The 106465-nt window shown below is 39.5% G+C and overlaps 2 protein-coding genes across 7 annotated transcripts; one reads left to right on the plus strand and one right to left on the minus strand.

Annotated features, from left to right (window-relative positions):
* The first annotated feature begins 12185 nt into the window (after positions 1-12185).
* On the plus strand, positions 12186-61563 carry SAMD13 (sterile alpha motif domain containing 13). 6 transcript variants are annotated; one of them, XM_025401547.1, is made up of 4 exons: positions 12186-12381; positions 17000-17084; positions 36246-36357; positions 60400-61563. In XM_025401547.1, the coding sequence occupies exons 1-4, from the start codon at positions 12372-12374 to the stop codon at positions 60541-60543; spliced, it is 351 nt and encodes a 116-aa protein (XP_025257332.1). In that variant the 5' UTR covers positions 12186-12371; the 3' UTR covers positions 60544-61563. The 6 variants fall into 6 exon arrangements, with proteins under 6 accessions (XP_025257332.1, XP_025257350.1, XP_025257358.1 ...); XM_025401565.1 differs by lacking the exon at positions 12186-12381 and adding an exon at positions 15391-15586; XM_025401573.1 differs by lacking the exon at positions 12186-12381 and adding an exon at positions 15505-15800.
* A 14593-nt stretch (positions 61564-76156) lies between these two features.
* Positions 76157-95377, minus strand: LOC112628445 (uricase). Its single transcript, XM_025391218.1, has 7 exons — positions 95138-95377; positions 92527-92643; positions 92349-92427; positions 82616-82802; positions 80497-80620; positions 78365-78448; positions 76157-76231 (listed from the first exon to the last, which is right to left on the minus strand). Exons 1-7 carry the CDS (start codon positions 95375-95377, stop codon positions 76157-76159), a joined length of 906 nt encoding a protein of 301 aa, XP_025247003.1.
* Positions 95378-106465: the final 11088 nt, after the last annotated feature.

Here is a 106465-nt window from a genome sequence, read left to right on the forward strand (position 1 = left end):
AGAGGGCGGCACTCTCTCAGCCTGTCCCTACTAATGGTGTAAGCAGAGCTCCACACAACCCATACTGGATGTGTAACGTGAGAGGTTTCAGAGTTAATTTTTGACTAACATGAGAGGCCACAGAGGTTTCAGAGTTAATTTTTTACCAAAGCATAATGTAACATATTCTGACCAATAATTTTAATGGGTAAATAATTCTATTTGAGAGTTACCCTCTCAGTACGTTAAAAATGTTTTCCCACAATCTTCTGTTTTATGGTTTTTGTTGCTGAGAAGTCAGCTATCTAATTGCCATTCCTTTATTGGTAATTTTATTCTCTCTTCAGCTAATTTTAATGTCATCTCTTTGTCTTTGGCATTCTGAAGTTTTCTAACAATGTGTTTAGGGGTGTGTGAGTGTATGGGGGTGTGTGTGTGTCTCAATTTATCTGTCTTACTAGGGATCTTTCGGGGTTTTGGAATCTGAGGTTATCTTTCATCAGTTCTAAAAATGTCTCATTCATTGTCTCTTCAGTTATTGCCTCATCCTCTCCTCTGTTATCGCCTCTTAAAAACTCTGGATACAGACGTTGAAGCGTGTCACTCTGTCCTCCAAGTCCCTCAGCCTCTCAGTCATATTTGCCAGCCCATCTCCTTGTGCTGCATTCTGTGTAAGGTCTTCTGGTCTATAATTCCCACTCGCTAATTCTCTCTTTGGCTGTGGTCTTGTCTACTGTTAATTCTTCCACTGACTTTTTAATTCCAATCTGTTTACGTTTTTATTTATATAAGTTCTATTTTGTTATTTTTCAGATGTGATAGACATTTTTATGGCCTTTCTCTTCTTCCTTGCATTTATATTTCCATTATATATTTTAGTTTTAAATTTATCCTTGCATTTAAAAGATTTATATATTTTATTACTCAAGTTAAATTCTTTAGAGTAGAAGTCTGCTCTCTATATTTTTACTTGCATTTTTATTATTTCAGATTGTTTATACTTGGGATATAAGGAAAATATCCCTGGGTCCTTCCCTGTCCCTAGATGTCTGATACTGCTTCCCTTTAGAATATTCACTATTGTAAGTAAACCAACATCACCTTATATTTGCTGTTTAATCTATATTTCTCTTGTCAGTGAGCTTGTCTTCAATTGGTCATCCTTCTACAATGTTTATGATTCTTTCTAATGCTTAGAGACCTATCCCTCTTTCCATATTTCTAGACTGCTACTGTGTTTTGGAGAATGTCCAAAAGTTTGACCTTTGGATAAAGGGATGAGGCTGTGCAAACTTTTGCTTCTTAATGCCATCTGCCTGGGAATAAAAATCTCTAGACAGGAAAAATAAAGGAAGGAAGAAATGAGGACAATTTTTGGAAAAATCTAAATGCATCCTTCCCACTAAGAGGACATGAGGGCAGATATCCTGTATTCCAGTAATGACTTTTCAATGACTAGGGGTGGTTTCCACGAAAATTTGGTTTCCTTATCCATACGCTGCTATAAATCTTGGCATATCAACTACCTAAAATTATCATGCATTTCTAACTGATTTATAGCTAATAATATATGTCACTCCAACCCTTATAGTAAGTATAGGTATCACCCGTTTTGTAAACTTTCTAGATTAAATCATCTCAGTAATGTTCATTTACTACATATGATAAAACAGATCCCACACTGTGGAAGAAGAAAAGGAAGAATAAGAAGAAGAGGAAGAAGGAGAAGAAGGAGGGGGAGGAGGGGGAGGAAAAGAAAGAGGGGAAGGAGGGGAAGGAGAAGAAGGAGAAGAAGAGAAGAAGCAGCAGAAGCAGCAGCAGAAGAAGAACCAATAACCCTGGACTTGTTTTAAAATATGCACTTCGCCCTTCTCCACATCTAGTGTGATGACTAACAGCTCAAGTGTGAACCTCAGGTGTCCCAATGTTCTCAAGGATGTCAACCTCACCAATATTTGCAGGTTTAAAATTTAAAGCATATGGATCTATCCTCAATATCAGCACATAAAACCTACTTCAGTCACTTATCAAACTTTCTGCTGTCCAACACATACCAAATCTTGATTGAGAGAGGTAACATTTATAAAACATTGTTGACTGAAATGCAGTTTATCTGTATTAGTTTCGAAAGGCTGCTGTAATAAAGTACCACAAACTGGGTGGCTTAAAACAACAGAAATTTATTCTCTTCCTTAAAAGTAAAATTACATAACATAAATCATAATATTTTGATGACAATAAACTGGAACAAGAATCATATTTGCTCTCCAAACTAAGAGATGGCAAGAGAAAAGAGAGAATTTAAGTAGACTGATTTCATCATTTCATCCTCATTGCATTTCTAAAGTTAATTGAAAAATAAAAATGTAAGCATATTATTTAAAACAGACTTTACAACTCCCCAATTGCCAGAGTGTGGTAGGTAGCCTTCTTAAATAGCTCCCAATTGGCCCCACTTCCTGGCATTCATGCCCTTGTGTTAGTCTAGACCTAATGACTTGCCCTTACCAAAAAGAATGTGGCAAAAGTGATAGGATTTCCCTTCTGAAGTTGGGCTATAGAAGGCCAGGACTTCTGTCTTGCTTACACTCTTACTGTGACTCTTCCCGCATACCACTTGCTTTGATAAAGTCAGCTGCCATGTTGTGAGCTACCCTGTGGAGAAGCCCATGTGGCAAAAACTGAGACCTTCAGTTGAACGGCCCAAAAGGAACCAAATCCTGCCTCCAACCATATAGGTGAGCCTGAAAGTAGATCCTCCCCAAATCTAGCCTTCAGGAGAGAAGAGCCCTGTCCATTACCTTGACTGCAACCGTGTGAGAGACCCTAAAGCAGAGGATTCAACTAAGCCACACCAGGACTCCTGACCCACAGAAAGTCTGAGATAATAACTGTGTGTTGTTATAAGCTGCTAAGTTTTGGGGTGGTTTGTTACACAGCAATAAATAACTAATGACAAATATTTTCCTTGACCAGACTCTAGCCCTTCTCCTCTAAGCCCTCTTCTTGGTAAGGTATCAATCTTGGCCTATAAAGACTTGTACAAAAACTAATGTACTTTCTAACAATTCAAGGCCACATCCCTAGGTTGACATTAGCTCCTCTTAAAGTGCCTCACTGAGAAAGCTCAAGAATCCCAAAAAATGTGCTATCTGTTTGAGCCGACACCTAGCAGTATGCACCTGATCACCCTTTCTTAGACCATTTACTAAAAAGGACTTGCAATTGTGACTCCTTCCTCTGTCTCTTTGAGATGTACATGTATCTCCTACAACTCAGGAGTGTCTTTCTCATGGACCCAAAAGCCATTTATTAGAAATATAATCATCAAGAAGAATAGGGGCTCTGTCTCCCAGTCTGTAGAAAGATAGAATCCTAATGTTTGTAACTATCACCTACCAGAAACAGCTGGCCCTACCATTTTGTGATGTGCAACCCTTTGTAAAGTTTCACTTCTCTGACTCTCCTGAGCCCTCACTCACTCCCTGTCCTACTCCTATTTTAGTTGGTCATCTCTATATAAATCAGAGTTCAGTTCATGCTGGATGCTTATCTCTATTCTCCAATTACTCTATTGTAGATTGTCTCTATTACTTACTGATTAAAGTCTGTCCTTGCCACTTTAGAGTCCAGCTTTGTTAATCTTTGACACTAAAATATAGAGGAAGATAAAAATAAAATCAAGACAAAACAAAAGCAAAGAAAGCACAGATCATAAAGCAAAAGAGAAAAAAAGAACAATGTGAATTCAAAAAATAAACACATGATCGAGATAAGGTTAAACATATCTAATTCAAATAATTTCAAGTGGGATAGAAGAAGCTATTAAAAAGCATTACATGGAACAAAGAAAGTCACCTTATAATGGCAAATGACACAGCTCACAATGAAGAAAATACTAGTATAAATGCCTATGTATCAAACAACACAGCATTAAAATACATAAATCAAAACTTCAAGAAATAAGAGAAAACAACAAGATAAATGTTAGGAGACTTTAACAAATCTCTTTTTATTCTTGAACAATCAAGAAAAATACATATTATATGGAAGATGTGAATAACAATTATCAAAAAGATTGATGCGATAATATCTATTATATAATAGATGCTCAACAAATTTTTATTTACTATTTAACCTGAGAACCTGCAAAGAAAAAATACTAATATTTTAGGTACTCACGTGATATGGTTTGGATGTGTTTCCCTGCCGAAATCTCATGTTGAATTGTAATCCTCAATGTTGGAGGTGGGGCCTGGTGAGAGGTAACTGAATCACAGGAGTGGATTTCTCATGAATGGTTTCACATAATCCCACTGTCCTCACAATAGCGAATGAGTCCTGGTGAGATCTGGCTGTTTAAAAGTGTGGCACCCACTCTCTTCTGCTCTGGCCATGTGAGGTGCCTTCTGCCCCTTCGTCTTCCACTATGATTTTACTTACAGAGGAATCCCCAGAAGCCAAGCAGATGCCAGCATCATGCTTTGCTTCCTACAAAGCCTGCAGAACCATGGGCCAATTCAACCTCTTTCCTTCATAAATTTCTTTACAGCAATGAAAGAATGGATTAATACCTCATGTAACATTTACAAAAAGAAGTCATAAGCACAGGATAAAAATTTAGACCATATATACCATTTAACAGGGATTATTTTAGGAATGGGTTTATTGGGAATTTTCACTTTCTACTTTAAGTTTCTGATTGTTTCAATTTTTTTTATCGTACAGTGTATTTTCACAATAAATAAAAAAATCTTTAAACAACGTTATACCCCCTTTTCTCCTTAGAATTTCCCTCAATATTACTAAATCATTCCATTTGCTTGCTTTCTTTTCTTTTTTTATTTTTTTGAGATGGAGTCTCACTCTCTCACCCAGGCTGGAGTGTAATGGCGCAATCTCGGCTCACTGCAACCTCCACCTCCCTGGTTCAAGTGATTCTCCTGCCTCAGCCTCCTAAGTAGCTAGGATTACAGGTGTCCACCACCACGACCAGCTAATTTTTATATTTTAGTAGAGACAGGGTTTCAGTATGTTGGCCAGGCTGTTCTCGAACTCCTGGCCTCAAGTGATCTGCCCGCCTCAGTCTCCCAAAGTGCTGAGATTACAGGCATGAGCCACCGTGCCTGGCCTCTTTCTTTTCTTATAGGAAGAAACTGTACCACTTTTCTTCCAAAGATCAAGAATCAATAGTTCCTTCTTCTCTAGGAAAATATTACATCAGTTACACCCTCTGTTCTGAACTTTCACATTTCTGCATCTAGTGGCTTCTTCACTTCAGTGTACAAATATAGTTGTTTCCTATCCCCAATCCTAGAGCATCCTTTCACATTAAGGACCAAACTTTCTCCTGCCCTTCTTTGCCAGAATTCCCCATTTGCCAAATTTCTCAAAATTTCTCCATTTCCAGAATTTTAAATCTACCTCAGTCTATGTTCTAGAATACACTTCATTGAATCATCATTGTTTCTGGGCCTTTGTCCTTAGAGTAATTACCAGCTCGCCCCAATCCTCAACTGCATCAAAAGGGCTAAGTCCATCAAAAAGGTCAAGAGCAGAGGTAGAGAGGACTGCGCACTCTGAACAAGTCAGCCTACTCCTGGCAGGAGTAATGAATAAGCATTGGCCTGGGACTGAGTCCTCCTCTCCCCAGGCCTTCAACATTCCATCAACATGAATCAAGAGTCCAGCTGATTCTCAGACCTCTTCACTTCCATCCACAGAGTCAGGGAACTCAAACATTCATCAATACCCCCTACCCCCAACACTCACAACCTCTTCACCATTTTATTTCTTGCCTCCTCTTGGACTGATTTCATTATACCCTTTATCTCTGTTTATGTGAGTCACCACAAGAATTCCCAGGCTACTAACTAGGTCATCCCCCAAGTCACATTCCTATAAGGCCCTGAACATACTTTAATGTAACTCCATCTCCCATCCCTCCCCAACCGCTGAAACTCTTCCAACATGCACTATAGAATTCTTGATTTCTTTTCCACATCCACACCATCACTTTTCACTGCTACTGCTCTAGCTCAAGCCACTAGTATTTCTTGCCTCGATTACTACAATAGCATCTTGCCTAGTCTGCTTCCACCATTGCCTCTTAAGATTTATCCTTGATAGAGCAGCCAGAATAATCCTTTAAATCGATGCCTGACCATGTCACTTTTCCACTCCAAACTCTCCAACAGCTGCCCATTTCATTCAGAGTGAAAGCTGAAATTTCTTGCAATGCCCACAAGCCCTACATCATCTGTTGTCAGCCCAGGGGTTTTCCTGTCTTCCTACTACTCAGCCCCTGCCCATATCCAACCACACTGGCATCCTTGCTGTTTCTTTTCTCAGAAATCCACAAGGCCATTCTCTTACCAACTCCAGATCTTTCCTTGATTATCACCTTCTCAATGAAGTTTACCCTGATCACTATATTTAACATTTCAACCCACACCCTCTCCTACATTCCCAACTGCCTTTATCCTCCTTTTATTTTTCACAGCATTTGTCACTTTCTAATATAGTAGAGAATTTACTTATTTTGTTTATGTTTATTATTTATCATCTGCCTCTCCCACATTGCAATATTAACTCCATAAAGGCAATAAACTTTTTCTGTTTCATATATTGATGTATCTCAAGTACCCAGAATGAGTAGGGACTCCAGAGATATTTATTTACTGAAGGAATAAATAGTTCTCCATCTTGTCAATCTTAATGATCCCTTTTCATAACAAATATGAAACAATATGCTTTTTACTATTATGAAGCAGAAGACATAAGCTACCTGCATATGTAATTTTCTAAAATTAAAGCAATACCTTAACTATAATATAAAGTACAAAATAAAGTAATTTACCATAAAATGCTGCATGATCCACCTGGTGCAATGGCTCATGCCTGTAATCCCAGCACTTTGGGAGGCTGAGGCAGGCGGTTTGCCTGAGGTCAGGAGTTCAAGACCAGCCTGGCCAACATGGTAAAACCCCTCTCTACTCAAAATACAAAAATTAGGAGGGCGTGGTGGCAGACACCTGTAATCCCAGCTACTCGGGAGGCTGGGGCAGACCTGCTTGTACCTGGGAGGCAGAGGTTGCAGTGAGCTGAGATAGCGCTATTGCACTCCAGCCTGGATGACAAGAGCGAGACTTCGTCTCAAAAAAAACCAAAGCAAACCATAACAAAACAAAAAAAACCCTGCATGATCCAACATGCAACTGCTCAAGCATCCCTAAGCTAAAAGACACAATAAAGTAGTCAGATACTTGTTCCACATGCAGAATCACCATGAAAGAGACAGTCACAGAATGAACTGTATTGGTGATACAAATTCCATAAATGATATTGCCATTCAATTTACTTCATTCCAGGAAAATTTGATATAACTTAAAACTGTGTGGAAAACAGTTTATGTTTATGTATAACATAGATTCTAGGCTCAGATAATTATAAACAGATTTTTCATCTACATAAATGAGCTGAGCAGTGAGACAACTAAGTCACACAGAATGCAGGACAATTCTTTGCTCTGCGTGACTGTCCTGGTCAACGGAGGATGTCTAGAATGTTTGACCCCACCAACTATATTCCAGTAGTGCCCACTCCCTCATATGGTTTGGCTCTGTGTCTCCACCCAAATCTCATCTCAAATTTTAATCTCCATGTGTCAAGGGAGGCCGGTGATTGAATCATGCAGGCAGTTTCCCCCACGCTGTTCTCATGACAGTGAGTGAGTTCTCACGAGATCTGACGGTTTTATAACTGGAAGTTCCTCCTTCACAGCACTTCTCTCTTTCCTGCAACCTTGTGAAGAAGGTGTCTGCTTCCCCTGCCTCCATGATTGTAAGTTTCCTGAGGCCTCCCCAGCCATGTGGAACTGTGAGTCAATTAAATCTTTTTATAAATTACTCAGCCTTGGGTATTTCTTTACAGCAGTGTGAAAATGCACTAATACACTCCCCAATCACTGGGACAAGTAAAATCACTCTGGTAAATTTCCAAAAGAACCCCTGGAAGCAGTTCAATCCCAATAGTTTCTTGATCTATAAATCCAGAGGCCTCTTTTCTGTTGTCATTGGCTACCTCTCTGGAGCATTTAACCTGTTGAGAAGCTGCTCCTCATCTCTCCATCCTCCCTCGCATCCCATGTCACTACATCCCTGAAGCCTTCCTTTCCTCCTTAACCAATTCCTGCCTGCCATTATTATCTGACTTCTCATCTCCCCATGCTCACACCTGCTGTCCTTTCTTTTTCCTCTCCACATGCTCTTCAACTTTCTCTCCTAAGTAATCAACTCTCAAAGTCCCATTTCTACATGAAAAATCCAAATCCACATTTCCAACTTCCACTTGGTCATTCACTCAGATAAACCCTTAAGTTATGCATGTCCAAAATCAAACTGCAGGCCCCTCGGGAACATTGTGGGCTCAGTTCCAGACCACCACAATAAAACAAATATCACAATAAAGTAAGTCATACACATTTTTTTGTTTCCCAGTGCATATAAATGTTATGTTTACACTACATTGTAGTATATTCAGTATGCATTAGCATTAGATCTTCTAAAAAGTGCATATCTTAATTTAAAAATACTTTATTGCTTAAAAATGCTAACGATCTTAAAGTCTTTAGCAAGCTGTAATCTGTTTGCTGGTGGAGGGTCTTGCTTCATCGTTGATGGCTGGTGACTGATCAGGGTAGTCAGTTGCTGATGGTTGGCATGGCTGTGGCAATTTCTGAAGACAACAATAAAGTTTGCCACATCAATTGACTCTTCCCTTAATGAAAGACTTCCTTGCAGCATGTGATGCTATTGAACAGCATTTTAACCACAGTAAAACTTATTTCAGAATTGGAGTAAATCCTCTACAACTCTGATGCTGCTTTATCTGCTATGTTTATGAAATATTCTAAATTCTTTGTTGTCGTTTGAACAATGTTCATAGCATGTTCACCAGGAATAGTTTCCATCTCAAGAAACCACTTTATTTGCTCAATCATAAGAAGCACCTCCTCATCCATTCAAGTTTGATCACGAGATTGCAGCAATTCAGTCATATCTTCATGCACCACTTCCAGTTCTATTTCTCTTGTTATTTCTATCACATCTGCAGTGACTTCATCCATTGAAGTCTTGAACCCCTCAAAGTTACCCATGAGGCTTGGAATCAGCTTCTTCCAAACTCATGTTAATGTTATATTTTGACCTCCTCTCATGAATCATGAATGTTATTAATGGCATATAAAATGATGAATCCTTTCCAGAAGGCTTTCAATTATGATGCCCAGCTCCATCAGAGGAATCACTATCTGTGGCAGCCATAGCCTTATAAAAAAGATTTCTTAAATAATAAGAATTGAGAGTCAGATTTGCTGCTTGATCCATAGGATGCAGAAAGGATGTTTTACTAGCTGGCATGAAAACAACATTCATCTTCTTGTACATCTCGATCAAGTTCTTGGCTGAACAGGTGCATTGTCAATGAGCATTAATATTTTGAAAGGAATCTTTTTTTCTGAGTAGTAGTTCTCAACAGTAGGCTTAAAATATTCAGAAGACCATGTTGTAAACAGATATGCTGTCACCCAGGCCTTTTTCTCTCATCTATAAGGCACAAGTAAAGTCAATTTAGCATAATTCTTGAGGGCCCGAGAATTTTCATAATGGTAAATGAAAATTGGCTTCAACTTAAGGTCGCTGGGTGCATTCGCCCCTAATAAGCCTGTCCTTTGAAGCTCTGAAGTCAGGCTTTGATTTTTCTCTGGCTAGAAAAGTCTTAGATGGCATCTTCCAATAGAAGGCTATTAAGTCTACATTGATAAACTGCTGATTATTGTAGCCACCTCCATCTACCTTAGCTATATCTTCTGGATAACGTGTTACAGCTTCTCCATCAGCACTCGCTTCTTCATCTTGTACTTCTATGTTATGCTTCTTTTCTTAAACCTTGTTTAAGAAACCAAACTCTGCTAGCTTCAAACTTTTCTACAGTTTCCTTACCTCTCTCAACCTTGAGTTAGGGCCTTGCTCCGGATTAGGCTTTGGCTTAAAGGAATGTTGGGGCTGGTTTGATCCTCTATGCAGACCACTAAAACTTTCTCCATATCAGGAATAAGACTGTTTCACTTTCTTATCATTCAGGTATGCACTAGAATAGCACTTTTAATTTCCTTCAAATTTTTGTTTGCATTCACAATTTGGCTAACTGTTTGGCACAAGATGCCTAACTTTGGCTTATCTGGATTTCTGACATGCCTTCCTCACTAAGTTTATCATTTCTAGCTTTTGATTTGAAGTGAGAGACGTATGACTCTTCCTTTCACTTGAACACATAGAGGCCATTATAAGGATATTAATTGGCCGAATTTCAATATTGTTGTGTCTCAGGGAATAGGGAGGACCAGCAGAGGGAGGGAGGTGGGGAACACCTGGTAGGTGGAGCACTCAGAATACACACAACATTTATAGATTAATGGGCATGGTCTGTGGCACCCTAAAACAATTACAATTGTAACATCAAAGATCAATGATCACAGATCACCATACCAGGTACAATAAAAATGAAAAAGCTTAAAATATTATGAGAATGCCCAAAACGTGACACAGAGACATGAAGTGAGCACATACTGCTGGAAAAATTGCACTAATAGACTTGTTCAACACAGGGTTGCCAAAAACCTTCAATTTGTAAAATAAACAAACAAACAAAAAACACATTTTCTGTGAACTGCAATAAAACAAAGCACAATAAAATGAGGAAAGCCAGTGGTCATCTTCCTCCAAAACCCATTTTTCCATCAGTTGTATCTATTTATGAGAATGACAACATCATCTACTTAATCTAGAAATAACAACCAATTTGATTCTTGTTCTTCCTTCCCCACATCCAATTGATTGTACTCGCTGTTTTTCCCATCTCATGGCAACATGGTTGCCTTTCTGTCAATGTAGTTCAAGCTATCATTGCCAGTAGCTTAGAGTATTGTCACAGCCACTCCAATTTATTTTTGGTACTTCCACTGGTACTTTCACTCCAATTTATTTTTTGATACTTACACAAAGGGAATTTCTGCAGATAATAATAGTAGACAACATTAATTGCCTATCATATGCCCAGCACTATACTATGTGCTTCCTGTCTCTTTTTAATAGGCACAGCCACATGATAAAGTCAGAACTTTTTTTTTTTTTTTTTTAATTTTACAGATGAGGCAAAATAGGTTTGGGGAGGTTAAAGAACTTACCTAAGGTCACAGAGATAGCTCAGAAGTGACAACACCAGGAATCCAAGGTTTATCTGGTTTCTAAAAACCCTGTTTGTTTTCTTGCTTTCTTTGCTACTAGCCTGTTTGCAATCTTTAATGCCTATTCCTATCCCATCTGCCTTTTCCTTCTCCTTCCCTTCTTCCAACCCATAAGTCCTTCTTTTGGTTTTACTTATTTCCTTAAAGATTTACTTGTTAGTCATTTCAAGGAAGTCTGTCACAGCAGGCTCCTCTTCTTCCACCGTGTCCACACCTGTCCTGAGCCCTCTTTCTCTCCACTCTCTCTTCCCAGCTGCTATGAGAGGCTGGAGAAAGAAATGAATAGACAGGATGACTCCAACCTCTGCAGATGCAGATACACAAAACTCCAAAACTCCCTGCATCAAGCCAAGATCGCGCTACTGCACTCCAGCCTGGGCGACAGAGCAAGACCCCGTCTCAAAAAACCAAAACAAAACAAAAAAACAAAAAAAAACCTCCCTGCATCTTTAGCTTTTCTCTGACTAACTCTCAGGGTTGCTTTATGATTCTTATATAATGAACCAATCAAGTACACAGTGCTTTGTAAAGAGAGCTATAAAGCACCCTGCACGTGTAAGGTGCAACTAACTACTCACCTTCCTTTTACATGCTCAGGGCTTCAACTGAGATATTCTGTGAGCGAGAATACTCTGTGTGCGTCCAAGCAGAGAATGGCACATCTGTGTTCAAGATAAAGGGAGAATAGAGCCCTAAATAATATGAAGTTGGCCGGGAAAATCTCTACTTAACATTACTGCCAGAGTCCAGCTTAAAACTTCATTGGGGTTGTGATAAGCGAGTAAGACAGGAAGAAAATGGTATTAACCTAAAAAATCCTCACTTTAAAAATCTCTCTAGTAGGGTTCCCCTCCCCCCAGGTCCCTGGAAGTTTTAAGTTTTTGCAAACATCCTCCCTTGTCCTGCCCAGGTCTTGTCCCTTCTAGTCCTGGCCTTCCCCATTCCTGGGGGTCCCCGCCCCTCCGACCCCAGCCGACCCGCGGTGGACTACAACTCCCGGCGTGCCGCGCGCGTCCGGCCGGCTGCACCGGGGCTTTGCGCGTGGCGGCCGCCGAGCTCCGCGCGGGGCAAACCTCCCAGCGCGGCCATGCGGGGAGGTAAGTAATCCGCCTGTGCGGCCAGGGCGTGGGAAGGCGCCCGCCCTCTCCTCTCTCCAGGATAGAAGGAAACGAAGAAATGCCGCAATGAAAACCGCTCTGCCCTCCCTCATCTTGGCAGTGTTCGGTGCTCCTGCAGCTCGTTGCACCCACGGACGTGGGCTCTCACCGTGGAGTGGAATGGGGGCAGAAGCGTGCCCTGCCCCACGGAGAGCCGGGGCTCGCCTGGGGCTGCTGGCAGTGCTCGGGGAGCGGGACGGGGTGGTGGCACGACTCGGCAGGGTGCCCCGCAAGCGCCACACCTACACCCTCCACTTTCCAAAGACCGGCTTCCCCGGGGAGCCCCCGCACTAAACGCCAGCGAACCGTCTCTCCGTGAAAGTCTTAGCCAGAAACTTTCCCCGCTCTGTCCCCAGTGCCACAGAGAGTCGTGTGGCTCAGGGCCGGCGCTGCTGGTCCAAGAGGCAATTGGCGTCTTCTGCCCCTACCGTCCCCTCTCCGGGCCAATTCTCACTTGCCCCTGAGACGCCATTCCCGGCGCGGTGAGGTCGGCCCTGCCCTCGGGCGACTTCAGGCTGGACGCACCTGGGGTCGGATCCCGGGAGGCAGGGCCGGCGGCTCCTTTGGGACCGCGCTGGCTCCCTAGGCGAGTCCTTTCTGCCTGGGGGATGAATGCTGATCTAGAAAAGAAGCCAATCAAAGTCAACAGCTTCCCGCCCTTCCGAACCGCCTCCCCTCTCCCTATCTGAGCCCGTTCCCAAGTGGGTCGAAACTTCTGTTCCAGAATACTGACACCAAAGTTAATTTCAGCATATAATTTGGAGATTTCAGGATCTCCAAAGTTATTTCAGCATATCCCATAATGTGCTGGATCAGAAGGTCTTGTTTGGTTGCCTCTCTCCCTCACCCCCACACACCACATACACACCCACATATGTACCACACCCACACACAAAGTGCACCACATAGTACACACATTACACATACATACTTTATGCTACACGCTACACACACAACTTTTTATCAGCAGAGGATTGATGTCAAACATTTTGTTGGAGGGAGTGTGTGAGTACTAGTGTGTGTATATATATATATATTTATATTCACAAGTGTCAGTTTACTACCAAAGTTAGAAACTAGCTGGTAAGTGAAACCTCCTGTTGTCATAATTTAGAGTGTCTTTGTGGCTCACTTTTTATACCACGGGATTAACTTCCTACAACACTTTCTGAAACTTTACTGTTGTGTAACAGGCAAACTTTTGATCACAGCAGGCCAGATGGGAGGGGATGTCCCTTTGTACATGTAGGAAGAGATGCTTGGAAAAACATCACAGAATCCTTTCTCCTGCGGCTGTGTCTAAGGAAGAGCTGGGTGTAACTACAGTCTCTGCCTTTTCCCCCTCAAGAGTGGAGAGCTGAACATGCTTTTGTTCTGAGCAGCACTGTCAGGACAACCCCAGCTTCCCAGGACACAGAACTCCCAGTCCAACTCGCTTCCAATTTGGATTTACTGGGAGAATAGTTCAGGAATTTCAGATCAAGTCCAAAAGCATTATGGAATCTGTTAGTGAAAGAGCTTTTTATCTCGGTAAGAGTCCATCATTTTGAGATCAGCACTGGTGAAAGATCCACATGCCTGACCCGTGCTCAAAAATAGTGCTCAAAAATATTTAATTGGTTCCTAGATTACTATTGTTTGCCTTTTCAAGGGAGCAATGGCAAATATTTGAAATCTTTCTCGGCAGTGATCTTTAAGGAAGTCGAAAATTTCTAATATAATTCCTGGAATAAGTAAAGGACCAATTTTTGACCTTGAAATTCGGGTTCCAAATTTAGATCAAAGTTGATCTTCTAATGTCCTAAAAGATTATTTTTAAAAAGGGAGGCAGGCAACTTTCTCCTCAGATTCTACCTGAATTCTACAGGATATTACAGCAACAGATAACTTTTCCAAGATCTTTCTGGGAAACCTGTGTTCTGTGTCCTGTTTTGAGTGGTTTTGTTGACCATCTTGACCTAAAAGCGTACAAATGTTGATTGATGTTTATTTCAATGAAGAGGCAACCATGTATGTTTTCTGTGTATGTGCAGAACATTTATGGGATGAGATGATTCCCCTGGAAAAGTGGTTGAAGCCAAGCACGGAAACTGTGAGAATGACCAGGGTAACGTAAACAAAAGATCTTGCCCAGCCTCTCTGCTCCACCTCCCAGTTTTCTGATTTGGTATTTAGGATGATGGCGGGGGAGACTATGAATTTTGGGGTGGGCATAATGTCTTTCTACTCATATGCAACTAATATAGTACCGGGTACTCATAGATGGTAAGTGTTGGTTGAATTTCTTGAATTATGCTTTTTGTGCAACTGGGATAAACAGTTAAAATTAAACCTCCCAGAACTAATTGTTTTCATTTTGTAGAATAAGGTTTTGTTTGTTTCAGTCTGAATTTTTGCTGGCTTCATTTGGCAGGATAAATGCCAAAATAAAAGAATGTGGGCGTTTTCAGGAGATCTGGTCATCTATTTTGCATCCTCTCTGAAATATGTTACTTCCTGCATAATGAAGTAAAAGGATTTGCTGCTGGGCAGTGCTTTCCTTATTCTCACAAAGAGATTACTTAAAAGCCAGCCCTGGGAACTTTGTCCACCAATCTCTATTAGGAAAAAAAGAGTAACATGGGACTGCAGCTTCCAAGTGTTCTCTGGTTATAGCCCATAAGCACTGGGTTCTCACTCTTATTTTTCCCTCTGGGGAGAAAACGAAATAGTTTGAAACATGACATTCACGCTCAGAACAACAGCTAAGACCTATCATGCAGCAACAGTGAAGGGGAGGGAGAAAATAAGAAGCTATTGAGAGAGCTTGTTTTTCTTTGTACAAGACAGGTGCAGGGAGAATTCTGCAGGTTTTGGACTCCTGACTCATTCTCTTGCACTAATTGTGCTGAAGGTAGTTAGCAAAAGTGAACAGGCACACTGTAGCTTTAAAAAGTCAGCCATGAACCAGAAGGCAGTTGGTGCAGCTTGTGTGTGATTCCTAACGTCATGTTGGCTGAGAGCCAGCCTGGTTTTATTTCACTGTGTCAAATTGTACCTCCTTATTGAATTCCTTTGCCAGCCTACTTTGTGAAAGAAAACATTGGGGTTTCTTTGGCTGTTCTTGATAAGCCTATAAAAAATGATATTTTTTAGTTGCTTATAGGTAGGTTTTCTTTTTACTTTTCCACAAAAAAAGAAAATAATAGTAATAATAATAAGACAATGTAGTGTGATGTTGCAGAGTATCATTGTGAGTGTTTTGTTTTGTTTTCTGAGATGCTTAGAAAATGGTGAATGTGTAACAGTTTCCAACTGAAGTGAAATCATATTCTGTTAGCATGGAGCAGCAGCACTATCTTCCTGTCTACTCTATAACGGTGTGTGAATGTATGCTAATATCTATCTATATATTAAATGTTGGATTTCTCTATCAGTGATCTAAGTGGTTTAGCAACTGGAAGTTTGTGTGTATGTGTGTGTTTCAGGAGTGAAAATTATCCCACACTTACAGTGTTATTTGTTAATCATCTACTTCTCTAACAGTGATAAAATCTTGCGAATATACTAAATGATGCACTTGCCATGTCAGAGTAATCCCTAGAGAAGGAGTGCCGAAGTATAAAGTGATTTGAGTGGAAATGTATTTAATTTATGGCTTCAACTGAATAAGAGCAAACACGTTTCGGGACTGTTGCTTCCGTTTTTTTTTTTTTTTTTTCTTAAAGCAGTTTTGTTCGTAGCTTTTTCATTTTGCTAATTGCATATTAATTGTGGAAGGCTTTTAATTTTTCACAGCCCTCATCCTACTAAACAAAAAGACAGAATGATGGATGCTACAATATCTCCTTAAATGTTCTGATGATTTTTCATAAATCTAATGAGCTACCTACTCTTTCTTACACACACACACACACACACACACACACACACACACACACACCCCAGCACCACCTTTCTGTGCTAAGGGCTATCTGGCATTTTTTGTGAGCTTCCTGCTTTACCACAGCATGGCCATCTCACAGACGGGTTTTTGAGGCTTTCGTTGAGAATGTGAGGTAGGGGAATACTTACTGACAAAAGCTTTAAGTGTCCTTCTGCATTGCAATGAAAAAATCTAGGAGCAAGGGGGAGTGGACCAAAAAAAAAAAAAAAAAAACAAATGCAATAAGAAAAAACAAATCACAGCCCATAATGGGAGGGGGGAAGGAAAAGGGGGATTGTTTTTCTCTACTTTGACTCATTTATGAGTTGCAGTGTCTTAAGTGAGAGCTAGGCACCCAGGAGAAGCTGTGCCAGTTCACACAGCACTTGTTTTCAACAGGGATTCAATTTCATTTGCAAATGCTTATTGTCAAGGCAGGGAGTGCCAGTACAGATGAAAGCACCCCAATCCGTCTCCTCCAGTTCTTTAGGTTTAATCACATCTCTCCAATCGCCGAGGGAACTGGAGATTTAAACAAACATACGTGAACTGGTGTGAAGCTGTAAAAGGGACCATTATGTTTCCGATTCAGAATATATATTCTTCTCTCACTTTCTAAGAATTAAACACAAGCTTTTCTCCCTTATTGATTAGTTGCTGAAGTAAAGGAACCCTGCAGCCTTCCCATGCTATCTGTTGACATGGAAAACAAGGAAAATGGCTCTGTCGGTGTAAAAAAGTAAGTGAAGCTGGCTTCTGAGTTCTGCTTCTGCAAACAACAGAGGGACTTGGTTTCTATTTTCGTACTTCTTGCTTATCTACTACAATACACAGTTCGGAGGTCGCCTTGGTTTGTCTACATTGGCCAGCAACCTCCCTTCTCCCCCCTACCCCAGTTACCTTTTTCCGTATTCCATTTCTAAGACAGAGATGACTCAGACATCAAAATATATATGAAAGGTTTGTGTATCAGGCTTTGGAACAAGGATGGTTGAGGATTTCAGCCCTGCATTCTGTATATTGAAACAAAAACTCCAAGCAGAGACTCTTCGTAGACAACACAGAATGAGGGCAGAAAATTGAGTTCGAATTTTTTTTTTTTTTTTTTTTTTTTGAGATGCAGTCACCTCTAACTCTGAAAACTAAGAGCTATAGTGCAGGAAGGGAAAAAGCTTCAGTAAGAATATAGAATATAGTTTAACAACTTCTCCGTCCTAATTTTATGAACTGTTTAATGAATGTGAAACATTTCAGTGCATACATGGTGTTTATGTTAATGTCTGTTCTCACATTTGAAACTTGTGTTTCTACGTGTTGTGTAAGAGTTATATACTTGATTCTTTTAAATGGGAACATTCAATTGCATATGTAACATAATATTTTGATATTTATGAGTATATGAAAAAATGTATATTCTCACTTAGGAGTTATAGCAAAGCAATAAGTACTTTGATTACAAGGAGAAAGTAAGTTCCAAGAGCGAGTTATCTGTTTCATTTCTTTCCATATCATTTAGTTTAAAATTGACATCAACTTGAGCTTTGGAGGAAACTAATTAAATATAATCCATAGAAGCTGTGATATCTAAATGAGGAAACTGTGTGCTATATGTTTATGAATAGAAGGTATATTTTGCTCCACAGCAAAGTTACATTAAAACTAACGTAATAAAATCTGTTTTTTAAAGTTCTCGGGTAATTTATATATCAGTGCCATACTGCCTTGCTTATTACCATCCCTAAAGTTTGGGGTAGGTAGGTGGAGGAGAAATGAAAGAAACAGATGCTGTTTTATGTATGAGTTAGATCAGTGTTATCCAACAGTACTTTCAACAATGATGGAAATGTTCTGTATTTGTGCTGAAATGGTAGCCACTAGCCACATGTGGCTACTAAGAACATGAAATGTGACTAGTATAAGAAACTGAACTTTTATTTTTTACTTAATTGTAATTAGTTTTAAAATTAACAGCTTTACTGAAGTATAATCCTTGCATAATAAATTGCATGTATATAAAGTAAGTTTTGATATTTTTATCCCCTCTTGAAACTACCGCCACAATTAAGATAATGAATATTTCCATCACTTCCAAAATTTCCTTATGACCTTTTGTAATCTCTCCCTCCTGTCCTTTTCTGCCCCTATATCCCCTGGCAACCACTGTTACGCTGTCATTATAAATTAGTTTGCTGCTTCTAGAATTTTATATAAATGAATGTGTATACACCCCCCCCCCCACACACACACACATATAGTTTCTGTCACTCAGCATAATTAATTTGGGATTTATCCATGTTATCATGTATATCAATACATCATTACTTTTTAATTACTCAGTAATATTTCATTGTTTGGATCTATAACAATTTGTTTACTACCATCCAAATGATGATAGACATTTGGTTTGTTTCTATTTCTTAGGTATTATAAATAAAGCTGCTTTGATCATTTGTGTACAGGTCTCTGTGTGGACATATGCTTTCGTTTCTCTTTCATAATTACTTAGGAATGGAACTGGCTGGGCTCTATGGTGGGTGTTTGTTTAACTTTTGAAGAAACTGCCAAACTGTTTTCTAAACTGGTTGTCCCATTTTCATTCTCACCAGCAGTGGGTGTTGTGTTCCAGTTGTTCCACATCCTCGTGAGCTTAGTGTGATCAATCACTTTCATATTAGACGTTATATCAGGTGTTTTATGTTTTAATTTTTATTTCCCTAATGACTAATGATGTTGGGCATCTTTTCCTGTGCTTATTTGCCATTCATATATCTTCCTAGATGAAGTATTGTTCAAATCTTTTGCCCATATTTGTATTGGGCTAGTTCTTTCATATTTATTGTATGGAGAGTTTTTATATATTATGAATGTGTCCTTTATCATATATACTATTTGAAAATATTTTCTTTAAGCATGTGACCTGTCATTTCATTCTCTCCATAGTATCTTTCAAAGTATCAAAGTTTTTAAATTTTAATGAAGTCTAGTTTATCGATTTTTTTCTTTTGTGGATAGTGCTTTTGGTGTCATATTTAAGAATTCTTGGCCTAATGCAAGGTTACAGTTATTTTCTCCTAGGTTTTCTTTTAGAAGTTTCACAATTTTAGGTTTCAGGGTTTAGGACTACGGTTTTTGAGTTAATTTTTGTTTGTGGTGTAAGATAAGGGTTTGAAGTGTTGAAGTACTTTGTGTGGTGGTGGTAGTGGTGCTGTGGATATCCAATCTTCCCACCTCTGTTCAAACACTTCTGCAACTTTGTTGAAAAATTATTGATCATATATGTGCAGGCTTATTTCTGGACTCTGTATTCTATTCCATTGATCTTTTTGTGTATATTTATGCCAATACAACACTGTTTTGATAAATGTAACTTGAAATCAGGTAGTGTTAGCCATCCAACTTTGTTCTTTTTCAAGGGTGTTTTGCCTCTGTACATTTCAATATGAATTTTAGAATTAGCTTGTCAGTTTCCACCAATTTTTTTTTAAATCTGTTGACATTTTGATTGGCATTGCGTTGAATTATATATCAATTAGGAGAGAGTTGGTATTTTAACAATATTGTGTCTTCCAAAAATGAACACAGGATTTTTCTCCATTGGCTTAGGTCTTCTTTAATTTCTCTCAGCAATATTGTGTAGATTTCACTGTGAAGATCTTGCACCTTTTTGCCAGATGCATCCCTAACATTTCATGTTTTTGATGCTATTTTAAGCGGTATTGCTTTTCTAATTTGAATTTTCAATTATCTTAACGTATAAAAATACAATTGATTTTTTATATTGATCTTATATGCCACAACCTTACTAAACTCACTTATTACTACTAGTAGCTTTTTAGTAGATTACACCACATTTTGTAACATAGACAATTATGTCTTGTGAATAAAGACAGTTTTACTTCCTCCTTCCCAATCTGAATGCCTTGTATTTCTTTCTCCTACTTTATTACACTGAGTAGAACCTGCAGTGAAAAGCTGAAAAAAGTGGTGAGCTGGGTATGGTGGCTCACACCTGTAATCCCAGTACTTTGGGAGGCCAAAGTGGGCAGATCACACATTCTGAGATGGAAGAGTAAGTGAATCTTATATTTAATTTTATATTCAGGGTCTTCAATAGTAATAACCAATAAATCAGTAAGAAAAGCACAAACAGAAAAATACCAAAGAAAAATGGCCAAAACATGAGCAAACATTTCGCAGAAGAGGAAATATATATGGCCAATTAACATATGAAGAGATGTTTAGTACCATTAGTGACCAAAAAATGCAAATTAAGATCATAATGACGTACCCATTCACTTGGCGAAAATTTTAAAACGAGGCAATTCTAAACATTAGTGAAGATATGGATAGGATACAATGCTAGTAGGAATATTAACTGATAGGGCAGCTTTGCAGAACAGTTTGCTACTTTTTCTAGTGTTAAACAGTGGAATATTTTATACATTAATAATTCAATTTCTGGATATATGTATCAGTCAGTGCTGTCCAACAGAAATAAAATCTGAGCCCCCATATGTAATTTTCAATTTTCTAGTGGCCATATTTAAATAGGTAAAATACATTTTAATAATATGTTTTATTTAACTCATTATATCACTTTAACATGTAATCAACATGACATTATCAATGAAGTATTTTACATTTTTGCACTAAATTTCCTAAATCTGTTGTGTACTTTACACTTAGAGCAGAGGGGTACAAACTTTTGGCTTCTCTGGGCCACATTGGAAGAAGAATTGTCTTTGGCCGCAGGTGAAATACACTACCACTAACAAGAACTGATGAGGACAAAAAAAAATCTCATAATGTTTTAAGAAAGTTTGCGAATTTGTGTTGGGCCACAGTCAAAGCCATCCTAGGCCACATGGAACCCATGGGCCACAGGTTGGACAAGCTTGACTTACAGTGTCTCTCATTTTGGACATAAACATTTCATTGGACATATTTAATCTGCATTTATATTTCCTAAAATTTACAGTTCAAAAGGTAGGATCACATACCTAAATAATTCCAAACATATTTAAAAGTTTTCCAAAAACTGAATTATGAATTATGTGAGAAATTATTTTCTTGCAATATTTACATCCACATTGACACAACTGATTTGTCTTGATTTGACTTTGAAGCAAAAGCATATTGATTTCAAAACTATGTCTGTTCAAGTTAAGTCAATTTATTAACACATGTCAATATTACCAACATCGAATTCAAAGAGGTTTTGCGTAAAATGATAAGCAACAATAATCTTATGAATTTCAATAAATCTGCAGATTTTCTTGAAGTTTATTCATGTTAGAAAATGTACGAAATTATTATTGTATATTGTATTGCACTCTGAAAAGTTGCAATTTTAGCCTAAAATTTTGTTCCTCTTTAGCTAGATCACAAATCAGCTTTTCATTTTCTTGGAACTTCAAATTTAGCTGTTTCATATGCAGTGTGATATCAAAGTTACTCAGTCGTTTTTGTCTTTAATTTTTGAATATTTGGCCAGGCGCGGTGGCCCATGCCTGTAATCCCAGCACTTTGGGAGGCCGAGGCAGGCAGATCACTTGAGGTCAGGAGTTCGAGACCAGCCTGGCCAACATGGTGAAGCGCCATCTCTACTAAAAATACAAAAATTAGCCAGGCATGATGGTGGGTACCTGCAATCCCAGCTACTTGGGAGGCTGAGGCAGAATTGCTTGAACCCAGGAGGTGGAGGTTACATTGAGCTGAGATCGTGCCACTGCACTCCAGCCTGGGCAACAGAGCAAGACTGCCTAAAATAAAAATAATAATAATAATTGACAAGTATTCCTTTTGTTTCAGTAAAATCTTGAACAGTAGAGCAAATCTTTGTGAATCTTTTCTATTAGTCAACAAGTGTTGGCAAAGAACACAGATTATTACATTCATTGTCTTCTATTTCTTTTAACAGTTCCATTAACTGGCATTGATCCACAGCATTTGCAAATATATGCTGAACAATTCAACAGTAGTATCTGTAACCCTTTTCAAGAGTCTGCTTCAGAAAATGAAACATAGATACCATACAGTGGAATGAAGCAGTAAGAAAACATTGGTCTTTTGTTTTAAAATTACAATAAATTCCAATTTTTAAAATTCAGATTTTTAAAAAAACTAGCATTGCTGAAGCACCATCCATCTGGATAGAATTTAATTTTTGTATATCTAGCTAAAATTCTTTGACAGAGATAAAAGATTCAAAAATATCTAAACCATGAATTTAGTTTTTCAAGTTCTAAATTGACATTTCTTTATAAATTAGGAAGTCTTCTGAGATGCAGCATACCTCAAGTATTAATTAGGCAGTGTCTTTATGTTGTACTTTCATCTAAAACTAAAGTTTTAATGGCTTTTTACGTTTTGAATCAGTTGGTCTTAGGTTTTGTTAGAAAGACCTTGTATTCGGAAAATCTTTTACATTTTGTGATATACCTGTTGAGTCTTTTCTGATAATATTCTGGCAAAATTTCTATAACTGAAATAACCATATGTCCATTGAAAAATTGGTTTTTTGTCTATGTAAAGATCCAAGCCATTTATAGCTAAACAAAGTTATAAGCTCAGATTCTGTTTTAAATCATATTATCTTTACCTTTTTTTACACAACAAACAGCATTTTCTTTCTCTTGCTATCTTCTAACAAATTGCAATTGCTCTTCATCATGAAATTTCCAACATACCTTCTTTCGGTCCCTTTTTTCTTTATTGTATGTTACTAGTTTCTGCATCTCCTCTCAATTCTGCTTTCTTTTTAGATTTTAAATTTTAACTGTGCTTATTTTTAACTAAAAATATTTAATTATATAATAATTAAAATAATAATAAAAATTTCAATTTAATTACCAATCGCAATATAGAAAGGGATCCTCATAACTCCTGCTGTCCATAAGCATTCAGCAAACACATTACAGTGTTACCTGGGTGAATAGGAAAAAATTAATTTGAACTGAATCAATCTCTGACACCAATCAAACGGGGGATGTACTACCAGAGAGGACACATGCACCTGCCATGAGAACTTCAACCATAGTACCCTATAGGATGGAACAGTTCAAATAAAATGTAGGCAAAATGATGGAATTGTGTTTAACATAAGCATGTTTTGTACCACTTCAAGTTTTTACATTTAAACTAAATTAAATTTAAAACTTAGTTCCTCAATCAAATTTTAAATGCTCAGTAGCCACATGGTACTAGCTGCTACCATATTGAAAAGCACAGGTGTGTACCCAAACTAAATTCTTGCATCAGGGGAAAGGTTATATGAACATGAGGTTGAGGGTGATGATTAACTCAGGTGGGGAGAGCATGAATGGGGAGCTCTGAATCATGTAGATAGATATGATTATTATTAAGATTCCAGATTTTATTTTGCCTAGTAGGTCTGTATTTATTTCATTTTTAAAAATAGCTACCTAAATAACTAAGATGGAGCCATCTGAATAGTTGAGATATCCTTTTTGGCAGTTTTTGTACACATACTGTATGTATGCACATGTATACATAATACAAGAATATATACATATATTCCCATGCACTACGAATGTACACCTATATGGCAGCATACACAAAAATGTATACATATATTCAAAACACACATACAAATAGGCTTTTATCGAACAAATGGGATCATCGTATTCTCTATTTGTGGATTTCAGATGCACAGATTTGGGATTAATTATAAACGTTGGTTCATGACACACTCTTATCATTGATCTATGTTTGGCCATGTTAGATTCATGTTAGAATTTTGACTAAAAATTTTTTAATCCATGTATTTAACATGTATGTGCATATCTGTTCAAATCATGAGAATTCAATTTTTTTTTCCCATTTGCTTAGTCTTTCTCCCTTTTTCAGATGAAAAATGTCTTTTTCTCCCTTTTTCATTTTATCCTAGGACGGGAGAAGGAATCAATGTTTCCACATGACACATGCATGTAGTAAGTTCCTTTTCAACAGGAAGCAGTTTATTTCCCTACCACCACCGTGCCCCCAAGCCCCTCAGTGGAGAAGACCTGCTGCAGTAGAAAGTTCCCAGTGATGAAGCTTAGCAAGGACTTTCAAAGCAAGCCATTTCTTATTAATGCCACTTCTTTTCTTGCACATGCGTCTTCACCATATTCCTCTGCCTTTGTGTTCAGTGTGTTGTTTCATTTTGAAGCAAAGGCATTTAAAAAAAATTTTGGAACTAACATTCCTGTCATAATTAGTAATATGATGCTTTTTTTTCTTGGTAATGAATGTTGTAAGGTTTTGAACTAACTGTGAAATAATTACTTTTGAAATAGCCCTCTCTGAAACCTAACTGTATACCTGTTAAGCCGTGTATTATGTTAAAGAAATTACCATTTTTGCTCATGTGAATTAGAGGATTAGAAAGTGAATGACAGAACTAAAATATTAAGGTAGACTTAGAAACTGCTATGGTATTGCTAGAGTTTCAAAACTCTGACTTCATTGTAGAGTTAAAAGAACTTGTATAAAACATTGTAGAAAAGAGAACTTTTCATATAACAATAATAAAACAACAGCTACTATTAGCTCATTAAAAAAAAGTCCAACCATGCATACATGTACAGCAATCTACAGGTCAGTCAGGTCTGCATCTCCATGGGAAGCAGTCACATCCAGAAATGAATTAAAAACCTCACAGGTCCTTGATTGTTTGCCCGGAAGCCTGGTCTGACTTCTCATGAAAAAAGGAATGGGAAACCGACTGAAGTAGCTATGTGCCTGATCACTGACTTCAGCATTTGTTTATTTACTCCTAAGCCTGTCCTCTTGTAGTATAGAGCATAAATAATTATCAAGCCTCAGATGTATCTTCTTCGAAAGCAGTGAGGGGTTTTATTCAGCTTGCTAGGTAGTTTCTGCGTGATCTCTCCATCAGGCACACTTTCGTCTGTTCTGTCCACTCTTCCCAGTCCCCACAACCTCACTGCCCTGACCCTACCTGAATGTGTGATGGTTCCTGGAATGCTCTTCTTCCCCAAAAAACAGCAATGTGGAAAGAGGTGGGGGAGGGGTGGGGGTGCGGCAGTGATCATCATGGTAAGATGTTGTATCCTAAAAGCCAGGGAAAGTATTAACTCCCAAGACATTGTAAGTGGCTTGTTATTAAATATCTCTTAACAGTCTGTCAGAAAATGAAAAGAAAGAAACAAACTGAGCCAATAATTCAAACCTGAAAAGTGACCTTTCTAGCCAGGATCTGATGTTGTAAACCCTTTTCCAGATGCGTATGATAAGATAAGTTAGAGTGTGCTATGGTTCTTCCATCCCTCCCTCCCTCCCTCCCTCCCTCCCTTCCTTTCTTCCTTCCTTCCTTCCATCCTTTCTCTCTCTCTCGCTTTCTTTTTCTTTCCTTCCTTCTTTCTTTTTTTTCACTTTCTTTTTTAATGTGGTGAGAACATTTACTATGGGGTTCTACACTCTTAACAGATTTTTAAGTGTACGATACAGTATTATTATCTGTAGGCACAATGTTGTACAACAGATCTCTAAAACGTATCCATCTTCCAGGCAGAAGTTTTATACCTGTTGATTATCAACGTCCCCTTTCCCCCTTCCCTGAGCCTCTGCCAATCACCATTCTATTCTTTGCTTCTATGAGTTTATTTTAGATACCTCATATAAGTGAAATCATGCAATATTCTGCCTTCTTTGACTTGGTTATTTCACTTAATGTTCTCAAGGTTCATTCATTTTGTTGAAAATGTAAGGATTTCCTTCTTTTTTAAGGTTAAATAATATGCCATTGTATGTATGTACAGCATTTCTTTTTTGAGGTGGGTCTCCCTATGTTGCTCAGGCTGGTCTCAAATTCCTGATTTAAGGGATCCTCCCATTTCAGCCTCCCAAGTAGTTGGAATTACTGGCATGAGCCACCAAGCCCAACTATTACACTGTGTTTTTAAAATTCATTTATCTGTCAATGGACATTTCAGTTGTTTCCATATCTTGGTGAATAGCGCTGCAGTGAATATGGGAGTGCTAATATCTCTTTGAGTTCCTGATTTCAATTCCTTTGGATAAATACTCTGAAGTGAGTTGCTAGATCACCTAGTAGTTCAATATTTAATTTCTTGAGGAATCTACAGTTCTGTAGCAGCTTCCCCATTCTGCATTTCTACCTTTTCTACCAACAGTATGCAAAGGTTATGATTTATTCACATCCTTGCCAACATTTGTCATTGTTGTTTTGATAATAGTATCCTAAGAGGTGTGAGATGATATCTCATTGTTGCATTGATTTGCATTTCCTTGATGATTGGTGATTTTGAACCTCTTTTCATATATGTACATATTGGCTGTTTGTGTTTCTTCTTTTGAGAGGTATCTATTATGACCTTTGACCATTTTTTTAAATTGGGTTATTAGTTTTTTTGCTATAAAATTGTAAGAATTCCTTACATATTTTAGAAAGTAACCTCTTATCAGATACATAGTTTGCAAGTATTTTCTCTCATTTCATAGGTTTCCTTTTTACTCTATTATTTCCCTGGCTGTATAGAAGCCTTTTAGTTTTATGTAGCGCTGCTTGTCTATTTTTGCTTTTGTTGCCTATGCTTTTGGTGTCATATCCATGAAACTATTGCCAAAACTAATGTCTTGAAGTTTTCCCCCTGTGTTTTCTTCTAGATATTTTACAGTTTCAAGTCTTACGTTTAAGTCTTTAATCCATCTTGAGTTGATATTTTGTGTATGGTAAAAGATAATCCAATTTTATTCTTTTGCATGTGGATATCCAGTTTCCCCAACATCATTAGTTGAAGAGACTCTTCCTTCCCCATTTTGTATTCTCGGCATTCCAGTCAAAGATCATTTGACCATATATCCATGGATGTATTTCTGGGCTCTCTGTTCTGTTCCATTGATCTATATGTCAGTCTTTATGCCGTTGTCATACTGTTTAAATCACTGTTGCTTTGTAATATATTTTGAAATCAGGAAGTGTGTTGCCTCCAACCTTGTTCTTTTTCAAGATTGTTTTGGCTATTCAAGATCTTTTCTGGTTCAATATAGATGTTAGAATTTTTTTCTATTTCTGTAAAAATATCATTAGGATTTTGATGAGGATTGCATTGAATCTGTGGATTGCTTTGGGTCATACGGAAATTATAATAGTATTAAATCTTCCATCCATGAACTTGAGATGTCTTTACATTTGTTTATGTCTCCTTTAATTACTTTCATCAATGTCTCATAGTTTTTAGTATGAATGTCTTTCACTTCCTTGGTTAAGAATATTCCTAAGTATGACGTTATTGTAAATGGGATTGTTTTCCTAATTTCCTTTGCAGATAGTTCATTATCATTGTATAGACATGAAACTGATTTTTGTGTGTTGATTTTTGTATCCTGCAACTTTGTTGAATTTGTTTATTCATTCTCACAGGTTTTTTTTGTGGAGTCTTTCGGGTTTTCTCTATTTAAGATCATATCATCTGTAAATGTAAGGACAGTTTTACTTCTTTCTTTTCAACTTGGTGGCTATTTATTTCTTTGTCTTGCCTAATTGCTCTGGCTAGGATTTCCAGTCCTATGTTGAATAAAAGTGGCAAGAATGGGCATCCTTGCCTAGTTCCTGATCTTAATGGAAAAGTTTTCAGTTTTTCACCTTTGAGTATGATGTTAACTATAGCCTTTTCATAGATAGCCTTTATTAGGTTAAGGTAATCTATCCCTTCTTTGTTGAGACTTTTTTTTTATTATGAAAGGATTTTGAATTTTATCAAACACTTTTTTATCTTAGACGATCGTGTGATTTTTATCCTTCATTCTGTAAATGTGATATGTCACATTAATTGATTTTCGTATGTTGTGCCATCCTAGGAATAAATCCCACTAGGTCATGGCAAATGATCTTTTTAACGTACTCTTGAATTCTGTTTGCTGGTATTTTGTTGAGGATTTTTACATCTATATTTAATCAGGGATATTGGCCTATGATTTTCTTTTTTTCTGTGTCTGTTTCTGGCTTGGTAGCAGGGTAATACTGGCCTCATAAAAAAAAGTTCAGAAATGTTCCCTCCTCTTCAGTTATTTGGAAAAGTTTGAGGATTGGCATTCATTCTTCCTTAAATATTTACTAAAATTCTCCAATGAAGCCATCTAATCCTGGGCTTTTCTTTTATGGAAGATTTTATACTACTGATTTAATCTCCTTACAGATAGGTCTGCTTGGATTTTCTATTTCTTCATGATTCAGTCTGGTGGGTTGTATGCTTCCAGGGACCTATTTCTTCTAGCTTATCCAGTTTGTAGACCTATAATTGTTTATAGTAGTCTGTATGACCTTTTTCATTTCTGTAGCATCAGTTGTAATGTCTTTTCATTTCTGGTTTTATTTATTTGAGTCTTCACTCTCTTTTCTCTTAGCCTAGCTAAAGGTTTGTCAGTTTTGTTTATCTTTTCAAAAGACCGAGTCTGAGTTGATTTTTTCTTACTGTTTTTCTATTCTCTATTTTACTTCTTTGTCTAATTTCTTTAGATAGAAAGTTAGGTTGTTTGATATCTTTCTTTTTTTAATGTAGGTATTTGTGACTAGAAACTTCCCTCTTAATACTGCTTCTGTTTCGTTTCATAAGCTTTGATATGTTGTGTTTTTGTTTTTATTTGTCTCAAGATATGTTCCAATTTCACTTTTCATTTATTTGACCTATTGGTTATTCAAAAGTGTGTTGTTTAATTTTCATGTATTTGTGAATTTTTAAGTTTTCCTTCTGCCATTGATTTATAGTTTCATTCCATTGCAGTCAAAAAAGATATTTTGTATGATTTCATTAATTATATATTTGTTAAAAATTGTTTTGTAACCTAATATGTAATCTATCCTGGAGAATATTCTGTGTATGCTTGAAAAGAAATGTATATTCTGCAGTTATTGGGTTGAATGTTCTGTATATGTCTGTTAGGGTCACTTGGTCTACAGTGTTGTTCAAATTCACTGTTTCTTTGTTGAATGTTTTCTTGAATATTGATAATATATGGGAATTAATAGTGATACTTGTAAATGGCACTATTTTATTTTTCTTACTGAAGGTAAAATTCATTCCTTGATATGTTATAGTTATCTGTTCATTCTGATATATGGTCTCATGATAAATAAGTCTTTGATTATTCCCTTCAATTAAATGATAATGGGTTAAGAATTGAGTCTGTTTATTATTTTGAGTTATACTATTTTTTCCATTGTAAATACCTGCCTTGAAGTGTACATTTCAAAAGAGTAAAATGCATAAAACTATAGAGTCAGTTAAGCATATTAAGACATCATATTTTAAATGTGAAAACAAAAGGAGTTTCAATCAATGCCAGCAGAATTCACAGACATTGACTATATGTCTTTTATACATTGTCAGCCCTCAAGGACTGCTGTTTTTTATATAGTTTCTGTCTTGCTGCTGAGATCCCTACAGAAGAAAAACCAAGTTTGTCTAAGCAATGAAGCCACACCCAAATCCTTTGGAACAAAGACCATTGTGCTGTGGCTCAGAGCAGGGAGGAAAAGTTCTTCAGGTAGTCTCTAGACTGTTGTGTTTAGTATTAATGATTAGGATATGAAATGTTTATGTTTGTGTTTGGCATGAATTGTATCTGATAGTGAATGAAAATTATTCATTGAGTCTTCTTGAAACGAGTGTTCTTGGCCAGGCGCAATGGCTCACACCTGTAATCCCAGCACTTTGGGAGGCCAAGGCAGGTGGATCTGAGATCAGGAGATCAAGACCACCCTGGCCAACATGGTGAAACCCTGTCTCTACTAAAAATACAAAAAATTAGCCAGGTGTGGTGGCATGCACCTGTAGTCCCAGCTACTTGGGAGGCTGAGACAGGAGAATCGCTTGAACCCAGGAGGCGGAGGTTGCAACGAGCTGAGATCCCGCCACTTCACTCCAGCCTGGGTGACAGGAAAAAAAAAAAAAAAAAAAGGAGTGTTCTTATTTACACTAGGGGATTTTAGTTGTACTAGAATGTACAAATAAAAAGAGGACAAGGAAAAGAGGCTGTTTATAAGATCCCTTGATTTCAGAAAGATGGGTTGGGAAGACATTCCAGGCAGAGGTATGCCAAGGACAGAATGCTGTATGATTTCAGAGGAAAGCCATTAGCCTGAGGGAAGATACCTATACAGAGGAAAGAAATTCTGCAGGAAGATGCTCCATCCATCTGGGGTGCCTGCTCCTAGTCTTACTGGTGACTCAGGGCTCCAAATCCTTTCATCCACACACCTAGCACAGGCTGACTCACATTGCCATGTTTACTATCCATCCTTCTTTCACCCATCTATTTCCCCTGTTCCTTAACCACTTTTTGGAATAGAGCAGGAAACAAACATCATGACCCTCTTCATCCCACAGCTGACCTGAGATTATCCTCTTCATTAGACTATGAGTTTTCAATGCTTATTAAGTGCCTGGCTCATAGTAGGCAGGTTAAAATTAATTAAGGGGAAATTAAACTGGTCTCTTTATAATGAGCAGGACTAATCCCTGGAATTTGAACAGAAAGGGTTTGACTGACATAAGCAAAGCCATGGGTATGGAAAAGTCTAGGATGTTGCCCAGTTAGGTTTGAATCAAGCATCTGAACTCTAAGCTAAATAATTTGGAATATACAGAAGGTTTGATGAGTTATTTGCCTTTTCAATGCTTTCATCATTTTGATGTGCTGCAGCACATCAGTCAATTCTTATTTGTCTGAATATTTAAAAATGAAAAATGTCGGGTCCATAAACTTTCAATCATCCTTTCTCTTTTTGGGCCTGCCGTTTAGCCAGATTCCTGCTTGTTAGCATGAAGGGAGAGGGAGAAAGGAATGGAACTAACACTAACGTTCATTTAGTTGCTTCATCCTTAGGTATGTCATAGGCAAAGAGATCAATATTAATTTATTAGAAGCAGAACTAAATTGCTTTTAGCCAGAGGCTGTTTTAAGACATGAGCAAAGAGTAGGTTAATTTCATTTTGAAAATAAGTTATAAATATCTAGGCAGCACAAAGTTAGAGTGCACTGCTGAGTGTAAAAATAAGTAACATTCAGAATCAGCTTTATAAAAAAAGTAATGTGACAAATATATCATCATAATATGTTAACCAGTGTCTAAAGTAACTTGCTCCGAACTTTGAAGTGGAAATACAATTGATGAATATAATGGAGTTGTGATATTACATGTGGATTGCATTTCCCCAGAGTATCCTTTTGGCCTGACCAACTCTCAGCATCCGTAATATCATAAATACCATAAAATGTACATATGCTAGAAAATAGTTTCAACTATTTTCTGCCTGCCTTCTTACAAAGGGAAATGGAGATTTTGCTGCCAGAACTTAAAATTATGATGTGCCAACATGAAAACCTCATCATAAAGGCTCAATTGATCTGCATATATCTGCCAAATTTGTTATTATTGCATTTCTGTCCCCGTGGTTGTGTCTCTCTCTCATTAAAAACGAGGTGATTGTTTAATTAGGGTATAATCATTTCCTTGTGTGAATTATTCATGCATGATATAATTTTTATCAATACTTGATGGACCTAACCATATGCACAAGGACTAAAAGGTGACTGAGCTAAATGGAAACATTGATAATTTGATTAAGTGCTGAGATTTCTTGCTAATTTTTAATAATAAAGCTGTATATAAAATATATATTTTAGAGATTATGTGCCTGGAAAATACTCATAAATTTATCATATTAACATGTATTATATTCTAAGAAACATTTTGCTATGACGATAGTGAATAATAAATATCAAACGAAAATGGCACTTTTGTATCTGCCATTTCATTTTATCAGCGCAAAATTAGCAGCCACAATGGAACCACCACCTGGCAGGTATTTTAAACAGTGTGACATTTAAATTCCCTCTGGAATTTGACATGCAAAGGTCATAAGAAAAGATGTGGTGAGAATGGACCATTTATAAGGAAACAACTAAAGCTAAGTGTCTCAATTTGGACAAAATATCAGTCCTTGGGGAGACATCTTGTATTCCTAGCAGAGAATGGTGCTGCTTAAATCTATCCTCCAATACCTTCCCACGTCAAATGTTATCTGGTTTTGGCACTCTGGCTCCTGCCCTGCACACCCTTCCACTTGGCCTACCCTTGTTATGTTATTTTTGGATCATCACCAGCTTTCTCCTTAAAACTGTTGCTGAAACCACTGGATGAGCTCAGTGAAATCACCCATCGTGCATTAACGCAAGCAACCTAGAAGTGATGGTATGTGCCTGCGGAGACATGCCTCTGCAAGCCATCCCTTCTCTGGGGCCCCGCTCAGAGCATGTTGAGGGCAATAAATGCCTTTTTAAACTGCCATTGAAAATCTTCAAGTGTTCTAGACAGGCTGAACTAACCAGCCCTCCCTTACATACGTCCTCAACCGCACTTCGTTCACCCCTCGATTCGAGTATTCCTCTGAGCTAGCTGTTTCCACATCTGCTTTCCCTCACCAGATTGCCAGCTCCTTGAGGGCAGGGACTATGCATTCCCTGTCCTTGTAACCCTGCATCTAGCACAATGCTGAGAAGACAGACTTTCAACAAATATCTGTTGTGTCAATGAATAAGTATAGTGGAAAAAAAGCATAGACTTGGAGTCAAGCACATCTGGAATCCAATCCTAGCTTTATCTACCATGCGATTTGGGGTGCGTTTCTTAACCTTTCTGAGCCTTCGTTTCCCAAAAGCAGGTTACAGTAGCCAGTTCACAAAGAGGTGGGAGGCTGATATTGAGTAATGTGTGAAAACCAGATTTTAAGTTGTAAGTGCTCTCTGGTTGTTAGTCCATTGTGATATTTTGCTGTGTATCAACTGTGCACCAGTCAGACTGTGCTAGGTGCTGGTGCTACAGAGATGAAGATAGATTTTTCTTCTCAGGATATCAATAGTCTAATGTGATTTTTTTCCAGGTTAATTTGGCTTTGGGGGGCTATCAGGCTTTTAAACTTAAGTAGATCAATCATTTGTATTGGTTGGTTTCTAACCCCCTGTTTCTTCTGGGTGAATTCCCTTACCCTCCGAATGAGAGAGTGCCCTGTTCCACATTGCTTCTATTCATGGTACACTGCCAGCAGTTTTACAACTCTTTCTTCTCTATGGCATTGTTATACTCAAGAATATTTCAAAATTATGGAAGTCATGATGTTATATCCCAACAGAATAAAAATCAGGAAAGCCTCCCATCTTAAGATTATGATGTAACGTATTTTGTTATTACAATTGAGTATTCTTTTTAAAATGTTTTATTTTAGGTTTGGGGCTACGTGTGATGGTCTGATAACTATTTTTGGTGAGGAAAGGCAACTAACTGAAGTCAACCACAGGGAGAGTGAATTCAGATGTTTTCTGGGGGCACTTAAAAGTGTGTTCGATGGGACTCTGTGTTCACTATCAGAAGTGAGCTAATTAGAAAACTGTAAAGATTTGTTGGAACAATGAACTCCTTTCCAAACATTCTTCAAGGACACCTTAAGAGAGAGGGAAGGAAAATGGTACCTTGAAGAGGGTCCTCAGTGCCAGTTGCTAATTGCTTATGTTGCTAGTGTATGGAAAATTCCAGCACATAGATAATTTTTTAAAAATTTACCATTGATTTAAAAACACATAGTTATAATATTTAGCAATGTTAGGATGAAAAATAGTTTTCTTCCTGATGTATATTGCCTGTTAAATGGTAGGAAGATTGTGTGTGTGCATGTGTGCACATGAGTACGTGTGTATACAGGCATTCAGTGGTTATAGATTCACCATCTTTAAGTCCAAAAGAGAAGACATTTAGAGTATTGGCTTTAAATGTTTTTAAATTAGGTGCTGTTGAGAAATGAACGATCACATGTGCCATTGATCAGTGACTCCCTTTAACTAGTACAGAAGTTGGTTTTGTTTTCTTAAATATTTTAGGTTCCTGCTATGGGGAAAACATTATGCTGGGGAATGAGGTGGCTGGATCCTTGACTCTTAGACCTTTAAAGATCTTCAGGAATCTCCCTAAATCTAGCCAATTTTGTTTCCATTAAAAGTAACCTGGATCTTTTCAACTTCTACTAAATATTGAACCTCTCAAGCTTAGTTCTAGGCCCAGCTCTCTTCTCCTCCTCTCTCAAGATATCCATTATTGTCTAAATGCCTCTGTCTCCCACAGGTGTATCTAGCCCACTCTTCTGCTTTGCACTCTATACTTATAGCCCACATTAAATCTCCACTTGGATATAGACAGTACCCCAAATTTAGCATGTTCAGCTGGATGGATGTTACCACCATCCATCCAATTCCATGACACTTCTACTCCCTCCATTCTCTATATCTGGTCTAGCACTAAGTTACACTGATTTTATTCATTAGCTATCTTTTAAATCCACACACTCCTTTCGTTTTTCATAACCATCACCCTAGTCTAAGCATGGTCTCTGGCTTGCATGACTGCAATAGACTTCTTGTTGACTGCCTCCTCTCCAGCGTTCTCTTTCAAAATGTGAATCTGATCAGGTCACCCCCTTTACACAGGACCATTCAATTATCCTCATTGCTCTTAACAAATATCCAGAATCCTCAGTGTGGCCTCCAAGACCTGCATGGCTCCCTTGGCTGTATGTGTTTCTGCCACAGGGCCTGGAACATTCTTCATGTGACTTCTTCATACGGTTAATTTCTGACTGCTTTTTAGAGCATACCTGAAAAGAAACTCCCACGGGAAAGCTTCCCCTATTGCTTAAACTATCGTAGTACGTGATGCTTGTCCTTCTTAACATTTAGCATAACTTGCAGCTGTATATTTACTTGTATGATTATTGATCAATGTTCACTCCCCACAGGACTGTAAGGCCCATAAGAATAAGGGTGGTGTCTGTTTTGCTCTCCAGTGTATTCCTAGTTGGAGAGGTGAGGAGGGGCTTTGTCCTGAAGGACCTCCAAAGCAAAGTTAGGCTATGTGATTGGATGTACACTCTGGGAAAATCATCTTGGATGAGGTATAGAGAAAGTGAGACAAATACTCCCAGTGCAGAAATAAGGCAGAGTTCCAGTAACTGCAGGTCATTACCATTCTTCATTCTACTTCTCCTTTCCCTCCTCTCTAATCCAATGAGGAGCCTTACTCACAGACCCTCTCAGACAAATGCTTGATTGTCATCTGTTTATTTATTTGAACAACATGGATTCAGTTCCTAAGTACACTCTTGATACTAGGAATAATAAAATGATAAATGGTCTAGGCTCAAATGCATATCTCCAACCTGCATCTCCGACTCTAATGGGAGAGACTGTTCAATAAACAGAGGGTATAATTCAATGTGGAAGGTGCTACAGTGGGAGTTTGAATGAAGTTCTAGAAGTCAAAGGAAGTTATGACTAAAACATGCCCTTGGAAGAGCCAGAAAAATGCCTCAAAGAGGAGTTAGTTGTGTACTGGTAGAAATGGTAGAGTTTTGTCCAATAGAGACAGGTGTGGGGGCATTGTAAGTGGCTGGGACAGAATGTGCAGAGGCTCAGACCTATAAAAGGACTTGGCCTATTGTGGAAGGGCTTTATCCCTAGATGTGTGGGGTTGGGGCTAGGGAAGGTGTTAGGAAGACAGGAAGAGAGAGAGGTATGTTGAGGTCATATTGTAAAAGACCAGGTGTTCTGAACTCAGAATTATGAATATCATACTCTGGGCTGCCAGTAGTCACTGGACCACTCTCAATGTCTCTGGATTAAAAACCAGAGGAAATAATTTACATTAAATGTCAAATGGTTTATTAGCAGTGACTAAGCCAGTGAGAGTAATCATCATCTGAACCCAAGAAACACAAGAGGCCTGCCCCAGAAGACCCGTCTGTGAGCCTGGTCACACCCTTGTGCAGACACTGCCATGACAACTGTCTGGATTTGTGTTTTGCAGTTCCATGGAAAATGGGAGACCACCTGATCCTGCCGACTGGGCCGTGATGGATGTCGTCAATTATTTCAGAACCGTGGGATTTGAGGAGCAAGCTAGTGCTTTTCAGGAACAGGTAACTTGGTCTAGAGAAACACGGGATGAACATGTGATGAACCCATGGTTACCTCCCTTCCTGACCATGGGCATAAGGGAGTGAGGAGGAAGAGGACCAAACAGCAGGGAGGAATCAGTGAGGCCCTGAGAAACTGAGGGGAAGGCAAATGGATGTTCCAGGTGAATTATCCCTTTGTGCAAGGGGAAAACTCAAAGCCGGAGACAGTGGCAGCTGTGGAGAAGAAGGCTAAAGCTCATTTACATCTGTGTCTTCTGAAAGACTGATCATACTCAGGGATGGAGTGAATCAGCCCTACCTTCAGTGAAAACACACTAGAAAGCAGGAAACAGAAAAGAAGGGAAAAGCAGGGACAAACCTGACCAAGAGACATGCACCACCTTCTACTACTGGCCTCAGCACCCAATGAACTATTAAGCCCTTTGCAATTTGCTTTCTGGGTGCTTAGCAAGGTAGACTGGAAAAAGCATAGGATTGATAGTCGAATCCTGGTTCTTCTATCTCTATGTGACCCTAGGCACATTACTATGTCTCTCTGAGTCTTGGTTTCACATTTATAACATCAGACTGTCAATAACTCTATAGGGATGTTGTTGTGAGGATTAGCAGCCAATATATGCACAGTGCCTAGGATGGGTTCTGGCATAGTGTTGATGCTCAAAAAATGGGATTTCCTTTCCCTCAGGTCCAGGGTTGCTATCAGAAAGAGGGAGGAAGGGGCAGGAGTCCGTCCCAATTGTCTAGGTGATTCTTAGCTCCATGTTGCAGGCTGCACCAGGTCTGCAGGGGTGGTCCTCAAGGGGCTTTGACCCGAGGAGGCAAGTGGAGGCAACACAGTGTGGTTCACACGAGGCCAGTTCTGTGGGTAAACACAGAATTCCTATTTCTCCATCAATGAAGGCTGCAGTTTTCTAAGCATTACATTTTCTTTTCTAATATAATATTGTAGGGAGAATTAAAAACTGAAAAATCCCTTCAGCCATTGTTTATTCTCTCAAACTGTTAACTGTATGGCCTGAGTTTGGATAAGGTAAACTTTTCTAATATTGCACACTCCAATTTCTAGATTTCCTTCAACCCATATTTACTTGAGACTTGATCTTTGTACATATGTATTTTTTTCCTAATTTGGAAAACTTGCTAAAATAGCAGCTTAAATTACTTCACACCCACCAGAAGAGCTAAAATGAGAAAGGTTGATAACATTAAATGTTCACAAGGATGTGGAGCAACTGGAACTCCTTCATTGTTGGTGACAATGTGAAATAAACATTCAGACATCTATCCCATGATGCAGCAGTTTCACTCCTGGGTATTTACCCAAGGGAAATGAAAACACATGTCTGTAAAAAGATTTGTACAAAATTGTTCTTACTAACTTTATCACAATGGTCAAAAATTTGAAGCCTAGGTGTACATCAATGGGGGAATGAATATACAAACAGTGGTATATTCATATAGTGGAATACTCCACAGTAATAAAAAGGAATGAACTACTGTTATGTACAACCATTTGCCTGAGTCTCAAAAACGTATTACCGATTGAGAGAAACCTTACATAACTGATTTCATACCGAATGGTTCCATTTAGATAAGGTTCCAGAACAGGAATATGAATCAGTAGTAAAAAACAATCAGAACAGTGGTTGCCTCTGACTGGGTGGGGATGGAGAATGACTGGGAAGGAGTATGAGGGAACTTTCTGGGTGATGGTAACATTCTGTATCTTGATACAGGCTTGGGTTCAGGTATGCATGGGTCACTGCTTGCTTATACACAGGCATATGCAAATGATTCAGGTTTGTGCATTATAGAACATATAAATTTTACTTCAAAAAGAAAAGAACTATGAAAAACACCTAAACAGTGGTATAAAAACAGAAGTATTTGGGGGAAAGTATACTGATATATACAACTCAATTTAAAATGCATTGAAAATATGCATTGGCCATTAAATAGAAGGGTGACCATGTGGACATATTTGTGGTAAAGCAAGTACAGAAAATGTTAATTGTAACATCTAGGTGTTCAGAATATGGGTATTTACTATAAAACTCTGATGAGTTTTCTTTATGTTTGAAAAATTTTTATGGATTGTGATGGAAAAATACCGCTCAGGTTGGAAAGTGGAAGGCCGCTGATCAGTTGGAACATATTTTATTTTGTTTTTCACTGGTACAATGTCCATTTGTGTCACTGCAATTGAATGGCACTCTTCTAAAATTAAATTTAAGTAGTATTGTAAATGGTTAACAAAAAAAAAATACTTAGCTAAAAGGTCTCTTGGCCAGATTCCCAGCTGACCAAAAGCCCTTTGCAGGTTGAGCTTTTGCTCAGACTCCTTGGAGGCAGACATCCCAGACTGGGGGCACACGATGCTCTCTGGACCTTCTAGGTTCTGTGAGGTATCTCAGAAATGGAACTGCCAACTCTGAGCCTGGCCCACGAGCAGGCCCCTTCTCCTATGGATGATCTCATTCTGTTCCCATGGACACTGGGAACCATAACGGGAATAAACTCTTCTAAAGCATTTCATTCAGAAATCCTTCAAGGGAGAAGTGAGCATCGTCTTGCTGCTATGTTCAACCTGCCAACTCGGAAGCCCGAGAAATGAATTCTCAAAGGATCAGAGTTTTGCAAGCATAGTCCAGAAGCTTGAGTTCTCTTCATTCTCATGGAAGGGTGATTGGGTCGGGGAAAAGTCTGCCTTGAATTAGTCTCTGGCAGTGATTCAAATCTCTCATTTCTCCTTTTCCATTAAAGGAGGTGGAGGGCAGGGAGGGAATCACTGGCCAGGCTTAGGCTGGTAAGATAAGTCACTGCTATGATATTCATGAGGACTGAGAATTGGATCCTCTACTATGTTAACCTGCCTCTTTCATCATCACACTACAGAGGCCATCAGCATGGCCTCTGGGGTCTTCCCGGCAATGAACCTAGTCGGTTAGCACCCACTCATCATCCTGATGAGAAGATACAGGCCATCTCCAGCCCAAGCACATGGCCCTTTCAAGACACATGCAGGTACATGCAAGGTCACAGCAGCTGAGAAACAGTTAGAACAGCTGCCTCCTTAAACTCTCCTCAGGAAAGCTTTGCCCTTCCACTTGACAGAAGCAGGGCAGGGATGGAGAGCATCCCCTAAACCACTTTTGAAAAGGGCAAGTCCGGAAAGGGCAGCATGGTTGCCAGTGATGTGGGGAACTTATTGTTTCATGGCTGACTGCTATGGGCTGAAAGTTTATGTCCCCCCAAAACTCTTATGTTGAAAACCTAATCCACAGTGAGGATATTCGGAGGTGGGATCTTTGGGAAGTAATTAGGTTTAGATGAGGTCATGAGGATGGAGCCCCCATGATGAGATCAATGCTCTTATAAGAAGAGGACAAGACACCAGAGAGCTTACTCTTGGGTGTAAGAATACAGCAAGAAGACAGCCTTCTACAAGCCAGGAAGAGAGCCCTTACCAAGAACCCAACCATGTTGGCACCCTGGTCTTGGACCTCCAGCTTCTAGAACTGTGAGAAATATCTGTTGTTTATGCTGCCCAATCTACAGTATTTTGTCCTAGCAGCCTGAACTGACTAAAATACTGATATTGATGGCAAACAAGTCCGCCATCAGATGGCCTGACTTCCAGGAGAGTATCTATCTTTGTGGTATGGTCTCATAGCACAGTATTGGAAACTGTATGGCTGTGGCAACTAGACTCGGATGTGGCTTTCTAGCAGCATGACCTCTTGGAAGATGTCAGACCATTGAGCAAGATTTCTCGGAGGGCAAGATTTGTCCTGTGTTCCTGTGGTATGGAGAAGCAGCTGGATTAAGGTGGTGGTCTTTGCCTAACCTCCTTTTCCCTGTGCAGGCACCCCACTGTCACAGAACAATGATCTCCGTTAAGTTTTCCTCTGCTGCAATTATCTTCATTAAATTTTCTTCTGGCGATCCTCTTTTGAATTTTCTGTGTTAGTCACAATTACAAGTCAAAAGAATCATCAAGAGTTAAGGCCTAAGTCCCTGCCTAGCCCATCACGAATAACCCAGTGTCAACAGCATGTATGTTTTGGACAGCGATGTCGATGTCACTACTCCTTGGGTTGGCATGTGGTCTGTGTCATCAGGGTTGCAGTTGCTCACCATGTAGGGAGTCTGGCCCACTGGACTTATTCAGCTAGCACTCCAAAGGGTTCACTGACCTATGAAAGCAGGAGGCAGTGGGAGCCCTGGAGAAGGCAGTGATTACAGCCTTGTTAGTACCATCTCTCTTTCCCACAGACACTGTGGTATGGTGGCTATTTTCCCAAGTGCCTTCTAGCAGGCAAACATTTTGGGCTGTGGTGAAGGGAATGAATGAAAGTCATGACTTCTGATATGTTTTCTTCCAGTTTACTCATGGTTAGTGGATGGTCCTGGAGAATCTGCCCTTCTAGGACTCAGATTTCTATAAAGTTAATACTGAGTTAAACAAACAGAATACTGTTCAAGCTCCTGCTTTAAGAGTCAAAACATGTAATCTTAAAACTGGTCCTCAAGAAGTATGCTTTCAGTGCACAACACAGGGTGCAAAACCACTTGAGACACAGTTGAACTTTTGTGAATAGATTTTTTGTTTTTAATGACACTTGTCCATGGGTATGGACTGCTTAGCTTTCCAGAGTCAAAGGCACCTCAAGAATTTTACTTTGATAAGAGCTTTGGTTTTTAAGAGACTATTTTGACTAATCTTGTTCAAAAGCATCCCTCCCTTCCTCACAGAGAACATTTAGGATAAAGTTTGCTTTGTCAAACTCTGAAGGCTAAATTAGCAGTTTTCTCTGTTACAAAGCCAACTATGGGCAGTGCTTTTAGTTGCCATTTAAGGAACTCTGGCAATCTAGTACAGTAACTTCACCACTCAAATTGGACCCTAATGGCAAGTCACAAAGACAGCTCTGCCTGTTGTGGTATAGTCACTTCATTTCTATGTCTTTGTCTGTTTGACTCACATACTTAGAATATATAAGAAGAAGATGGAAGACAGAGATCTGCCAATCAATGTCATACAGTTCATATTTTTCAGATTTCTCAAACTTACAAGCAACATTTGTGATTTTATTTTGAGAACAATATGTATCTCTGAAATAATCATGACAAAGTAATATGCAACTCAAGGTGACAAATTAATTTTACTCTATTACCTCTTCATTTTTCTCAAACCACATGAATAAGAATAGTATCTATACTCTGAAATGCCCAACTGGTTGCTTAAGTCATTCATTTGAAATGCAAAGATTGACATCTCTTTACAGATGGCTTATTGCTAACTTTTGATAAGTTTCTGAAGTCGCTGGCTTAATAAAAAATAAATGAAATTTCTTATGGCTACATATTGCCAAGTAATACTAACTACCTCAAAATGGAATCATAGGGCAGAGAGGCCAATCAGAGCACCCCTGAGCATAGTGTTCTAATCACGGCCAAATTGAATTCAGTTGTAGTGATTCTAAATGGAGATTTCTAATTAGAACAGAGACAAATTCAGGTTTTGTGGAGCCTAAAGTTTATGCAATTCTAACAGCCCTCGGTGAAAAAAAAAAAATTACAAAATTGTGGATACAAACTTGTTAAGGTGAAACTTAAACATCATTACCTTTCATAGCAAATCTGGCTTTGAATTAGACCAGTTAAAACCTCACAGATTGAGAATAACTTGATTTACTTCATCAGCATCTAATCATACCAAGTATTGAAAATATTTGAGGTGCTTTGATGCCTGATAATTTTTAACAATTAAAGGCTACTGAAACGCTTAGAACATTTTATAGCATAATGAACAGGGGAAGTGGCAACTCAATCTCTGCTGATGTGTCCTTTCAGCCCATGAAAATTTAGAAAAGAGGTGAAATCACAAGTAAGTTGGTAATGCTAATAATAAGAAAGTAGCCAAGAAAATTGAAAACTGATAAGGAAAAAACTTGAAGTTTTTTAACTTTTATTTTAGATTCATGGGTACATGTTCAGGTTTGTTATACAGGTAAATTGTGTGTCACAGGGGTTCGGTGTACAGATTATTTCATCACCAAGTAATAACCATAGTATCCAATAGGCAGCTTTTCAGTCTTTACCCTCCTCCCACCCTCCACCCTCAAGTAGGCCCCAGTGTCTATTGTTCCTTTCTTCGTGTCCATATGTGCTTAATGTTTAGCTCCCACTCATGAGAATGTAAGGTATTTGGTTTTCTGTTCCTGCATTAGTTCCCATAGGATAATGACCTCCAGCTCCATCCATGTTGCTGCGCAGCGCATGTTCTTATTCTTTTTTAATGGCTATGTAGTATTCCATGGTGTATATGTGCCACATTTTCTTTATCCAGTCTACTGTTGATGGGCACTTAGGTTGGTTTCATATCTTTCCTATTGTAAATAGTGCTGCAGTGAACATACAGGTGCAAGTGTCTTTATGGTAGAACAACTTATATTCTTTTGGGAATATACTCAGTAATGGGATTGCCAGGTTGAATGGTAGTTCTATTTTAAGTTCTTTGAGAAATCGCCAAACTGCTCTCCACAATGTCTGAACTAATTTACATTCCCACCACTACTGCTATATAAGTATTCCCTTTTCTCAGCAACCTCACCAGCATCTGTTTTCATTATTTTTTAATAGTAGCCATTCTGACTAGTGCAAGATGGTGTCTCATTGTTTTGATTTGTATTTCTCTAATGATTAATGATGTTGAGCATTTTTTCATATGCTTATTAGCCATATGTATGACTTCTTTTGAGACGTGTCTGTTCATGTCATTTGCACAATATGTAATGGGTTGTTTTTTTGCTTGTTAATTTGTTGAAGTTTCTTACAGATTCTGGATATTAAACCTTTGTTGGATGCATAGTTCACAAATATTTTCTCCCATTTCGTAGTTGTCTATTTGCCCTGTTGATAGTTCTTTTGCTATGCAGAAACTCTTCAGTTTAATTAGGTCCTATTTGTCAATTTTTGTTTTTGTTGCAATTGCTTTTGGCGTCTATATCATGAAATCTTTGCCAGGGCCTGTGTCCAGAATGGTATTTCCTAGTTTATCTTCCAGGGTTTTTATACTTTTAGGCTTTACATTTAAGTCTGTAAACCATCTTGAATTGATTTTTATATATGGTGTAAGTAATGGGTCCAGTTTCAATCTTCTGCATATGGCTAGCCAGTTATCCCAGCACCATTTGTTGAATAGGAAGTCCTTTCCCCATCGCTTGTTTTTGTCGACTTCATCAAAGCTCAGATGGTTATAGATGTACAGCTTTATTTCTGTACTCTCTAGTCTGTTACATTGGTCTATGTGTACCATGCTATTTTGGTTACTGTAGCCTTATAGTACAGTTTGATGTCAGGCAATGTGATTCCTCCAGATTCTTTTTGCTTAGGATTCCCTTGGCTATTTGGGCTCTTTTTTGGTTCCATATGAATGTTAGAATAGTTTTCTCTGTTCTGTAAAGAATATCATTGGTGGTTTGATAGAAATAGCATTGAATCTGTAAATTGCTTTGGGCAGTATGGCCATTTTAATGATACTGATCTTTTTATCCAAGAGCATGGAATGTTGTTCCATTTGTTTGTGTCATCTCTGATTTCTTTGAGTAGTGTTTTGTAATTCTCATTATAAAGATCTTTCACCTCCCCAGTTAGCTGTATCTCTAGGTATTTTATTCTTTTTGTGGCAATTGTGAATGGAATTGCATTCCTGATTTGGCTGTCAGTTTAGGTGCTGTTAATGTATGGTTGTTGTTAGGAATGCTACTGATTTTTGCACATTGATTTTGTATACTGAAACTTTGTTGAAGTTGCTTATCAGCTCAAGCAGCTTCTGGTCAGAGACTATGGGGTTTACTAGGTATAGAATCATATCATCTACAAACAAGAATAGTTTGACTTCCTTTCTTCTTATTTGGATGCCTTTTATTTCTTTCTCTTGCCTGATTGTACTGGATAGGACTTCCAGTACAATGTTGGATAGGAGTAGTGAGAGTAGGCATCCTTGTCTTCTTCTGGTTCTCAAGGGGAATGCTTCCAGCTTTTGCCCATTCAGTATAATGCTGACTGTGGGTTTCTCGTGTCAATAATAAGATGGCACTTATTATTTTGAGGTATTTACCTTTGATGCCTAGTTTGTTAATGATTTTTAACATGAAGGGATGTTGAATTTTATTGAAAGCCTTCTCTGCATCTATTGAGATGATCTTGTGGTTTGGGGTTTTAGTTCCATTTATGTGATGAATCACATGTATTGATTTGCATATGTTGAATCAACCTTGCTTCCCAGGGATAAAGCCTACTTGATTGTGGTGGATTAGCTTTTTGATATGCTGCTGAATTCATTTGCTAGCATTTTGTTGAGGATGTTTGCACCTATGTTCATCAAGGATATTGGCCTGAAGTTTTCTTTTTTTTGTTGTATCTCTGCCAGCTTCTGGTATCAAAATGATTCTGGCTTCATAGAATGAGTTAAGGAGGAGTCCCTCCTCCTAAATTTTTGGGAATAGTTTCAGTAGGAATGGTACCAACTCTTCTCTATACCTCTGGTAGAATTCGGCTATAAATCCATCTGGTACTGTGCTGCTTCTGGTTGGTAGGCTTTTTGTTCCTGATTCAATTTCAGAACTCATTATTGGTTTGTTTAGGGCTTCAGTTTCTTCCTTCTTCAATCTCGGGAGGTTGTGTTTCCAGGAATTTATCCATTTCAACTAGATTTTCTAGTTTGTATGCATAAAGGTGTTTGTAATAGTCTCTGAGGGTTTTTTAAAAGATATTTTTATGGGGTTGATGGTAATGTCCTCTTTGTCATTTCTGATCTTATTTATTTGGATATTCATTCCTTTCTTCTTTATTAGTCTAGCTAATGGTCTGTATATGGCATTTATTCTTTCAAAGGACCAACCCCTCGATTTGCTCATCTTTTGTATGGTTTTTCGTGTCTCAATTTCATTCAGTTCAGCTCAGATTTTAGTTATTTCTTGTCTTCTGGTAGCCTTGGGGTTGGTTTACTCTTGTTTTTCTGGTTTCTCTATGTGTACTGTTAGGTTGTTAATTTGAGATCTTTGTAACTTTTTGACATGGGCACTTAGCAGTATAAAATTTCCTCTTAACACTGTTTTAGGTGTGTCCCAGAGATTCCAGTGTGTTGTATTTTTGTTCTCATTAGTTTCAGATAATTTCTTGATTTCTGCTTTAATCTCATTGTTTACTCAAAACTCATTCAGGAGCAGGTTGTTTAATTTCCTGTACAGTTTTAAGTGACCTTCCTCTTATTGATTTGTATTTTTATTGTGCTGTGGTTTGAGAGTACAGTTGGTATAATTTCCTCTTTTTTGAATTCGCTGAGAATTGTTTTGTGGCCAATTGTGTGGTCAGTTTTAGAGTATGTCGCATATGCAGATGAGAAGAATATATATTCTGCCATTTTGGAGGTGGAAAGTTCTGTAGATGTCTTTTAGGTCCATTTAGTCAAGTGTTAAGTTCAAGTCCCGAATATCTTAGTTGTCTGCCTTGATGGTCTGCCTAAACTGGCAGTGGGATGTTGAAGTCTCCCGCTATTATTTTGTAGTCATCCAAGTCTCCTAGGTCTCTAAGAACTCATCTTATGAATCTGGGTGCTCCTGTTTTGGGTGCATATATACTTAGGATAGTTACATCTTCTTGTTGAATTGAGCCCATTACCATCATATAATGCGCTTCTTTGTCATTTTTTTTAAATCATTGTTAGTTTAAAGTCTATTTTGTCTGAAATTAGAATAGCAACCACTGCTTTTTTTCTGTTTTTCATTTGTTAGGTAGATTTTTCATCATCCCTTTACTTTGAGCCTGTGTGTGTAATTACGTGTAAGATGGACCTTTTGAAGACAGCATGCAGTTGAGTCTTGCTTCTTTACCCAACTTGCCACTCTGTGCCTTTTAATTGAGACATTTACTCTGTTTCCATTCAAGGTCACTATTGATATGTATGGATTTGATTCTGTTATTGTATTGTTAGCGGGTTATTATGCAGACTTGATTGTGTACTTGATTTATAGTGTCAGTGGTCTATGTATTTAAGTGTGTTTTTGTGGCAGTCAGTAATGGTCTTTCCTCTCCTTATTTAGCACTCCCTTAGGGACCTCTTGAAAGGCAGGTCTGGTGGTAACTAATTCCCTTAGCATTTACTTGTCTGAAAATGATCTCATTTCTCCTTCACTTATGAAACTTAGTTTGGCTGTATATGAAATTCTTAGTTGTAATTTCTTTTCTTTAAGAATGCTGAATGTAGGCCTCCAATATCTTCTGGCTTGTAGGGTTTCTGCTGAAAAGTCTGCTGTTAGCCTGATGGGGTTCCATTTGTATGTGACTTGCCCCTTGTCTTTATCTACCTTTTACATTTTTAATTTCTTTTCAACCTTGGTGAATCTGATGACTGTGTGTCTAGGGGATGGTCATCTTGTGTAGTATCTCACAAGGGCTCTCTGCATCTCCTGAATTTCACTGTTGCCCTCTCTAACAAGGCTGGGGAAGCTTTCATGGGCAATATCCTCAAATATATTTTCCAAGTTGCTTGCTTTCTCACCCTCTCTTTCAGGGACACCAGTGAGTTGTAGATTTGGTCTCTTTACATAATCCCATATTTCTTAACAGTTTTGTTCATTCTTTTTAAATTTTTTTCTTTATTTTTGTCTGACTGAGTTATTTCAGAGAGCCAGTGTATTAGTCCATTTTCACGCTGCTGATAAAGACATATAAATTGCTGAGACTGGGCAGTTTACAAAAGAAAAGGTTTAATTGAACTTACAATTCCACATGGCTGGGGAGGGAGGCCTCACAATCATGGTGGAAGCCAACCAGGAGCAAGTCACATCTTGTGTGGTTGGCAGCAGGCAAAAAGAGAGAGAGCTTGTGAGGGGAACTCCTCTTTTTAAAACCATCAGAACTCCTGCCTCTTTTTAAAACCATCAGATCTCTTGAGACTTATTCACTACCATGAGAAGAGCATGAGAAAGACCTGCCCTCATGATTCATTTCCCTCCCACGAGGTCCCTCCAACAACATGTGGGATTTCAAGATGAGATTTGGGTGGGGACACAGCCAAACCATATCACTCCACCCCGGCCCCTCCCAAATCTCACATCCTCACATTTCAAAACCAATCATGCCTTTCCAACAGTCCCCCAAAGTCTTAACTCATTTCAGCATTAACTCAAAAGTCCACAGTCCAAAGTCTCATCCGAGACAAGGCAAGTCTCTTCTACCTATGAGCCTGTAAAATCAAAAGCAGGTTAGATACTTCCTAGATACAGTGGGGGTACAGGCATTAGGTAAATATAGCCATTCCAAATGGGATAAATTGGCCAAAACAAAGGGGCTACAGGCCCCCATGCAAGTTCAAAATCCAGCAGGACAGTCAAATCTTTAAGCTCCACAATGATCTCCTTTGACTCCATGTCTCAAATCCAGGTCATGCTGATGCAAGAGGTGGGTTCCCATGGTCTTGGACAGCTCTGCCCCTGTGGCTATGCAGGGTACAGCCTCCCTCCTGGCTGCTTTCATGGCTAGTATTTTCGTGGCTGGTCTGCAGCTTTTCCAGGTGCACAGTGCAAGCTGTCAGTGGATCTACCATTCTGGGGTCTGGAGGATGGTGGCCCTGTTCTCACAGCTCTACTAGGTGGTGCCTCAGTAGGGACTCTGTCTGGGAGCTCCAACGCCACATTTCCCTCCATACTGCCCTAGCAGAGGTTCTCCATGAAAGCCTTGCCCCTGCAGCAAACTTCTGCCTGGACATCCAGGTGTTTCCATACATCTTCTGAAATCTAGGCAGAAATTCCCAAACCTCAATTCTTGACTTCTGTGCATTCGCAAGTTCAACACCACATTGAAGCTGCCAAAGCTTGGAGCTTATACCCTCTGAAGCCATGGCCCAAGCTCTATGTTGGCCCCTTTCAGCCATGGCTGGAGTGGCTGGGACACAGGGCACCAAGTCCCTAGGCTGCACACAGCACGGGGACCCTGGGTCTGGCCTACAAAGCCATCCTTTCCTCCTAGGCTCTCCTGTGATGGCAGGAGTTGCCATGAAGACCTCTGACATGCCCTGGAGACATTTCCCCCATTGTCTTAGGGATTAACATTTAGCTGTTCATTACTTATGCAGATTTCTGCAGCTGGTTTGAATCTCTCCTCAGAAAATGGAATTTTCATTTCTATCACATTGTCAGGGTGCAAATTTTCTGAACTTTTTTGCTCTGTTTCCCTTATAAAACTGAATGCCTTTAACAACACCCAAATCACCTCTTGAATGCTTTGCTACTTAGAAATTTCTTCCACCAGATACCCTAAATCATCTCTCTCAAGTTCAAAGTTCCACAAATCTCTAGGGCAGGGGCAAAATGCCACCAGTCTCTTTGCTAAAATATAACAAGAGTCACCTTTGCTTTAGTTCCCAACAAGTTCCTCATCCCATCTGAGACTACCTCAGCCTGTACCTTATTGTTCATATCACTATCAGCATTTTTGTCAAAGTCATTCAGCAAGTCTCTAGGAAGTTCCAAACTTTCCCACATTTTCCTGTCTTCTTCTGAGCCCTCCAAACTGTTCCATCCTCTGCCTGTTACCCAGTTCCAAAGTCGCTTCCACATTTTTGTGTATCTTTTCAGCAATGCCCCCCTCTACTGGTACCAATTTACTGTATTAGTCCATTTTCACACGGCTGATAAAGACATATCCAAGACTGGGCAATGTACAAAAGAAAGAGGTTTAATTGGACTTACAGTTCCACATGGCTGGGGAGGCCTCACAATTGTGGAGGAAGACAAGGAGGAGCAAATCACATCTTATGTGGATGGGAGCAGGCAAAAAGAGAGAGAGCTTGTGCAGGGGAACTTCTCTTTTTTTTTTTTTTTTAAAGATGGAGTCTCACTCTATCACCCAGGCTAGAGTGCAATGGCGTGATCTCAGCTCACTCCAACCTCTGCCTCCCAGGTTCAAGTGATTCTCCTGCCTCAGCTTCCCAAGTAGCTGGGATTACTTGTGCCTGCCATCACACCCAACTAATTTTTGTATTCTTAGTAGAGATGGGGTTTCACCACGTTGGTCAGGCTTGTCTCAAACTCCTGACCTCAGGTAATCCACCTGCCTCGGCCTCCCAAAGTGCTGGGATTATAGGCATGAGCCACCATGCCCGGCTGGGAACTCCTCTTTTTAAAACCATTAGATCTCCTGAGATTTATTCACTATCCTGAGAACAGCATGGGAAAGACCTGCCCCCATGATTCAGTTACCTCCCACTGGATCCATCCCTCAACATGTGGGAATTCAAGATGAGACTTGGGTGGGAACACAGTCAAACCATATCAGCCAGTCTTCAAGCTCTGAGAATGTTTCCTCAGCTTGATCTATTCTGCTGAGATTGTATTATGAAACCTTGAAGTAAGTTTTTAAGCTCTACCAGATCAGTTTGATTCTTTCTTAAAATGACCATTTCATCTTCAGTTCCCATATATACCGTAGATTCCTTGGACTGTGTTTTAACTTTCTCCTGAAACTTAATGATCTTTATGCCTATCTATATTCTGAATTATATGTCTGTCATTTCAGCCATTTCAGTCTGGTTAAGAACAATTATTGGGGAACTAGTACGGTCATTTGGAGGTAAGAAGACACTCTGACTTTTTGAGTTGCCAGAGTTATTGCACTAGGTTTTTTTATTTTGTTTTGATTTGGTTTTTGTTTTTTGTATTGTTGTTTTGTTTTGTTTTGTTTTGTTTCATCTCTATGGGCTCATGCTTCTTCAATCTTTGAAATTGCTGTCCTTTGGATGTGATTTTTTTGCCTTTATTTTCTTTAATGCCCTTAGGGCTTTGATTGTGGTATAAGGTGACTGTCTTCATTTCTGCAAGATGTTAGGGGATAAGGCTCAGCTTGGCACTTCTGGGCTGCATGCTGTAACTCTGCGGGGTTGGTACTGGGTCACAGCTTTATTCTCTGGCCCCTTGTGGTTAGCAACCTCCTTTACTGGAGGGGTCGAGGTATTCTCTGTCTGCTGGCCACAACACTCCGATGGGGGATGCTGGCCACAGAGTTTCACTGGGCCAGTGGCAATGGGATCTGTGCTTGCTCATGCATGCCAGCAGCCACAGCAGCATGTCAGGGTGCACACATATCAGCTGGGGAGGAACTTTCCTTCCAAGTTGAGGAATGAGTGGGAGGCAGGCCAGTATGGGAGAAGCAGCAACTAGAGAGTCATGTAGGCAAGAGAATTCTCTTCTAAGAGAGGAGACATCCAGACTTACTCACATCCAGGAAAGTAGCTAAAAGAATTGGACAGATTAAAATTGAAATAAATTGAGAAAAGTTAAGTGAAGCAAACTCCCTGAGGATATAGAAAGGGATGAGGTCAAAAGAATATGGAGGAGCAAGGATGTGGAGAAATTTCTTTGTACATTGCGGGTAGAACTATAAAATGGTGCATCTTTTGTGGAAAATAATTTGGCAGATACTCAAAAAGTTAAATATAGCTTTACTGTATGACCCAGCAGTTCCACCCAAAAGAATTGAAAAGAGGGAATTAAACAGATACTTGTACTTGTGCAGTGGTTATTACAGCATTGTTGACAATAACCAAAGGTGGAAACATCCCAAGTGTCCATGAACAGATGAACTGATTTTTAAAATGTGCTGTATACATATAATGGAATGTTATTCAACCATAAAAAGGAATGAAGTTCTGATATGTGCTACAACATGGATAAACCTTGAAAACATGCTAAATGAAATAAGCCAGACAAATATTGTATAATTCCACTTACATGAAATACCTAAAATAGGCAAATTCATACAGATACAATGTAGATTAGAGGTTACCAGAGGCTGAGGGGAGTAGGGAGTTATTAAGTAATGGGTGGATAATTTCTTTTTGGGATGGAGGAAGTGTTTTTAAAATAGCGGCAATAATTCATAACACTATAAATGTAATCAATGTGACCGTATACTTAAAAATGGTTAAAATGGCATATTTCATGTTATATGAATTTTATCCCAATAAAGTTTTTAAAATGTAATGCCAGTCATAAAATATGTCATGATTCAATTTGGTCAATAAAATATTCAAGTATTTTATTTTTAAAAATATTAAGGAATTAGCACCGAGCAAGACAGGGTTCTCTTCCTCTGAGTTGGGGGCATAGGTGAAGTTGTATACAGATATAAATAAGATTGTCCTTATGTGATGGTTAATGTGTCATCTTGATTGGACTAAGAGTTGCCCAAATGGCTGGCAAAACATTATTTCTGGGTGTATCTGTGAGGGTGTTTGTGAAGGAGAGTAGTATTTGAATCAGTAGGCTGGATAAAGAAAATGGCCCTAACTGATGTGGGTGAGCGTCACCTAATCCCATCATGGCCCTAATAGAGTAAAAATGTGGAGAAAGGGTAAATCACTCTGTTTGACCTGAGACATCCATCGTCTCCTGCCCTTGGAAATCAGAGCTTCTGTTTCTCAGGCCTTCAGACTCTGACTGGACTTGCATCATCAGCCCCACCTCACCCTCCCATTCTCAGTCCTTCAGACTTGGACTGAATTATACCACTAGCTTTCCTGTTTTCCCAGCATGCAGGTTGGTCATATCTAACCAGTATCTCATTGGTTCTGTTTCTCTGGAGAACCCTGACTAATACACTTTGTCTTCATGGACATTAACAGAGTTCCTTACAGTCTCTATTTCCTTTGCTAAACAAGAGTCAAGCTCCTCTGCTTGGGGTGGATAGGGATTGGTACAGATTTAATAAGGAACTGGAGGAGAGCAGTGAAGGTTAAGAATGGCCACTAAGGGGATGGGAGAGGGAGATGACCGAGGATAACAAAAGAACAGTTGAGGTATTCTACTGGCCAGCTGCAATTGGTACACTGCAAATGTGTGGTGTTTCATCTTCATGGTTTCTTGATTTTTTTCCACAGCTGCACTAGGTAGAGGAGTTAGAGAAGCTGGATTGCTGGACTCATCCTGGATGGGGGGTTTGTGGGATGGACACTGCAAAAAGCTAATGGCTTAAGAGGGCTATTTTAGAGGGCTAATAAAAGAATGGTTCCCAGGCCAATCATCAGGTTCAGACTTGGTATGAAAAAGGAGTCAGAAAGGGACTGATAACCCTGGAGACAGTGGAGTTGACATGAAAAAGTGGGTTTAATGAGAGTGAGGAGTGAGAGACAGAACAGGATATTGGGCTTTCAACGTTGCAGAGATAGGACTCCTTTAGTTGACGACGTGATAAGAAGAGGTTGTTGTAAAGGTGAAGGAGAAATTGTAGAAATGTTTGGTGTATTAAAGTAGACCAACAGATATGACAAGTAGTGTATAATGGCTTAATTATAGTAGAATTTTATTTCTTGCTCCTACAAATAGTCCAAGGTAGCTAGTGGGGATTTTCTGCTTCACTGTCATTCAAAGACCCAGGTGAAGGAGGCCTTGTTATCAGTTGAATAGCTTTCAAGATCATCTGGGCATTGACGTAAGTTAGCATAAGGAAAAAGAGCAAGAAGCCTGTGCAGGTAGTTTGATGAGCCTGAAAGAGGCATGCATCATCCCTTCCCATCTCATTGGCCAGAGCTTAGTCACATGGCCACACTAAGTTTCAAAGAAGCCTGGGAAATCTGTAGTTGTGTGTCCTGCAAAAAGAGCAACCAGCAGCTGCCTTTTTAAAAGCATTTGTTGTTTTGATGCTGCTGCTCAGTTTAGTTCTTAAGTCCAGAGATAAATTTTGAAAAGGCTAACAGTGAAAGACCCTTCACAGAATTACAAGAAACTATTTTAAAATTCAGATGGAACAACAATAACAAAAAAAGCTCATATAGCCAAGACAATCCTAAGCAAAAAGAACAAAGCTGGAGGCATCATGCTACCAGACTTCAAACTATACTACAAGGCCACAGTAACCAAAACAGCATGATATTGGCATAAAAACAGACACCTAGACCAATGGAACAGAATGGAGAACTCAGAAATAAGACCACACGTCTACAACCATCTGATCTTTGGCAAACCTGACAAAAACAAGCAATGGGGAAAGGATTATCTATTTAATAAATGGTGTTGGGAGAACTGGCTAGCCATATGCAGAAAACTGAAACTGGACCCCTTCCTTACACCTTATACAAAATTAACTCAAGATGGATTAAAACCTTAGATGTAAAACCCCAAACTATAAAAACCCTAGAAGCAAATCTAGGCAATACCATTCAGGACATAGGCATGGGCAAAGATTTCATGATGAAAACATCAAAAACAATTGCAACAAAAGCAAAAATTGACAAATGGGATCTAACTAAAGTAAAGAGTTTCTGCACAGCAAAAGAAGCTATCATCAGAGTGAACAGGTAACCTATAGAGTGGGAGAAAATTTTTGAAATCTATCCACCTGACAAAGGTCTAATATTCAGAATCTACAAGGAATTTAAACAAATTTACAAGGAAAAAAAAACCATTAAAAAATGGGCAAAGGACATGAAAAGACACTTCTCAAAAGAAGACATTAGTGCAGTCAACAAACATGAAAAAAGCTCAACATCACGGATTATTAGAGAAATGCAAATCAAAACCACAGTGAGATACCATCTTACATCAGTCAGAATGGCAATTATTAAAAAGTCAAGAAACAACAGATGTTTACAAGGTTGTGGAGAAGTAGGAATGCTTTTACACTGTTGGTGTGAATGTAAATTAGTTCAACCATTGTGGAAGACAGTGTGGCAATTCCTCAAAGATCTAGAATCAGAAATACTTTGATCCAGCAACCCCATTACTGGGTATATACCCAAAGGAATATAAATTATTCTATCACAAAGATGCATGCACATGTCTGTTCACTGCAGCACTATTCACAATAGCAAATACATGGAATTAACCCAAATGGCCATCAATGATAGACTGGATAAAGAAAATGTGGTACATAGACACCATGGAATGCTGTGACGCCATGAAAAGGAATGAGATCATGTCATTTGCAGGGACATGGATGGAGCTGAAAGCCATTATCCTCAGCAAACTAATGCAGGAACAGAAACCAAATACTGCATGTTCTCACTTGTAAGTGGGAGCTGAAGAATGAGAACACATGGACACAGGGAGGGGAACAACACACACTGGGGCCTGTCAGGGGTAGGGTGGGGAGAAGGAGAGCATTAGGAAAAACAGCTAATGCATGCTGGGCTTAATACCTAGGTGATAGGTTGATAGGTGCAACAAACCACCATGGCGCACATTTACCTATGTAACAAACCTGCACATCCTGCACATGTATCTAAAATAAAATTAAAATTAAAATTAAAAATTTTTTTAATCAGCTGAAGAAGACTTATTTGACAATCTATGGGAGGTTTTCAATTCTAGCTATATTTTGTAAATCTATTATTTTTAAACATCTGCCTAGTTTCATCTCTATGACCCAGTTTTCTCATTTGATAAAATGGGTTTTACTTATTTTCCTTCATCAGAAATGTGTTTAAGGGTTTTTTTGTTTTTTGTTTTTTGTAATACAGGCCCTTTATCACCTACTTTGTGCCAGCAGAAAATATTAACTAACACTACGAAATACTCATGAAGTCACTGAAAGCATTAGCCCTTACAGTGAGCCAAAATGGATTTTGTATCCGATTTAAGTGCAAAAGCCATTTTGCTTGTGACTGTTACTTCAACAAATGAAATAAAGACATTTGAGCCACACAAATAGTTTCCCTCTGAATAAGCTGCTCAGTGTTCATTTTTAAATAAGGTGAAGCCTCCCCAAAGTGTATATTATCCACTCTAAATTTCCCACCAATAGGAAGGCAAGGCAAGCACAGCCATCAGCTGAGAGTCATTGGCTGGGAATGTTGAGCCCATAGTCACTCCACCCACAAGGAGCTGCTGACAGGGGGTGGGGCGGGGGTGGAGGCATGTGAAAGATCTGTACAACAAAGAGGAACTTCTCTCCAGAAGATACTTTATCCCAAGAGCCATGTGATAGTATTCAGAAGGCCTTGGTGTAAACTTGAATAGTTCACCACCTTCCTTTCCAACCTTATGTGGAAATTCTTCCGAAAATAAACCCTGACTTGGTGGGGAAATGCTGTTTAAAGAAACATGGTGAATTACTACAAAGCACTAGGTGTGCCTCAAAATGCTTCCTCCTCTGATATTAAGAAGTCTTATCACCAGTTGGCTCTGCAGGTGCACCCAGACAAGAACCCAGGGAATGAGGAGGCATCTGAGAAGAAATTCAAACAAGTAGCAAGAGGCCTATGAGGTCTTGTCTGATGCCAGGAAATGAGTATGACAAATCCAGAAGGAACCAAACCAAAAGGGAAACAGAGGAGATGGCAGAGACAAAAAACATTTGGAGGAGGAACTATGCATTCTCAGGATTCTCAGGAGATAATTTTTCCATTGGCCTTGCGGGTAAAGCCAGGAGATTCCACTCCTCCATCTTTAATGTGACTCCCATGTTGGACACAGGATTTTCCATTTTCGTATCTCTGGGCTCCAGAGCAACTACCCCTACCTCTGAGACATTTGAACCCTTTGTAAGCAGCGGAATGAGAAACTTCAGACTGGTCACCACTTGTAGCCAGACAGTAAATGGCAAGAGAGTTGTTACAAAGAAAGTGCTGGAAGATGTGAGGGGGAAGAATGAAGCAGAAAAAGAAAGACTGTTTCATGAGATTCCTCCACATCATTGGTAAGAAGTTGCCACTGTGTTCTTTAACAGGGAGATTTTCATATGAGGCTGGGGTGTTTTGATGCTTATGAAAGACTGAATTGGAATTTGAGAATGTGTTGAACGAGAATGGACAGAGGTCAGCTTAGTTCAAACCTCTCATTTCACAGAGGAGGGGGATAATGTGCCTGATGTTGCATAAGAACCTAGTAAGTAGCGGGGTAGAGCATCCATCCCCGGTCTTCTGATTCTAAATTGAGCCTCCTTTCCCTTATGCACCATCTGGGACAGTAGAGGCCACCACCATAAATATGGCCTTCCCAGTCAGCGCAGAGCCCTGCCATCATAAATTCCATTGACTTCTCTTCAACGTTTTTTCCTGCCCTACCTTGTAATTGCCTAGTTGCCTGTATTGATGGCTACTGTTTGTCTCTTCCTAGGCTCTTTTCTCTTTGCTGCTTCTGTTCCTACCTATTCTTTTTTCCTATACATTTCCCATGGACCATATCACAAATAGCTTCAATTCAGTTACCTAGGTATAGATTAATGTTGGCAGAGAGAATGAGTGAAAAGTAAATGGGTTAAGATCTTTATATGCTTTTAAAATTTATACTTTTTTTAATTTTAATTTTTTAGAGATAGGATCTCACTATGTTGCCCAGGCTGGCCTTGAATTCCTGGGCTCAAGCAATCCTCCCACCTCAGCCTCTCAAGTAGCTGGGACTACAGGCATATACCACCATACCCAGCTTTTATATGCTTTTTTCAATAGCTAACATTTATTGAGTGATCAGTGCATGTCAGGAATTCTACTTCACAACAGTTATCTCAATAATACTTTCAGCAGTGAAATACGGTAGTTACTTTCCCCCATCACATAAGATAAGAAAATGAGGCTTAGAAAAATTCAGTAATGTGCCCTAGGCCCCACTAATAAGCAATAAAGTAGTGTCTTAGTCTAAATCACATGCTTAGCTAGTGAGCTGTAATATCTATGCATCCTACTCATTTATTTTTAAATCTAGATTCTTGCCATCATTGGAAATTTAAACCTATCATCTCTAAACTCTACTTCCATGAATGAGTACTTGCTGGAACTTAATAAGTATGTAAACATTTTTTATTGCCCAACAGAAACCTGAAGGTTACTTTTACATGAAGACACAATCAATGTGAAAGTTTTACTGACACTAACAAATGATTATCAGTTAACACACAATTCCCAAGACATGAAATATCTTTTTGTTTTGGACCTCATCATGATGTACATGCAAAATCTTGGTTTTGTTTTGTTTAGCTGGAGTTGGTCACACTCCAACCCCTTCATTTATGTTAATACACAGACTGGGATCCAGAGGAGTTGTTCCTTATGGAAAGTTAGTGATAGAGTCTGCATTAGAACCTGTCTTCCAGTTTCCAATCCCAAGCTCATTGTAGTACAGCATGCTGTTGGCAGAATTTGGATTTCACTTGCATCCCATGGAAGTTATGTATCAAATTATTAGCTTTCTTAATCAGGGAACTTTCCTGTGTGTACAATTTTTATGAAACGAATGTTTTATGTAGTCTTTGAACTTTTTAATCTCAGTGAATTTTCTGAGCCTAAACAGGAATATGCCTACATCTTTCTGGCAAAGGGGAGCACACTGGCAGAAAGGAAGCAGAAGGTGGATTTGGAATCAGAACACATCCCATTTCTTTCAAAGCCTATCCATTTCCACTTAATAGTCACTGAGAACCTCCTACATGTCGGGCACTGTGGGTGGTGCTTTGCATCCATCATTTCTAATCTCTAAAGTCCTTCATGGGTTTGTTTCCATCTTAAGGTGAGGAAATTGAGGCTCAGGGCAGTTAAGTCCCCTACCCAGGGTCACATAGCAGTTTCTGGAGACAGGATTCAGTTTGCAGCTTGCCTGACCGTAAGCTTCACTTTCATTATGCTCTATTCCACTCTCATTCCTTTGAGCTGCTCTAGTCAGGGTTTAAGAGGAATGTTTGGTTGTATGTATGAATTAACTATATTTATTTCAACATTTCTAAAATGAGGATTTCCAGATGGAGCTTTCTTTTACCAACCCTGGTCTGAGGTGAACTGCAGTGTGTCTACTGAACAAAGGGAAAATCAGACTGGAGCATGAAACATGATTTTTCCATTTTGTCTTAAGTAAAATCCAAATTTCAGCATTTTTCACAGGCATAGTTGGCTTTTGACAGAAATGCTGAGTTGTCAAAGGACTTTTTGCCAGCAAAGGTTTTTTAAAAATTCACTTTGAGTTAGTCAAGGAAGTTTTCTTGGTGTATAGAAATGAAAGCAGTGTCATCTCTTCCTGATGTCTGTTTAAAACATGTAGTAAGTGAAGTGTGAGCACACGACAGCCGAGGAAAGATAGAGGGCAGGAGGGCTTTGCTGTTCAGTATAACATTCCGAGCCAGTGTGCAAGACACAGCGTGAGCTTTAAGGTCACATCTAATTCGGTCTCTGACCTCACAGTGTCTTCAGCACGGCTACTGTGGTTTCCAGGGGCCAGAGGCTCCTCTGCCAAGTCTCAGACATGCAGGTTTCACTAATCGGCAATCTCTAGGATTACTACTTGGCTAATAGGAAGAGAAGTACTTTAGGATTATTGAGTCAATTCCTTTGTCCTTAAGGAATTTCCTGCTCTTGTACTATGAATCAGCTGCTTTTTAATGTTACAGTCTCTCACAAATTAATGTGAGACATTTTGTGTTCTGGTAGCTGACAGAATAAAGATTTCCCAAACTCAAAACCACCATAGACCAGGGAGAAGTAATTCCTTGTTCTGCTCTGGTTCATATTAGGTGGGTGACAAGTAAAACGAGGATCTGGTCCTGTCGAGAATGATGGAAGGGATAATGACAAGTGATTGTATAACTCATAGCTCAGGGAGCATTTGCAAGAGCAGTTTCTCATAGAATCTTGTCAGAAATCCCACCAAGGAGGAAAGGGAAGAGAAGGGACTTGCCTAAGGTCACAAAGTGGGTGTTTCTTCAGCCGCCTAGCCTGCTGCTATTTCTCCCACACTCTCAGGAATTCAAAGCACATCTTCTTCCCAGCCTGGCAAGCAAGGCACATGAGAGTTGGAGGAGCTGCCCTGGGGATGGTGTGGGAGGGAGTCCGTTTTATGTAGTTGCAGCTACACACGGTGTCCCCATGTCTGTCGGTCAGTGGAGGAGGTAGGTACAGAGGTATGTGGGTATAACCATGAACAGAAATGTCATGACTCACCGACCGCGCACAGCTGGTTTAACTCTTGAATCCAAGTCACCTAAGAACCAGCTCAGGTTCTTAAGAGCCACAAGGTCCCCACAGCAAACAATAACAAAAATAATGTGGCATTCAGCATTCTTCTCAGTGCTTCCTTTCCAAAAGTTTCAAACCACTTTGCATATTTGGGATCCCCATCTCTTTTGTGAGAAGCCTGTTTTTATTTCACCCAAAGTTTTGTAGTCTCTCCAAAATACCTGGAGTACAGCATACCTGACTCTGCCTAAGGGTGCAGGGAATGCACTCTGAGCAGAACAGGGAAGGGATTTTCAGCTGGCGGGGCCCTACCCCTCACTGCCTTATTTGGAAGTTTGAGAGGGAGTGTGGTAGAGAAACTCATCTTGGAGAGGTTGATTTTTGGGTTGAGGCAGGATGGTTCCCCCTTTAAAGGGCAGGAAAGTCTCCCAGAGGGTGAGTCATTTTTCTAATGCCCAATGTTGCAATTGTGAAGACTCCAGGAAACCCAAGACTCTAGTCCCCATAGGACCATCTAAAAAACATATATTTAAGTATCAAGAGAAGCAGAGGGGGATTATAAAAAGAACATTGACTTTGGCTGCAGGTATATGAGAGTTCAAATTCTATGCACCCCTTTCCTAATTTCTTGATCTTAGAGGGTGAACTTCTTGCTTGATCCTTGGCTTGCCTGTAAAATAGATATGATCATCTCTGCCCATTGTAATTTACAGAGTTGTTTTAGAAATTAAGTTCATGGAAAATTCTGCATAAACTTTAATAGATTTTACAAATGGAAAGTGTCATTATTCTTTTCAGAAGCAACATCTTTGATCCTTAAGGGTACATGCAGTAAGCTTGCTATCTGCTTTTTAAGATGTGATGTTTGTGATAGGATCTTGAAAGCAAGATCAGCTATGGATTGTGTTTAATGCCAAAATATAGCTAAAAGATGTAAGATAAAAACAGAGGATCGCATTTTTTCCATTTTGGCACTACTACAAATGTTATATTTTTAGCTTGGGCACAATTGGTACGACTTTTACTTCTGAACTTCCTTTTTTCTTCATTATCCTTGAGCTTTTGGACTCACATGTTGGCTTTACCTTCTGCTTCCATTATAGGAAATTGATGGAAAATCCCTGCTATTGATGACAAGAAATGATGTGTTGACAGGACTTCAGTTAAAATTGGGGCCTGCTCTGAAAATCTACGAATATCATGTAAAACCTCTGCAGACAAAGCATTTAAGGAACAACTCTTCATAGTACAAATTGGGGTCTTCGACCTCAAAAAATACATGATGACATAATTTAGTTTCATGTGATGAAACTTTGTAAACAGAATACATACATGTGTATATGTAAAGAATTTCAATCAAATGAAACGTTATCCTATTGGATAGACTAGGCAATTCATCAGCTGACCTGAAATCAGCCAGGAGGAGCAAGGACAAGATGCGCACAGGGTGGTTTTCCTCATGGAGTTTGTCAAATAGAATGATCTTTGACACGATTAGACACTCCTCCCCACAAAGGCTTTGAAATCATAAGGATTTTCCTCATCTCTTTATAGATTGCTTTCCCAAAATCTTTATAAAAGAATTTAATTGAATGACCATCTTTTGGTTACAGATGTAGGATGAGTAAAAACAAGAAAATTTGGGGAGGGGGAAAAAGACGAAAGGGATTGCTGTGTCCCTTGAATTCCTCTGCTCCTTAGAGCTTGTGTTACTTGGATGGAATTGCCGACACCCTTTTTTATAGAGGGTTCTCCACTTGACCTTATTAAGGTTCTATTGGGATATGCTGCAGTGTTTGAAATGAACATGCATCAGCCCCTTCAGGAGCAGAATCATAGCTCTGAAAAGAGAAGCTCCGTTGTGTACTGAGGATATCCATCCATATTCAGCTAGCTTTCAAATGGGGTAATGATATTTTCTGCATAGATTTTCTTTTAAATTGGTCCTTTGTTTCTGAAGAAAGGATTTTTTTTAACTTCATGGTTTTATTTATAATAATTTGTTTCTGAAGAAGTTTGCTGAGAGTTACAGGTCAAAAAGCCTTGTTACTAGTACAGAATATTTTTTTATATATTCCTTCATGATGGTGTAATTTTTTTAATTGTCCTATGCTTTGTTCAGTTCCTGGGTTAAGTACTTGTTTTTAAGAGCTTGGAAAAAGTGGGCTTGCTACATCTCTGTTCAAAGAGACATTTGTTCAATCTCTGTGTGTCAACGCCTTGTTGAATTGGTGCTTTGTGTTTGCAATAAAGCATTGCTTCAGTTTCTTGCCAGTGTATCTTTGATCTTTTCTGTTTGGTTGCTTCTTCAGTTGGGATTAAGGATTAAGGTCTCCTGGAAACCAGGGAAAGAAAATTAAGCATTTTGGGGGGAAAAAAACTTTAGAGGTAGAAACTATATAAATCTATGTGTGGATTTATCTTCTTTTTAAAGTGAATCATTCGAGTGGATCTCATTTCTTCTCTCATCCCCAATTTTAGGTATTATTTTAGCCAAAGATTTTTTTTGTTTGCTGTAGGCCAGGGCGGGGTCATGATTTTTTTGAAATTCTAATAAAAGCTACTGACTTTCTCTGCAGACAGAAGCTCACATTTCCACATACAAAACTTGCAGAGAGTTGGTGGACTCATAATTTCCCTCTTCCTCCTCCTCGAGTTAAGAGTTCCTATTTTAGAGAATACCATAATTCAGTCCCCTGTGCAGATAATTTCTTGAAAGAACAGAAAGTCTGAAGATGACAGTGAAAAAAACACAGGAAGTGGTATAGATAGTAGGTGGGTTTAAAAATGCATTCCAAATTAATTCAATTATAGAGCGTACGGAGTATCTGAAATTTAAGTAATGCTTTGTTTTCACTGTAAGTGGGAAAAGTGGTTACAAAAGAGACTTTTTTTATCTCCAAGTTACCACAGTCTACCTAAGACAGAAAACACAAGTAAAAGGCAAAATATATAGTTAAGTGTTGTGAGGAGTGATGGAGACAAAAGGTGAGAATGGCAGCTGCTGGAGACCTGGATAGGAAAGAAGGGATTCCTGGATCAAGCAGAAGGAAGATGGAATGAGGATCTTGAAGAAAACCTCTGTGAAGGAGTTTTCTGCAGTAAAATCATGATGATGTTTGACCCGTCTCTACCTCAAAGGGATAGTATGAGGTATTTCTAAGCCTTGCTTTTGTGCACCCACCTGATATGTTCTGTAGTCATTTGGAATAGGTTTGGTTGTGAGCGATGGAAACTGTCTCTCCCACACCCACCAATTAATAAACTAGATAGACACCTACTTCCCTCTCATGTAAATGTCCAGATAGTGGGACCAGAGGTGGTGCGGCCCTACATGATGGTAAGAACACAGTTTCCACCTGTGGTTTTTTTCCATCATGCATGACATCCATTCCCAGAATCATTTCATAAGTAGATGCTATTTTTTGCCATCATCATTTGAATTCCGACCAGTGGGGAGAAGAAAGGGGAAAGGAACAGACCTTCCTTTAAGGATACTTCCAAGAAATTGTACCTACTACTTCCTTTCATATCTTGTGGACTGGAAGTCAATCACATTACTTGAAATATTTCATGTCTTTATTGGAAACCATGAGCCCAGTTAAAATTCAAATTTCCATTATTCTGTAGATAACGGAAAACGGATATTGAAAGACAACTTGCTGTTACCGCTGTCAGTTGACCACTAAACACTCATAGCAAATGACACTAAAAGGGTGTCTTTGGTGGTATTTTTTCTCGAGATTTGAACTTGCGTTCAACTAAGTCAACTAAACCTCAGATTTGGACTCCTCTATGAGTACTTGGGGACGAGTGGAATTGAAAAGCAAACAGAAAAGTATAAAATCATCCTTCAGTCTCTGATGAGAACTTTCAGGCAAAATTAGCAATTTAAAGATAGTCTGCCTTTCCTACACTCAGCATAAAGGCCTAGGAGAGGCAGGCCTGCACACCTTGGCAACAGCTCAAGGTGATTTCATCTCCCTCTATTTAGGGGAAAACCAATGTGATCAAAATAGGCCAAAAAGAGAGGCCGGAAGTACTTGAAATTCAGCAGGTAGGCAACCTTTGTCTCCAGACAGCTGTAAAAACCAGAGACGTCTGGTTCCTTTTCATATCACACTGGATTTCCGTTCATGTGATCTGGATCTGCAATGAGTAGCAGATACATGTGCTGTGTGGGGAAGCACTTCATGGCTGTGAGTGTGCCCTGATGGCAATATATTTAATGGCGAAGGTTTATACGAGAATTGGCAAATGTTGAATTTGATTATTCTCAACCAGAGAAGCAGACAGGATATCAGAATCAGAAGGAATTTGAGAAAGTAATTGCTACTCCCCGCCACCCCCACATTTGAACCTCTGGTTCAGACTCTGCAGAGGAGATTGAATGAATTGATTTAAAGGTGAGGTCACAAACTGGCCACTTTTCAGTGGAATCTGAGCCAACATGTTTTACTTTGGCCAATGCAGTATGTGTGTGTTTTTAAAACCACATTTACCCACTTCTAGTGAGGCTGAAAACTCGAATTTGTTACTCTTCCATTCCCTAATATCTTAAAACCAGCAACTTTACACTTACGTTAACGTAACCCCCCGCCAAACACACACCCAACCCGATCTAAACAAAAAAAGCAGAAAAACAGTGAGTTCATTCAGGAACTGAAAATTGCAAATAGATTCAGCTGAAAAGAAAACAAGCTAGCATATTGCATTGGAATGTGCAGCAGACTTGAGCATCATTTTTTATACCTAGTGGGTATGATGAATATGAGGAAAAAAAGGCCAATTGGTAGCAGTCTTTTCTTTCTGTCCTCAACAAATATCCTACGTGAATACAGGGTGGGGTTTGTTGTTGTTGTTGTTGTTGTTTGTTTGTTTGTTTGAGACGGAGTCTCGCTCTGTCGCCCAGGCTGGAGTACAGTGGCGTGATCTCAGCTCTGTGCAACCTCCGCCTCCCGGGTTCAAGCAATTATCTGAGTCAGCTCCTGAGTAGTTGGGATTACAGGCACCCGCTACCACGCCCGGCTAATTTTTGTATTTTTAGTAGAGACGGGGTTTTACCATCGTGGCCAGGCTGGTCTTGAACTCCTGACCTCGTGATCCACCCGCCTCGGTCTCCCAAAGTGCTGGGATTATAGGTGTGAGCCACCGCACCCGACCGAATACAGGTTTTTGTCTCTCTGAGATTAGCTTCTGCAGTCAGGGGCACACACTGTCCTTCAGTTGCATTAGTGAAATATATCTTTGGGGGAATTTAATTTGCAAAAGTCTAATGACCCACCATTGCCCAGCCACTCCCATATTTGGAAGCCAAATGCAAAAGGAACTTACTGGTGGTGATTCATCTGTCTTTGACAGTCTTTGTAAATGGGATCTGCAGGGGTCAGGTCTGGGCCCAGAACCATTAAGTGTTTTCTGGAATGATTTGGAAGATGAAGTTAAATGTTCAAAGAGCTGATTGCTGCAGGACAGATATGCCTCTTAGGAGAAAACTTGTTAATTCTGCTTCTAAATCAGGAACAGAAGCCACAGGAAGGAGAGAGCCAGCAATGGATGCATTAATGAACAGCTCGTTAGTTTCATGCTGTAGCTCCATGGGCAATTAAGGAGTCTGGGTACCATTTCTAGCCAGTCGTGGCAGTACTATAGAGCAAGAAGAAGATTAAAATGATCGCATCCAAGTGATTGGTGAGCGTGGCTGTCTTACGTCTTAGAATCCCTTGGAGGTGGTGAACCCCAAGGAAGAATTGTGTCTAGCCTAACACTGGAGCATAATAATGGAGGATCCTGTGGCTAAAGCGAGTTGATATCCCTGCACCTCAGTTAAGTCAGAGTGTTCCTGTCCACAACTGTCTTCAGGGAGAAATCAAGAAAGCTGGGGATGCCAGGCCATTTCCAAATAGAAACTGTGCCCCTCTTCCACAGAACAAGTACACGAACCAACCTACCACCTATTTTAAAGAAGTGGGAAAGGGGTAAGTAAAGGTGTAAATAAAACTGAACATACTCGTTACCTGCAGAGGATGCCTGATTCAACCAGATAAAGGGAAATATGCTGCAAAATGATTGATGCTATTACCCAGGCACCATCCATGGGGCATCTTTGGTCAGAGGGGTTAGAGGCCTTAAGCTTCCAGCAAAGTGAGATAAAGCAACCAAGGAAAGTTTTGCCATGAGGGCCTCCAACTCTGTCACTGGAGATCTGTGGCAAAGTTTTCCAAATTAAATGTCTTCTTTCTGAATCAAAGGGAGCAGAAGCATTCAGCAAATTGTGTTTCATAGCCTTTTTCAATGATTACATTTTATTTTTATGTGCGGGGGAATATGTGATTTGAGAAAATATGATAGATTTCATCAGATTATAAACACATTTTCAGTGCAAGTCAATAAAACTCCAAGCCACCGGCAATTTCTGCCTATAATAATTAGTGTTTGGGATAATATTCTGTCTGCTACACCTGAACCCAACGACACCAGTTGAGATACACAATAGGTAGGGGGTGAAGTCACTGAGGTTGCACCAGATAGACCTGAGCTTGAATCCAGTCCTGCCGTTTACTTGACATGGGAACTTGGGTAAGTCATATGGCTCCTCTTAGCCTCAGGAACTTCATCTATTCTCTAGTGCAGATGCGGAAACAGAGCAGAGCAGCACCAGCCTAGCAGTGCCCAATAGAAACAGAATGTGAGCCATTTATATAAATTAAAATTTTCCAGTAATCACATTTGGAAAGGTGACCCAGGAAAAAATAATTTAAATAATATGATTTTAAGTCAATTTATCCAAATATTATAGTTTTAATATATAGTCAACGTAAAAATTATTATGATATATTTTGTAAAATCTTTTCATTTGCCTTTGAAATCCAGTGTGTATTTCATGCTTACTGCACATCTCAGGACAATGTAGCTCAAGTGTATCATTCAGGATTAGTTTTAGTTGATAAAAATAACAATGACTTAAGATAGAAATTCTCTATGATGCATATGAGTTGAAGGTAAGCAGTTCAGGGATGGCAGGGCTGCTACATAATGGTAGGGTCTCATTCCTCTTGTGTGGCTCCACCACCCTCAACACATAGTTCCCCATGTAATCCAACGTGGCTGCTTGGGCTTCAGTTATCACAACTGCATTCCAGCCAAGCAAAAGAGGTAAAGAAGGACACCTTGTATGAGAAACTGCGCATAGCACTTTCCCTGACATCCCTTTAACAAGAACTTAGTCATTTGGTGATACCTAGCTGCAGGGGAGGTTGGAACTGTAGTCTTTATTTCAGGAAGCCAAGTATCCAGATAAATAGGGACAGGAGGGTGGATACTTTGGAGAAGCTGGCAATTCTTCTATAGTACCAGTCTCATAAGTTGATGGAAGACTGAAGAGAGTACACTGTACAGTTGTTTGTATTACATTAAAAATGCATTAAAAATATGGTTTTATTACTATGATCTCATTCCACTTCAAGCTCAGTACTGTCACAGAATTAATTAATGTATGCTGAACCTAAATACTGCTGATGGGATGCATCCTAATACTGCTAAAATAAAATATTATTATAGGTGGATGAAAATGGATATTGGGTGGTTCTAGATGCTTTGTTTTCAAAAGGTCACATAAACCAAAAAAAAAAAAAAAAGAAACCTTGCATTATTAAAGCTCCTTGAAAAATTGTTATGTCGAGTTAAGGGGAATGTGCTAAGCAAAATGCATATATGTTTTTGTTGGTCCCCAAAGACTTAGAGAAGTTGGTTTGAGGCATTGGTGAATTCCAAATGGATCCTGTACCCAATCCAAAATGAGTGTTCAATGACATTCAAAATGGTTTTGTGAGACTAATGAAAGGGAGGTCTCTGATACTGTTGTGATTTTAATAAAGGTATATGTGGGTCATAAACAAATAGAAAAAAAATTAATAAAATTGAAAAAAATCTGAGTGGAGCTGCATTCATTAATTTGAGCCAATTAGGTTGACTCCAGTCTGCTAAATTGCCTATTTGGGCAAATTTCTATTATGAATTTTTAATGCTAAGGTGACTTCTTGCCACCAGAATGTCTGCAAGTTATTGATCAGCCTTCTGTATGGTGCATATACAGAATGCAAAGTAAGTTAACATTGGCCTAATCCACACATGGTTAAAAAGGAAAACTGTGGAGCTATGCATCCATAGTGGTGGATGCAGGGAATCCTGGACTTGGGGTCAGAAGACCTGGGTTCTGGTACCAGATCGGCTGTTAAAATATCCGCAAGACCTTGTACAAGTCTTAACCTCTCTTGCTTCAGTTGCCACTAAAATAAACATGTCCAATTAGAGGTTTATTTCGGCACTCAATTTCTATGATTTTCTAAAAATGCAGTGAACTGAGTTATATGTGTCACTGGCCCCCTCCACCATTCAATTAAAACTCACAGCACTGTCACATTCTACAACGTCATTTCCCTTTCATAAATGTTCTAAAGTTTTGGTCTGATTATGGTTCTTTCTGTGCAATAAACTGGAACAGCTATTTTATCTTGAGAATTGTCGAGTTGGCTGATTGCATAACCTTATAGCTTTAAGTTTAAATGACTCTCGCTGTGTTCCCTGGTAAAAGTATCCCCCCTAGGAATAGGCCCTCTAGACAATCAGAGCTTAGATTTGAGGGGGTGGGGGAAGCACAGATTTCCCTGGTAGATCACTGGGAGTGATAGCAAGTGGAACCATTCCTATTTCTACATCTTGGTTACCAGATCCACGTGTTCTACATATTGGGGACATAACACAATATAAGAGCCAAGTATTTAGGGAATGCACTGCATCCTGGAGGGCAGTAGTCCATAATCACAGGGTATTATCTCCAAGCTGACATCTCAGTTGTACCTTTAAGAGATTATTCCATCACTCTCTCAGGCCAGCAGCTTTGGGGTAGTAGAGTATGTGATAGGACTATATGATCACTTACAGCTTGTCACATCTCCTTTACTTTAAAGAGGATCTCTTTGTCCCTTGGTCTGAGTGATGTTATGTTGAATTCTGTAAACCCTTGGATAGTGGTGCTGACTGAGACCCTGTGGGTAGGAAAGACAAAGTCATACCCAAAATATGTATCCATTTTAGTCAGAATTAATCACTGACCTTTTCAAAGTAAAAGGTGCCCAATGTGTTTAACTCGCTGCCAAGTAGGTGCCATATCAAGGTCTCCCTCAATATTGGTCTCTACCACTGGAAGTTTGGGTGTTTGTTAGCAATAGTTATTATTAGTAATGGAAAGCCAGATCCCTGGCTTTTGGGCCCATTTATGTCCTCTACCCCTGCCACCATGGCTATTCATGAGTTCCTTGTGCCAACGCTGGGATTGCCAATGACAAAGGCCGACTGACATCCACTGGCAAAGTCATTCTGTCTGCTTGATTGTTTAGTGTCTCATCCATGGTTGATGCTCTTCAGTGGACATTAAGATGCAAAGCAAAAATCTTCAGATTTCATGTCCACCCACACAGGCCCATTTACAAGCTTCTTTCCTCTGACCAATCTCCTAATTTTTCTCATTCCAAGTGTCTAACCAACCAACCAAGCCAATTGCCACTGCCCACAAGTTTGTATACATTATTACCTAGAAACACATTACACACAAAGTAGATGACTCTTTGGTGTATTTCCTAAAACTGTATTCATTGGGAGGATTTTCCTTCACCACTGTCATAAGAACCACCCTCTCCTTAATGGCCATAGTGTGAGAGGTGCTGGAGAAACAGCAGTGGGGATCTGGGCCACCTGCTCATGAGCCTTTCTTGTGCCCTCTAACCCTACCCCTACCTGCTCCTGGATCTCTCATTTCCATCTTGCAATGGATTGCTGCTGGGCCTGCCAGACCCTAATACTTGGTGGGTTTGAGAGAAACCAGCTTATGATGAGCAGCTCTGGCCACAAATTCTGTTGATGTTCCGTGGTCAGATTTTAGTGTTTACTAAAACCCAGTAACACACCAGAAGCTATTTTTCGAATGGTGAATGATTCTCTGCTACAGATAGCATAGCCTTGCTCCAGAATCCTGGGAGTTTATGTTGTAATTTTCCCACTGGGTCTTGGCATAAGCCCCTTTGAGAATGTAAAACATATATTTGGTCTTCACTCAATTTCCTGGCATACAACTCCTCAAATCCTTAGAATCTCTAAAGTGATGTATTTTTGTATGCTAATAATTGACTGACGGCAAGCAGTCCCTAGGTAGCTTCAGGATGGGGGCTGGCCACTGGAAAGACCAAGGCTTTATTAGAGGGTTGGGACTTTCAGCCCACTCTCAACCACTGGGAAAGAGAAAGGTACTGAAGGTTAAGTTGATCACCAACGGCCAACAATGTCATCAATCAATCCTACGTAATGAGGCCTCCATAAAAACCCGAAAGAGCATGGTTGGAAAAGCTTTCAAATAATTGAACCCATGAAGGCTCTTAGAAGATGGTGCACCCAGGGGTTGTGGGGAGCATGGAAACTCCGCGCCTCTTCCCCCATACCTAACCATATGCATGTTTTCATCTGAATCCTTTGTAATATCCTTTATAATAGATTGGTGAATGTAAGTAGGTGTTTCCCTGAGTTTCAGGAGCTGCTCTAGCAAATTAATCTAACCCAAGGAGTGGGGTGTGTGTGGGGAGTGTGGGACCCCTGATTTATAGCCAGTTGGTCAGAAGCACAGGTAAAACAACCTGGAGCTTAAGACTGGTGTCTGAAGGCTGCCTGGAGTGGGGCGGTGGTGGCAGTCTTGGGCATTAATTCCTTAAGCTATGGCATCTGATGCTGTCTCCAGGTAGATAGAGTAAGAATAGAATGGAATTAGAGGGCACTCAAAGGGTGCCTGCTGCAGAACTGATTGCTTGCTTGTTGTGGAGAGAAATCCCCAAACATTTGACAGAAGTGTTCTATGTTGATTGTTATTGTTGACTGAGAGAATAAATGCTTGTGTGTTTTAGTTCACTCATGGCCCCACACAGCATCTTCCCCAATCAGAGACATCTCTAATAGCATAGAATTTGCTGATTCACATGGTTCAAGCAGAAGGAATATCTGTACCCCATTTGGACCTACTCCAGTGCCTTTTACTTCTCTGGGCCCCAAACAAAGCTGGAAGCTTTCCTTGCTACCCAGTAAATGTGTTGGAGAAGTATTACCACATGTGGAATATGAGTCTTCCAAAAGAGAATACCAAGCACTGTGATTTCTTCTTAGTGGTATAAAGCTTGAGATGCAATAATGTGTCCTTTATTTTGGAGGGGATGTCCTATAATACCCTCAGCAAACTTTTCCTATGAAGGGTCAAAGGATAAAAAATTTTAGGCTTCATAGACCAAATAGTCTTTGTTTCAACTACTAACTCTGCCATTATAACATGAAAACAACCATAGGCAATATATAAGCAAATGGGCATGGCTGTGTTCCAATAAAACTTTACTTACAAAAATGAGTGGTGGGACAGATTTCACCAATCCTTGTCCCAGACCACCAGACTGCTAAAAACGTCACTAATGTGGTGGGCCTTTGATGGGTTAATCTACCATTCTCCAGAGTATAAGTGTCACTTCTTGGTCATTCAGTCCAATTAACATAGTCTCATGAGTATAATGGACCAATTTGATGTCCTAGGGAATGTCTTGATGATCCTGGTCCCATATACAAAGGCTAGAAAATTTAATGTCATCCTGGGACAACACTATAAATGTATGCAAATGTCCATCCATGTGAATGCAAACTGCTTCTCTTCTTGCTTCTTGATTTGAAAAATGGATGGGTTTTATCCAGCACCCATGTATAATCTTCCAGCTTTTATATCTATTGGCTGGGCCTTTGCCACTCTTTTGGCCTGTGGTCTCCTTCCTTCCTTAGCAAGCCCAGCATGTGTCTAGCTGGTGTACGATGTGACTTATCCTATTTATAGATCTGGTGGTCAGGAGGTGGGGATATATCCCAAGGAGGCATGTGTTTCCTTGTAAGCAAAAGCTTCTGCACTGTCTTCAAGCAAGAGGGGCAGTGCTAGCTTTTAACATGGAGAAATAATCCAGTTCTGCAGGCACAGAGAATTCAGGGAAAGCTGACGATTCAAGATTTGAAGTGCATCAATCAGGACTCTGACCTTAGTGTGACAGAGCTGTCAAGGGTGGAGAATTCAATTTTCCTTGGAGCTCTGCTATTCTAATAATTAAGACCTGGGTCTGATCCTAAGCTTTTTTTGTGCCATCTAGATGTATACTGTCTTCATACGTTGCCAAGGAGGCCCTCTTGCTTTCATGGTCTACTTTATATTAGTTATTAATTATCCTCAACTTATCATTGCCTTTCTTAATGTATTAATGGTCCCCGGTGACACCCATTCAAATTCCATAGTGCTTATAATAACCATTTCCCCTACACCTCTCAAGCATTTGAGATTTTGCCCCTGCCAGTCTATTCCTTTCTCCAGTATCTTATCCCAGTTCACCTCTGCAGACGGTTTTAACCATTGTGTGATTACAGTATTACAAAGGCTCATTGCTAGTGAGCCAGTGGGTGATCCAGCTCCAAAATCCCATTTTCAAGTCTCCTTCCTGGAACTACTCTTAGTATCACAGGTCAGCTTCCCCATGAAAAATACAGTAAGACCCTGAGATTGTCATGCAGGAGGTACCAGCGCATCTTTAACAGGAGCTTTATCCCCCATTTTGTGGCCATAGAGAAAGCATTACCCTATACTGAGGATGGCAGGGCAAAGGGTGGAATGAGCCTGAGTCCTGATGCCATCACTGAATTAGCTATTCCATCCTGGGATAGCCTACTTCTTAAACTTCTGAAGCAAGCACGATGTCTCTTCTGTTTAAGACACTCTTAGGTATTCAGTTACTTGCAGCCAAAGGCATTCTAGCTCATGCATGATCTCAGTTAATGCTTGGCTACCCTATGCTGTGAGGTAGGTGTTATTATTATTCCCATTTCATAAACAAGAGAGCTTAAGCTTAGAGAATACTTGCTCAAGATGACACAGCTAGAAATTGGTGGAGCCCAGTCTAACCTTAGTACTATCTGCATCCAAAGTCCATGCTCTTCACCCTTTTATAAACATCTATGTGACAATTGATCAAATCAGGAGGTGTATGGTACCATCCCCCAGATCTAAAGGGAAGAGTAGCTTGTGTATAGCTAAGATCCACATACACCAGAAGAGCTGCCCTTAAAAAGCTCACTGACCTCTTACTTGGTGTATTGGGTTGAATGGTGGCCCTCAAAATAGAAGACCATGTCTTCATTGTCAGAACCTGCAAACATGACCTTACGTGGAAAAAAGATCTTTGCAGATGTCATTAAGGATCTTGAGATGAAGACATCACCCAGGGTTATCCAGGTGGGCCCCAAATCCAGTGACCAGTGTCCTTATAAGAGTCATACAGGGAAGACCTGCCAGACAGAAAGAGGAGGAGGCAATTCAGCCATGGAGGCAGAGACTAGAGTGATGCAGCTGCGAATCGAGGAACCCCCGAAGGCATGAGAGGCTGGAAGAGGCAAAAACAGAATCTCCCCTGGAGTCTTTGGAGTTAGCACACTGCCCACATCTTGATTTTGGACTCTGGCCTCCAGAACTATGAGGAAATAAATCTCTATTGTTTTACACCACCAAGTTTATGGTAATTTGTTATGGCAGCCTAAGGAAACTAATACTACATTTATTTCTTTATTATGTAAAGGTGAGCAGTATACTTTCTAAGTTTGGTTGAATATATTGCTCATGTGGCAGATTTCTATTGGAATCCTTTACACTTTAAAGATAATGTGTGAACTACTTCCTTAGCAGAGGTAGAGGCACCTGTAGAGACATGAATGAGCGTTTTCCTGGGAAGAAGGTCCATAGCCATCATATTCTCAATAGGGTCTTAATAGGATCCACAAAACTAAGAATTTCTGAGAGGGAGTCTGGGAAAATGGAAAAATGACAGGTAGCTAAGCTCTAAGAGAAACAAGTGCTAAGACTGTGAAACATACAGAGAATAAGTTTCAAGTATGTGGAAGCTGGAAGGGTCCTGTGTGTCTGGTTAGAAGGCTTCATCTCTTTGGGAAGAAGCTTTGGCTTCCTCAAGAGTGCAGACAAGAAAGCAGAAGTTGTAAAGGTCTAGCAAAGGCAACTGCAAAGGGCCAACTCCACACACCTCAGAGTCTGGAGGAAAGGAAATGCTCCTTCTGGACAAAGTATAAAGAGGTTAGGAAAAAGTTCAAATTTCTCTAGTTAAAATCTGCAGGTGATTGAAGAAGGTAAATTCTATTACAATGACAAATCAGTAAAATGTTGTCTCAAAAGACTTATTATGCTTCTATATTGGGGTAGAAAAAAGAGAGGGAAAACATTGGTGTCTAAAAATAAGGAATGGTATGAACTTAAGTCTGACTCTAAAAAGGAAAAGGAAGGATATATATTTTCTGAGTCTGTCACTATGAAAATTATGAGATGAAATTTAAAGAATATGAAACAAACCTTAGGCAGAATCTTGGCTGCCAAAACCACAAGCCCCACATGACAGTCCGCTCCACTGAATGCCATGGAAACTGCCTCCCCGGCAGCACGTGGGCTTGGAACCACCTGCACGATTCCTCCATGAAAGTACTTAAGATAGGGTTGGGGTAAGCAGAGAGAGAGAGTAAGGAGAGAGGAGAGTGTTGCAAGGGCAACTCTGCTTCCCAGAGAACTGGAACTGAATCCCTGGAGCCTTCCTAGCAAAATCATGAAGTGTTTTTAAAACAAATTACCTCACAGGTGTTTACAGTTCAGTTCTGCCTGCCCCTCTGCCGAACTGAAAGGAACGGGTGAAACCCAAAGCTGGCTTTCAGCCCCATCGTTCACAGTTCTAAGAAGGAAACATCTTTCACAAAACAGGAACTTGGTCCTTGAAAATTTCACATACTACAGGCTTTCCCGCCACACACCTGGGATATAACATCCAATAGCTCATTTGCAATCTATCGCAGTAAATGTGCTAAGAGCTCAGGAGAAGCAAAATGCACATATGTATAAATGGGCCACAACTTCTAAGGATTCTGCACTAACATGGGTTTCTTCTCTGAAGCAAATACAGTGTTTCTAAAACTTACAAGAGTAAGGGAACATCAAGTAAGAAAGGCCTAATTAAGTTGGGGGTTTTGTTTTGTTTTGTTTTTTGTTTTTGAAAAGTCATGTTAGACTCTTTCCTCTTGGAACAGAATTAACAAATTAGCAGAGGAATAAAATGTACCAGTCATTTGACCATGTAAGTTACATAATGTAGAAGCACATTTTGTGACATGAGTATTCAATGTAGCACAACACTTTCCTCATCAAATTATCTCATTGTTCTTATCCCACGTTACTTTCCAAACAGGCACTTGCTTGTGAATGGCCTCCAGCATCTTGTAGGGTTTGCTGCTCTCAACACCTCCCATCTGTTGCCTGACCCAGAGGCCAATGATGGCTTTTCTATGTGGGCCTAATAACAAATGAAAAGAAGGCAGGCATTTATTACATTCAACAAACACATATATAGAAATTTCTGTGTCAGGCCAAATACTACCATAGCACTTTACAAGCATTAACCCATTTAATCCTCAAAAGACCTATGAGGTAGATTCTCTTTTCACCTCCATTTTACAGATGAAGAAACTGGTCTTATACTTACTGAGAGGTGGAGCCAGGATTTAAATGAGTTTGTGCAATTAACCACTATACCATGCAACCTTAAGTAGTAGTAGTATAAAGGTAAATGAAGTCTTATTAACAAATAATACTAAGGGCTCATATGTACGCAATTCTTAAAAATGAAGATTTTATTTTATCTTTTAAATGAAGATTTTTTTAAATGGAAGAGGTTACCCAGAATGTTCATGTGGACAGGTTTTCATCATGGGTTTCTAAAGTTGTAATTTGTGAAGTTTTATTATATGTATAGAATGGTAGTGTTAGTCAATTGATATAACCAGCCTTCAAATCTGTACGCATCTTTAAATCATCAACTATATTTGTTTCTCTGATTATAAAAGGAATAATTGTTCATATTTGAAAGATTCAGAAAAGTACGTGGTGAAAAATAAAAATCACTCATAATCCCATCATCCAGAAATTGTCATTGCTGATATTTTCACATATATACTCTCTGGTCTTCTTTCTAAATGTACATCCACCCATCTGTATATTGTCTTAACATTTATTAAATGTGACATTTCATGCATATAATGGATGCATTATTCAAAGAGAAACAATTTATATTAGTTTTCAGTACCCTCATATGTATTAAATATTCTTTAAGGATTGAAAAAGTTTAAAATCAATACCTTAAGATCACAGAAGTACCATCAGAGTGGAAACAAATAATCAATGATATATATGCTAGAGCATTCTTAAAATCAAATATTCAGTCAAATGAAGTAACAACGGTGATATTTTTCAATATAATTTTATTTCATTTTCTGCATTACTTAGAAGCATCAGTAAGATGAAAACATTATTTGTTTCTTAAAACTGTGCACAAATTAATTGATGTGACACACCCATTAATGATTATTTTCTTAATGAATTGATTCTAAAGCTTCTCTAAGATACGAAGGCATAAGACAACCAAAAAGAAATATTGATTTATAACTGTCCTAATACTGCTCAGCATTTTAAAGTAAACTATAGCCATAAAGCATGTTATAATTACTAATAAGGTAATCCACAGAATGCCTTGCTGAGCCAAGTGTAGAAGAAATAAATTGTTTCATATTGGAGGAAAGTGAGCACTATAAATCAATATACTAGTGTGAAATTTTACATGGCTACATGCTATCATCTCCAGCATCACAAATGACTTAAGGAATTCCTCAGCTGAGAGTGGACTCCTATGGGTGGCCACAATGTCACAGTCTTGAAGACAACTTCCTCTTGACTGTACCGGTAATTTTTCCATATGGATTGTCTAATGGCAGCAAGACCTGTAGAAAAACCACATGGTAACTTAAGGGACATTAAAATAGCTCTCTCCTCCTTTCTATGACTCAATATTAAAAACAAAAACAACTTACTAAACAGGAAAATGTATATGTCCTCCATTAAAGTTACTTCAAGCATGGTAATGCCTTATTATTCTGGCAATAGTTGAGAGATGAGTCAATTTTCTAGAAAATTTAAAAGCTTTTGAAAAATGTTAATCATTGAGATATAAATGTTTCTAAAAATGCATTCCATATCCCTGCTTTGTAAATGCAGTGTATTGAGCACAATTGACCTTTCCTTGGTGACTCACTTTGACCATGAGTCATTGTCCAATGCTGTAAGATCACCATGCCCTCAGAAATGTCTGAGGTCTGCAGGGTTGTTCACTCAATTCTAAATTATAGAATTCTAAATTCTAAGTGCCTCCAGATAGCAGTGCTTTTAGAGTTCTTCCACCTTCCCACCCTGTCATTTGTCACTTCTCTGTTGGTGTCAATTTGTCCAACTTCCTGTTTCTCATGTGTTATGTTCACTTTGTACATACCTGCTGGGTGAGAGTCCAAGAGTGACTCCAGCCATCCTCAAAGTTCAGACACAAGGACAGCTTGTTCAGCCACTCAGGTGCCTTTATGTAGAGCCCTGACCCAAAGGAACTCAGGCCTTCCTGACTCCAAGTCCCCAGCTGGGCTCCACGAGGGAGCTGCGAGTCTGACTTCCTAGAGGGAAGAACCCTGTGGGCGCGGCCCCCCAGCACGCTGGGATTAGTGCAGACCTGAGGTGTCGGGGGCCCTCAGGAGGCCTCCTCTCTCTGCCTGGCGTTCTGAGCTAAGCACTGCTCCAGCCATGACACCTGATCCTTTTTTCTATTTAGGGTCCATTTGTTTAGCCTCTGGTGGACTTGGCCAGGATTACTTTCAGGTCCCTCTTCTGCCCTTTAGAAAGCTTTAAAAAGACGTTACATTCTAATGAATGACATTCTGGTAGCCATATCCTTTCCTTCCTCTAAAGTAAATAGTGCTGCCTCTCCTTGTGGCTGGATGTACAACATGTGGGACCAAGGTTGCTCTCCTCAGCAACTCAGAACTCTAGATCACCTATGTGGGCACCTAAGCATGACCTTTGTTTCCAGATGTGACTCCCCCAGCCTCCACCTGCAGCTGATGGTGGTCAAAGCCTGCTAGAGGCCACCCACATTACTCGCAAAACAGAAAGGAGGTACCTGGCCCGAAGGATTATGAGGCTTCTGGGCCAGCAGGTACAGAATGTGGGACCTTCTGAAGACCCCCTTCATTAGCGCTTATCCACCAAAGGATATAAGTCTACTAGAGCAGAGCCATGCTAATAGATGGCTGCTTCCCTATCTTACTCCCCAACACATACTAAAAGAAGTTACTCAAAATAATGTTTTCTAGATAATAGAAATGTGTGGGAAGCTGCAGCAAATTGAGAAATCTTATTCTGAATGTGGTCCAAGAGGGAAGAATGGTTCTGATCTCCCAAGAACTGACCATACCAGCCCACCAGTCAGGACTTCAGGCTGTCTAATCAGACACACTGAGTGGTTTAACATTCTGCCACGGCTTAAAAAAAAAAGCAGGAGAACTGCTTTTTCCAAGACAAAGGGTTCTTTTCAAAAAATTAACTTCTGCACTTTACCTTCTGTAATTGCAATTAGAAACATAAATACTCTTTCATGTTTTCCTATGTGTATTTTATGCCACTGAACTGACTAGTTAATCAAAAGGTAGGAATGATGGAAGAAAGTGAAAAATAGAATCTTTTTTTCTCCTCATTGCCTCATGATGGAGAATAATGAAGCTGTGTCCTTGTATGGCACTTTTTGGAGAAGCAGATCTCAGAGTTGTTTCCTTGGGCACACTCTGTTCCTTCTCTGTCTTTCTCTCTTGGACTTCCAACCTTCTATAATTATTCATCCACTTCGAGGGCACTCCAACCTCAGGCATTGAAAGGCCCAGAATTGAAGAGGGCCGTAATCACTGGCAACTATAAATATTCCCCAAAGCAACAGTTGCTAAGAGTTTTATTCGGTGACACTATCATCCCAGGCTTATAAAAGGGGCAGAAGGGGATGGGACAGAGATGTGCTTTAAATATATTTAAAGTTCTCTTACCTCTTCCTTGTTGATCAGACCCATTTTGGACATGTCTATATTGAAGTAGTGAATGTTTGGCAGGCTGATTTCCATATCTTCTATCTGGAATCCACAGTGGCATGCATCACATTAGGAGCTGCGAGCCTCCATCTCTGTCACTCCAGCCACCCTCACCTCCCCTACCCTTGCACCCATTACTCAGGTTCTCTCTCTGACTTGGAGACACCCTCTGATGTACCTCCACTGCCCGACATTGTTCTCTCCTACTAGTTCTGTGATTAGATGGTGGGCCTACTCTTCTCCCCTCAGTGTACAACATCCGTTTCTCTGAAAAGAAGGGGCTCCTCGGGTTAGAAATGTGGGAGACCTCTTCGACATCCAACTGGCCTCCAGGTACTGGCCAGTCAACATTCTAAATTCCTCCTCATTCCACTCCCACCTTTCAGGCCTGTACCTAACATTTATAGGCCCTGCAGTAAGAGTATAATTGGAGACCCACATACCAAATGTATAAAGATTTTAAAGTTATATTAATCAAGCTAAAATTTTTTGAGTGAAATATGTTCTACTCTTCTAACTTGACAAATATACCCTTCATAACAACCTGGATGGCCAGGTATTAATTTAAAATTCTCTAACTTCTTGGAGTACCATGCTGGGGCATGGCAGCATGGGAAGAGCCAGCCCCTTGCCCCTGGCCCATCCCACCTTCTCTCTTGGACTCACAGGGGTAGACACTCCAGCTTGCATGTCAAGCGCCATCCATACCTCCTGCAAACATCTGCCCCTTTGCCTACTCTCAGGCCTAAGTGTGAACACCAATAGCACGATTCGCCCTCTGGAAGACAGATCTCGAGAAGAGATTTGCCCAGGTTCCAGAAGTAGTCTCACGGCTATTTGGACAGGAAATTCTGGGGAATGCATTGGGCCTCTGCAGGGTACGTTGCTGTGGCCCCACTGATTGTTCACTCAGTGCAGGGAGGCATAGCCAGAGGAAGGCCTTAACGGGGCCTGTAAAATGCTGAGCCATGGCCGGAGTCTCTCTTGTCCAGGTCTAAGGATGGTACTCCTCCTCTCCAGCCCCACCATGGCCCAGACTCTCTTTGCAAGATTCTGAAATAGATCCCAACATGTCTCCTTGCCTATGGTCCATCAACCTTTTCATTCATCACACTTCTGTCACAGTGATTTTTCTAGAGTACAAATCTGGCACAAAACATCCTGCTTAAACCCCTTGGTGGCTCCCGGAAGCCTTCAGGATAAGGTACAGACTCTATAAATAAGCCTAAAAAGGCCCTCTTGACTGGCTCCTGTAGTTCCTGCCTCATTTCTATATGGAGTGACTATAATTCATTCATATATATCCATTCACACGTGGTAGACCCTCAACAGTAAACAACTGTATCATGCTATTTCTTGTCTCCATACCTACCCTACTCCCTCACCCTTGAGAGTAAACTCAGATAACCTCTAGACTCAAATCAAACATCCTTCCCTCTAGAAAACCTGGCTGAACCCATCTCCTATACCTGAGTTAGCTGCTTTGCTCTGTACTTTCATAATACTCTTTTCTCTATTGAATTGTTAGTTTACTTATTTTGTTTGTTCACTGAATGATGAGCTCTTTGAGGGTAGTGACTATATCTAATTCATCTTTGTATCCTTCATGTGCTGCCAGAGACATAATCACCATTCAATAAATGAATGAATGAACGGGTGGGTGGGGAAGTAGGTAGATGGACAGATGGATGGATGGATGGATGGATGGATGGATGGATGGATGGATGAAATCTCTCTACATCTATCTTTCATTGTCTGGTTTTCCTGAAACACACAACCTTTGTCTAATTTCCCCTCTCTCTCAAGTCATTCAAGTGTCCTGAATATGAGGCTTAAATCAGTGGCAGGCTGAAGGGACTCAAACAATTTTCAACAAAACTCAAGGACTACAACCGTGGCCTGTGTTTTCAGGTTAGACAGATTTTTCCATTTTTGCTCTCTTCTCACTTGCTATAACAAGCTTTTGAACAACAACAGATGTCATTTTTCATGTGTCTTCCACTTTCTTATTTTAACTCTCAACTCTTTCTCAGAGCTGACAGAAGACACACGTTCTCCCAATCCTCAGAATGGCAACTGACAGAACATACCTCAGGAACTCGGCTCAGGGAGAGCACCTGGATATCATAGAGGGTCTTCTGCACAGAGGGTGAGTACTCGCCTTTGTCATAGGGCCCAGCAAATGTCTCCAGGACAAGGTCCCGAATGGTGCCCCTAAAACACAGAGAAGGTCACTGAGGATCCTGAAAGGAATTTTAGAAATGTATTAGGAAGCTAAGAAGCAGTGACCTATCTGTCCCCCAGAAAACAATGTTATTGATGTTTTTAGAAAAGATTAGTATCTTTTAATGCCAAAAACAAAACACCTCACTTCCCATTCCCCTATATACACACACACACACACACACACACACACACACACCATTCAACAAACATATTGAGCATCACTAGACTGTCTTCATAGTTTGGCACCAGGGCCCGGTGGGCATTTTAGGGTAAATTTCCTGTCATGTTCGAAGAACCTAAGAAGAAGACTCCCAAGTATTCTTACCATCTTGCTGCTCTGCTTGGCTGGCTCATTGAATTTTTACATTTGGGGGTTTACTCTGTGCCAGCCTCTGTGTTTTTAGATTAGACAGATTTTTCTGTGCTAAGCATTTTATGTGATGATGTCATTGAATTCTCTCAATATAGCTGAAGTAGGTACTATTATTATCCCCAATTAGAGAAGAAGAACCTGAGCTTAAAAGTTACATGATCTGCTCTAAGTCCCTCTCTTTGGTAGGAGGCCCAGCCTACAGTACTATCCTGCCTCTGGCATGTTCAATTTCATGCTCCTTTCAACATAAATACATCAGGCTGCTGCCCATGGAGAGCACTTGAAGTAAAAAGGAAGGAAGACTGAGGTGACGTTCTCATCATGCATTTAAAAACCTATCACATAATAAAAGAAGCAGAGAAAAACTACACCAGTGGGAGGGAATGCTGTGGGAGTGGGTGATGGGGGAAGGGTATGCATGCGGATTCTAGTTTATGATAGGGTAGAAATTTCTACAGAGCTTTAGCAAAGGAATGAGATACCTAATCAAAAAGCAAGTTCTGAAAGTCGAGAGGTCTAATTACTCCCTGTCAGGGTATAATAATAATCATACCATATTGTGAGTTATCAGAATCAAAATGGAGTCACTTGTGTCAGACACTAAATAAATAAATAAATAGAGCCAGGAAGCTGAGGGAGGGCCCTCATGCACAGATGCCTGTAAGAACTATTGCAAAGACTCTCTGAAGGGCTCTTATGTACATATGCCTGTAACAAGAATTTTGCCAAGGACTTTTCAAACAGCGGCTCGCGACGTGAGTCACAAGGACAGCTAGCCGGATGTACAAGAACACTTGCCTGACACGGTCTCCACTAATGAGCTGGCGTTAACTCCCATGATAGCCACTGTAACCAGTGTTCTCTTTGTCTCAAAACAAATTACGTACACATTTTCCTTTTGCTTTTAAAAGCTTCCCCTTGCCTCAACCTCTTAGGATACACCTATGTTTCCTGCAGCCAGCCCACAAATTTGCAGATTTCCTGTGTGTTCCTAAATAAATTCATTATCTTTGAGAATCTCTCTGTTTGTTATTTCAGTTGACAATATTTTTAAGGAATTTAATGCTTATAAAATGCTTTTGTGAACATCATATCATTTTGAGTTTAGCCTAGATTGACCAATTATCCCAGTTTGCCCAGAACCAAGAGGTTTCCTGAGACATGGGACTTTCCGTGTTAAAACCAGGAAGTCCCTGACAAACTGGAACAAGTGGTCACCCTCGTTTAGCCTTCCCTGCATCACTATGAGGTAGTAAGGCCAGATATTCTCTTCATTTGATGCAGTGTTTCTTCAAGTGTGGTCCCTGGTCCAGTGGCATCTGCATCCCCTGGGAGTTTGCAAGAAATGCATGTTCTTGCACCCCACCTCAGTCCTACAGAATCAGAATCTCTGGGGGTGGGCCCAGCAAGCTTCGTTTTCTGATTCTGTGTGATTCTGATGCACAGGCATGTTTAAGAACCACCAATTTAATAAATTGAATAAACAGAAGGGATTTCTGAATAGTGGGAGGTTGAGTTGAATAGCCTCTAAGTTTCTCTTTTACATTCTAAGATTCTATGAAGTCTGGGCCCCTGGGACAAGGGCAGACACGACATGCACATGTTCATACCAGGTAGCCTCGAAGTCCACATCCCTGCACTGGTGGTAGCGCCACTTGCAGTACACTTGGGTGGCAAAGCATCGGTCCTTCACCTCAGGGAGGGTGGTGAACTGGTCCTTGATGAAACCTTCAAATCCAGACTGTGTTGTTTTCAAGACCTTGAGGTCTTTGATTCCAGAATGAATGACGGGGGGTCCTGTTTCAAGTAGAAAGTCAGGAGTGGCAGAGGTCATAAACAAACAGTGCCTTGCTGCTGATACCTAGCACAGAGGATCCTGGTCATTAAAACATGACACATTCTGTACAAAAACTACATCACCGCCCATGTTTTCTGTCATCCTACTTCCTCTGAAGTCCCAGTGAAGAGGATAGTGTGCCTTTGCTTCCATCCGGATTCCATGACTCCCTGCCCTGTCTTCCCTTGAAAATCTGAAGGTCTAAGATTAAACTCCATTGTGTATTGAAGGTCACAGAAATGAATACATTCCTTTCAACTACATGCGGGAGTGTCTTCTTGGCCAACTCACCTCATGTATTTTGAGTTCCATCTCCTCCAACAGGTGATCATGCTGGAATGTGTTAATAAGGTCCTTAAGGGCCATTCCTCTACCTGCTACTGTGATCCCTTTACTGGGGGTAGTGCTCATGCTGATCAGCTACAGTAGCTGATGATCCCAATCTCCACTAGGCTGTGATGGCATCCCAGTTCCCTTATGGTTATCAGCTCAGCAAAACCAGGCAGCTTCATAAATGGGTAGCAGCGTGGGCCTGGCTGAGCCTAAATAAGACAGGGAAGATGGAGCTGGTGACTCACAAAGGATAGATCTGCCTAAGTTGATATCTATAAAGGCTTTTGTTTTTTCTGCTGAAGGAGAAGGGACAAAGTTGTTTCATGGGTACCTGAGGGAGAGAGGGGGGAGTTGAAAACAATGGAAGGGATGATATGGCTCTCCTTCTGTCTCTACTGCCCCTTCATAAGGTAATGGGGCAGGTGGAAGAGTGACAGGTGTCATCTAAAAAAGAACAGTATTAACATTACTATGACATTATTTGTCTGCACAGGCTGGCAAGAATTGGGGACATTCAGGGAGCACTTGACAAACCCTAATAGCAAAGTGCCATGGCATGATTATTTAAAAAACCTTTTTTTCAGTCTCTTTGTTAGTTCCAACCAATATCTATTCTTTTTGGTATGTTTAATCTAAAAATCAAGAGCCAGAGGTGTCAGGTATCATTACACACATGGTCTTAGTTGAAGAACAAGAATATAACTCATGATCCTCAATTAAAATCCAAGGAAGTGCTTAAAAATGCAATGGTTTACATCACCTATGTGGTTTCCATTGCTACAGTTAACTCAGGAGCTGTGGAGTTTCAAAAGTAGGTAAATAAAGTCTATATTTCTCTATTTTCCATGCTTCAGTATACACCTATCAGATAAAACATTTAATCAGATATGTCCTGATTAAAGAAGATATTCTGTGCAGAATGTCCCAGGATAATGCAGTGAAACAGGAAATCATCCTTGTTTAACTTTCTGAAGTACTTACTGGAAGCTACATCTGAAGAAGGAGCAAGAGAAAGATACCAGCAATGCCTTAATGCCTTCAGCTGACTGAGCTTATCGGATTCTAAATGTATAAAGTCATGATCTCACAAAATCAACATTGTTACATGCAGTGAGTGTGAGCCTCAAACCCAGTAGAACTACAGAAACAATCAATAAGTATCTGTTGAATGAATGAATGAGTTTAGCAAGATTGATTCATGTCAAGGATTAAGTATTGCACAACTTAGTATCTTTCTTTACTAGACAGTTCAGCCCCAGCAAACTTTACCATTTCCCTTCCTGGTCCCCTCTAACTCACACACAGTGTGGCAGGGCGTGAAAGGAAGGGTATTAACCTTGGCTAAGAAACTCCTCTCTGTAGATGTACCTTTGGTTGCTGCAGTTTCAGTCTTTATCTTACTTAGTTCCCAAAACTCTCTAAAGCAAGTATTTTAATGTGACTTTTAATCATTTGCCCATAGTCACATGGCTAGAAACTGTCAGAGGTGGAGTTTAAACTCAGCACCACATTATGAGATCCCATGCTTTTCTTCCACTTTTTGGATCACTTCCCATCTATGCAATGGTTCCTCCTTCCTTTGACCCTTTCCCCATTTGTGTTCTATAAGTGGCCTTTCCAGGAGACAAGGTTGCCACCGCCTATCCACAGTGGCTTTAAGGACCTCAGATAGAGCACCCTGCCTGAAAAAGACTATCTCCATTGGCCAGAAATTGAGATTGAATAATCACTTTTTAGAGTTGGCTCCTGGGTATCTAAAAACCTTTGTATTCCTTAAACATTTCCTATTGAAATGCAAATAAATATCCCTTAAGGGAGTGACTCATTAAGCCTTTGTAAGGTACTATGATAATCTACTTCCCATGGTAAGCCTTTCTAGAAAACAAAATCCTATAGAAATGAAACATGGGTTTGCAGTCAGGAGTGGGGTTAAAATGAAACCCTTGCAGAAGAATAAAAAGAAGGCGAAAAAGAACCAAAGACAACCTTTATCTACATTGTTTTCTTCCTATTCATCTGGCCTTGACTGCTGGCATCTGTGTGAGCCAGTCAAACTTTGGCTCGTCCAATGGTGTTAACCGTAAAAGGATTCCTGGATGCAATGTTGCATAGTGGTTGAATCGACAGCTTTGAGACTCAGATTCCTAGAACTCAAATCCCAGTGCTCTCCCTGCATCCTCAACCCCCATTTTTATGAGCTCCATGCTCCTGAGGGAATTTTTTTACCCTCTCTCTACCTTGATTTTGTCATCTGTAAAATGGAGACGATAATCATACCTATTTCCTACAGCTGCCACATGTCTAAGAGAATGCACTAAAGGACTTAGTAGAATGGCCGACCTACATAAATGCTCTACAAACATGATGATGATGATTTTGCCATAATTGACTTTTTCACAGTGACTTCGACAACTTATAAATATTTCCCACGTTTCACAAAGTCTTACTGGGTTCTGAAAACTACTTCTAAGGTGCCGTCCTATCCATCTCCAGCCCTAGGATAAGATTTATTGACCTTAAGGGAGTGTCAGTCCTACTAGGCCACTTTGAAATGATCTGCTTTCTCACTGGAATCTAAAAATGGAGAAAGCAGTTGTATTTTTAAAATGTGTTTTGGCATCAGTTTCACACAGAATAAAATGTCTCATGTTCCCCAAGACAATTAACTATTGCCACAGTTTTGGCAGAACACAAACCAGCTACTCTGATGCTCTCATCATTCTATTAAAAACAACAACAACAACAAAAATGATTCTCTCTGAATGTTAAAAGAATTTTTCCCTGGCACACATCAGACATGCTGGATGAAATCAGAGAGCTTATTTTATCTTCTCTGTTGGCAGTGCCCCAGCTTTCTGAACATTGGTAAGAACCTGAGGCTTTCAAAATCATGGGCCCATCAACTAAAAATATGATGCCTCACACCCTCTAAAAACGATTCCCATTTAGACTAACAAGTAGTAATTCAAAAACTGTCCTTTTCTAGGTTACGCCCCATGAAATCACTTAATCAGCTTGTTTTGTTTTGTTTTGTTTTTCTGCCATGGTTATGGAGTAATGCAAAAGAAAGATTTTTCACATTTCACTTTGCTAGAACACAATCTTTTCTAGCTTTTAGTGTCCTCCTACACACTTAGCAGATTGTGGCTTATCTCTCAGAGAATCATACATCCTACCCTTTAGCTATCTAAGGGAAAGAAACTCACTGCGAATTAATAGAAAATAAGCCCAATTCCTTACCTACGCATCAGGTGTCACAAAGCACAAAGCTTTATTGAGCCAAGAAAAAGATCTTGTCATAAGAGGATAATTGCTTCCACATTTAACACCTCCAAAAAGGACACAAATAGCTGAAAGGCAGATATTTTAAAACCATATTAAATCATTCTAGTAGAAAATCTCAAACTTGTAAAGTGCTAGAAAAAGTAAAGATCGATTAAATATTTGCCTTGGAGAGTCCATTTACCTCATGCAGGGAGAGTGAAAGCTCCCTCTGTGCAATTCTGGATGGAAAGAGATGACATCATCCCGATGGTAGGAAATTAACTGGGCTTTTGTACAACCAGGTGATGATCAAGAAGATTTTTAAAGACCACAAATCTGCCAAGAATTTTTCTTACAAAGGAACCGAAGAGCACTTTAGTCTTGATATCAGAAGGACATAAACAGACTTCTTGGCAGTAGCCATCTCTGTCCTGGATCTCCCACTTCTCCCATTTCACTTCTTCCATCTGCCCATCTTGTCACCTCTTAAATGTGTTCTCCTCCAGGACGGATTTCATCAGCTGCCTTCCTTACAACCATCCCCCTACCCTCACTACCCTTCATGTCAATAGATATATAGGAAGTATTTTTCACTACGAGAAGACACAGTCTAGTATTTGAGGTCTCTTTTCCATCTTCCATTCCTCTATTTAGCCATGCTTTAGCTGAATTTCATAATTAGCATCAAATGGGAGAAATTCGGTGCTGAAGAAATTGTGAGTTATAATTCAAATAGTGCAGAGGTTTGGGGGTCGATTTAGTTCAAATTAGTGACTCGATCATACCAATGACTTAAAGCTCCGTTAAGCTTGTAGTTTCTCACTGATAAATGACAGAAAGAGTTCCGAAGATTCGATGCCATATGATACCTAAACCAACAGCCTGCATCATACACCTAGGGCCTAGTTCTCCTCTCAGGGCTTGAGAAGTCACAAACATAACACCAGCCCTCAATCCTCTGGGCAAACAAATTTATTTCTGTCTTCCAGATTCTCCTGTGGAATCAGCAGGCTTTGAAACAACTAAAATACAGCCTAGTGATGGAGCTGTAAAAGATCCACTAGGAAGAAACAGTGTAATGGGAGTTTTAGAGCAATTCCCAGGGCTTAAAGTGGTGCTTGAGGTTCAGTAGGATTTCTAGAAATGTTTGTTCATTTGCTATGTAAGAATGAATATAGTCCATCGGGAGACACCCAGTCACACCTCCTCCTGGGACGAGTCCTTTTGGGAGTGGCATGACTGAACATGTGATTAAGCACATGTGTTTGAGGGGGCAGAAGTCTTACCATTCTAGCCAGTCCCCCACCAAAGCACTACTCAGGTGTTTGTAACAACAGCCTTCACCATGTGAATTTGTGAGTGGTGTGTGTACAATATAATTACTATTTTCTTTAGTTAAGCCTTTACAAGGGCATTTCTTAGGATAATGATTGTAACATTCTCTCACATTACGATTCCTACAGTTTCAGCTCTTGGATAATAAGCAAATAAAGAACTAAACTTTGCTACCAAAAGAGCATACATCCCTACTCTCCGAAGAGGGACAGAGTAGAAATGTCATCTTCATACACCCAACACTGAAAGATACACACACCCATATACATGTGTACACACATACCTGTATACACTTAAGGCAACAGATGTCTCTTCCGCTACCCCAATCCCTGCCAGCCCTGCATGAAATCAGAGGGGGAGTTGGAGGCTGGACTCTAGATGAGTCAAGCTGGAGCTTCTGGAAACACTGCCACAATGATCTCAATACCCTGAAGCTTTGTATCTTTCTGCAGAAAGAAAAAGTTTTAACCTGATTATGGTGGCTAGTTTTTCCACTCAGCTGCAGCCAGGTGATTAGAATTCAAGCTGATAGCAACTCTTGGTCATTCCTGGAAAGAACGGGATATAAAGAGAATTCCTTTTTCCTTTTGTGATCAGCAGAGCCCTATACTTGGCCACTTGACTTCCACCTCCATGGCTCTACTAAAAGTATTCTGGGAAGTCACCAGTGACGCCTATTTATTGACAACATAGTTTCTCATCAGTCCTCTCAGAACCCCAACTTCTTAAATCTCCTGTGGCAGAGGCGAAATCTGCTTGCTCTTCCTCCTGGCACTCAGCTAGATGACATTTTGCAGTGTCCCTTGCAGTGAGGTGTGACTATGTGACTGAGCTCTCTCCAGTAGAAATGATCCATGCTGTTTCCAGGCCCGGAGTTTATGCTTCAGGGACTTTGCCCCTCCTTTGGCTCCTCCAAGCTCTTTCTTTGGCTGTCTGGTATGGGGGTCTATTCTCAAGATGACACCAAAAAGTAAGGATTAAAAATATAAAGCTGCCACTAACCTGGGTTCCTGAAGAATTTCATGGAGCACAGCATCCACCTGACCCCCTTAACCCCACACACAGACACTGAACTGGACTTCTACAAAAAGAAGTAAACTTCTAGTGCTGAGCCACTGCATATGGACCTATTTGCTATGCATCTTGGTTCCTCAGTAACTCAGAAATCCCTAATTTCCTGAAATGTCTTTTTCTTCTGCTTCCATGACACTATCATCCCTCATCTTCCTTCTACCTCTCTAAACATTCTTCTGTCTGAGTTTTTAAACTGCCCAACCCTTACAGTGGGGAATTTTTCTCAGGCCATCTCCTCTTTCAAACTCTTCTCACTTTGTATGTTTTTCTGGAATGGTCTCCTTCTTCTCTATGGCTTTACCTACCCCCAATCTGCTGTGGCTTCACCTGCCACCAATCTGCTGATGTGCCCCAAATCTGTCTCCATCACATGGTCCCACATTCACCAGCTTCCCACCTGAAAACTTCCCCTGTGTGTAATCTCTTTAGTCAGTTGTCCAGTCCTCCCACATTAGGATCAATTTTAACTCCTCTTTCTCTCCAATCTTTCATCCCGACTCAACCACTAAGACCAATTGATTACACTTCAAAAATGTCTCACATAATGTTTCCTACAACCTCTCAGTCCCTCCAGCTCTATTTCTACTGCTTTAGTTTAGACCCAATCACTTCATCTTTGCAAGAAGTCTCCAAATGTCTCACTACTGCCTGTTTCTCTAGCCTGTCACCATACCTTGTTCAGAATTTCGGAACAAAAACATGCACATACTAATCTGACCATTAGAGACCTTCTCTGGTTCTCTGTTGTCACTCTGAACAATAACTATAGCTATTATTTAAGGAGATCTTCCGGTGTGCCCAGTACTATGCTAAATGCTTTAATAAAATAAATTCAGCATTTATCTCCTTTGTTTCCCTGGACAGTTGTTGAAGTGGGCACTGGTATCCCTGTTTTACAAATTAAAACCCACCCACCAATGTAGTATAAGTAACCTTGCTCTTAATCACAAAGTTATTAAGTAGTGGAGCTCAAATTCAAATATGATTCATTCTGATCTCAAGGCCTCTTGCTTCACCACTGTGCAAAACTGCCTCCATCTTATACTAAACTTGTGTATAGCACATGAGGCCCTTCAGATTCCAGCCCAAACCACCAACTTATTTATCTTCATCTCCCTTCTTACATTCTAGAAATCAGACCCACTGAACTTGTTACTGTCCCTTAAATGCTTTGCCCTTTCCACAGTTAAATAAATTACTTCCCCTGCATAGTCTTCAGCATGAGGCAAGTGCTCAAAATATTTTACTTCCCCTCTTCCACTCCTCATGGATTATACTCATATGTATCCTGTTTCTTCTGCCTGTAATTCCCTTTCCTCCTTCAATGCGCAGCGTATTCTGAATCAGTTTTCAAAAGTCAATTGGAATATTTTTTCCTCCCCTGTCAAGCCTTCCAGACAGACTGCTCTGGAAAGAGTTTCTTCCACGTCTCAGTTCCCATAGCATGCTTTTAATCCCTTCATCATAGTCTTTAGCCTCTCATATTGCAATCAATCTGTCTGACTAGGGTCAGGGAACATCTTATTCCTCTCTTTCTCTACAGCCCTTTGCATACATGATAGGTCCTTAAAGTCTAATTGCTGAATGAATAGTATATGAATGAATGACATAAGCACTTTGCATAAATGCTCTCATTGTTAATTAGCTCTCTTGAGGCCTAATCCTAGCTGCTGTTATGATTTTACATAATTGAAAAATGTAACAAATGTTAAAAAGCATATCCCAAAAGTCACCAAAAAGCAGTTCCAAGCGACGCTGATCTGTACAGTAGCCACTAAGCCACATGTGGCTATTAAGTACTTGAATTATGGCTAGCATAGCTTGAGATAAGCTACAAATATAAAATATAGAATTTTAAAGATAATTTTGTAAAAAGAGTATAAAGTATTTCATTAGTAATTTTTATACTTATTGCATACTGAAATATTTTTGATGCTATTTAAATAAAATATATTATTAAAATTAATTTCCCTAATTTCTTTTTGCTTTTCTAATGTGGTTATGAAAACAAATTTAAAATTACATATATGGCTTACATTATACTTTAGTTGGGCAGAGCTGATTTCGAGTTTCTAATTTTATGAGGGCAGTTAATGAGGCTTGGGTAGGATAGCACTGAGTCAGGAAACTTCTTTCTCTCTCCTCCAAAGGTGTATATCTAAGACAAGAAGGAAGGAAGAAGAAAAGAAGGAAGAAGGGAGGGAGGAAGAGAAGGGAGAGGGAAAGAAGGAAGGAACCAGAGAGACAGAAAGGAAGGAAGGAAGGGCTAAGGAGAGGAGGGAAGGAAAGAAAGAATTTAGTTCCAATTTAACTTAACAAATAGCTCAGAAAGCTAATATAGCATATGACTACACACCTGGGTGATAAAGATCATCTTTTCCACCAAATACAGCAACTATTTAGTCTCTTTTATATAACATTAATTTTATAACTGTTTTTATAACATTAATTTTATAAATATCAAACATTGAGAAGGCCCTAGTTATGTATAGACTTTAATTCAGATAGTGGAAAATATTTAAAAATAGCTAATACACTAGAACTTCCTAAGGAGGGTGTTATCCAAAAGAACTCAGAATGAGAAGGGACCTTATATTTTATTAACCTTATAATAAATCTGATACTCATTAGATGCCACTTCAAATTCCTACTTAGGAGGAAGGGAAGAGAACAGCAAAGAAAAAAAAAGGGGAAGAGTAAAGGAAGGGAGGGAAGGAAAACAGAAAAATTTCAGAGTCAACCCTTTCATTTTATAACAACCATTAAAGTTTATTTTTATTGAGATAAAGACATTATTACCAGCTTTGGCTCCATGGTTCTTAGAGGTCCTCTAATCTAACTCTTAGCCAATTTTTGAACTCTGACAAGCTCAGCAAATCTGTGGAATACAAGCTGTGGAAATTTTAATATTTGCTAAGTTCAATTATCAGTACTAATAACACCTATGTTATAATTGTGTTTCATAATTAATTTTGAAATTTCCTAGTAAATAGAATTATATAATTGCCACTGCTAACTTAAATGAGATGCATTTTATAGGAATTACAATATTAGTGGTTTTATTACACAAATAAAATTTCAGGAAAACTTGACTATTACTTAGTAAATATTTTCTATGAAGGTTACCATAATTGCGACATGATATGGCACAAAAAATATTGGTCAGAAAATTCAGAGATTTGGGTTCTTTTCAGCCTGGGCCTTTTTAAATTTTGCCTTACCTCAAAATCTGGTAATAAAAATGATCTACCTGACTCAATCCCCAGGGTTGTTGCAAAATGAATTATTTCATTTTTATATTTTAACACAAAAAGTAGATAATTCTTTAATGTAATTCAAAGTCACAATATTCATTTCTAGCTCAGATTTAAAAGTCTTAAAAATTCTCTATAGTTTTCCTCCATGTTAATAAACAGCATTGTTTAGAAGGAAGAAAAAAGGAAACCAAACCACCCTGAAGTTGCTACTATAGAATCAAAGCATGAAAAATAGTTTCTTACCACTTCTCAGTTGTTCAACTTCACAGAAGTGTGTTCCAGTGGGAGTGTGAATAAATGCATGGACATGCTTAACTCCATTCTGAAAATTAGGGAAACAAATTATTTCCAGGAAAATTTCAGTACATGCCATAAAGCCAATTTCTTTAATTAAACTGAGAGCACAAATAAGTGAGTTAACCTTTTCAAGACGCTTCCAAGGGATTTCTTCCACGTAGACTTGAGCTCGGATTACATGGTTAAAAGAAGAAAGAAAATACTCACAAATATTCACACCAAAGGCTTCTATGCTTTTGATCTGTAAAAAGGAACAAGATGCTTCAAACCAGAAATAATTGTACCATTTAAAAATAATTTATAAATACTGTTAAATGAAATTATGGGAGGTCATCGCTTTGGACTAAGTTCCTGCATTAGGCCCCAACAGACCAGACCAAAATGGAGTCACTTATGCTAAATGCCACATAATCAAATTGAAGCTTTAAGGAAGCAGATAGATACCAAAATAGACCAGTTTTTCCTGAAAACAGAAGATTCCAGTCTATCTGAGTCAGCATAATAAGGAAGTCCCCTCTGCTTTAACTCTTACCAAAAAAGTAATCTGAAACCTGATGTTAACCAATCAGTTTTTTTTTCCATTGTTCTGTTTCTTGTTCCCATCTTACAAAACCCAATGTTCTGTTCTTGCCCAGTGAAAGCTCTTACTCTTCTTTGTAGAACAGAAGATATCCCTAATGGTAAATAGAAACCAATTCAATCTATAACTAAACTTGTTGTAATTTTATCTTTTGATATTGCTCATGATGTTCTGTTTCCTGATGAATTGCGTTTTAGAACTAGACAAGCACAGAATAGAGTCTATCTCAAGAGAAAAAGGTGTTTATCTCAGTTTTTTACTAGAGCTCCCAAATGAAGTTAATAATCACCATCACCAGAAGAGACTCTTCTGTTTTTAAAAGAAACCCATTTTGCAGGAGAGGGTGTGTCAGCGGATGAGCAAAAAATAACTTAACATTCAGATTCTTCTCACAGTGAGTTCAGTCATCACTTGTACCAACCACAGCACACTATAACACTCTGAACTCTATGAGAATTCCCAGTTTCCCAAGGAACGTTAATGAGGGGCCACCTCACCTTCCGTACCTTGCATACAGGCCTTCTATTGATCCCAGCTCTCCACCCCCATAATGCAGCTTCCATATTAATCCCTAGTAATATTTTATGGTCTTAGCACAGTCTGCAAATTATTAATGGCTTTGCCTATAATTAAAGTGAAGTATTTGTACAGGCTTCCCCAGTATAGTTCTGTTTTATACCTGTAGGCCCAGAATAATTATGAATAGCATCCTATTTTGAGCTCAAAAGTGTCATGGTTTGGATAAGAAGTTACACGATCACTCCATCCATAACGAATGACTTTAAGTAGTTTTTAACATTCAGGTCCTTTCTTCACTTTTCTGCAAACTCCTACACAATACAGGAAATACAAGAATCTGTTGTACCTGGCCCTTGTCCATATCACAGTACAGGTCTACTTTCAAATGATTTTTTTAAAGAATGCAATTCTTTTTTCCACAGCCCCATCTATGTTTGCTGGGTCATTCTGATTAGCAAGAGAAAGGTTCAGGGTAGAAATAGGAGTTGTAGAAATTACATTGCAATGTTTGTTCATTTAATGAATTATGGGTATGGATTTCTTGAAAAAACATGAGAAAAGAAGCTTTCCAGTCTACATTTCTTGTCTTTTTAGACTTCGTGGCAAGTAAAAAAAACAACAACAACAAAAAAATCACTTTGAATTGCCCGGAAATCTGGGTGACCCAGCACAGCTTCAATCACACTTAAAGAAACCAGAGGTGGGGTCGGGTGTGGTGGCTTACACCTGTAATTTCAGCACTTTGGGAGGTCGAGGCAGGCGTATCACGAGGTCAGGAGATCGAGACGATCCTGGCCAATACGGTGAAACCCCGTCTCTACTAAAAATACACAAAAATATTAGTTGGGCATGGGGGCATGTGCCTGTAGTCCCAGCTACTTGGGAGGCTGAGGCAGGAGAATCGCTTGAACCCAAGAGGTGTAGGTTGCAGTGAACCAAGATCATGCCACTGCACTCCAGCCTAGTGACAGAGTGAGACTCCGTCCCCCGCAAAAAAAACAAACCAGAGCTGGAAATGCTAAAATACCAGTTCTATCAGATCTAAGTCTCACTTGAAAAGTCCTAATAACCACTGTATATGAACAGTAAGTGGTAATAGAGTTGGGAAAATTAGAATGGTATTAAAATTTGGAAAACAGATTTCAACAATAAAAATAAATGTATCTCATAGTCAAGATATTCTTCTGTATTAATAACAAGAAGTGAAATGATATTTTCTTCTATAAATGCACACCATTCTAAAAAAAAATTAAAAATAAATGGTAAGACTCAAAGAAATGCATGACAAAAATGTGTAAAATTCTACTCTGAAATTCTTTCAGGACCTTGATTTTCCTTTGATTCTAATCAGAGATAACATGTATTTTGTCCAGTAAGATTCTCTGCCTAAAAGATTGCAGTGAGATGAGAACCAAGGAAACAAAGATGTGAGGTTGGTTGGTTGGTTTGTTTTTCAGCAAAGTTTTCTCCAATCCTGAGACATGTAGGCTAGAAAAGAACATTTTTTTAAAAATGGCTTAAATGTAAAAATAGGTTAAAATGCAAAGGGGACTTGAAATAAGCAAGTAACACCTCATGCTGTTTTATTGCAAATTCTGCATCAAGATAGGCAGCATCTAAGAAGAATGACACATACTCCCTTAAACTTTGCCAAGACATGAACTGTGTTCTTGATGGTGTCTGTAGGGATGATATCTGAATTATCTCCATGCAGGTAATCTTTTTTGGAACTCAGAGTAAGTTGCACTGAAGTTGCCACCTCTTTAATGCTGTGATATTTTCCATCTCGCTGAATATGGAGAACTTTTACCATATCCTTCCCATAGCCAGTTCGGACAAACTCCAACTCATCATTCTGCAATGAAAACACAGGCATCTTATTGAAGAAGGCTAAATGAAAGCCAAAAGTTAGGTGAAACTTATTTAAGCCTTCATTTTATCATACAATTGCAAAAGATGAGATTCAGAGTATATATGGGAGCAATATCACATTCTACTTTTGAAGAAGAATGGGAACTTGTATAGAAAAAAGAGAATCCCAAGCAGCAAATGAAAATATATCAGATTGTTCTGAAGACTGACAGGTAGAGGGCTTTTTTGATAATAAATACGTTAATAGGACCTCCTGGGTCAAACCTATGCTGTTTTATTTAATCCCTACTAACCTAATCCTTGTAATAGCACCGTAAAATCCTTATAATCCCAGTGTAAAATGGGAACTAATATTCCCATTTTATGGAGGGAGAGGGTGAGTTTCAAAGAGATTAAGTGATTTGCCCTAATTCATACGGCTAGTAAAGGACAGAGCCAGGATTTGCACTCAAGTCTATTGACTCTAAGTTGTAGAATGGCCACTATGCGAACTGCTTTTCTTCTATAAAATGTCTTGACTGTGTTAGCTGGAAATAATTGCATGCCCTTTTTATAGAGAGTGATATTCTGGAGAAAATGCCCTGTGATCAATAGAAACAATTTGAAAATTGCCTTTTCTCCTTGCTGCCGGGAAGAAGAGTAATTAGTGACAGGGTCCAGATTACCTTCAGGAGTGCAGAGCCAAGGCTGTCTGGCTGCAGGGAGAGCTATGCTTTTAGTGAAGAGACACTTAATAAAAGCCTGGTGATTGATGCATTACTACCCTTATCTGAAGCTGGAGCCTTGGCTAGTGAACACGTTCATCTCCACTGGTAGAATCCATAAGATTTGTCCCTGGGCCTTACTGGTGTTTGAGGAAAGAGGCAGGAAGGAGTAGAAGAACAGAAAAATCTTATTTTATTTAGTACAGAAATTGAACATTAAAATAATGAAAGAAGGTGACAAAAATAAAAGTAAATAGAAAAACAGCATGCAGTAAGAGTCTGGGTAGAGAGACGAAGAGGGAACCTCATCTGCAAATCATACTTAGGATGTTCAGGTGTACCAAGGGCTGCCTAAATATCTATTTGAATAAAAACATCACCAGACTCTCTGAGGGGAATTTAAGAATACTAGCCAAAGTCAGAAAGTACTGCTGTTGTTAAAGTAGGGAGTGGGAGGCTGCCTCCAATCTTGGAGATAGAGCTGGGCAGGGCAGGCTATTGTTGGTCATTGAACATGCCCTCCGGGGTTGAGATGTCTGAATTCAGTTCTTTCTTGTGAGAGGTTAAGGAAAACCCTTGCAGAGACCTTTGAAAAGCCTCTGGCCCAACATTTGGGAACTCATGCTGAAGAAAAGGGTCAATAGGAAAACCAAAGGAGCAGACTCAAGGGATCTCAGTAAGAACTACAAGCCTGATGGGGAAAGAGAAACTGTTGTGTGGTAGTGGCTTTGGGATTAAATGAAGTTCAAATTCAACCCTGCCACTTAAAGCTTTGTGGCTTGCAACAAGTAATTTAATGTTTCTGAGCCTCAGTTTCCCCATTTGCACAAATGGAAAGAAGCACCTCTACCTTGTAGGGCTGTTGATGAATGTCAAAGGCCTAGCTTAGTTCCCAGTAGCTAGTGGTACACTCAGGTTAATCCCAGCAATAGAGGCCAGGTCTGGCTGTGGAAGCAGCAGCAGCAGAAGTAGCAGAGGGGACCTTGACTAAGGGTGCCAGTTTTCAGAGTGGAGATCACTGCGAGCAGTAACAGATGGAAGACTCTGGTGTATCTTGAGCCACAAGGGACTCTACCTGAAGGAGGAAGGCATTTGGCTGGGTCGGGGCCCTTAAGTGGTATGGACTGGAGTCTGGAATGAAAGGTCTCCGAGATTATCCATCATCCCCAACACGTACCAGGACTCAACAAATGTTGCTCCTTAGCCTCATCCCTGCCCCTATATATTCAAGCAACAGTAGTTTAGTCTATGAAGGCAAGTGGTACCTACGTGGTACGTAGAAAGATTAAATGATAGCCGCCCTTCATATCCCCATTCCTGTTCAGCTCACCAGCATAATATCTGGCCACAGTCATTGCAAACTTTGCTTTAGCTATGCTGATCTAATCACGGCTGCCCAGGTGTTACATGCTTTTTCTGTCTGTTGGCCCTTGGATTTGCTATTCCTTCTTTCTTGAACACTTTCTCCTCCTTACTACCCAACTACCAACCTCTTTGCCTGCCTAGCTTCTTCTAGACAGCCTTCAGGTCTCAGATGCCACTTCTCCCAGGGTTCACCCCAGCCCTGCGAGTCTGGGGTAGTTGCCCCTTTTAGGTGCTCTCAAAATACTTGTTATTGCCTTATCAGAATATTTATCAAATTGTATTGCAACTGCCTCTTTATGTGTCTGATTCATTCTAAAACAGTAAACTATGAAAGCAGGAGCAAGTTTGATCTTGGTCTCCATGGCAACCTCAGCACTCAGCACAACGCCTGGAACATAAGTAGGTGCTTAATAAATGTATCATGAACGAATGGATGGTGCCACCACCGCCTCCACTGCTTGTGTGATGACACAGCATAGTTAATGAAAACACACAAAGGATCTCAATACAGGAAGAGCCACTTCAGCTCAGACCCCAATTAGGTAGTCCTTTTCCTGGGAAAGTGGGGCAAGGAATTTATGCCCTCTGATCACCACAGCCTGGAGATCACAGGCACAGCTGGCCAAAGAACAAAAAGCCCAGGAAGGGCAGAATTGAGTATAGAGAGAGTCGGTGAGGCAGCACAAAATGTTCACATTGCTAATAAGACAGCCTTCCAGTGCAGCACAGCCATCCCGGACCAGAGATCATGCAAGACATGTGCAGGACAGGTCAGCACTCCTTAGCAAGACCCTGATTGGGCTAAGCAGAGTTGGCCCTTGAGCAAAGTTTGAGTAATCAAGTTTACTGGCAATGAGTCCGTATGGAGGGAACTAATCACCTGAGCCTGGAGCAGGTGGAAAAAGTCTGGTGTGGGACAACCAAAAGCGTCCCTGCACTCAAAGAGCAGATAATGGCCTGGACCATAACCGAGGCTGTTCTCCCCCAGTTCTCTAATCAAATAAATCAGAAGTAGGTGTCAGAGTCCCATTGTGTAGAACGTAGGGAACGGTGTAGAGATCTCATACAGGAAAATACAAAGGGTGCTCTCTTCTGGAGAGGGGGCAGGTGGCTGAAAGGACAGGCTTTGGGCTCTGCAGCCAGGCAGCCCAGGCGGAATCCTTGTTCTGCCACGTATTAGCTCTGAATGGAGGCAAATTTCTCCATCTATAAAATGGGAATAATAGTAGTGTCCATCTCTAAGGTTTGATGTGCATGAAAAAAAAATATAAAGGACTTAGAAAAGTGTTTTACCAATAATCAGCACTCAATTAATAAGCACATATTAGCTATAATTATCATTGATAAACAATAATCACTCATCAAATTTTGCATTAAAGGATCTTTCCAGTTATTGACAGAAATAAATACCTAGAGTGCACACGGATGGAGAGCTGGAGTGGTCAAATCAAAGGGCTGCTACTATGATAAGGCCTACTTCTGCCTGCCTACCCTCAGGTACATTGGCCTTCTTTAAATGTTCATGATTACTGATACTCATCCCTTTGATTGTCCTTCCTCAGGCTTGTATGGTTTGAGAAGTTATAAAAGTAAATCGATTTCCTAGAATAATACTCTGGAAAAAATATCAGCAGGAATAATTTTTCTTTTTATTTCTTTCCCTTTCTTTCTTTTCTTTTCTTTCTTTTCCTTTCTTTCTTTCTTTCTTTCTTTCTTTCTTTCTTTCATTTTCTTTCTTTCTTTCTTTCTTTCATTTTCTTTCTTTCTTTCTTTCTTTCTTTCTTTCTTTCTTTCTTTCTTTCATTCTCTTTCTTTCTTTCTTTCTTTCTTTCTTTTTCAGGGTCTTGCTCTATCACCCAAGCCGGAGTGCAGTAGCATAATCACACCTCACTGCAGCCTCAACCTCCTGGATTTGAGTGATCCTCTCACATTAGCCTCCCAAGTAGCTGGAACTACAGGTGTACACCACCACATCTGGCTAACTTTTGTAGTTTTTTTTTTAGAGATGGGATCTCACTATGTTGCTTAGGCTGGTCTCAAACTCCTGGGCTCAAGTGATATTCCCGCCTTGGCCTCCCAAAGTGCTGGAATTATAGGTGTGAGCCACCATGCCCAGCCAGGAATAAATCTTTACCTGGCTCTATACAAGAAAAATCCCCTTTTCTACACATGTCTTAAAATGTAAAGGGATTATTTGTCTGCAAGTAATGTTGGAGACAGCACTCAGGGATTTTAAATGACTCATATATTTTCACTTCTGCAATAAGATAGTAAGTGTTCTATTATTTTCAGGCCATAATGAAAGTGATATAGATGTCACTACAGGTCTAGGGGTTCTTACCTTAGAGTCTTTTAGCTTCTAGAAGCTCAGTGGATGGATTTGGGTTGGAACGGTGTACTCCATGAGGTTGTAACTAAAAGTTTATTTGTTTAGGCGAGGGGAGAGGTGAATCTTTCTGGAAAGAGCATTCGTAGAATTTCATTAGATTCCAAAAGGCCTCATGACTTATAAAAGTTTAAGAACCGTTATTCTGTGTAATTGGTGTCCAAATTATTAGGATCAAACTGACTTTGCCACGGTCTGACAACTAGTCATGAGGCAGCAGGAGGGAGAAGACTTGGTCATTTTCAGTGTACAACTGCCTGTATGCAATGAAACAGTATTGTAAAGGTAAAGGCTCTAATGTCTGATTGCCTGAGTTTAATTTCTGCCTCCACCACCTGCTAGCTGTATGGCCCTGGGCAAGTTGTTTAATTTTTTTTGTTCCCTCCCCTTTGGATCTGTAAAATAGGGTAATGACAGCAGCTATTTCCTATAATTGTCATGAGGTTGAAAGTGACTAGCACATAGTGTCAGTAAATGTTAGCTATTATTATTATCTGACCTGCCAATTTGACAAAAAAAAAAAAAAATTTCAAATCAGTTCCATCAGTAAGTGATAGGGAGATATCCTTGTTTTTCTTTCTTTCTTTTTTTTTTTTTTTTTTTTTTTTCAGTTTTAAAAACAGGATCCCACTATGTTGCCCAGGCTGGAGCATAGTGGTTCTTCACAGGCACGACTCCACCACTGATCAGTACAGGAGTTTCATCTCTTTTTGATAAAGAAGACTGAGGATCCCACACAGGTGCACACTGCTTTGTGCTATAGATGTACAACTAATAAATCCTTGTCAATACTAATTGTATTTTAAATGAATCCTAGCTGCCTAAACACATTGAGGGCAAATCTTTACATAGAGCTAATATTCTCCACCCATGTGCCATACTTTTTAGCTCTGTGCGTATTTATGCATGCTTCCTTTTAATAGTAACACTCAGGTATTTGTACTTACATGTACCAGGTACCAAATGAATTTCTCCATTTTCTAGTTAAGCACTGAGGCAGAAAGAAGTACATTTCTCTGGCCACACTACCAAGATTTGACTTCAAGTCTCTGTGATTTTAACCACCAACCAACACTCTTACCCTCAGCCTAGAATGCCCTCTCACCACAGAGCATAGTTCATTCCACATTGGACCTCCTCCATAAAGCTTTCCCAATGCCCCCAAGAGGAAATAACACCTCTGACCTTTGAACTACCAGTGCACTTTAGGCGAAGAGTTCCTAGCAGCTGAGGTCACTCTCTTGGTTATCGTCATGTGTGTACATGTCTTAGTATTCCCAATATCAATGTCTTCAAGGCAAGATCGAATCATCTTTATATTTGCCCATAACACTTGACAGTGCTTTGAAAATTGTCATCGATTATTTGTCCAAGAAACAAGCTTCCTCATTTTTCAGATTAGTTCAGAAAATTTAGGTCCTTTATATTTTGGCAGGAAAAACATGTTTTTTCAGTTCTAAGTCACTCATCAGTGGAGTTTCAGGTTAATATTTTCAAGTTACAGGATGAGGTGGAGGGATATAAGGAGATTCAGCCTATATCAGGACATATTTTCCTACAAGAACTCTTATAGGGAAAAGAAATAAGGTTGATTTTTGTGGCTTGTCAGCTCAAAATCATTCTCAGAAAATAAAAATCCTTGTGAAACCACCCATGGGCCTCTATATTATTAAATATTAGCAGAAGGAGTAATATTATAACACAGTTTCCAACTACTTAAATCTTTGGCATATACTCGTTTATTTTTTGCACAGAACTGCCTCATTTTAGAAGCTTCTTTTAGCTATAGTCTTATGTTTTTGATTCTAGCATGTCATACTTCAACATCAAATTTCTCTACTCCGCTGGCAAAGGCAGATATTTAAGGTTATTGTTGTGTTTAATTTAAGCTTTTTCCAATACTTAAATATGAATTTTTATTTGGTGTATGTGTATGTTCACCAAATGTGTGTTTATGTAAGTAGTTTTAATTAGAGAAAAATGACTGGAAAAATATTAGGAAAGATAAGGGGAAACTTATAAATGTAAATTTTAAAATGACTAGAATTTTCTCTCAAGTCTTAGAAGAGCTTCTAAAGCATCATCTCTCTTCTCCATAATAGAGAGAAATACAAAAATACTAGCTATGTAGGACCCATCACATATAGATAAATAACAATTCAGTTGCAGTGTGCCAGGATAGAAGGAAAAATTAATCATAGCAACAGTCTCTGTTGTCTTTGGAATGTGGTAGAGAAATTCTTTCAATTATTTTCCCAGGTTTCTCCTTTGACTGCTATTTTTTGGGCATTCATGAACAAAAAGACTTCAGAGAAAAATGCTGAGCTAACATGAGAAAAATGAGCACTCATGTGGACAATCTTAATATCACTTTGGTAGATTTTAACGATACACAATAATGATAAGAACAATAATGGTGGATAATCTTAGTGACAGCTGATATTTTTTTGATTGCTTAGGATCTACTAAATGTTGATGGGGAAATATTGATATCCAGTAGAGAATGGCATGTTGCTTTAACCTGCAGAGTGGCCTATTATTGCTATCATGGGAGAAGACATGTGTTATGTTCAAAGAGTGACTCTAAAGGGATTTGTCAAGCAGATGTTTCAAGAACAGTATAACAACTCATCTGCATAACTATGGCAGAAACGGTAACCTGTTACCTAATAAAGTCTCCATTTACAGGAGTCTTCTTTTCATTCTTTCACCTATTACCAAGAAAGAGAAACTCATTGCTAATCGCCAGGAGAAATACTAATTTTCTTGCCAACCTTTCCACAGCACCAACAGGCTTAGGGCAGTGAACCTGTAACAAGGTCCACAGGAGCTTCTAGGATTAGGGGCAGAAGATCCCACAATAAAGAATTGATGGAGACCACCAAAAAGGCAGCTAAAAGAACATTTTGCTGAAATTCATACATTGAAAGATGTCTGTTTCCTAATGTATGTCTTGAAAATAAAATAGTAACAACCATTTATTAAGAGTTTCATATGTCGGGAAATTAGCATATATTATTTCCTCGACTTCTTGACAAGCCCTGTAAAATAGGTATTATTATCCAACTTTGACCAAAAAAGATACTAGGGTTAGGTAATATCCCGAGGTCACATAGTTACTAGGTGACAGAGAGAGGATGAGAGCTCAGCCCATGTGCCCCTAGATGACATGCTCTTTCCCACTACATCAGAGGCCCTATACCCAAATTGATGGCTGGCCCCTCCATTCATTCGGGAGAGAAAGGAAGCATTTATTCTGATTCCAGCAAAGCAGGGAATTGGCCATGCTGCTGTAGAAAGCTGCATTTATATACCACTTTACCATTTTTAAAATTTCCACCCTCTAGGATCCATTTTATCTTATCTATTCCTCACAAGCACCTTGTGATTTGGTAGAGAGACTCTATTTAAAAATAAACTAGCCCAGAGAGGCCAGGCGAGGTGGCTCACTCCTGTAATTTCAGCACTTTGGGAGGCCAAAGCGGGTGGATCACTTGAGGCCAGGAGACCAGCCTGGCCAAGATGGGAAAACCCCGTCTCTACTAAAAATACAAAAATTAGCCGGGCATGGTGGCACACACCTGTAGTCCCAGCTACTCGGGAGGCTGAGGCAGGAGAATCACTTGAACCCAGGAGCCAGAGGTTGCAGTGGGCCAAGATCGCACCATTGCACTCCAGCCTGGCCACAGAGCGAGACTCTGTCTCAAAAAAAAAAAAAAAAAAGAGAGAGAAAAATTAGCCAGGTGTGGTGGTACATGCCTATAATCCCAGCTACTTGGGAGGCTGAGGCAGGAGAATCACTTGAACCCAGGAGGCACATGTTGCGGTGAGCCGAGATAGTGCCATTGCGCTCCAGCCTGGCCAACAGAGCGAGGCTCCATCTCCAAAAAAAAAAAAAGAAAAGAAAGAAAGAAACTAGCCCAGAGATATTAAGTGAGCTACCCAAAGTCACACAGATGACGGGCAGACTGATATAGTGGAAGAAGTCCTGCTGAGCTGGGAAAGACACTGTGCTAGGCAGAACTTACCCACACCAAGAGCTACCCCTGCACAAACCATCCCTTTTTCTAGCACTTCAGTCATTTTTATGTTTTAATTACAGAGGATTCTGAACTCAGATGGATTCTGTGTTTATGGTGGGAAGATTTAAGCTGTGAAACACAAGGCAAATCTTAGGGTGGTTGCCCCTTGCGGCAAGATGGAAGTTCAGCTTCACGCTTTCAACAACATGGCACTCGTTTGAGTGGAACACAGACTTTTATCCGATAAACAGCATTGAAAACACAAACAACGTGGGCTTGAGGTCATTTAAAACCTCACCAAAGGACTGATTCCAGTCTATCTGCAAGGAAAAGAAAGTTACTTTGTCATGGAAGAAAAGGAAACAAGGTGACAAGGAACCAGCATGTATGAGAGTCAGCTATGTGACAGGGACTGTGCACACAGCATCTCACTGAATCCTGAGAGCACTCTATGAAGGCAGAAATCATAAGCCCCACCCTTAGAAAAGGAAGTTGAAGCTCAGCATGGTTGATCATTTGATGGAAACCACATGGCGAGTGAGAGGCAGAGTCAGCCATGGACCCCAGGTCTGGCTGATTCTTCTTACTATGCTTAGCTGCCTCTCTGACTTATAAACATTATATTAAAATTCTTTCTAATGAGACTTTTACCTACTATATACCCACTTTTATATATTTTCTGATTAAATTCATTCTAAGTTCCATATAACCCCGAAAGAGATGTCTCTGAAAACTTTTTCTTGTTTTTTTCCCCTGACTCAATCACAGCAGGATCTGAAAACTTTTTAATTCAATCTGTATATTCACTTGTATTTATTTAGCTCATTCTAGGTGACAAGCACCGTGATATGTGCTGGAGATGCAACAGTAAACAAGCCAGGCACTGTTCTGCCTTCATAGACTATAACAAACTTCCTCTGTAAAGAATCAAGAAGTTAATTTGTATGCTTTTTAGGCTGTGGGGTCTCTGTTGCAAGTAAACTCTGCCATTGTAGCATAAAAGCATCTATAAGTAATACATAAATGAATGGGTGTGGATGCATTCCAATAAAACTTTACAAAAATAGGCACAGGAGTTTTCTGACCCCTGCTCTCTAGAGGAAGACTCAGAAAGGTAAGCAAGTAATTAGCAACACATCATGATAATTACTCTAATTGATAGTGAGCTCTGAGAATACATTGCAGGGACACCTAAGCCAGATTGGGAGAGATCAAGGATGGCTTCCAGGAAGAATTGGCATCCTCAAAGCAACCTGAAGGATGAGTAGGAATTAGCCAAACATAATATTCTGGTCCTCTTCCACTTATTGTATTTATGTTTTCCTTTAACTGCATTTCTCAGTAACAAATCTTTTAATCTTTAAATTCTTTAATCTATAAATAATTGAATCATTTGCTTGTCTCATTCCTTTTCATCAAAATAATTCAAGTCCTCTCCCCACCCTCCCACAACAAGTACATCAACTTTTTCCTTCAGTGTCAACTTCTAGATTTTACTCAATCCATCGACAGTCTTATAAACATCTGAACACAAATAAACTGAACTTTAACAGATAAATTTTATAGTGTGTAAATAATACTTCAAAAAGCTATTGGAAATAAATAAATAAAGCCAGCCTCCTGACTCCCATGAGTCCTCAAAGGACAACTGAACTTTGATGAAGCCAGTAGAGACCGGGTTCTTGAGAAACCCAACTTTATCTCAATCCCCAAAAATCCTCAAAGAATGTGAACTCATAGCCAAAAATCAAAAGTACACACAACAGCAAGGTATTATAAGAAAGAGCTTCAGAAATAACAAATAGCAAAGTCTGATCTGCAAAGACTTCAGGTATTTGAATAAGATACAAAAATATAAAATAATATATTTCATATTTTTACAGAAATAAAAGAGAAGATTAGGTGTATGAGCAAGAAACAAGACCATAAGAAAGACCAAGTGAATTTGAAAAAAAAAATAGAACTTGTAAAAATGCATTAATAAGTGGATTAAGAAGCACATTAAACATAACACAAAAAGAATTAAAATATATATAAGTATAGTTTGTCAATGTACAAATAAAAAATAAAGATTTTTAAAGAAAATATTTTTTAAAAGAATTAGTTATTTGGAAAAGACAGATTAAGTAACAGATTAATGCTGCCAAAGAGAGAATTAGAGAACTGGAAGAGAGATCTAAATAAATAATCATAAGGATTAATGCAGACATACAAGGAGCTAGAATATATGAACAACACATAAAATGTACTAGAAAGATATAATAAAGAGAATGTGGAAGAGGCACTATTTGAAGAGCTCAAGACTGAGATTTTCCAGAATAATTGGGTGACTACAAAACTTCAATCATGAAATTAAAAGCCCATTACCTAGCAAAGAATTCTTACTTGTACACTGTATAGTACTTGGCCAAGTTACAATGAGGGCATTTTCTACTGTTTTTAGAGGCAATCAGGTTATCAAGGAACTATGGCATTTACATAACATTATACTACTTGGGCTTCAAAAGCAGATAATATTATGAAAAACATTCTGTGCAGTTTGCATTTTCCTCATTCGCCAAATTCATAGGTTTCTTTCCAAATTACTTCACTGTTTTTAGCAAAAACTGAAACAG

Source organism: Theropithecus gelada, chromosome 1 (genome assembly GCF_003255815.1).
Source record: "Theropithecus gelada isolate Dixy chromosome 1, Tgel_1.0, whole genome shotgun sequence".
Taxonomy (NCBI): domain Eukaryota; kingdom Metazoa; phylum Chordata; class Mammalia; order Primates; family Cercopithecidae; genus Theropithecus; species Theropithecus gelada.

What these genes read in the sequence shown, in the direction of transcription:
- SAMD13 (XM_025401538.1), top strand. Translation starts at nt 55,619, where the DNA reads ATGAGGTCTTGTCTGATGCCAGGAAATGAGTATGACAAATCCAGAAGG. An exon ending in GAGATTCCTCCACATCATTG is followed by an intron (nt 56,056 to 60,399) that starts GTAAGAAGTTGC and finishes CTTCCATTATAG; the next exon opens with GAAATTGATGGAAAATCCCT.
- LOC112628445 (XM_025391218.1), bottom strand. Translation starts at nt 95,377, where the DNA reads ATGCCTGTGTTTTCATTGCAGAATGATGAGTTGGAGTTTGTCCGAACT. An exon ending in TCTTGGCAAAGTTTAAGGGA is followed by an intron (nt 92,644 to 95,137) that starts GTATGTGTCATT and finishes TCCTTTTTACAG; the next exon opens with ATCAAAAGCATAGAAGCCTT. An exon ending in GTGGACTTCGAGGCTACCTG is followed by an intron (nt 80,621 to 82,615) that starts GTATGAACATGT and finishes TCTGTGTTTTAG; the next exon opens with GGGCACCATTCGGGACCTTG.